Source organism: Centroberyx affinis, unplaced genomic scaffold (genome assembly GCF_046629955.1).
Source record: "Centroberyx affinis isolate AG114_WGS23_722 - 3 ecotype Tasmania unplaced genomic scaffold, CSIRO-AGI_Caff_v1 ptg003272l_1, whole genome shotgun sequence".
NCBI classification, from domain to species: Eukaryota; Metazoa; Chordata; class Actinopteri; order Beryciformes; family Berycidae; genus Centroberyx; species Centroberyx affinis.
Genome location: NW_027281291.1, coordinates 218017 through 362195, shown reverse-complemented (window position 1 = coordinate 362195; position 144179 = coordinate 218017). Strand labels below are relative to the sequence as shown.

General features: G+C 41.6%; 5 protein-coding genes and 11 non-coding genes across 23 annotated transcripts in view; 6 read left to right on the top strand and 10 right to left on the bottom strand.

The window, feature by feature from the left end:
- Positions 1 to 1960, top strand: part of LOC139660309 (guanine nucleotide-binding protein G(o) subunit alpha-like) — a 26091-nt gene extending 24131 nt beyond the window's left edge. Inside the window, exon 6 of the mRNA XM_071538411.1 lies at positions 1635 to 1960. Coding sequence (XP_071394512.1) covers positions 1635 to 1822 — 188 coding nt within the window. The 3' untranslated portion in view covers positions 1823 to 1960. The remainder of the gene's footprint in view (positions 1 to 1634) is intronic.
- A 31018-nt stretch (positions 1961 to 32978) lies between these two features.
- cbfb (core-binding factor subunit beta) lies at positions 32979 to 66603 on the top strand. 6 transcript variants are annotated; one of them, XM_071538420.1, is made up of 7 exons: positions 32979 to 33524; positions 34327 to 34413; positions 39535 to 39651; positions 55351 to 55467; positions 55680 to 55775; positions 56883 to 56950; positions 62379 to 66603. In XM_071538420.1, the coding sequence occupies exons 1-6, from the start codon at positions 33447 to 33449 to the stop codon at positions 56910 to 56912; spliced, it is 525 nt and encodes a 174-aa protein (XP_071394521.1). In that variant the 5' UTR covers positions 32979 to 33446; the 3' UTR covers positions 56913 to 56950; positions 62379 to 66603. The 6 variants fall into 6 exon arrangements, with proteins under 6 accessions (XP_071394521.1, XP_071394522.1, XP_071394520.1 ...); XM_071538421.1 differs by having other exon boundaries at positions 62384 to 62452; XM_071538419.1 differs by lacking the exon at positions 56883 to 56950 and having other exon boundaries at positions 62384 to 66603.
- A 3390-nt stretch (positions 66604 to 69993) lies between these two features.
- On the top strand, positions 69994 to 89481 carry phaf1 (phagosome assembly factor 1). 3 transcript variants are annotated; one of them, XM_071538413.1, is made up of 16 exons: positions 69994 to 71108; positions 71365 to 71447; positions 72026 to 72109; positions 72628 to 72671; positions 73145 to 73224; positions 73500 to 73594; positions 76207 to 76271; positions 76390 to 76502; positions 77908 to 78041; positions 78421 to 78504; positions 79987 to 80069; positions 80362 to 80405; positions 80555 to 80604; positions 81597 to 81655; positions 82457 to 82529; positions 82628 to 89481. In XM_071538413.1, exons 1-16 carry the CDS (start codon positions 71045 to 71047, stop codon positions 82721 to 82723), a joined length of 1251 nt encoding a protein of 416 aa, XP_071394514.1. In that variant the 5' UTR covers positions 69994 to 71044; the 3' UTR covers positions 82724 to 89481. The 3 variants fall into 3 exon arrangements, with proteins under 3 accessions (XP_071394514.1, XP_071394513.1, XP_071394515.1); XM_071538412.1 differs by having other exon boundaries at positions 76174 to 76271; XM_071538414.1 differs by lacking the exon at positions 72026 to 72109 and having other exon boundaries at positions 76174 to 76271.
- A 3725-nt stretch (positions 89482 to 93206) lies between these two features.
- On the bottom strand, positions 93207 to 95645 carry b3gnt9 (UDP-GlcNAc:betaGal beta-1,3-N-acetylglucosaminyltransferase 9). The gene is made up of 6 exons (XM_071538426.1): positions 95520 to 95645; positions 95306 to 95411; positions 94378 to 94745; positions 94013 to 94254; positions 93661 to 93916; positions 93207 to 93572 (listed from the first exon to the last, which is right to left on the bottom strand). Exons 1-6 carry the CDS (start codon positions 95625 to 95627, stop codon positions 93207 to 93209), a joined length of 1446 nt encoding a protein of 481 aa, XP_071394527.1. The 5' UTR covers positions 95628 to 95645.
- Positions 95646 to 101281: 5636 nt separating this feature from the next.
- On the bottom strand, positions 101282 to 109660 carry bbs2 (Bardet-Biedl syndrome 2). The gene is made up of 17 exons (XM_071538424.1): positions 109544 to 109660; positions 109163 to 109390; positions 108910 to 109035; positions 108103 to 108165; positions 107883 to 107960; positions 107502 to 107606; positions 107088 to 107174; positions 106813 to 106948; positions 106368 to 106507; positions 106105 to 106234; positions 105840 to 106011; positions 105606 to 105735; positions 105243 to 105329; positions 104589 to 104762; positions 103545 to 103657; positions 102761 to 102909; positions 101282 to 102489 (listed from the first exon to the last, which is right to left on the bottom strand). The coding sequence occupies exons 1-17, from the start codon at positions 109658 to 109660 to the stop codon at positions 102383 to 102385; spliced, it is 2142 nt and encodes a 713-aa protein (XP_071394525.1). The 3' UTR covers positions 101282 to 102382.
- Positions 109661 to 111903: 2243 nt separating this feature from the next.
- Positions 111904 to 111985, top strand: trnas-aga (transfer RNA serine (anticodon AGA)). Its single transcript has one exon. It is a non-coding gene; the product is annotated as a tRNA-Ser (tRNA).
- Positions 111986 to 116382: 4397 nt separating this feature from the next.
- trnas-aga (transfer RNA serine (anticodon AGA)) lies at positions 116383 to 116464 on the top strand. Its single transcript has one exon. It is a non-coding gene; the product is annotated as a tRNA-Ser (tRNA).
- Positions 116465 to 117069: 605 nt separating this feature from the next.
- trnas-aga (transfer RNA serine (anticodon AGA)) lies at positions 117070 to 117151 on the bottom strand. Its single transcript has one exon. It is a non-coding gene; the product is annotated as a tRNA-Ser (tRNA).
- A 1245-nt stretch (positions 117152 to 118396) lies between these two features.
- On the bottom strand, positions 118397 to 118478 carry trnas-aga (transfer RNA serine (anticodon AGA)). The gene has a single exon. It is a non-coding gene; the product is annotated as a tRNA-Ser (tRNA).
- Positions 118479 to 123031: 4553 nt separating this feature from the next.
- On the bottom strand, positions 123032 to 123103 carry trnap-agg (transfer RNA proline (anticodon AGG)). The gene has a single exon. It is a non-coding gene; the product is annotated as a tRNA-Pro (tRNA).
- A 464-nt stretch (positions 123104 to 123567) lies between these two features.
- Positions 123568 to 123639, bottom strand: trnap-agg (transfer RNA proline (anticodon AGG)). The gene has a single exon. It is a non-coding gene; the product is annotated as a tRNA-Pro (tRNA).
- A 2283-nt stretch (positions 123640 to 125922) lies between these two features.
- On the bottom strand, positions 125923 to 125994 carry trnap-agg (transfer RNA proline (anticodon AGG)). Its single transcript has one exon. It is a non-coding gene; the product is annotated as a tRNA-Pro (tRNA).
- Positions 125995 to 128865: 2871 nt separating this feature from the next.
- trnap-ugg (transfer RNA proline (anticodon UGG)) lies at positions 128866 to 128937 on the bottom strand. The gene has a single exon. It is a non-coding gene; the product is annotated as a tRNA-Pro (tRNA).
- A 732-nt stretch (positions 128938 to 129669) lies between these two features.
- trnap-agg (transfer RNA proline (anticodon AGG)) lies at positions 129670 to 129741 on the bottom strand. The gene has a single exon. It is a non-coding gene; the product is annotated as a tRNA-Pro (tRNA).
- Positions 129742 to 131035: 1294 nt separating this feature from the next.
- trnap-ugg (transfer RNA proline (anticodon UGG)) lies at positions 131036 to 131107 on the bottom strand. The gene has a single exon. It is a non-coding gene; the product is annotated as a tRNA-Pro (tRNA).
- Positions 131108 to 131556: 449 nt separating this feature from the next.
- Positions 131557 to 131628, top strand: trnap-agg (transfer RNA proline (anticodon AGG)). The gene has a single exon. It is a non-coding gene; the product is annotated as a tRNA-Pro (tRNA).
- Positions 131629 to 144179: the final 12551 nt, after the last annotated feature.

Below are 144179 nucleotides of genomic sequence, written 5' to 3'. Positions count from 1 at the left end.
GTGCAGCAATAACAAGAAAACACAAAATTGATTTCCTGGAGTCCACAAGAAACTGTGAAGTGGTGAAACTGTATCGTCGCACATAGACATTCTCTAGAGGACAAAGTTAAGGAAAAACATGAATAAATACACTCTACCAGTTTTTGCTTATTCATACTTGCCCAAACAATAATAATAATAAACTTTATTTCATAGTACTTCTCTAAAAACGGAGCTCACACAGTGCTTCACATAAAAACAGAAGAAATAGCACAGCATATGGAACAAGAGGCACTTGAGCTGCCTAATGTCCCGCCATAATCACCATGCTATATGAAACATAACCAGTTATGCTAATGAGCTCACCCATTAAGCTAATTCATGCATTCATCAGCAAGTATGTCTATATCAACTTACTTGTCTTCACAGAACACATGGGTGGTATTAATACGAACTCTGTATCTTAAAGGAGTTACAGTAGTTTCAAGAAAAATGTCCTCATTAATATGCAAATCTATGCAGCAAGGTGTTCCGAAATCGAATCAGATCATCTATTCTATACTGGTGTAATGCACATGTACATCATGTAAACAAAATTAAAAAGAAGAAATCAAAAAAGACAAAAGCCTAAAAAAATCTAAAGAATCTTACACAAAATATATAAAATATAACATTTCTATTAAATACAATAATGGATTCATGTAAGATTATTGAAATATAAGTACAAAAAAAAATTCTTAACCTGATCCTCAGAAGTCACATCGCCGTGTAAAAACACCCACAAGTGTTCTGGCCACTGATCCGATGTTGGCAGACATTATAGTTTGTTCTGAATCGCACTTCCAAATTTCAGATTTACTGTCATGGGGTTATAAAAAGCCCTGAGGCATCCGGCACTTTAAATCACAGAGGCAGCTGTTTAGACTGGCGAGGCTGTATGGATCATCGGGTTTCAACGGCAGAGATAGCTGCGCAAAAGAAGGAGGACGGAGAGGGGCTGGGGGAGAAGAAGAGATGCTGATGAACACGGGGAGGAAAGAAAAAGGAGGAGAGGAGAGGGGGAAGCGGCAGAGGTGGCGAAATACAGAAAGGTAGACAGATTTCTATTCTGCGGGGGGTGAGAGGGTCAGGTGTAGAGAGAGAGAGGGAGGAGAGAGAGATGAGAGAAGAGACAGTCACGCTTGGTCAGCCATGAGGAGGGAAGAGAGGAGATGGCAAGTGAGAGCTGTCTCCTGCCTTTTACACACACACACACACACGCACACACACACACACACACTCCTGTGAGCCCGCTATCCCGTTCTGTCTCTCCTGCTTTACTTATTTGCTGCAAAGCGCCTTGATAATCACAGTAATTCCGTCTGACATGTTCTCTCTCTCTTGCTCTCCCTCCTCACTCCCTCTCTTCTCCTCCTTCAAACGGCTTCATTGGCATAAAATCAGGAAAAATAACGACGTTACCAAAAGCATCAAAACAACATCAGTAGTCAACATATCTAAAACCAAACTCATATCTCATGTTTACGATCCGAGGACGACACTCAAGAGGGAATCGAATGCGAAAGCTGTATGTGGGATTCTATCGTTTCTCATTCTCTCTCTCTCTCTCTCTCTCTCTCTCTCTCTCTCTCTCTCCCCCTCTCTCTCTCTCCCAGGCCCGAACACCTACGAGGACGCGGCGGCCTACATCCAAGCACAATTCGAGAGCAAGAACCGCTCTCCAAATAAGGAAATCTACTGTCACATGACCTGCGCCACAGATACAGGAAACATCCAGGTGGTGTTCGACGCCGTCACCGACATCATCATCGCCAACAACCTCCGAGGGTGCGGCTTGTACTGAGCGCGCCCAGAACGCCCTCCTCTCCCCTCTCCCCTCTTCTCTCCTCTCCTCTCTCTCCCCCCCCCCCCCTCTCTCCCGCTCCTTCCTTCCCTCCTTCCTTCCTCCTCGTTCCTTTGACACTGCTCTGGAAATGACGATGACGACGATGATTCTGCTGATTATTAAAAGAAAAAAAAACGAAAGAAAAAAATGCAACTTGGTACATATTAATAATGAGGATAATTTTAAAAAATAGGCATACGTATATATAAATATATATATATAATGTTTTTAGTTTTTGTCTCTTCTCCTCTCTTCTCTTCTCTTCTCTTCTCTTCTCGCTCCTCCTCCTCCTCTTGTTCTTTGGCCAGCCGCCAAGCAGACAGATTTGTTTTAGTAAAAAAAAACAAAAAAAAACAACAACACAAAACCCTGCAGCCTTGAAAACTTCTAGAACAAAGTCGATGAAAACCTCCTTTTATTCCCCCGCTCTCCTCTATTTCTTCTTCTGTATCTTCATTTTCGGCTGTTTCGTTTTGTCTTTTTAACAAAAACAAAACCTCTACTTTTGTTTCGCAGATGTTGTTTTTTTTATCATTATTATTATGAATATGACTCATGTTTTATTTTTGTTGATCATGTGTGTATATTTATTACATGAGCATCAGTCTGTACACTGATTTTTATTCACATTTTGCCTCACCTGACACCTTTATTTGTGTATTATTTTGTTTGTTTTTTGTTGCTATAGCGATGACCGCGTAATAACAATGTTGCCGAGACGTGCGATAACGACGATAGCGCTAATTAACACGAGCCAGGTCGGCCAAAACCCTAAGAAACCCTAAGACCTGCTGGAACTGACACTGATTCTTACCTTAGCATAGTCTTTTGTTTACAATTAGCCGAGGCCATTTAAGATTTTTCGTTTCGTCGATTTTTTTGTTTGCTTATCGTTTTTGCTCCCCGTGTGTGCGATCCACACCCGGTTTTCATCGACGGGAAGTGAGGCTTCCTGTCCCCGAACAGGCCTCGGGCCACCGGCCAATCGCGGCTCGCGGCCCGAGCCCGAGAACCAATAGGAAACGTGCTAAGTGTCATATCGGTGCCGTGTAACAGAGGCGCTGTACTGTAGATAGCTAACGCTTTTAGAAGCAAGTACACGACATTATAACTCTACCTTTCTCACTGTTATAACATCTAGACCTACTAACATGCTCCATGTAAGGAAACTCACTCCTCTTTTGATAATTGTTATGGTTGATTAATTTATTAATTTATTTATTGATTGATCGACTGATCACCTGTCCCACACATCTGTCTTTCTCTCTCTCTCTTTCCACTGACGCACCGCCACCTTGCCTTTAATCCTCGCCATTCCTCTCTTCCTCTACTTCCATCTCTCTCTTTCTTTCTTCCCTCTTTTTGCATGACGCCCTGACTTCCTGGTTTTCGGCGGGGTGTCAGAGGTCGTCATGGGGGGGGGGGGGAGTCGAAGTCCCCCTCTCTCCTTGTCACCCCTTCTCCCCCTCCCTCCGTCCCAAGCCCGACAGATAGCATGAGTTACTCAAGCCTTTGTATAAAGAGACCTGTTAATTCATAAAATAAAAAAAGCCTCACATAGATACTATTCAGAAATAGTAAAAAAAAAAAAACACAAAAATCCTTTGAAGAAAAAATGGCAAAAGATTAATTTAAAAAAATAGGAAAAAAACGTACAAAAAAAAAGGAAAGAGACGAGCAAGGGAGACAGACAGCAGCAGCGATGGAATAGGAGAAGGTGATTGGTTTCCTGACCGGGATGGGGTGGGGTTCGCTTTTTTCGCAGTTTGGTCAAATCATGCGACGTGAACAGGTGAGACTTCACGTAAGAAGTCACAGTGGGAAGGTTTAAAGGTCCTATGGGAGGCTGTTTGTCTGAACAGAAGAAGAAGAACAAGTGTAGATATTTGAGATTCTCGCAGCGACACGTAGAATTCAACCAGTTTAAAAAGACAAAAAAAACAGCTACGCTTATTATTACAACGATAATAACAATGACAACGACTACAATATACAACAACTGCGATTACGATTCTGTAATATTCTCAAAAGGTATATTTCTCGTGCTTTGTAGCGACAGAACCTTTTTTTCTCTATATCTCCCGTTTTTTAAATAAAAAATAAAAAAATGATGTTTTTGCTAAGGGTTCCTGTTTGCGGCCCGGCTCAAGCTGACTTGGAACCGCGATTTCAGACCGAACCCCGTTGTTGTTGTAATGCTCTGAACTGTGCCCCCCCCCCCCCCCCCCCAAACCCCCCAACCTCCTAAGCCCCGCCCCCCTCTACCGTTTTGCCTGTTTCCCTGCATTAGAACCGTGTCTTCACTTTAGCCTGACTCAGAACGATTAAATATTAATATAATAACAATATCTATTTTTTATTATTTCGGAAAAAATAAAACCACCTTTTTCTTTTTCTTTTTTCCGGGGGGGTGGGGGGGGGAGAGCGCGTTTTTTTTTCTCGCCGCGTCCGCTTAGTTCTAAGGACGTTGACACATCGACGCTGTATAAAGTCATGCTCTTTCTTTCTCTCTCTCTCTCTCTCTCTTTCTCTCTCTTTAGTTTCGACACACCACCTTCCAGGTCTACAATGAAAAGCACAGTTCTCACGTGGCACACACTTGCTCGCACTCGCGCACACACACACACAACACGTAGATTTGGAAAGACGTTACCTTACCATCCCTACTCTATGTTACCCCTCATCGATCTATCTATCCATCTATCTATATATCCCCCCCTCTTTCTCGCCTTCTTGATTTCTAGTTTTTAAAAAAAAGAGAAAAAAACTGTGTATAATGACATGATATACCTGTTTTTTGGCATTCTGTTACTGTTACGTTCCTTTTTCTTTCTTCTTTTTTTTTTTTACCTCCCCTCCGTTCTGTTCTTTACCCAGTGAATGCTTTTTTCTGTGCTGCTTTTTTTCTCTCTCTCTCTATCTCTCTCTCTCTCTCTCCCTCTCCTCCTCTTTAGTGAATGGTTGTTCTTTCATGTGGGATGTCCGTGCTGGAAAAACCAATCGAATGTAGTGTTTACATTAAAAAGCCACCGTTTTCATGACTACAAAAACCCGCCTGTTGTCGTGTCTGATTCTTTCGGCGTCACTGTGTGTCTCTGACTTTTCTGGTACTGATCAACAACACTGCTGAACCCCTGCTGATATATTATGTTCAATTTGTACAACCAGCCAGTAAAATATTACTGATCGTTCCTCCATAAAATGTTTCAGTCTTCAACTGTTCAGAATCTCACTTGAGATCGAGGCAGGACTCTAAGACTCTGTAAACTACTGCAACAAACAACTACAATATTGTGACTATAAAACAAATCTATGTATTCATTTATTCCTTCATTTTGACCACTGTGAAGGCTCCCTGCAGAATACACTCACACTGTGTTCAGCCGCTCACTGCTGACCGTCACCAAGTCTTGGTGTCCTGCTTGTGCTTTTGTGCATTGGTAACTCCACTTCCTGGATAAAACCTGATTCTCACACTGCTGAGCAATCTGGGCTTTAGGTCCAGACTAGTCTCTGGCAGACAGGAGTCTGACTGAACATGTAGGAGTGATGGAAACTGATCTTTTTACATCTTTTACATAGTTTGAACTTCCTTTAGGTACCTTTTAACAAAAATATATTTCTTAAGAGTGGATTTACTGTAGTTCAGGTCTTGTAAAACTACAATTTTCATTTGACCACAAGTGAAGTAAATACTGCAATCCAATGACAGGGAGTGCCATATGTTATGTATGTTTGTTGTATGCTCTATAATTCTGGGCACACACAGACACAAACACACAGCCACACACACACACACACACAGTCTTACTTATGTCACTTTTGGGGTATTTACATAGACGTACATTCATTTCCTGGAGACTTACCCTAACCATAACCATAACCACTACTTGCCTAATCCTAACACTAACCCTAACCCTAACCTTAACCTAACCCTAACCTTAACCACTGACCCAAAAATCAGCTTTTTACCAATTGGGGACACAGCTCTTGTCCCCAATTGCACAAGCCGTCCCCAATCAACTGGTCTTAAGTCTGGTGCGTGTCCCTGAAAGTGACTTAAGTCATACCCACACACACACACACACACACACACACTAAAAAACAGTTACACAATTCAATGGATCCAGCCATTAGAGACATAAATGTACAGGGACGATTATATGAAAACCCCATTCATTTTCCCCATAGAGAAATTACTTTAGATATGAAAGGGCAACATGATGACATCACTGAGGACAAGAATCAGTCTGTAGGCCCTTTGAGGATGGAGCTGCTAAGGTTCTATATCTCACTATGAAGTCACAACAACAGACTCCTGGACAAGTGGACACTGAGTTGGAAACGCGTTATTCCACCAACACATGAAGACCAACAGACATGGAAACTTCACGTATGGATGTCGGTACAAACACTGTTGACAACAACACACGGACCACGTGGAATCCACATGGAATCCAGCAGGACTCGGAAGACCGGAGCAGGACAGGTGAGTGAGACTTAACATACACATAGACATGTTCATAAACACACACACACACACACACACCACCGTCTATATATAAATATTCTTACAACTGTTTGATGAAGTACAGAAGTACCAAGACTGTATTTTCTTGTTCAGCTTCCGTTGCCTCTTGTATTATTCTTTGGGAATGCTCCTCATTAAAATGCTCAGAGTATCTTCTGCAGTTGATAGATGTATCTACTTCATATAGTCTCAGACTGATAAGCAAGTATTTAAACTCAAGGCCATAATTAATGGTTTAGTTATGTGTTTGTATGTGTTGTGTTGACTTTATGACTCTGAATGTAACGACTGCTTTTTACAAATATTACCCCCGGGTTCACCAGTTCTCCCACGGGAGACACTCCTGACTCCACCTTCCTCTCTGGTTCCTGGGAACTTCCAGACCCCCCCTCTCCTCCCGGCACCTGAGGAATTACAGGTAGTCCAGGGTGAAGTGCTGTCTAGCACTTCATGTGACTACCTGGTTCAGGTGTTCAGGGGAGAGGGGTGTTTCGGCAAAGTGGCCCAGTGCCTGAAGATGGACACAGCCACAACAGTGGCTGTGAAGGTCCTCAGGAGGGGGGCCGAAGCCCTGCAGGACTTCAACGAAGAGGTAGATCATTTTATTCCTTTTTGATGATAACACTCATGAAAGTTTTGGGTAACATCTTTCAAATTTTGCTTGGTCTATTAAAATGTGTATCATGAAGTGTTTATACCTAGCCAATGAACCGGGCTAACTTCTCATCTTCTCTCCCCAGCGGGCCATGCTGGAAACAATCCGCATCTTGGACGCAGACAAGTGTCACTTGGTGCAGTGGCACGAGTGTTTCCTGCACCGAGGACACCCCTGCCTAGTGTTCGAGATGCTGGACAAGAGCCTCCAGGCCTTCATGGAGGAGAGAAACCAGCCCCTGTCTCTCGTTGAAATCAGACCGGTCCTGAAGCAGCTGGCCCAGGCTTTTTCAGGCTTAAAGTCAATAGGGCTGATCCATGCAGACCTCAAGCCAGACAACATCATGCTGGTGAACTGTGTGGATCAGCCCTTCAGAGTCAAACTCATTGACTTTGGTCTGGCCACTCCTGCCTCCACAGTGAGGCCTGGAGAGATCTTCCAGTCTCTGTGGTACAGGTATGTTCTACTGAGAGTTTCCTAGCACTACTGTAAATGAATAGCTGAGGTTCTGTCATTCCTCTGTAGCTTCTAGGAAAAATGTTGAATTTGACTGTAATTCACAGTTGGTGTCAACGTTTAGTGCTGATATAGTGTGGTCCTGTGTCTGGATTGGTACCACGTCAGATGTTGTATTCTTGGTCTTCAAATCTCAGTAACTTGTCTTCCACCCTCAGGGCTCCAGAGGTCCTCTTGGGCCTGCCAGCCACCGAGGCTATTGACATGTGGGCCCTCGGGTGCATCATGGCCTACATGTTCCTGGGTCATGACCTGTATATGTCTAACAATGAATATGACGCAGTAAGTAATATACCTATATTTGATTTACTCTACAGTTACTCTAAGGTGGTTTCCACCACAGACAAGTCTCCACACCCATGTGGAGATGTGATGTAGAATGTAGGCTAATGTGATGCTGTATTGTCTTTCCAGATCAGATTCATTGTAGAGGCACAGGGACTCCCAGACCAGCACCTGCTGGATGCTGGTCTCTACACCCGCTGGTTCTTCAGACGTGGCCGTGGAGGGGTCTGGAGGCTGAAGGTATTGTAACACCCTCCTGCTTTGGCTCTGTCTGGACAGGGTGTTTGTTTTTTCCAGAAGATCCAACACTCCTTTTAAAATTGTTAAAACATGTGAGAAGAAGTATTTCATATATATTCTGTGTTTCTTTAGACACCAGAGGAGTTCACCTGTGAGATGGGCATTGAGTCCATAGAGAACAGGACTAACATCTTTGATCGGCTGGGTGAATTGCTACACGTAGGTGGTCCCTGTTTTCTTGTATAAAAAAGATTTCCTCCCTTCCTTTCATTTGGCACTTGACAAATCTTGTAACATTTGCTATGATTACCAATTGGATAGATCAATAGATAGATAGATAGATAGCACTAATTAATAGTGTTTATTTGCTCTGTTTCCATGAGCTGTGAATTTGACTGAACTGTCACTGACTTTGTTTCTAAATCCAGCTCTACCCAGACGAGGCAGTTGAGTGTAAGGATGTGTGGGCGTTCGCAGGCCTCATGGAATGGATGATGGAGGTTGATGCTGAGCGGAGAGCCACGCCCGGCGACGCTCTGCAGCATCCCTTCCTCACCATGAGCCACCTGGAGGACTCCTACGCCACCAGCTCTCAGTAAGTGTGTGTGTCTGTGTGTGTGTTAGCAGACAAAGCAAATGATTGGACAGGTGCTTGATTGATGGATAGAGGGAAGGATGATAGGATTGATTGACTGATAGATTGATTGATTGATTGATTGATTGATTGATTGATGGAATAATTGATTGATTGTCATACTTCTTGCAGTGTGAAAGACTCCTTCCTGGCCATGAAGGCTTTCTGTCATGACCGCACATCAGCCACAACTGACTCTGCTAACAGAGCTTCAGTCACTAGTGTCCCGGTTGACAAGGCTTCCATCACCTCTGTCCCGGTTGATGAGACTTCTTCTACCACTGTCCCGGTTGACAAGGTAACTACTACCTCTGTCCCGGTTGACGAGACCTCAACTACCACTGTCCCGGTTGACAAGGCTTCCATCACCTCTGTCCCGGTTGACGAGACTTCTTCTACCACTGTCCCGGTTGACGAGGCTTCCATCACCTCTGTCCCGGTTGACGAGACTTCAACTACGACTGTCCCGGTTGACAAGGCAACTACTACCTCTGTCCCGGTTCACAAGACTACTATGACGACTGCCACTGTCCTGGCCAACGGGGCTTCCACTCCCTCTGCTGTCCCCACTGAGGTCAAGAAAAAAAGTAAGATACAAAGGAAGTCCAAATTTTATCTGTACAGGTGTATTATTTCTGATTCATATTATATTTCCTACTGTTTAGCGAAGGGTGATCATTTTACTAAACTTCAAATTTCGCTTAACTTGCAGAGTTCAGACCTCTTAAAAAGATGCGGCGATTCCTCTCCAGACTGAGGAAGGCCTTCCATCGTTGCTTTCCCCATGCTGAGGAGTAACAGGCTCCACTTGCACTGCTGCTGAAGTTCCAGTTCAGATTTTACCCACCAGACCATCACATCTGAGCAAAAAATCAGAACTCAGCACTAAGACCTGTGAATGTAGCAGCTTCATGAGGGCAAAATAATAACAATAATAATAATTTTTAAAAAAAGTCTTTGCCCCTAACAAATGGTTTAATTGTGCTGTTTTCATTCTTGTATATGTAGATCTTGTATCTTTGCTTCAGATTCACTGCAACAAATACTAACAAGCACACCCACATTTAGGATACATCTATTACAAAATAGAAGTGGTGTTAAAAATATTATTCCTTTGATCAAACAGATCACTTAGGTGACGGTATGACAACATTGGGAAACACTTTAAAGCATAAATTGACCTTTACCTGCATCATTATGAAGTAAATGTTGATTGCACAGTGTAATGGCTATAGAATAATGACACCATCGGCGTTTAGATTGGTTCCCTATAAGCCTCGCTTTCACTATGCAATTCTGTCTGCCACCAGGTACGATCTCCCGGGAGAATGAAGGCTCGATTTACAGCACAAAGGAAGTGTGTCATCCATTGCGCAACCAAAAGAGGAATAGAATAGGTTTTCCCCGGTAGCTACCAAACACACAACCTGCCTACTTATTAATACTACCGGATGTTTTACTCTGCCTATATCATAGCACTGAGATCGGGGTTTCTAGTTCAAATTGGGATTCTTACGGTTGTTTCTTGCTTTGGACAGTAGCCAGGCTGCTGGCAGTAGCGTTAGCCATGTTGCTAATGCTACCGCTAGCAGCCAGAAAATGAACCAGGAGCTACAAGGAAGCCAGGACCAGCCAGAAACAAACTGGAACTTCTTCTGGAATCTTCTGGAACAAAAGATTCAAACATCTAACTATGTTTGTTTCTGGCTGCTAGCGTTAGCAACGTTAGCCATGTTGCTAACGCTAGCAGCCAGAAACAAACAAATGATCTATTGTCTGTTTGATAATCTAAACAAAGAACACGTTTTCTTGCAGTGGCCTTTCTAAAATGAGCAGTGGTGAAAGTTACTATTGTGTTATGATCAAGGAGTTGATAAGCAGACAGATGGTTTGTTCTGTTGCACGGAGTTAGGCTCTAACAGAAAGCGATCCGGTTGTCTTTGCGACGGCGGCGCAAACAACAATAGCACTTGGAAACGCTAAGGGGGGACAACGGGGGGAAAGTTGAAAAGTTGTCTGTATCCACTTTAAATATGTATACTGCAGATAATATGCTTATTTTACTTTTGCTTGTAAAACAGCATGGGACCTCTTGTTTTACTATGTACTATACTGGAAGAAAGGGTTCTACACAATATAAATACTGCAAACACTACGGAAAAGGCTTCAGAGAAATTGACTTTTGCACATTCTACAGTGGATCCATTTTTTTTTGTATAATTACAAGACACACAACAAAATAGTTATGGAAACAAAAATTCCAATATTATAATAGGCATTATACAACAGTTAGTTCGAGTAATTTGATTGGTCAAGAGGCATTCCATCCTTCACAGGTGTTCTAATGTAACCTTGATAAGGCTGCGTTCACACACAGTGTTTTTTTGTGTGGAGAAAGCTCTGCCTGGAGAAATAAAAAGCAGATCATGACAGTGTCATCTGACGTTAGCGGAGTAGCTGCTAGCTAACCAGCTGGTTAGCACTTCTAGCAGACAATACAGTGTTGTGCAACAAACAAATGCTTATGATATATTCCCAGTACATGTCTACACAAAACTCTAACTTCATTTGCACCTAGTAGTGACAGTGCAAATATGGATATATTTGACCTTAATTATGAACAGTCGTCAGAGGAGGAAGACTGGGAAGAAAGAAGCTGAATTGGTCTGTGCTAACCTCAAAGTAGCAGCTAGCCTGCAGTTGGGAAACAGTTTACTGTATCTGTTGCTTGGCAACACTTGGTAGTGGAGTCCAGAGGGAACTGTTTTTGTTGGCAGAGACGAATAAAAGACAAAAATCATCTGTTGTCTCAAATTGCCATTACTTTGTTTATATAACTGTTGTGTAAGCAATATCACATATCTTTCTGCCTCTCTAACCAATGCGGACACACACACTGTCACACACAGAGGGGAGAGAGAGAGATGCTGGTGACCGGCTGGAGTGTTTTCTATCAAATTCCAATTATCGAATTTGTTCCATTATTATTCATAATTGTGTTATTCTCACTTTCATCCCTTAAATAGGGAACTACAGAACAAATCATGATCCATTTTGACGCATTAAGGAACGCAACATCTTGCTCTTCATTAGTGACGATTCCATATTTTTGTCATATCTTTATCTGTCTTTTTGGCTGGACCGCAACAGTGAGGCCAGCCCTATAAACGCGAATGTCTGTCACTCACTGACTGACTGACTGACTGACTGAGTGATGAAGTTACACCATTGGTCGGCCGTGGCACATGGCACACCCATACACGGTCCAGCCATTTACTAGGTTTTGACCTAGTCTTGTTTCTAAACAGGCTAATAATTAAGTGCAAGTATTATGTAGCTTGGGTGTTACTGACTGTTAGTTCAATTAAGCCTGTATTTTTCAGGATATTCTTAAAAAGGGGATTGCTTCATATTTTGTCAAGAAATTAGGCTGAATAGAGTATGTGATTATGAAGTCCAATTAAGTATATGACATCCAGACCGCCCACACTTCATGTGATCAGGCCCCTGCTATGTGCCAGCCCTCCTCCTAACAGTTGACATGGGACATGTGCAAAAGCACAGATTCTTAAAGCTGCACCAGCCAACTTTGCATGGTGGCAGCTCCAAATGGCAGGTAACTGAAATAGTTGAACTTCAATACTCCGAAATCTTATAACGTGACGTCAGTAAACTGTTCACAGCAAGCTCATGTTTACCAGCCAAGCTGGTCTGTGATGCTTTATACCAAATGGACGAGAGCGCTGCTCACTGCTGGTTAGGAGATTGGATTTCACTCTGAAGTTTAGATTTGTCACTTATGGACACAGAGAAGTGTCCATACTGACACCAGAATTTAATTTGGGCAAATAGAGTGAATCTATGAAATCTTAAATGGGGGGATGAGACAATCTTCTGTCTTGCAGCCTCACTTTGTGATTCAGGCTGGTAAGACGGGTGTATTTTTCCATAAAAATCTAGTGCAGCTTTAAGTCTATATGCTTATGATCCAAAGGGAACAGGGTTGTCAAAGATAGTGGAGGAAAGCAAATGGAGGGAATAAAATTACAAGGGCTGTCCAAGAAAGTAAGGTTAGGGAATGACCGGCTTTTCCAAAGCATTAATTGTGGAGGAGAAGAAGCCTTCTGACCTCAAATGGGCCCTGACTGTGTGTTCATGTGCTGTAGGAAGGTCCTGAGGACCAGGATTGAAAAACACTCCTCTAATGTTCCATTAACTTATACAGGGCAGCCGTGCCTTCAGCACATTGAAGTTAATAAGAAAACTACACCATGTGCCAGAGTCTCAGAAACTGGGCTTTGTGGACATAGGCTAATCAATGACAAGAAAAGTTTGTCAGGATTATTTTGTCAGGGATATTTTTGTTCTGGGCACAGGAATCACGTACAGAAAACAGGTACTTTCTAACGTTAAGAGCAATTCAGCTATTTAGAGGAGCACAGCACATGTGACGCTGCCTCTTTTGGTTGTAGTTGTTTCTCTGATCATAATCCACATGTAGAACACCGGCTGTGTTGAGGGGGTTCCTGGCAAGTGTTTGACAGTTGTACTTGTATTGTTCGCTGACAGTGGCAGGTGGCAGCTGCTGCAGCTGATTGTTACAGAAACCAAGTGCACATCACGGGACGCGCTTTTTCAAATCATCAGCATAAAATGTAGTTTAGGCAGCAAAAAGTGGAGTAGGGTGAGCGCTGCCTAACCTCAGTGTTTGTTGTCACCTCAGATTTGTCACTAGGGGTGCTGCTCCTATGAAGATTTTTGTAAGAATTCAACTAAATCCTGTACATGCATTTTTGTATGCACTTAACAACAACTCAACTACAACAGACAATGAATTTAACGGCAGCCTCGACTCCTTCAGGGGGTTCGGAAAGAATTCAAAAAGTTATTTAGCAAAGTGCAACATGGAGACGATTGCTCTCATAAGCCAAAAGACGAAAAGTTTCTCTCACATCGTCCTTGTTAGTGTTGTGGCCAGGTCCCCCCCCCCCCCCCCCCCACAATGACGAGGACAGATACATGTCTCTGGTTGCCAAAAGAGGATTAATGACCTTGATGAACGAGGTCCAAACTTCCCAGAGACTTTAATTAGTAATATTCTTATGATTTCATTAAGGCAATTCAATATTGCCAGTGATAAATGATAAGTAGGTCACACTGACATTGCTGGATTCAGCTGGCCAATAAGCCTCAGAGGAGCCTCGGAGGACTGGCAGGGAGGGCGGCCAGTACGGCAGTGAGCCAAGGAATCAAACTTGGACGGTGATTATCACAAATAATGTTTTTCTGAATTGGTTTGCCTTTGAATTCTTGTTGTAAATAAAAATATACCATAATACTAATTAAACTAGTCAAGAAACGTATTTGCGGGACACATGGATGATTTCGGTGTCTATATTCTCATCACTTAACCAAGTGTTTTCCTTCACCTTGTGTGGCAGGAGTCATCAGTAAACTATTATTTGTCATGTCTTCATTTATGACTGACTGGCTTTGCCCTCCCTCAGCTTAGGTTGGTTCCTGCCAGCTGATTTGCATATTCATGAGATTAAGGTCTACACCCACTGCAACCCACACATGAAGCTGAGCAGATGCTCTTCCCTTCCAAACGGATGTTTATAATTATACTAAATAATTTTTTAAGACCATTCTCACCACAGTAGATGTTTAGCAAGACATCGATGATAAATGAAAACAACATGCATCTTATATCAGTCTTTGCTGTGGCTGAAGTTAAATGTTAATACAATGTGGATTTAACTAGCGGGTGAGGTTACAGGGATCAAATAGCTCTCCCTCACACACAAACATGCACATACACGCACACACACACACACACACACATAGATACACATACATGTTAACACACACATCCAAAACACACACACACACTCGCTTCCGGTCTCCCCCTCAGTTGACCCCCAGAGAAAGGAAGTCATGCAGTGAGCTGACGTATTCCAGAAGGACACACACACACACACACACACGTTGTATCTCTCTCTCTCACACAAACACACACACAATCTATGTCTCACACACTCTCTCTCACATGCTAGAGCTGCCAGCCTCAACACTGAAAAGAGAAAGACAGAGAGAGTAAGTGTTCACCTGTCTGTGTCCCTTATATTAAATTCATTGCTAAGTTTGTTTATCATTTTTCTCCTCATTACACACACACACACACACTGAAAATGACACTCACTCACTCATCCTCTGCTGTATTGATGCATTACAACCATTACTCTCTCAACTTCCAAAAAAACATGCCGAATACACACACACACACACACACACACACACACTCGGCCTCTCTCTCCTCATCTATTTCTATGCTGAGAGAGCTTTGAGTTCATCTGCCTAGATAATACACATAATCTGTCTCTTTCCTGTGCAAACACACACATACACACACACATCATGGAATTCTGCCATAGATAATACAAATAATCCATTTCCATTTGACATACTGTAGTAACACACACACACACACACACACACACACTTGAGGCAGCTGTGTCATGACAGATAGTACAATAATACGAAGCAGAACAAGCAGGAGAGTAATCCCACACACACTGTACACACAGTCCACAAGATGACACACACACTGTCTATTATGAGGGGGGATTACAACTATACACTATATTCCAATATTCCTATTGACATGAAACATCATACACATACATTGACTCACACACACACACACACACACACACACGCAGATCAGAAAGAAGTCCTGTCATAGCAGATAGAATAGTAAATGTGAGGTGGAGTGAAAGCAGGCAGAGGGAGAGAGAAGTTGTGTCAGACAGTATTCACACATACACATGCTGAGAGAGAGGGGGAGAGAGAGAGAGAGAGAGGGAGAGAGAGAGAGAGAGAGAGAGAGTAAAGCAAGACAGAGGGAGAGTTGAGCCTTTCATCCTTACTGATGTACACTGCTCTGGCAGTTGCTGCAAGGAGATGGCTGGTTCACTGGGTTCGAGCATAATAAAGGGAGAGGCAGAGAGAGAGAGAGGAGAGGAGAGGCCGGGCAGATGGAGGGAGCGATCAGGAAGAGTGAGGCGATGAGAAGAAGAGAGGGAGGGTGAGTCACGCAGAGGGAGGTACGCAGGGGGTGGAAGGAGGGAAAACTGCAAGGGAGGGATGGAGAGTGTTGAGTCTTATCTCCTCTGCTCACCCTGTCACCACTCTACTGCACTAATTGCTCTAAAAAAAAATCCATTCAATAACTCTCCTTAGCTCTGGGACTACTTGGACTTTTTGGGAGTTTGGCCCATTGGTCATCTTGCCAGTTTCTGACACATCTCTGTGTCTCTGGTAGTTTAGGCGATTAGACTTATCCACAGTATGAAGATAAACCTTTTAGCAATCCTACATTGGCATTGGTGTAGATTCATAACTTCTGAAAACTACTTTCCGGTAAACAGCCGGAAAGAGAGAGTCTGTTGATGACTCATCCTTCACTCGGGGGCGGATACGAAACTTTATCCAATGAATTTTTGATAACTGTTGGAATTATTCCCCCCTCCCCCTGCTATTTTTTTCTAGCATACGAGCTCAGTACAGCTAGCAACATGGGAGGAAGGAGTGTTTTTGGAGGTGGAGAATATTCCTACACATCCAAGTGTAGACCGCCCACTTCCTTGATATTCAAATAAGCCTGACGCTTCCCGCCCTAACTTGTTTCATTTGGAAATACGTCAATACACAGAAGCAAATCACGCTCTCCATTGCTCTTCATGGAGTCTTTAAAATGCTGTAGCCTATGCGAAAATGTTAGCATGCGCACCAGACAGAGCTAACTACCAGAGACACAGATGATTTTGGTGCCAATCCTCACATATTGGGAGAGGTTCTACTGCTGCACTCATTATAAGTCACTTGGGATTAGATCATTAGTGAAATGCCTAAACGGTAAAAAATGTAAATGTAAAATGAGGGAGTGAAAATGGTAAGAAGAGTGGGGAAGGAGTGAGCAGTGAGAGAAGGAACAGGGGAGGGAAGGAGAGAGAGGAAGGGAAGGGAGAGATGGAGAGGCAGAAGGGGAGAGGGAAAAACAAAGGAGAGGAAGCGATGGAGAGAGAGAGAGGGCTACAGTGGGAGGGATGGAAGAAGAGAGAACAGCAAAAGAGAGAGAAGGAGGGGGGAAAAAAGAGCCAAAAATCGAAAGAAGAGGCAAGCAGATAGTGATTTTTGATTTAGCAGGGTGAGACTGACAGGGGGAAATTGATTGATCAGTAGATTGATTGACAGCTGGATTACGTAGTCAGGCGTTAAGTACCTCAAATCCCGCCCCCAGTGACCTCACCTCACTGCCAACGAGATTTTTTTAAAACCGTGCCTGGGAGAAGCATCATTGATTTACAAAGGAAAATAGATAACAGCAATGACATCAGATTCCTGCTATCTGAAACAGGCACACACATGTTTCTGTTGCTGTTGCTGTTCTAACTTCAGTTTTTTGTATGTTATTGTTATCTTGTGGCATGCCTTCCTCCCCATGTGATGGTGTTTTTGCATAAGCCACAGTAGAACAAGCATGTAATTCATGATAAGCTGTGACAACTTGTGCCCCAGCTTGTTGGTGTTAATTTCTGACAAAATCCCCATTGGCAAATACAAAATAATTTGTTGCACATAACGAATTGAATGAATTTTACCAGAGCAGTCATTTTAATAGGTGAGAACATAAACTATTAGTTACCTGCAATAAAGTTTATTGCAGCAAAATCTTGTAAAAAAAACAAAACTTTATTTCACCTTTAGTAACCTGGAAGCATTTACAATCAATAAAGGAAGATGGATTTTATATGGGAATTGAATCCCTGTCATGTTTAATTCAGTGTAATCTGTAATATAATTTAATATCAAGTCCGCTCTGGAGCTGTCAAGCTTTTCCCACTGAGACATAATGATTTTTAACTTCCCACTGAACACAAAGCACCAGCAAAATCCACCTAATTCTGAATGAAATTTCTAACAAAATATTAATGCATGCAGTAGTCACAAATCAGCCTTTATGTTAACCTGTCATGATTTCACAGACGCCATGTTAAAATATGGTAGCATCTCCTGTGCCAAGTTCAAACTGCAATACATGATGAGCAAGGACAATGTGCATGATCCTCAAGCATGAAGAAAATCACATTATCAGAGAAAAAAGTAAGCTTTGAATAGCTATGGACAAGTGATGGTACACCATTAAGTCCAAATAACAGGCCAGACACAGACTCAGTGCTCTGCTGTTTGTGGTTTATTCCACTCTTCTCTCCGCGCTCAATGGGAATCGCTGAGTTGACAACAGCAACTCAGATTAGTCAGTTCTCTTTTGTTAGAAAACTTGCTCACTAGCTTTGCCTCTCCTATACTTACTTTTTTGCATGCTGGCAAAATGCATTGTTTGAATGTTTCATAGGCGAGTCAGTGTGATTCCCTCATGTGAGGGACAGAGCAGTGTCACACTTCTTCTCAACAACAGGTGTTAGTAGTAGGAAGTGATTATAATTCATGAAAAGGTTAATAGGTGGGAGGTGATTAAGTAGGGATTAACCTTCATTTGAGTCACAGCACATATTATTTGTCATGTCTTGATTCATCGTTGGCTTGTTTTGCCCCTCGACTTTACGCTAGTTCTTGCAAGTTCCAAATTGATTCACATTTTCATGAATATCTCTGCCATATGATATAGTAATCAGCTTTTAAGTAGATCAAACACATTACCATTGGTCTCATTGCGCCACAAAACGCTACACAGCATAAGCAATTCATCACATTACATTTGCTCAGAATCTGACACATTGCTGTGTCATATTTTTGCTTTAAGTTTTAAAGTTCGTTTTTTTCGCTAGCGTGGCTTTTTAGCACGGACAAAGCTGGGTAGGAGAGATTGAAAACGTGAAGAGATTTGGGAGGGAGTAACAGATGCAAGGAGGAAGAGAGGGATGGAGGTGATGGGAGGTGTGGGAGGGAACGGGGTAGAATGATAGAGGAAGAGGGGGGCAGGATGCTGCAGGGAGACAGGGAATAAATATGGGAAGAAGAGAGATCTTTATGAACTTGGCCCGTTACCAACACTAATCCACAGAGGTCAAACAGTCAGAGGTCAAATGTCAGGTCAAAAATTAGGTGTTTCGTTTCTCTAGATCCAGCCTAAAGGTGATGGATGGTACAGATTCAGCCATTGTTGAAGTTTTTCACTCACTCACTGTACTGCTTCTGCTAAAGGGCGCTGACACACAAAATTTTCACACAGCTGATGAGATTCATAAAAGACAGACTTGAGAACATGCCAATTTGCACATACAGTACACAGGCTTATTAGTAGTACATAGGCTTATTAATGAATTTAATTTTAAAAATAATCATGGAAACAATTAAATAGCAACACAGAGTTCAAGGAGGGTGCACAATGCACTCAGATGCTGCTCAAATACATTCAGACTTATCTGCATTATGTTTTCACTGCAGACACAGTCATGCTCTTGTTTAACATCATTCATTAAACGAATCAAACCATAATAATTTATCTGTGTATTTATCAAGTCCTTGATGGCATGGCACGCATATATTTTCCTTACATCAAAGACTACTTGTGTAATCTTAACTCCCTACATTGTGATGTTTGAAGTCTGCTTTTAATTCTAAAAAACAGACATCAGTTGACTGTGTAATTCCAACCCGCACCACAGAAAAGGTTAAACTCAGCTGAATAAAATGTTAAGTTTCTGGCCGACTCAACACATTTGACCATTCTGTTTAATTTTGTTGCATTTGAGAAAGACTGAGCTGCAGTGGCTGCTGTTGTACTAATGCAGGAAGGATGCATGTTAGATAAATAATTCAGATGATGGCTAGGATTGCAGTTTTAATACACAATAGATGCATGATAATTCTACAATGGCTGTATTTAAAACATACAAAGTAAGAGGTAAGGTGAGAAAAGGGAAGGGCAAACCAGCTAAATTGCTGTTTTTGCTTGTATTCTTTTCAGGAAAGAAATGTCTCTGAAACAACACTTAGCTCAAGTGATGCTACAAACCTCCACTGAGATCAGCAGTGGTGAAACTCCTTTAGATGGAGTGACGCCCTGTTGGGGTTGGGGCCCACCCTTTCCTGTTCAAGGGTGGTAGAAACTGTGGCAGACACCAGACAAGGTGGTTGATGATGGCGTTCAAATAATCCCCAATGGGAATTACCAGTGAGAAAGAGCTTGTTGGTGGCTCCAAGAAGTGTTTTTACTATTTGATTTTAACCCATAATAAAAATCATAAAAGCAGCATTCATGTGGCTCCTTGCATTCAACACTGTCAAAATAACGGTAGATGCAGAATATCACTCAATTTCTGAGCCTATAGTGGTAAAAGTCTTTAAAATGTTTGTATCTTATACTTTTATTGTGAAATTTGATCGTCTATGATGCACCTTTATGACATTTGAGCTGTACTGGTGCATTTTGCCACTGAATGTACAAACCGCATGATGAAAGTATGAACCAGCCTTTATGAAACCTTCTCTCCTCACACAGAAGGTATAGTGAGATCGTGATCCTCCTCTCGTCCTCTTACTCTCACTCCCTCCCTCTGATTGATACTTCCTCCATCACGAGCAGGACATGAAAAGGACTGCCCCTGGCATCGAATCAAGCCCACCCTGTTGCTGACAGGACTGCTGTCTGCCTTCTCTCGCTCTCTCTCTCTCTCTCTCTCTCTCTCTCTGCCTCTCTTCCTCGCTCTGTTTTCTCTCTCAGAAATGGAGCAACTCACCCACCTAGTGGTGAGGCAGAGGTACTGCACCACCACGCCTAGTGAGCAGATTGCTGAATACAGGACAAGGAGGCAAAGAAGGCCAGACTGCATGTGTCATATACATAAGGGGGTGATGTGATGACCCCCCCCCCCCCACACACACACACACACACACCTGTAAACACACCTGTCCTAATAATAATGTGATACTGTATTGATCCCTATGGCGAAATTCTCTTCTATAACTTCTATAACACACACACATACACACACACACACACACACACACACACAGACTGTATAGCATCCAGTTATTTTACACATCAACCATCTTATTGCTTTGTGTTTCTTTGCAGTCTAGACACACTCCATCCTTCCTCTCTTCCCTCCCTCCCTCCTTCCATCCTTCTCTCTCCCATCCCCTCTTCCCCCATCTCTCTCCTGTCATTCCTCCTTTCCTCCCTCTCTCATTCTCCCTCCCTCCATTGCTCTCTTCACTGGAGGGATGGAAGCCTGCATTGCTGGTACTGCATCTGCTGCTGCTGTAGATAGATCGATAGATAGATAGATAGATAGATAGATAGTTGGAATGCCTCGAAAAAAATCATCTACTACTCTACTGCCCATGCCAACCAAATGTACACACACATCACACACACACACACACACACACACAGACAGAGCAAAAGGATATTTATAGCGCTCCAGCACCCGTCTGTCTGTTGCTAGGATACCAGCCAGCTCAGAATTCTCAGGCATGTAGTTTCTGCTTCGTTTACAAAGATGAGCGTGTTCGGTATGGTTTGTCTGTCACATACACACACACACACAGACACACACACACCTACTTTACTAAAAGAGGTAGGTACAGAGTGAGTCTGAGTGTGTGTGTGAACCAGAGCGTTTCACGGGAAGCAGGCAAGCCCCAGAGCGACAGGGAAGATGGACTGTTGAAGTGTCCTTGAGCAAGGCACTTAACCCACAACTACTGCACTCCCAGGTGTGAGTGTGTGTGTGAAAAAAGAAGAATGAGTTATGAAGACACGATACAATATGATAGGATAGGATACAGCTGGTTAGTAGGCCTCGTTTATTGGCCAAAGAGAAGTCATTTGCAAGGGAAATATAGTGTAAACTGTACACAATGAGAAACATTCACAGTTTACAACATCTGCAGTTGATGTTTCACTGTTGCTGTTTTGAGAGCATGGTTTTAGAAAGCGATGGTTAACACTGGGGGTGGGAGCTGCCACAGAGCTGCTGATGCAATATTGTCAAGATTTTGATATTTTTCTCCCGCAATGCTATTTGAGGCTCAGGTTTAGTGACGAGATGGTTTGGGAATAGAAAAAAAGAGTGTGCCCCGCTTGACAGGAGGGACATTAACAATGGAAAAAAGATGCATATTGTATGTCCTTCGACAAATTAGCATATTGATTTAGTATATTATTGATGCATTTGTTGCTGTTATTGTCACATTGGCATGTTTGCTGCCTGAATGTGGTTGTAATCTGTTAGATGTTTTTGCTTTGACAATAATAACTTTTGTGTCTCATGCCACTAAAGCAATTGAATTGAATTAAATTGAACTGAACTGAACTGAACTGAACTGAACTGAACTGAACTGAACTGAACTGAATTGAATTGAATTGAATTGAATTGAATTTGATTTGATTTAGTTTAATCAATTCATCATCATTTGTCATGATGATTTCCAGCTTCACCAGAGGAAGTACTAGAAGAGGAATTTTAGAATTCACTGCCACCAGTCATGTTACACAGGTATAAAGCTGTAGTTAGGAATTTGTTTCTTCAAATGAAGCAGTGAAGTTCAAGTAAAGTACTTAAAAGCAAACTGGCCTATCACAAAGCACTTTACAGAAAACACATTAAATAGATAAAACAAAGACAATAAAAAACAAGAGATACATCACAAAAAAGAAATGGGTCCAGAGCTTGTGTGTGTGTGTGTGTGTGTGTGTGTGTGTGTGTGTGTGTGTGTGTGTGTGTGTGTGTGTGTGTGTGTTAGTGTACAAATGTTTTTTTGTCATAGATTCTTTATCACCGGACACAAACCTTGTCTTAGGGTCCTATAAAGATCTGGAGCCAACTCTCCATACTGAGTCACATACAGGATCATGTAGGCTAGAGGTCAGAGAGCTTGCCCAGCTGTAGACTGGGACTTTTTAAAAAGACTTTCTGGTCTGTAAAATGGAGGTGTCTATCTGCCTGTAGACCTGTTTCAAAGACAGAGTAATTGTAATCGTCAAATATAATGGGAGGTTACAAGAGTAAAATCATCCCCAGACTGCAGACCATAAAAGGTTTCTAATTGTCCCAGTTAAAAAAATTAGCTGCAGTTTGACAAGTTCAGACATCCAGTGTGAAACTTCATGGCAGAGCACAGCAAGAAGTTGAAATTGTTTTTTTTGTTTTTTTTTTTTACCACAGCTTCAGTAGTAGATGATTTTACTATCACCTCTCACTGAAATTAATTAATTAATTGATTATCTTTTATTACAGTGCTTCTCAACCTTTTTCATATCAAGGACCCCTAATTTAGTCCACATTAGAGCCACAGACTCCCATTTGTTTAGATTTTTTCTCTTGGACCCAAATCTGAGAATATTTTTATTGTCAGATATGATTTTGTCCAGAATCCCATGACTATCTGTATTGTAGGTAGAGAGATAACAGTGAAACTATGATCAAAATAGTCATTGCTCTACATTCTCGAATTGAGTTAACTTCTTGTAAATGAAATAATGGTGAAGTTTAACAATTCATCAATTTGCTGGGGATCCCCTGGAACCCCCTCAAGGACCCCTGGTGGTCCCCGGACCCCACATTGAGAACCACTGTTTTATTATCGCAATTGTGCTTGCAACCATAGGATTTATCTTTGAACTGAAAAATGTGTAAAAAAAAAATACAATTTCAGTGCAGATTTTCCAGACTGTTTATGCCGCTGTGATCAGGGAGGAACCTCCATCATATCAGCTGTGAAGCACATGACTGATCGATATCTGATATTTAATAAAAGGTCAAGATCAGTTTAACCCTATATTGAACAGTTCAGTCTGACCTGCAGGTTGCGGTATATCGTTGGAGAGGCTCAAAGGGGAATGACCACTGACCCGAGATCAGCAAAACTCATCTAAGCTAAAAGTGCTGCGTTCAGAATTTCCTCAGTAACAAAGCGTTGCGTAATGTGTTGTCATGTTGTCTAACATTAGCAAATAAAATATCACACAGAAATAATTATCTGTTTCCGTTTCTGTTATTTAATTGACAAGTGTATAATTAGAGAAAAGCCCATACATCACAACCATGTCAGACAGTGTGTGTGTGTGTGTGTGTGTGTGTGTGTGCGTTAACATGAGAAAGATATAGTGAGACACATATAAAGAAGAGAGACTAAAAGAGATGCAGAAAAAGGAGGGGAAAAAAATGCTGACAGTATTTATTTCTCGGTCTGACGGTCTCCGGTTGCTACGGCAACTGGCTGGCTTTTCAGCAGCGTCCCCACGGTAACGGAGGAGGGTGGCAGTTGTTGTGGGAAACGAGAGCAACAGTGGGTAATCAAAGCTCCTTATGGAGAGGGGAAGCCGTCGTGTCGCCCTCTAGTGGAGGTGGGTGAGGGATTTGATATAAAGTTATATCACAGAGGATGGTGAATTAAACATGACAGGGACCCTATTTACATAGAAAAACAATGTCCCTCATCAATTGTAATTGTTTGTTAGCTGCTAATGAACCTTATGGTAGGTTAGTTATCTTATATTAATCCAAGATAATCTTATTTAATCTATTCAGAAACAGCTGTTCTGGTAAAGTCCATGCAGTCAGCTGGTCATGAGGAATTGTTTTGTGTTTGTCAATGAGAAATAGCATAAGGAATTTGTCCTGGCAGCATGTTTCAGTGACATGATCACAGCACTGACTGATTCACATGATGCAAAAAGAACCTCACATATAGTGCAAAGGACGGTGTAACTCATATATTTACACAGTATATCCCCAAAAAAATAGTGCAAAGGACGGTGTAACTCATATATTTACACAGTATATCCCCCAAAAAATGCATTTTAATAGAAGCTGGTTGTGAAAAAGCAAATTCCTTACAAAGTTGTGTACAGTGAGCTCTAAAAGTGTTAGGACAACAATTGTCTTTTAATGTCTGTTTTGTTGTTGTTGTTGTTGTTTTGGCACTGTAATTACTTTTGATATAAAATGTGATGTGAATGTCTCTGAGGCAATACAATCTGTCCAATGTAGCTTAGAATACATTCAAATTAAATGTGATAGTCTGCAGTTTAATCTTATTGTTGTGTGATTTGACATCCACAGTAAAATGGTATGGAGGTAAAACATCAAAAAACAAGGTGAAACTCAAGAATGTAAAAAATGGCTGTCAGTATGAAAATCAGTGGGGGGTTTCTCAGCAAAGATTCCTGAGATGCTGACATGTCTGAAGCACAATGAGGTCGATATTAGGCTACAATATCACATTGTAGCCTCCTATCAAAGAATGTATTTGCATAGATATTAATATTCTGAGTTTTTGGGGCACTTGTATATTCTGTGTAATATTCAATTTGCAATAGCCAGGATATGATGACTGGGATATGTTGATATTAGATACTGAGGCATGTAAACACCTTATGTTGGTTCACTGTGTTAGTTCTATTTCTGTGGTAATATTCACATTATAGTGGTTATTCATACAGGGATATATATGATCAGTATCTATAGACACAGCGTATGTACTTAATATCTGGATGTGTGCATGTAAACACACTCAGGATATGAGAAATGGGGAAATGGACAGTGAGATAAAGTTTTTTTTGTTGTTGTTGTTGTTATCATTGTTTTAACATGGAGACCAGAAAAGATCCAGAAGCAAACACCGACAGTCTGTTCTTTAGCCCCATGTTCATCTTTTGTTATTATTTTCATATTACAATGTACATCACTGACCTCCACTCATGTCCCACCTCACAGCTGCTTGCGTATGCATGTTTGTGTGTGTGTGTTTATTTTTTGCTCTCACGAGACAGACAGACAGACAGACAGACAGACAGACAGACAGACTGACTGACTGACTGACACCGTAACCGATATATTAAAATACTTGACCATGCGCCGTTCCAAATTTGTCACTCGGCCACGGGATCCCACCGTCTGACCAGGAATAAACACACATACACATACACACATGTCCAGGCCTCTACCCTCTTCTGTACTGTACTTCCATGTGTGTGTGTGTGTGTGTGTGTGTGTGTGTGTGTGTGTGTGTGAGCCAGGGAAGCCGAGCGTGTTGGGTACCACAGTTAATCAGGGCTGGTGGCGAGATACGGGGGGCTCTGGGTGAGGAAGGAGGCCGATTCTCCGTCGCTGATGTAACCAGACAGGCAGAGTTGGGTCACAATGAGCCCGACCACGTGCAACCACACTTTATACAGCCGCCTGCTAATCCCAGCTGTTGATAATGGTCAGTCCCATAGTCATATTGTCCAGGGGGGGGGCATCACAGACCCTTGCTGCAATCACACAGTGTTGTCGCTGACCGTCCCTAAGCAGCTGCTGCATCATGCGTGACGGGACGTGTCGACTGTGCCGAGCGCTTCGCAGTGTAATAACGTGTCATTCTTATTTTTAGGTGTCCGTGAACGGCCGTTAAGTGGAGTGTCTTGAGCGTTAGCCTTGTCTATGCACACATGGAACAATGCCCCAGACGCCGTTATTGCCTTGGCATCGGTTTCATCTCATCAAACGAGCCGATAAAGCCAAACAAATGGCTCCGCTTCGACGATGTTAGTGAGTCCCGGGTCAGCCGCTGTCTCTGTATTTATGGGATGCTCACGTCGTCGCATTCCGCCTCAACATCTCCTGCTGCGAGTGTATGGGTCCTAAGCGGGCGACAGGGAAAGGAAATATTGGTTAATTTCGCTGTTAGCTGCTTCATCAATAAATCATGTACGCAGGAACTGGAGAGAAAAAAAAAGATTTTGAACCATTTGTTGCATGGATCTGATCTTCCCAGCTGCTTTTAAGTGGGGATAAAAAAAAAATTCCCTGTGAGCAGAAGGAGATGGAAGAGGCAGTGAGAGCGAAACGGAGAATAAGACATAGGAGTTAAGTTGTTGTATTGACACTCTTTTTTGAAATACTCCCTGCTCATGCATGATGTATTTGTTCCCGCTTTAGTTTTGCAACGAGGGCAGAAATGGTTGCAAATCAGACGAGTTCCCGGTCCTCGCCCCTCTCTCAGAGTTACAGACAGCTGAGATCCTTGGAAAGGCCTCATACATCATCATCTCTCCTCTGCAATGGGTCTGAACATTATTTAAAAGGAGGAGATAACACCCAGGTAGCCAGAGAGAGAGGGAGGGAGAGAGAGAGCGAGATGAGACGCTACTTTGTTCAGATTGTTTCTCTTTTTATAGACGACAAAGGGAGAAAAGGAAACGGGACGAGGGTGGCATCTTCAGTTTCTCTCTCTCTCTGTACACACACACACACACACACACACAGATTGTCTGGAGTCAGCTGTGTGTCACCGTAGCATCATTATCTTTTCTGTGTTCCTGCGCTATTGATGCATTTTAAATATTTAATAGGCCACTTCCACAATAGCAGCATCATCTTCTAAACCGGCAAACAAAGCTAAGGTATTTCCGTGCGTGTCCTTGAATAGCAATGAGGAGAAACGGGGACACAGCAGGGACACGGGACAGCGTTTCTCAATCTTTGTTGTCAGGAGCCAGAAAGAGTGTTGTTGTGTTGTTTTGTGCCGAGGACCGGCAGCCAATGGTATCATCACACTCTGGGCCTGCTCACTGTGCATCAAAGGATCCAGAGACAAAAACAGGATTTACATATTCCTGTGGTCTCTGGACACTGTGGACACAAACTCACTGATAAAAAAAAGACGAGTGAGGTTTTCTGATGAACATTCTTCAGCTGCTCCATCGACTGTGACTGGGAAACTGACTTTGTGAACACAGCAGCTAAAATCAAAAGAATATATTTTTTCTGTCATGTGAAAGCATCATAACTCCAATGTTTTTAGTTCAATTGAAATATTACATGGTCTCCTATGGATTGAGAATATTCCTTGCAAAACCCCATTGACTTGGAAATGCATTGGAGTCAAGCTACAAACGTGGCTCCTGAAAACTGAGATTTTAGAGATAGGCTACCAGGTCTTTACCCAACAGAGACCATACGCAAGTTGTTTGACAAAGTGGGTTTTCACTGAAGCTAATGGCGGATGGGACATAAGGGACCAAAACTGGTCCCAAGCCCTCAGTTTGGGAAACATTACTATAGGGCATCTCATGAGCTCGATGCACAGTAATCTCTTATTACTGTCATTTCATTGGACTCCACATTTTCAAATTCATCTCAGAGGCTGCAATATATTTGCTTCATACTGCTGGCTGCTGCAAAACAAATCATTTTAAAATTGCTCTGGGCAGACTATTCAGAATAGGACATCAGACATCAGTTACAAGATACCCAAATTTACAAGGTTAGATCTGAGCCTGTGTGTATTTGTGTTTGAAGAGTTTTGTTTGAACTCCTAAACAGTTTGTGAACCTGGAAGCAACGCTAAGGAAGTTATTTTCAATCTCATCATTAAAATATATTACTTTTATGCTATGAATAAAGGCAAAAAAAACTTTGAAAGAAAAATTGTCAGACAGACTCAAACCCACAAAGTCAGGAGAACACGGCACGTGCCCCGGCACGCTGGGCTATATAATGCTCCAGCCAGGTTATTTGTAGACATGACATCAATAGTTAAGAAGAGAAAGACAGACAGGGCAAATCCATGTTACCGTGAGCTCAGAGTCCAGGAAGTGTTTTTATTAGTGGTTTCAGGCTCTGTAGACATAACTTGTAAGAACCCAGTTAACTTAAAATTAATCAAAAAGGTAAGTAGTAGAAGATTTTATTCTGTCTTTTGACCGTCTTACAAATTGTTTGACATTCTGGGTCTACGGGGAGATTTTTAAACACGTTGAAGATTTGGAGCAAGCCAGGACGAGACTTTATGAAATCCTGAAAAATGAATGGAGCCCCTTGGAGAGCAGGACGGGCATTCCTCCCCTGCAGCTCTCTGTTGGAAGAGCCGCTGAACAATGAATGTAATTTACTGCAGAGCATTCCACCAGGCTGGGTTTGTTTTGAAGTTCTTTGGGAGTGAGAGTGAACTAAATTAAAGATAAAACTAAACAAATACTAAGATATACACTATACTAGACCAGATTAAACTGAATTAGACTAGGCAGGCCAGGATAGACTAGACTAGACTAGACTAGACTAAACTAGACTAAACTAACCTAACCTAACCTAACCTAACCTAAACTAAACTAAACTAAACTAAAGTAATCTAATCTAATCTAATCAAATCAAATCTAATCTAATCTAATCTAATCTAAACTAAACTAAACAAAAATAAACTAAACTAAACTAGACTAAACTAAACTAAACTAAACTAAACTAAACTAAACTAAACTAAATTAGACTAGACTAGACTAGACTAAACTAAACTAAATTAAATTAAACTAAACTAGACTAGACTAGACTAGACTAAACTGAACTAGCTATTAGACTGTCAGAGCAGACTCAACTAAACAAAACTAAACTAAACTAAACTAAACTAAACTAAACTAAACTAAACTAAACTAAACTAGTCTAGACTAGACTAAACTAAACTAAACTAAACTAAACTAAACTAGACTAGACTAGACTAGACTAAACTAAACTAAACTAAACTAGACTAAACTAGACTAGACTAGACTAGACTAAACTAAACTAAACTAAACTAGACTAGACTAGACTAGACTAGACTGAACTAGCTATTAGACTGTCAGAGCAGACTCAACTAAACAAAAATAAACTAAACTAAACTAGACTAGACTAGACTAGAAAAATAAAGTAAACTAAACTAAAATAAACAAAACTAGACTAGACATGTTAGAATAGACTTAAATAAACAAAAATAAAGTAAAATAAAATAAAATAAACAGAAATTAGGCTAAACATGTCAGAATAGACTTAAGTAAACAAAATAAAGTTAACTCAACTAAAATAAACAAAAATAGGCTATACTAGACTGTCAGAATAGACTTAACAATCAAAATAAAGTTAACTAAACTTAAATGAAACCAGGCTAGACTGGACATGTCAGAATAGACTTAAGTAAACAAAATAAACAAAACCAGGCTAGACTGGTCAGAATAGACTTCAGTAAAAAGTCCAGTAAATGCGCAGTGAGCTGTGTGTAGATGGGACCAGACTCCTGTCAGAACTATTTGCCATGGTAACCACAGAATGGATGATTAATTAATGAACCTTTTACTGCGTCACCAGCTACTGTTGTTAATCACTCACGCCCTGTTAGGCCTGCAGCTAACACACACACACACACACACACACACACACACACACACACAAATGGCCAATTTGGCCCGAAGCTGCTCCTTTTAACCGGTCCATTAGTTCCGTATACGATCCTCAGAGTATCCAAAGGCAAGACAGTATGGTAGAAATCAATGACATGGGTATCATAAAAGCAGTATTGCTTTTCATAAAAGGAATTTGAAGTGCTGCGGAGCATCTGCTGTAGCCCAAGGCTTCGTTTCCAGCCCTGGAACCCGTGTTATGATGAAATGTAACTATTAAACATTTAGCCTCTCGCCCTGCAAACTCTAATTATGCACAGACGCACCACAACACATTTCAGCTCCCATACTTCCAAAATAATACGCTCATGGAAGTAATGTTGTGATGATAAAAGCTGGGACATGTTGCAATTCTCAACAATACTCTGTGTGTTATATTGTATTGTACTATTAGGTATTATTTTATCAATAATATAGAAAAACTGTAATCAAACACATTGTTCAAGATCCTTAGTGTGTTTATGTGTTATAAAAGCGCAATTGCATGTATTTCTTTCTCTAGCTTGTCTCCCCTTTTGTCTCAAGGGAATCTTTGGTCTTAAACATATATTTAACTAGTTAGCCTCTCCACACATATGCACACAGACAGCCACACAAACAAAAACAAAAAGAACAAAACATGTCACAACAGAGAAACACTGTATGAAACTGCACACACACACACACATACACACACACAGATTTACAACCTGCAGCTTCTTGTTCACAGTTTAATTATGATCTCTGTGGTTGATTATGAAACTCCCCCGGGTTAATAGTCTTATTTACTCCCTGTGTGTGTGTGTGTGTGTCTGTGTGTGTGTGTGTGTGTGTAGGTGTGCAGACTGGAATGGAGCTGTGCTACATTTCAGGGGCGTGTTTTTATCCGCCTGTTCATTGCATAATCGAACATTCATTCCACATTATGTTGCAAGTGTCAATATATCATGGCTGTAGTTGTATAAATATAAGTGTGTGTGTGTATGTGTGTGTGTGTGTGTGTGTGTGTGTGTTGGAGAGCACACCCCATGTTTTTGATTTGTGTAACAATTACTTTGTGTCTCAGTTCTCTAAAACTTTTAAGGTCTATTAGTCATTTTCTTTGTTCATTACATGTTGTGTTTTGTGTTATTTCTCAGACAATTCTAAAGCTTTAGAGTTACAGCAACTTTCAGAAAAATGCACATCCTGGTCTGTGGTAAACAATTTAAAATTGTCAGTGTGTATGACTGCATTTATTGCATATGAAGACAGTAATGTGAACAGCTTGTGTGTGTGTGTGTGTACGTGTGTTAAACAGTTCTGTTTTGATCATAGTCACAATCTTGAATTTTCCTAAACATTCAATTACATTATTAATTTATTTGAGTTTTATGGGAAACCGCTCTAATATTCCTACAGGGACTTACAGTGTGTCTGTGCTACTCAATAGTGAATATACAGTGACCCTAAAGTACTTTATCGTATTTTTTTAATCTGCTACAATAGCCCTATAGGAAGTTATAGTGGGTCTGTCCTAAGTAACGATATTGATGTATGTATGATGTCACTATAAAAATTCTATAGTGACTTATAGTTTTACCGTGATATTTGTACAAAAATGTATGAAAAAATGTATTTAAAATGTATTAAATATATTAAAGGATTAGTAATATTATAGGATTTATAGGATTATTATAGAATTTATTTCATAAGAGAGGCATGAACACTGTCTGCCCTCTCTCTCTCTCTCTCTCTCTCTCTCTCTCTCTCTCTCTCTCTCTCTCTCTCTCTCTCTCTCAATTCAATTCAATTCAATTCAATTCAATTCAATTCAATTCAAAGGGGCTTTATTGGCATGGGAAACATACGTTTACATTGCCAAAGCAAGTGTGGAATAAAAACAAAAAATGTACATACAATTAAAGATATACTAGAATAAAGAAATGTATATATATATATATATATATATATATATATACAGATAAGTAAAGATAACTTAAAATAAAAATAGAAAAATGTGGATATTGCAATTAAAAAATATAAATACAAATAAGAGAGAACTGTGTAAACACTGCAACAATTTTTTTTTTTTTTTTTACAAATGTATGTATCTCTCTCTCTCTCGCTCTCTCTCTCTCTCTCTCTCTCTCACACACTCACTCTTTCTCTCACTCTCTCTCCCTCTCGATTTATAAGGATCCTGTAAAGTTTCTGCAGTCCAGACGCATGCGCAGTGCCAGTAGCCCGAGTAGCGTGTGTAGTAGTATTATTATTGTGAATGGTGGGGAGGGGGTGGGGGGTATTTTGGGTGTACAGTCACAAGAGCGACTCAACGGAGCCAGGAAGTGTGCTGCCTTCACGTGCTGTCGGAAATTTGGGATTTCGACTTGAGCTGCGCAAGGAAGACAAAAAAAAAAAAATGCTGACATGTGACGTTTAGGGGACACCGAGCATGGAAGTCGTTTCAACAGATGATTGTAAACGATGCATTATATTGTTATACTGTATGTTTTTGACATCCTACGTAAATAATAATCATTTGTTGCATGTTTCTGTTTTCACTCATTGTTAAACTAAGTTGTCACGCATTTTTAAAATTCAATTGTCCTGTTGGTTTTCAAGAGACAACCACTGCATAAAGTATTTAGCCTCGAGTTTATTTTACATTGCTACAAATGATGGAACAATTGTACAACAGCTTTTGGCTGATGAATTAATTAATATATCAATTAGGCTACATGCCTGATGCATATATTCTCCTCTTCATTCTGCCGCCATAGCACAAGGTACCATGGTTTCCAAAATAAAACAAAAGTCACCAAAAAAAAAATAAAAAAATGTTAAAGTCCATTATGGTATTATTTCTGACTAAAAGCACGTGAATGCACAGGCAATCCGCATTTACGAGGAGCACTTGAAGGTAGCAGGTAGTCTAAGTAAGTAGCCTACACGGAGAGAGAGAGAGAGAGAGAGAGAGAGAGAGAGAGAGAGAGAGAGAGAGAGAGAGAGAGAGAGAGAGACACCAACGGAGAGCGCTCGTTTGTGGCCACTTGCTTGAGATCACACGGTTGTCGGGGGAGAGAGGTAGAGAGACACAGAGAGAGAGAGAGCGAGAGAGAGAGAGAGAGAGAGCACTACGGCCAAATTGAGCCTTATCTATCGCAGTGGGTCACTCAATAAGATCCACTTGGAGCTAGAGGAGATCCAGGGAGCGCAGGACCCCCAGTAAAAGACAGATAACAACAACAACAACAACAACAATAACAGCCTATAGAGCCCAACAGCAGAGCACATTGCTCCACACAGGGAAGAAAAAAAAACACACACAGACACGGAAGAGAAGTGAGAGAGAGAGAGAGAGAGAGAAAGAGACTTGAAAGTAGCAGCAGTGGGGACGGACTGTGACTTTCACATTCACGGCACACAAAAAAAAACAACCCGTTTTAACTTTTGCTGTTGAGGAAAAAAAAAATTAACAATATTAATCATAAGAATAAATAGCCCGGGAAAGTGTTTGTGTGAGTCTGAAGCCTCAAGATGCCGCGGGTAGTCCCGGACCAGAGGAGCAAGTTTGAAAATGAGGAGTTTTTCCGCAAGTTGAGCAGGGAGTGTGAGGTGAGTCCGCTTCGCTTTCTGCATTCTGGATCCATTCTGCTACACCGCGGAAATAAAAAGCAGAGAAAGTCGCGTTCAGATAGAAATGCACGCCGGAGGTTTGACCGAGCTGCCTTGTGTAAAATGCCCACGGTCCACAAATGATTAGAAAACACCTTTGTTTGAGTTTTAGCTGTGTGTGTTTTAGGTTTAATATGCTCAATTCAGTTCAGTTGCTTTCACGGCACGAATGATGGAAGAACAGTATCGCCAAAGCATCTAAATACAATTAAATAAAAATTATAAAAAGTAAACGACTTATACATTGCAATAAGCAGATGTTCCACTTTCACTCTCTGGCCTAAAACATCCTTAAAAAATGAGAAATATAGAAAAAAAATATGGATTTTTTTTTTCTTTCTTTCTTTCTTTTTTTAAGAGACAGATCTGTCTGGAATGCAAAGTCTTAATCCTCATCCTTTTTATTGTTGATTTTTGCTTATAGGAATCTATAAAAAAAAAAATCAAATGTTTCCCTGTTTGAATAGATTTTATTTGAGGTTTTGAGTTAGAGCAGAAATGAAGAACTGGTGCCTCTCGCCTCCAAATCAAAATTCCTGTGGCTTTATCATTGAATTGTAGCCCATGTATCTGGCATAAGGCATCCCCATTCACTGTCAAACAGGCCTGTGCTGTATTTTCACCTTCAAATCACACACACACGTAGCCTTATTCTATTCTTTAGGCCAGGCGTTCATTCTCAAACCATACCTTAATGTCTTCATGTGTGTGGTTTCAATGGCTGTGTTTGTGTTTATTGCAGATTAAATACACTGGGTTCAGAGACCGGCCCCATGAGGAGAGACAAGCCCGCTTCCAGAACGCCTGCAGGGACGGACGCTCAGAAGTAGTGAGTAAAACACCCAGTCGCCTCTTCTTCTTCTTCTGCAAAAACTAAAGACAATCATCAGACAATCAATTACTGATTATGGTTTATGAGAGAAAGACGGACAGAGAGAGAGAAAGAGAGGGAGTATGTGTGTGTGAGAATGTTATTTGCTATTGCCATACATCTTCTCTCTTCCCCCATGAATACGCTAGATATGTATTTTTGTTAGATTAACCAAAACAATAGCCTGCAAAATCTTTTGCCTCATGAGAAAAATCCTCAAACCCAATCTCAAGGCTGTCTCCAGTTCAACAGACAACTTAACTTGTATTACTAGAACAGTGCGATCAGTCCCCACTGTACACCAGTACAGTTTAGAGACACATGCATGCCCTGTGTGAGTGTGTGTGTGTGTGTGTGTCTCAATGTTTGTTAGTCTGGCACCACACCAGGAAGTAGACATGTTATCAGACACGCAGGCCCGACTTACAGGCCGATGACTTCTTCCGTCTATATTCTGCATGTTCAGTCATCATTATCTCAGCTATGTTTGGCAAAGCGCGTGAAATCACACAACAACACGTTATCTCACATGTACTTAATGGCCCCAGTGATAATGTAGAGCTATCATTTTGGGCCTAAAATTGCACCTACATATCCTGTCATGTCTGTTTGTGCTGTCACATACACTAAACTGGCAACACTGTGACAATGCAGTTGAGTCTGATTTGGCCAAGACTGAGGCCAGGGAGCATTATCATTATAGAATATATATATAGATATTAGGGATGGGACGATATGCTTATCTCATGATACAATGAAAAAGATGCAATGGGGTTCATGATTCGAAACAACCATGATACGATGTAATAAATAAAAGTTCAATAACAACAAAGTCTGACTGCAGAATTATCTTTATTTCTGAGACACAAATCTTTCTAGCAATGACATTGGTTTGCTAGAATGTAAACAACAATTTAAAAATGTCATTACAAAGTGATACTAATACAATTTGGATGGACAGTTTGTGAAATTGTGATGGGCAAGCGAACTCATTTGTGATTACTACAGCAGAATAAAATGGAGCTAATATCGCGATTCATTTTTCTGCCCCACGATACGTATTGTCACATTTTTGTATTGCGATATATTTAATTTCGATATATCGACCCCACAACCCACAGTGGGACAGCAACTACTCCACAATAAAAGCATGAAATAGACAAGTAAGTCAAACTTGATGCTTGCTCTCCACAGCATTTGTTGTTTCGGTGCAACAGTGTCACAGTGTCAATTATTAGGAAAATCGCACCCAATCATACGTCCCGTTTTGAGATGGGTGCTGCTCAGAGGAGCTGGTAAATGCAGTGGAATGGGGTGATGAGCTGACTAGACGAGGACTATCATTGACTTCTTTTGTCTAATGGAAAGTAGCATTTGGAAAAAAAAAGTGCAATGTAATAGAAAGATAGAAGTTTCCTGCATAAGCACTTTACCTCTGCATCTTTTATCGTCTGCATCTCGGTCTGATTCACACCACAGAAGAAGAACAAAGCAGCGTTCTGCATGCTCGTCCTTTTCCTCCAGAAGTGCAAATTAACCCTCATGGACTTTATTGCTTTGGCTTAGTTTAATTTCTTAAGGGGATGTAGTATTAAGAGTCTTATTTGATGAAGTTCCATGACAGTAAGCCGAAGGTCCTATAGCAGTGTATTCATCATTCAGCAAAGTCACACGCCTGAGTGTCTGTGTGTGTGTGTGTGTGTGTGTGTGTGTGTGTGTGTTGGGTGTACTCCCTCTCCTTTCAAGTGAAGTCTATTTATAACGGCCTAAATTATGTTCTCAATAACAGATCTTTAACAATAGGTGAAGTCAGAGAAAAGGCCTTAAGGCTTTTAACACAACAACACACACACACACACAAACACAACTGCTTCTGCTCTCTTAGTCAGCCTCAAGGTATTTTTCACAAACATGCTGTCATCATCAGGGTGTGTGTGTGTGTGTGTGTGTGTGTTGGGGTGGTGGGGGGTGGCGGGGGGGGGGGGGGGGGTACATCTAGTTTTACCATCTTTTAGTGGGACACGCTGCGTCCGTCTGTCTGTCTGTATCTGCTGTGTATTTATAAGCGTCTTCTGCTGAGAGAATCGACGGCCACGGTTTGAATGGTTTCATGGCAGCCGTGACATCATGCCGCTGATTTATCTATCGGACAGACGGAATTAAAGCGGGACGCCGCCGAGGACTTCGGCTATTTCCATGGCCTTCCACTCTCTCACAGCTATCTCACAGAGATAGAAGCAGGAGAGAGACGCGGGCTCCAGACACCTCGGGTGTTGTTGGCCTCACACGCTTATCAGGCCGGTGAAGGCTCTCATCTAGTGTAACAGAAAACAAATCAATGGTAATTATGATATACTGCGGTCAGTTTGCTGGGTTGATATGGCTTTGATGTCATTTTTTACTTTTTTTTTTATCCGTTTTCTTCTCTGAAACTCTTCCACATGTCTGATTCCTGCAGTATTAGACCGCTTTGTCTGTGTTTTCTTAATAGTGCAACATCTATACCTAAAAGTTCATCTTTTACTCTATTTATTAAATGCAGATTTCATTTTACAGTGTCAGTTGAGAACAATTTTTTTTTACTGTCAAGAGAGCCAAGTAAAATAAAAAAAAAGGCCTCTTCAAGTGAGTGTTGGGAATCAAATGAAAGACAAAACCTTTGGCATAAATATATAATAAACTCTATGCACAGTATGTACAGTAAAGCTTAATGTCTCTCCACTGCCAGTTATTAATGCTAAGTTAGAAATGCTTCCCACGATATCGGCCTGTGTGTGTGTGTGTGGGCATTAACTGTGAGTGTATGTGTTAGGGAAACTACATTTCCTGTGTTTATGGTTTGGTTTTTGCAATTTCATTCTCACTTTGGGGTTGATTTATCAGCCCAAAAATCTCTATATGTTTTTACACACCCTGCATGCTATAATATACATATGATAATCTAAAATATCTAATGTTTAAATAGTGATAATAGCTCATTGGGTAACATATATAGAAAAGCAATGCACCCAAATCTTTACCTTGTATTCAAATGTTGTGCATTATTTTTACATTATAGATAAGGATAGATGTAATTTAAAATGCAATTTGGGTGCTTTGCATTTCTGCGAATTCCATAACATTTCACACACACACACACACACACGCTCGCACACACACACACAGACACACACACACGTCAAGCTCTAGCATGTTCAAGATTGATCTGATAAATGGGACAATAATTCAAACTAAATTATCTTCAGCTCGGCTCATTAGAGATGGGACGCTTTCTAAACTACTATTGATTTTCATGCTGTATTGGTCTCTCTATCTCTCTCTCTCTCTGTCTGTCTTTCTCTCCCTGTTCATCGCCTTTGGTCTGTTCTTTGTTGTTTTTTTTTCCTGTTCAGCGCTTAATTTGTCTCTCTCTTTGTTTTCCTTCGTCTCTCCACCTCACTTCCATTTCCTCTCCCCCCCTCTTCGCCTGACTTTCTTCACATTTATCTCGCTCTCGTCTTTACTTCCATCTTCCTCTTTCCCTCCATCTCCCTCTTTGTCTCCCGTTTTTTTCCTCTGCCAGCATCCCTCGTCCCTTAACCCTCCTCCTTTCCTCTCTGCCTCTCTCTCTCTTTTTCCTCCTCCTCCTTTGTCTCTGTTTCCCTCCATCTCTCTCTCTCCTTCCCTCTCTTTTCTCTCCAGCAGTAGTAGGCAGCAAATTAGTATCAGATGGTTGTAATTCAATACATCAAATACAGCAGAAATGATGACTCGGGTGTTCTTTCAGCCCTCTTTTTCCCTCTGTGTGTGTGTGTGTGTGTGTGTGTGTGTGTGTGTGTGTGTGTGTGTGTGTGTGTTTGAGAGAGAGAGAGCAAGAGAGAGAGAGAGAGAGAGATTGCTTTCTCTCACTCTCTTTCCCTCTTTGTGTGTCCATGTACACTTAGTAGTTTTCAACTCTCTCCTCCCTCCTCTCTCTCTCTCTCTCTCTCTCTCATTCAGTCTTTCCTTTTCTCTCTTTCTCCCTCCTTCTCTCATTCTCTGATGAGAGACAGATTTGACAGGGAACATAATTCATATGCTTCCAGCCCAGTCTCAACCCTAATGCCCTTAGTATTGATCTGTCCCAGCAAAGACTCACACACACACACACACACGCACACACACACACACACACACACACACACACACACACACAAAGACAACAGACACACACAGATACACATAAAAAGCAGAAACTTTCCAATTGGTCATAACTTAATTTTCTGCCTTTCTGTAATTCATTGCTTTCTGGCTGCAACAGAGGAATGCATTCCATTGATTTTAATTTTATGTGTGTGTGTGCATGTGTGTGTGTGCATGTGCGCGTGCGCGTGCGAGAGAGAGAGCCTATCTTGTGAAGCATGCCTCCCATTTGAGCGAGAAGCCATTTTACAGAAATAAAAAAAAATGAAGATATAATGTGATTATATGTTTGTTTGAGGAGAGCAGGGAACTGGTTCAGTTTGTGCTTTTGTCCTGAGAGGAAAGTGGTTAGTCCGCTTTCCTTCAGTGTCTTATTGGTTTTTCATACAGTTGGCAATGGGGAGACAGAAGAAGAAAACACACAGAGAAAGAGAGCGAGAAAGAGAGAGAGAGAGGGAATTGGGTTGAGGAAAGGAGAATTTGTGCAACTTTCTAAAGAATAATGTTTGTAAGTGAGACTGTACATTGTCTTGCTAATTGGAAAATCTGTATGTGGTTTTGTTTTGGTGAGAAATTTTGATTTCAAACTTTTCTACACTAAAGTTTTCTAGATCCAAGTAAACATTTAAACACAATAAAACATTCTGCTATTTCAAGTTATGGAAGGACTCACCAGAAACAGTATATGAAATCACAATAATGGGACTATACTTTCCAAATAGAAGATCTTTGGTAGGAAAGCCCATCTTTCAAAAATATGAGACGTTTTTATTGCCAATAAAGCTATGTGTATAATTGTTCTATGAAGCACGTCCTTTACAACTCACTTTATTTGCTCCTCTCTCTCTCTCTCTCTCTCTCTCTCTCTCTCTCTCTCTCTCTCTCTCTCTCTCTCTCCCTCTCTCTCTCTCTCCGCAGGCCTTCGTAGCTACAGGTACCAACCTCTCTCTCCAGTTCTTCCCAGCCAACCTGCACGGGGATCAGAGGCAGGCGCCTACCAGGGACTACGTCGACTTCGAGAGAGAGACGGGGAAGGTAGGAAAAGTGCCAACACACACACACACACACACACACACACACACACACTTCAGTCTGTTTTCCTATCTTCACCTGTGAGATAAGTGATACGGCCTGGCTTGTTCACCGACGGCAGACAAACTACAAACTGGCAGAGGTGTAAACAGGTTTCCAAGCCTGATTCGCTGACAGGGCCTCTCTTATTTCGACATCGGTCTGATTGGAAGACATTTTTACCGACTAACCCAACATGTGAAATGCTGCAGTCATGTGCTCTCGACGCGTTGATGTAACACACATGACAACCGTCCTCCCGCGTTTGTCTTTTTTGCTTTCTATTCCTCTTTTATTTCACAAAATGAAAATGACAGTCCGGTGCTGCAAACCCACACAAAGAAAGAAGAAAAAAAGTTAATTAAGCGTGTTTTTGTGATGAAAGTCCTTCTGGACTCGGGTGTCAGGATTATGCTTATGATTTGTGCGCCGGAGTGTACACAGCTAGCAGTCCATAAAGACAAATGAAAGGAATACACTGATTTTTAGCCAAATAAATTCTTAATCAGCTCCCTGTTGTGGAAGCCACTTCTCAAGCGTGTATTCAGCATTTAGTGAGATGATGAGCAAACTGTCTCATAACACCCACTAAACATGCAGTCCACAGTGAGCTGCAGCATCACGCGCCCTTAGTGACTCAAATCAATCCTGGCCACTGAGGTGAAATCGCTGCCGATCTTCCCGTCACATGGCGGCGAGTTGATGAAAAACAACGTTTGCCCCGAAAAGTGCTTGTGCTCCTTTAAGACGAGTTGAGCCCAGAAGACGTTCGTTTGCTGCTGTTGTCAAGGTAATGTCCACTGTACAGTACAGTGCTGCTGTTGTTGTCGTCTTTGTGTGTATGTTAATTGTCTCCCTTGGCGCTAAGCCTGGACTCTGTCTGTGTGTGTGTGTGTGTGTGTGTGTGTGTGTCAGAAGGCCTGTCCACGGACACTGGCCAGCTGAAATGAATGCCGGCTGGCGGCTCATTAAAAATGCATTCTGGGGAATCGATGGACCTTCATGCCCCAAGGCTGACGGACTAATCTCGCACTGTTAATTATTTAACACAAATGCTTTGATGGGTGGGAATGGTGTGTGTGTGTGTGTGTGTGTGTGTTTGGGTATGGACGGGGGTGGCTGGGTGGGTGTCAGGCATTTTTGCAGATGAAGAGTTTCTGAGGTGGTATATGTGTGTGTGTGTGTGTGTGTGTGTCGGACAGAGACAGTAAGAGAGAAAGAGAGCGTATATGTGATTGGGGTTTGCGCGTGTATTACTTTGTGAGAGAGTAAGAGAGAGAGTGTGTGTGTGTGTGTAAGAGGATACCTGCTCCTGTCACCTCGATGGTGCTCCCAGATCTATGAAGTTTTAATGAGGCCAGAAGTCGTCAATGTAAAGCAGTTTCACAGCCATGAATCTAGAGCCGGAGCCAAGAGCCGAGGAGCCAGATAAACATGCTGACAGCCTGTTCTTTTCATCCATATTCATCTTTTTGAACTGAAAAACATAAGCCATACCCATATCCTCCCATTTGCATTCAGTATAAGTTCGTGAAATGTTACGTTCAGGCCGCTCCAGCTCCAAAGTGTTAGGTTACCGTCTTTACTTTTATGTAATATTCACTCATATTCCAGAAAGACACACATGCAATTTCACTTCACCGTCCCAATGCGCAGGGCTTTGATTGTGTATTGAATATATATTTTCTGCAGTGTTGATCTAGCAGGATCAGATTTCATTTCCCCACCATCCACCATCCGCCCCCGCCTCGCCCGACCTCCCTGTAGAATAGAAGTGTCAGGCTGTGCCAGAGATCTTGTGTACGTTGCAACTTCTTCTCTTAATTACTGTCACAGCTAACCCCGCACACATACACGCACACACACACACACACACACACACACACACACACACACAGATCTCTGAAGCTTGGTTAGAGCTTTTCATGTGCTTCCAAAATGTTCCGCAGGGCGTGAAAATATTGAACGCACAAAACGAGAAAAAGTTTCGATTTTTCAGTTCATTTCTGGATTTTTTCTTGTTTTCTTGTCTTTCCTCGCATTATTTCCTGTTTGTCTACCTTGTCCTGATGACATCACTGAAAAGTCTGCATGAGTAGAGAAATTAGAAACATATCCCTCGAGACATTTTCTTAACTTCTGGTCATAAGCCTGTTCCTGGTGGCCTCCTATATAACAAGAATACATGTCTGCTTTAATAGGCTCGGGTCCCACTAACTTGATGTGATGTTGAATAAACATGATGTATGAATGAATTTAGGGACTTAACTCTTTACAAGTATTTCACTAGTTCTGTAGGCAAGTCAGAATTATTTATGAAACAAAAGAGATTCATCTGCAGTTGCTTTACAGAGTAAAAATGGGCATAATTTGGAAAAAAGGGGAAACCATCCTTATGAATTGTACTGTCTGAAGTGACAGTGGAAACAGACAGTAGAGAGGGATAGAAGGCACATCATGACCATTTCACCTTTTTTTGGTCTTCTTTATTTTTGTTTCTCTCCCTTGCATATTTTCTTTCCCTCAACCTCCCTTCACTTTTCTCCATTTATTATTCTTATGGCTATTTCTATATGAACATCCATATACTACACCGTCTTTCTCTCCTATTGGCTCCCATCTTCCCACCCTCCTTCCCTCTTTCCATTCCCTATTTTTCGCTCCCATCCTCTTTCCCTCCATCCACCCCCCGCCACTCCTTCCCTCTATCCTACCCTCCTTCACTCTCTCCCATCTTCCCTCCGTCCATTCTCTCCCTCCATTCCTCCCTCTCTCCCGCCTCCATTTCCAAACACACAGTGTGCCAAACCAAAAGGGTAGCACAGCCAGGTTAAACTTGGCGACTGGATATAGGCTAGACGTGTGTGTGTGTGTGTGTGTGTGTGTGTGTGTGTTTGTGTGTGTGTGTGTGTGTGAGAGTGAGAGTGTGTGAGCGCACACACACAGTAGAAAGCTGAAGTACAGGCTCTCAGTGTCGTTGCAGCCTAATGGGAGCCAGCTGTGGACTAGGTTAATTTTAGTGTTAGCGGCTAACTTGCTAGCAAACATTAACCCTATCTTAGACAGTTAATTCTAGCATTAGCGGCTTGCTTGCTAGCGTTAGCCTTAATTTCAGCAGACTACTGTTCTTTCTTTTGTGTTTTAGAAGCTTGCTTTTCAGTCATTTGCGTCATGTTTGTTTTACCTGGGCGTTTCGTTTTTGCAGCTGAATATAAAACTGCCCACCAAATGTTTTAAAAGTCTCTAAACTGCTAGCATGCAGAACCAAGCATTGAGAGGGCAAAGTGAGAGACAAGCACTTATTTTCAGTATTTTCATGATAAATGTATTTTCACATGTTAATTTATGTTTAAGTTGTGTCTGAAAGGTTGGTTTTATCTTTATTGCGTGAGGAAGATATGCTAACAGTATATTAGCATCACATGGTCTTACTTTTGAGAAACACGAAATACTACATGACAGATAATATAACAAACAATTTTACAGGTTAGCAGATATTTGGAGTTTATAGTTTACAATTCAAAGTAGACTATATATGCAGGGTATGCAAAATGTGCATTGTTGGCGCTCCACATTATTAGATTTACACAGCAGATGAGCATGTGGGCATCGCTAGCTGTTCATATTATCAGATGTAGCCTACATACTGAAGAACATGTGTTACGAAATCTGTCTAGGCGTGCAAATGTGCATTGTAAGCTATTTACATGATCAAGTTTTCAGATGGAGGTAAAATGTGCACAGAAATGTGTCCAGAACACGCAAATATACATTGTTAGCTATGCGCCATAGCAAGTTATGGTGCTTTTTAAAGAATAGTAGGCTACAGACTCGATTCTTTATATTGCAGAAATATTGAACGTCTAACTATTTTTTTCCCCTGAATGCATATATAACTTTTTGACACTGACATGATCAGTTGCTCATCAGTTTAATTTCGGCCCTTGAGATTTGCATATAGTGTGCTTTCATGTGAAATTAAATTCTTTCTCTTTAATCCCCACCCAGATTCCTCACCGGTGCTTCCCTCTTGTCAGCAACAGTTTTGGCATTCTTTCATTAACACAATCATCAATCACAGTTTACCTGTCCATCCACACCCATGATTAATGTTTGCATATTGCTCACTGTGCCTCTTCTCCCTTCCTTCTCCCTTTCGTCCATTTCTTGTCATCTACGGTGTTTGATATGGCTTCCTTTGTATTGAGAAACCTCACTGACCTGCTTCTAGTTTCCTTGAGGTAAAACAGATACTGGCCTTTCCTTCCTTCCTGTGCTTCACTCCATTCCTCCATTGCCTGACCACCTCCTCTGTGTATGTACGTATGTGTGTGTGTGTGTGTGTGTGTGTGTGTGTGTGTGTGTGTGTGTGTGCGTGTGTGTGTGTTTCCCTGTCTTTCTGTCTCTTTGTCTCTCACTTATACCAACTCACAGGTATACATGCTCACACATCGACAGACCAACATGCTTTCACTCTTTTATCTGTGTGTGTGTGTGTGTGTGTGTGTGCGTGTGTGTGTGTGGTGTATGTGTGTGTGCGTGCGCACACCCAGATATTACAGTGTATTTGCTCTGAGGATGTGACTCTAGACTGAGGCCGATACCACAGGAATTACACTGCAGTAGTTTCAATGTTGAAGGTTGTTCTTCTGGTCAGTGTGTGTGTGTGTGTGTGTGTGTGTGTGTGTGTGTGTGTGTGTGTGTGTGTGTGCGTGTGTGCAGGGGGGTAAGAGCACCACATGTTGTCGAGCATGGTGGCGCCAGACTGATTGCTCAGACTTACACACAAACATGCACATGTATACACTCAAAAACACACACATAAACACACACATAAACACATATACAGTAAACAAAAACTAAGACAGAGTGAGAGAGTGAAAAGAAGCAGAGAGAGAGAGAGAGAGTAAGATTAGTAGTTGTAGAGGAAGAGTAAATGAGAAGCAGACGAGTGTCAACTAGATGATGGAGGAGGATGGGCTGGTAGGGAAGAGCTCACACACAAAAACACATGCATGCACACACAGTAACGTTTGGCCAGGTCACTCAGTATTTTTTTTGTTAGAGTATTGTAATGGCGTCCTATGGCAGCTGATTTCACTGATCAGCACACCTTCAACCAGAGAGGAGGAACTAATCAGTGCAATCAACTGGTGTGGTGATCGGTTGGAATGAAAACCTGCAGACTTTTAGCCCGGGATGCAGTGGAGGGTAAACCCACCTAACCTTCTTTTGATTTGTGGAACGAGTTCACACACCTTTCTAGGCTGACATCAATCTTTCCATTCATAGTATACATCACAGTACATTGTGTCAAACTAACGTAGGTTATATGACGATAAGAACTTTTAAAGAAAAACTACATAAATTATAATTTTTCTTTCTGTTAGTGGTTGTTTGCCTGATAACGATCAAAGGCCAGAGGTCATTTACCACCTTTTTATTTCCTACTTCTCTGCTCTTGGCCCTCCATGTGACATGATTAGGGGATAAAAATGATGCTAGGTTATTCAGAGTTCACAGAAAATATGGCAAATATGGACACAGCCATTGCTGACGTTTTTTACATACTTTATTGCACTTTGCAGCACTGTTGCTCCACCCTTGAAAGAACTGATTAGAAACTCAAGCAGTACTGTGCAGTACAGATGCAGGGTAGAGGGACTGGTACAATGGCTACCATGTGTACAGTGCTAAACAGAACTGGGTAAAATTGTATTTGCAGTAACCACCTTAGTGTTTGTTATAACCACCGTGGCAGACCAGATGGGTGGGGTTTAAAAGTAGTCAGTGATAGAAAAGTACATTAAAACTGACTTTCAAAAACTGTGATTGTCTAACTCCACCCATCTGGTCCTCTAAGCAAGTTCGAAACCAATACTAAAACTGATTTTCAAATACTATTTGATCCATGTCTGGTAAGTACTGTACATTTAGGGACCCATTCAGATGTGCCTGCAGCTTCAGCTCCTAAGCCAGTCTTTGGAAACCAGTGCTTTAGGTCAGTGGGGTCACAGTGTTTGCAGTTGCTCACAGAACTGAAGGTAAAGGTCGACCTTACAGATGCCAGCTGTTAACATGGCTGCTTAAGTTACTTCCTTTAACTGAATATTGGTAAAATAGTTTCACTACCTGCCAGGAAAATTAACATCATCATCATCATCATCATCATCATCATCATGTTGAGATTTTTTACACTTCATGTATTGGATGCCTATCATGATCCCAAAGAATTGTGGGATAGTAAAGTTGTGACTGGGGTCAAAACATTTGGAATTGTTCACATATCTCAGGATAAAGTTTGACCTTGCAGATGGATGTAATCACACACACACTCACACATACACACACACACACACACACACACACACACACACACACACACACACTTGATGTTGATATGCATGTGATAGAGGAGAGTGTTGGTGGCTTGAAGCTGATGGCTGAATTAGAGGAAAACTTAGGTGTCAGATAATAGATGATTTTTTAGAAGTGTGCGTGTGTGTGTGTGTGTGTGTGTGTGCGTACTGGTGTGGTGTCATGTTTCCCCCTAAACGGAAGCTGCTCCATCGGTGCGTGACTTGTCAGTGACATCATCAAAGCCAGACCACTAATTGGTTCCCTCTGCTACCGCTGCTGCGTACGAGCGAGACAGAGTGTGTGTGGGTGTGTGTTACTGCACATGGGTACGTTCATGCATTTGTGTGCTTGTGTGTGTGCATACGTTTCTACATCTTGTACATCTAAGCATGGTGGCTGCTCAACAGATTTGAATGAAGCTTGGTACTCTTTCATTTGAATCGGCATAAGTCAACTTTTCCTTTGTGTGTCTGCTAGTTACCAGAAGTTAGTGCACCGCAAAGCCTCCTCCCTACACACACACACACACACACACACACACACAACTGTCTCCTCCCACAGGGTTTCATATTTCCTGCTCCGGGCCGTAGATCAATGACCACACCCACTCCCATAATGCACTGCAGCACCCACACAGACAGGGTCCTCTGTTTATGTGCCCTTTGTGTCTGTGTGTGTTTTATGTCAGTATCATGCATCTGTGTGTGTGTGTCGAAGTGTGTTTGGCTCTTTGTGTGTGTACTGGGGAGAGGCAGAGAGAGAGAGAGAGAGAGAGAGAGAGAGAGAGAGAGAGAGAGGACGGTCAGACTGGTGTGAAATCCAGCATGTGTGTGTCACCTCCATTCCTCTATTCTTAGTCCTGTCTTCCAGTAACTGTCTGCTGAACTGGACTGAGCTCACCTGGACTTCTCTGGGTTTTCTTGTGTGTTCAAATGTCCTTATAAGGATAGGAAGATGAGGAAAACCCTCTTAATTGAAGACTTAAGAGACCACTCTTCACTTCTTTAAGGGGCTAGTGTGTGTGTTTGTCAGTACATGCGGGGTCTTTATTTCTAAAGACTAAATCTTAAATCAAAAGGAACAGAAGATATGATTATCAATGCTTGACACAAAGGTCACATAGAGTATCATTGATTTCTGCCTGTTTAGATTTGAAAATATGATCTTTTGTGCGAGCCTGTCTTTTTCTTATTTCTTTTCTTTCAATCACATTTTTCCCTCCATCCTAACTTTCTTTCTTTCATTCTCTCTCTCTCTCTCTCTCTCTCTCTCTCTCTCTCTCTCTCTCTCTCTCTCTCTCTCTCTCTCTCTCTGGTTTTGTAACTCTATCTGCATCCTGTGTGTGGATTTGCATGATATTTCCATGCCCAGGAACAAACAGTGGTCTGGACCTCCGGTGCTCACTGAAAGGACTTTGCATAGCATTGATGCACAATTATGTGACTGCAGGCAGTTAGAGACACAGACAGGGCTGGGGCCAAAGCCCTCCATTCACAGATGACCCATTGACCCATGATCAATGAGTCTGTAATAAGATAAGATAAGAATTTTGAACATAGAACAACTAATTTTTCTGACCTCTCTTCCAGTCTCTCATATCTGGTTTCTATCCAGTAAAGCAGAAATGCCATGAAAGTGTTTTTAAAACAATGTATTTGATTCCAGCCTTGGTGTATGGAGCCATATGTCATGCTGTGTTGGTGTATGTGGTGTCCCATGTTGCAGAGTTATAATTATAGGGTAAGAAAGCAGAAGAAGAGATAGTGGGCACGCATTGGGGAGTACCTTACTATTATAGTTCTGTCCCTTTAGCAGGTGGTGTGTGTGTGTGTGTGTGTGTATACCTTTGTAGTCATTATGTGCAGAGAATTTAGTCTTAACTTTGGATTTATACACAGCAGTTTATGTACTTTCCCAGTCCATGGAAGGTCCTCACAATGTGGCGGTCTGTCTGTCTGTCTGAGTATGTGTACATTTGTTTGTGTGTGTGTGTGTGTGTGTGTGCCAGACAATAGGCCGGTAGACGTTAGGGAGTATTCAGTCTGGGATTAAGAACAGAAGGCCAGTAACGTGCTTTATCTCCACCTGCTTCTGTCACACCTGACACACACACACACACACACACACACACACACACACACACACACTGGGTACACCCTCTCACTCCACTCCCTCTCATTCTCTCTCTCTCTCTCTCTCTCTCTGTTTTTGTCCCTTGCTATTTATCTGTCTACAGTTGACTCTCTCTGCACCACTTTCTCTATTCATCTCTCACTCTGTTTTCCATCTCACTTGTTTTTCTCTCAGCTTATTTCTCTTGCCTATCTCTCTTCCTTTGTGTCTCCCTCACTTGTGGCAAGGAAACACCTACCAACACAACTACCACAAACTACCTTTCTCCCTCAACCAATACACCATCTCTGTCTCTCTCACTGTCAGGCTCTCTCTCGTCCTCTCAATCCACAGATCCTTAGATTCATCCAGTCTTAGATTATTTAAATGTAAGGCCTTACAAAATATGAAAAAATGAAATTATATATTGGTATCGATAGATTTTTCCCATTTCTCGTACCACCCGTTTAGCTCTCTTTATTCTTAAATTCTAAAATTAAAGTCTTAAATTGAATTCCAGGTAGAAAATAAAGTTCTTAAATGTGGTTTGTGTGGGAACCTGCGGATACCCTGATCTCTCTCTCTCTCTCTGTCTCTCTTTCCCCGTTTTCATGATCTCTCTCTCTCTCTCTCTCCGTTTTACCCTCCCTTCATGGTTTGTGTCCTTTTCTGCCAGTAAGATGACAACATGTCATCCATGCTGTTGTCGTGTTCAGTGTTCAAGTCATTATATGTCTGTTGTTGGCTGTGAAAGAGCCACTGTGTGTCAGTCTGTGAGCTCTGGGGGGTGGGGGGTGGGGGGTGGGGGGGGGGCATGAATCAGGAATGATTAATCCGGGAGGCACTTGGGTGCCATATTGTCCTGGAGGCTTTGCTAATGCTGTCTGCTCTCTCTTTTTTCTCCATGCTTTTTGCTTGATTGCTTACTTGAAAGTGCTCCTTTCTGGGATGGAGGACTTGTATTTGATGGTTGGTATTAGATGGTATTAGAATACAAATCCTCCTCTCTGCCATGGTCTGGTCCAGATTACAGGAAGGAAGGAAGGGAAGAAAGAAAGAAAGAAAGAAAGAAAGAAAGGAAGAAAGAAAGAAAGAAAGAAAGAAAGTAGAGCTGCAACGATTAATTTATTAGCTGTCAACTATTAAATTAATCGGCAAAAAACTCTCTGATTCCAGCTTCTTAAATGTGAATATTTTCTGGTTTCTTTACTCCTCTATGACAGTAAACTGAATATCTTTGGGTTGTGGACAAAACAAGACATTTGAGGACGTCATCTTGGGCTTTGGGAAACACTGATTGACATTTTTCACTATTTTCTGACATTTTATAGACCAAACTAATCGATTAATCGAGAAAATAATCGACAGATTAATCGACAATGAAAATAATCGTTAGTTGCAGCCCTAAAAGAAAGAAAGAAAGAAAGAAAGAGGGAAGAAAGCTTGATTAAGCAGAAAGAGACAGTGAGAGAAAACAACAGAGAGCATGAGGTGTCCATGAGTGGCTGCTGACTCACACACACACACACACACACACACACATACACACACACACACATACACACACACATACACACACACTGAGTGATGTTTAGTGTTTGAATATAACGGACACACGCAGCCTCTCAGACGCTCTGACAGTCACTGATGCAACATTCTTCTGGATAATAACATAATTACTGCTGTAAATCAGTTGTTGCCTCCAGCTTAGACACCACACACACACGCGCACACGCACACACACACACACACACACACACACACACACACACACGTAGACTGATACCCACGAGGTGTGTGAACACAATGGGCATCTGTGTTTTCAGCCCTGTGAGTGTGGCTAAGCAGCCTGTCCGCCTCTCCCACACTACGCTTTGGGCACACACACATACGCACACACACACACACACACACACACACACACATTCAAACAAACAAGAAGCACAAAGACCCAAACATGTCTCTTTTTATTCCTCCGTCACCGCCCCTCTTTCTCTCCGTCTTCTTTTTCTCTCTTAAATACACTCTCTTCTTCACTTCTTCCGACCTGTGTGTGTGTTTCAGTGTGTGTGTGTGTGTGTGTGTGTGTGTGTGTGCCAGTGGGCAGTTGTGCTGACTAGATGGTTGGCACCAGGCTGAATGAGAGGCGCTGTGCCAACACATCCTTCTACATCTGCGTCACACACTGTCTGCCAACGCACTCTCTCTTTTTCTCTCTCTCACTCATGCACACACACACACACACACACACGCACACAGTAGGCACAGCTTAGCTTGGAGTGCTTGGACTTTACTACTAGAACTTTAAATCTAGAGAGAGAGAGAGAGAGAAAGAGAGACAGAGAAAGCAAGAGAGAGACAGAAAGAGAGTCCACATGCATCCACACCAGTAAAACAGCTTTGCTATTGTGATTGTTCAGCAATGGTTTCCATGTAGGACTGAAATGTTGGGGGTCAAGGCAAGAATAAGTTCAGCTTTGCACCTCCAAGGACAGCTGTGTCTGTGCAATGAATGCAAGTAAAAAATGATTCACAGTGATTCACAGGACTGAAGCCAGGTTGCATAACATCGCTTTTGGGTGAAAACCTCGTCAGCTTTTCAGGAACTATGAAAAACAGCCTTGTTTTCATGCATTTTTGACTTCATCCAGTGGGGTTTTGTATGGGTTTCATCAGCCCAAGAGTCATAGAAATCTCCTCAAACCACAGAAGACCACGTAATCTTTCAGTTGAAGTTAAAACATTCAAATCAGCAGAATCGGAGTTTACGAGGCTTTCGCGCAACAACGCCGATAACGCCGACACTGTTTCGATACACTCAACTCGTCTGTCTGAAGATGCATGGGGAATTAGCAGGGTTCGGTCAGTCCTGGGTGGTGTGTGTGTGTGTGTGTGTGTGTGTGTGTGTGTGTGACCATGCTTTGGAGTAAGGGGTAGTGGAGTTTGGAGAGCTATTGGTGTGATTGCCATTTTTGCCATGTGGACCGTGCCAATATTTCCAGAAAAACATCATCAAAAGATCTATAGCAGCCAGTTAGAGAATGCATAAGAATGACTGTATTAGTCATAGGTTTCACTCTTACTTCCCCACCTACAGAGTGGGGGCAGTGATACAACTCAATACAACAACACAAATCCTCCCATATGGGACTAAATCAGGCTTATCTGAACTGAACGCCAGGCTTAACTTGCACCCAGTTTTACAGCTAGTCTGAATTTCCACTGCAGTTCACCCTGCTTCCTTTCTTATTCACAGTGTGCTTCTGTGTGAGAGAGTTCTCCTGTGTGTGTGTGTGTGTGTGTGTGTGTGTGTGTGTGTGCATGTGAGGGGAAAATATGGAGAAACGGCCCAACCACAGACTTCCTCTGAGAGAGAGAGCCATGTCAAACCCCCACATCCATTTACTGACACACACACACACACACACGTACACACACATATATTTTCCCTGTCAAGCCCAATGAAGCATTCTTATAAAAGCGCCGTGCAGCCACACAGATGTGGAAGCCATCTCTCTTTCTCTCTCTCTCTCTCTCTCTCTCTCTCACTCACACACACACACACACACACACACACACACACACACACAGAGTCACAAAAACCCACGTTCTCTCGGGGTGCGGTCTCCCCAGCAGCCCCAGTGCAGTGTGGGTAGTTGTGGTAAAAGAGGTCCCTGTGAGAGGCTGTCCAAAAATAGCCTGAGTAAAAATGCAGGAACGTGGAGCTTGTCCTGTATCACACAGAAAAATCTAGTCGTCTGTGTGTGTGTGTGTGAGTGTGTGTGTGTTTGACTTTGTTAATTTATTCCTAAATAGTTGTTTACTCAGATAAAAATACCACGTAAAAACTCCTCCGTGTATGCCCACACTGGGAAAAACACTCTCTCTCTGTCTGTCTCCTCTCTTTCTTTTCTCTGTCTTTCTGCCTCTCTGTTTCTTCCCCATGGTAAACAATGTTGTGGGAAAGTGGAAGACACTGAAAGAGAGAGAGAAAGAAATGAGAAAGTTAGAAGATAGTTCATTCACTCTGCATATATATACCATGTCTTTCATCACGTGTTTGGCTGAATGACAAGTTCAGACAGCTCCGGTTGATGCAACTCATTGTTTAGGGAAGTATGGGAGCATGTGTGTGTGTGTGTGTGTGTGTGTGTGCCATTTAACTGCATGTGTAACTAGATGTCCACATAACCTCCATACTCACTGTCAGTAAGCTAGGATGTGTATTTTCTCAGTCCCAGTATTTCTGTCAAAGTTGGTGGTCCATATTTAGTGGTCCCAATACAGTACAATGTTTTATTCACTCTAGGTCACATTGATTAAAAATACTTTGGCAAAGTAACATAGCCAGTGGTTTTTAGATAAAAGTCTCTCCAGAATAATTGCGTGGGCATCATGAAGGAACGTAATGAAGTTAAAGGAACAGTTCACCCCAAAATGAAAATTCAGTACTACTACAATTCTACTCAGCCACATGTCAGTCAAAACTCCAACTATAAAACTATCTATCAAACACTATAATAGACCTTTTATGCTCCAAAAAAGCAATTTCTAGAAACAAAAAGCATTGTCAGGGAGGAAAATCTAGGAGATAATGAAGTAAATGTTGCACTTTTGGATCGTTTAGCTACAAAACACTTGGATTACGCTGCACAAGCTGTTTGGAGACATTTGATGGACATTTTTAACTTCAGTGGAGTTTCGGCTGACATGTATATAATTGAGTATAATTGTTTTGGGGTGAACTACTCCTTTAACAGCATTTCTTTTCTAGCCAGAAACATCTGAGCTCAGCCACACAGCACAGCAGCGTAATGCCCTACCTGCTGCAGCTGAGAACCACCCAAATACAAACAGAGAGAGAAACCTAAACAGGGAAATGGTTCTGTGTGATCCCGCCTACAGACATACACATTCCCCTGCCTGTCCCTCACATCATGCCAACACACACACACACACACATACACACACTCGCATATTTGGTGGTTACATTGCTGGCTTCTTGGCACTCAGCCATCGCGATATAGCAAACCCAGGAATCCAGAGAGAGACGCGGCCTGACGTTGCTCCGCCTGTCAGTCTGACGCTGTAGACTGGGTTTATTTGTGCTGCTCGCTGTATAGGAGAGGGTGTGTGTGTGTCTGTGTGTGTGTGTGTGTGTTGGGGGGGCAGTCTAAAGGCTATAAACACTTGTAGTCTCCTCATTAACACTCCACTTTCTCCCCCTCTGTTTCTCCCTCTCATCTAAGGACAGACAAAATAAACTCCACACAAGGTCAGAAAGAGACACACATGCTCTCATAATGGAAAAAACAACAGACAGGAATTGTGTAGAAAACTTACTGTTGACTGACGTTACTGAATGTCGTTCAGCTCTAATTTCTGTTTATTATCAGGCTTGATTGAAGATACTTAAGTATTGTCCCGACAAAGGAATGTTTTTCAGGTTTTTTTACTGGCTTGGCACAAAGGTTATGGCCCTCCCATTCCTGATATAGTGTTTGTTTTAGTTTTTAAGTTAGGTTTATTTAAATGTTATACTCAATGAAAATCGCTTTAGATAAGACAATTTTAGCTGCCAGTGTGAATAGGGCCTTTGAACCCACAGGACCTGTGCAGTGGCTGTAAAATGAACACACACACACAGACACACACGCGCGCACACAAAGAAGTAGAGGGAGAAAATGTGTTTAAGCAAATGATTTTTTTTTTTGATCACTTTGGCTCTGCTCAGTCCAATACAAACACTCACTTTTCCGCTAATACCGGCCTGACAGCCAGCAATAACACACACACACACACACACACACACACACACACACACACACACACACACACACACACACAGATCCCTGCACTTACATGCTTGTATGCCATCAAATGCACTCATTCCTCAGAGCCATGCAGAACACACTCAGCCAGACTTAGGAATATGTGTGTATATGTATGTATGTGTGTGTGCGTGTGTGTGTGTGTGTGTGTGTGTGTGTGTGTGTGTGTGATGTACTAGTCTAATGCTCACTTGTACTAGAGAGGGTTTGACGTAGTTAGTGGTTTACTCCTTCACACCAGTTAGACCGGGGGGGGGGTCCATCTACCAAACACAGTGCTTTTCATTATTCTGGAGAACCAGCTGATGGTTTCTGGCTGGGGATTTCTAACTTTATATGAAGCTACAGGCTATATTAAGCTGCCGGAGCTCTTCCCAAGGCCCCGCAATCAAAGATCAGCTGATATTGTTGTTTTCCAGTCTGGGTCGCGACTCAAAGTCATGGGAAACCGAAAAATGGGTTCCCAAATGATTGTGGAGGAACAGCAGATGGTTTTTTTCTGCAAAGCTAACTGTCATGTTGGCTGGACACAGCTTTCACCAACCACTGCAATATAAAAGGTTGAATAAAACACTATGTAAGTGGGTTGGTACCGTACTGCCTACACCAGAGGTTCTTACACCGAGAACCAAGGGGAATAAATGTGTCTGTATATGTATCTGTCATAAATTATCTTCATAGTTATTTGTGCTATGAGGCACCACAGTAGAATAGGGGGGAATAAATCCTGTCATCCTATCAGAATGAAATTTTATATGTTGAATATGTAGACAAATGCAAACACTTTTTGTATTAAGACTTTATTTATTTTGGTTTTATCATATTCAAATTACTAATACTTCATTAAGAAAATTGCAAATTTGCATATTTTTTTTCTCAGTTGATGAAATCAGAGTATATTTCCCTGTTTAGTTCTACTGGATAAGTAAATAGTTGGTAATTTACAGAGGGAAATTCAAAAATATATATATTTTTTATGACTTATTTACAAAAATGTATATGGCAAAAAACGCAGATTTTTTGCAATTGTTTTTTTCCTGTAAAATACCTCAAAAAATAGAAATGAAAAAAAGAAAAGAAAATATATATATATACATATATATATATATGTATATGCTGCTGTGAATTAGCAGCTTTTTGTGCATATAATAATTAATTAATGTTTTTTTTTTGTTTTTCTGTTTATTTTAAAAACAAAAGGTGGCAGTACATCCACTAGTCTGTGTTCAGTGTAGCTGACAACTCCGTCACATCTAGTTAGAAAGACTATGCTTCTTAGTATTTCTGAAATGCACAGCTGACATACCTCCCCCTCTCTCTCTCTCTCTCTCACTCTCTCTGTCCCTCTGCATATCTCCAGGTCCATTTAAAGGCTCCTATGATCCTGAATGGGGTGTGTGTGATCTGGAAAGGCTGGATAGACCTACAGAGGCTGGATGGGATGGGCTTCCTGGAGTATGACGACGAGCGGGCGCAGGTAACACACACCGGGACGGACCCACACGCAACACACACACACGCGTGATAGTGATACCTTTCTCTCATCATCAACAAACTCATCTCTTCAGGTATTTCTTCACCTCCCTATGTTCATCTGTTCATCTTCTCTTCCCTAAATCACATCTCTCTCTCTCTCTCTCTCTCCCTCCCTCCCTCCCTCTCTTTCTCTCTCTCTCTCTCTCTCCGCAGCACGAGGACGCTCTGGCCCAGGCGGCGTTCGAAGAGGCTCGACGCAGAACCAGAGACTTTGAGGACAGAGACCGGTCACACAGAGAGGACCTGGAGGTGAGCGGGCCTGGGACCAGTGTGGGGCTGAAGGTGGCCTTAATGTTAATGGAGGAGTGATGCTAGTCTGCCACCTCAGAGGGGGACAAGGGGATTTATTCTATTAATGGAATAAGTAGAGCTCCAACTGTAACAGTGCTGCATTTAGGGTCTCATGACTACACTTACCCTACTGGAAATTTGCACATCATATTTTTGGATTTGTTTCATTTTTCTATTTCATATACCTTCTCAAAGCATCTTCAAAAACAGCACAAATTGCACTCAGGCAAACTGCAGTTTCACAATAAAATTTTGAATAATGGCAAATTTCTGATGAGCTTTCCACTATTATTAAATTTGTTGTAGATGATAACAGATGGTAATGGAGTTTGTAACACAAGTTTTCAGCAAATATGCCTTGAATTTGATCCACATTTGCCATCAGCTTGTCATATTTGTGAGTTTATATTTAATATGCACCATGTTAGAGAAGAGTATTGAAAAAAAAATACCACGCTAATCAAGCAACAAGTCAAATTTCCAGTAGGATCTTCTATGCTTTAGCGCTTGGGGTGGCTAAGGGTGTGACGTGTGGTTGTGTGTTTCCACATTTTTTTTTCCTCTAAGTATACTAGTTACTGTTTGTACTGTAGGTTTAGTGCATGATCAGTTTGACCATAAATCTAATCAAATAATTGATTTGATTTGATATTACTGAAGTATTGAATGACTGATTCAAGTTTATCAGGTGTCCCAAAAGCCTTAGAAGGGAAAGTAGTTTGTTGTGCCATCGATTATAGAAAAAAATTGAAGATTGTAGAAATTGAAACACACTACATTGCCTTCCGTTCAATGTTTAATAAAATGTAAATCCTCTAGAAATCAATTCTTTAATTGCGTTGTCATTTAATGCAATATCCTCGTTCACAAATATGTGCTTTTTTCAATATCATATATAGACAAAAATTCAGATTCACAAATGTATATGCTAATGCTAATTTATATGCTAATTTTGTAACTGTCCCGGAGACAAACTCACTTTCCCAGCAAGGCTTTGGGGAGATCAGAAGAATCCTTCCTAAGTTGACGCCCTAAGAATGAACCCCAAATTGTTTATTTTTTTAGGACCCTGTGGTTTCTAAAATCTGGGACTGATGACACACACAGACAGACAGCCAGCAGAAAAGAACAGGGTCTGTGTCCTCCACTTCTCACTATCTATCACACTGTCATGCACTAAACCACCCTGCGTGTGTGTGTGCGTGTGTGTGTGTGTGTGTGTGTGCATGTGTGGTGTATGTGCCCACCTGTGTTCATTTACTTGCGTTGCCGCGCGTGTTTGTCTATGATGATATTTCTGTGTGTGTGTGTGTGTGTGTGTGTGTGTGTGTGTTCATGAATGAAAGTTCCCACTAGCATGTGCATGCAGTTTTGATATATTTATTGAATGACCTGTTTCTGTGAGAGAGAGAGAGAGAAAGAGAGAGAGAGAGAGAGAGAGATACATGACCATTTCATAACTATTTCGTCGAATGACATTGTACACACACACACACACACACACACACACACACACACGCACATCAAGACCTACCACAGCTTTGCAGCACATGGTCCTGCAAACGAAGAAAGAGAAAAAGAAAGGGAGTGACCGAGCGAAGGAGGAGGAGGAGGGAGAGAGAGAGAGAAACACAGACTTAAAGAGAAAGAGAGAAAGAGACAGGAAGAAAGAAAGCGAGGCAGTAAATGAAGGTCGTCTTTCATCTCGCTGATCTCATGTTTCTTCCCTGAAGCTCTCAGAGAAAAAGAACCCTGTGTCTCCTGCTGAATCAATATTCTAATAACTACCATCACTTTCCCTTCAAAGTCTTTGATAATATATAAACAAAAGGCATTTGGCGTTAAAAATTGAAACTGTAAAACAATAGGCCAGGAAATACTGCGAATCACTCTCCTATCGCAATGTCCGTATGAATCATATTTTAAGATAAAATGATGAGAGGCAACAATCACAGTAACACCCTGCTGCCTTGCTGTGGATCGTACGATGGGTGTGTTCGACTGGCGCTGCTGAATGGCTGCACAGATTCAGCCTCTGCATTTCTGTGGTCTAAACTTGCGGTCTAAAACTCCACCTCTCTTGCTTTAACTCTCTCTATCTAGTCAGCTTGCTATCTAGTCATCTGTCTATCGCTCTCTGCTGTCTCTCCTCCTCTCTGTCTCTCTCTCTCTAGCTGCGATTCAAAGATAACAGAGGGATCAGACAGACAGACGGATACAGAAAGTCCGTGAATTTCTTTGGAATTAACGGCAGATATGGTGTTTCTTTATAGAGGTAGAAGTTATTCCGCCTTCACAGACGTCATGCATTTGTAAAAGCGTATTTTGCTATTCTTTCTTAAGTTTGTTCTCTAGAAAATGGTCTCATGAAAGCAGGGTTGGGGGAAGGTGTTGCGGGGAGACGGAGGGAGAGACTAGAGAACAAACGCATCAATAATAGAAGACCGGGCCAGGAGACGAAGGGATGCAAAAGGGGGACATTGCACGGCGAACGACAGATGAGAGAGGATAACAGAGAGAGAGAGAACAGGATATGAGAAAGAGGGATATAGTACATTGGGAAGAGGGGGACAACATGCAGATGTATTATAGGCGTGAAATTCTCTTTTTACTGCATGCAATGTGTATGAGCAGAACTTTTCTTTTCCTCTCTTTTCTCTCTTTTGGTGTTATGGGTTTTTTTTAAAGGCCGAAGTCGCCGTAGACTATATGTTGTGCCGATATTCAACATCTTTAAATTCACATTTTCATGCCCCAAAAAAATACATGTATTCAGAATTCAAAACTCCCCCAGAATTGTGTTTTTTTTTTCAGGGTGGAAAAGCCTCTCAAACAGCATTCAGACCATCATGGGACACTAAAACTCACACTGAAACCCAGACTAATGAAATATTTTATGGTTAGCAGCTCTTTAATGCAGGATGACCCACTGCACCTATTCAACGGCAGGGAAACTCTGGGATAGATCACTGCCTCTAAATGAAGAATTAATTTAGAAAAAAAAAATCGTAATTGAAATTGAAGACAGTAAAATTTCATTGCAGGTTTTACAGGTTTTTATGCAGCTGTGGTCACGGAGGAACCTCCATATTTAATAAAAATTTGCCAATACATCAGTTGTAACCCTAGTGGACACTGTAGTATTAATGTGCTAATGACTTCTACCATTATAATACTGTAATATTAAGCAGGAGAGAATGGGAGACTTTTGCAATGGCTGTTAGGCTCCTATACAGAAAATGGAGGGGATCAATATAAATCTTTTCTGTTAGGGGAAAACCATGTCACTACAAATGTATTGGTATTTCCACTTGCTCTCTATGGGTTGACTAGGTAGGTAGGTGTTTTTCCCCCTCCATCTCTGAAACCTTGTCTTTTTAACAGATACAAGGTTTTCATCAAAAAGCACTGATACGCCAGTCATTCAGGGTCAGTAGGTAGCTGTCACAATGACAGATAGAGAGGCAGTGTAGGGAGAATAAATGTTCCTTTTAACTCCACTACACACACACACACACACACACACACACACACACACTCACAAGTGCTCAGCAGAAGGAGATTAGGTGGTGAATGATGAGCCGACACTGAAAGCATTAATATATCATTAGTATTGATCGCCATCAGACCCCCTGCCTTGCCTTAGACACACACACAAACACACACACACACAAACACACACACATATAAACATGCCTGCATTCACACACACACACATATACACAAACACTGTACAGATACAGTTCAGGCACGTATGAACACAAACTCGCAGGCACAGCACATCTGCACTCTGTCACACAACACCCACCCACCCACCCACACACACACACACACACACACACACACACACACATTTCTCCAGTATTGAGTTGTGGTTAAGCAGCCTATAGTGGCCCAGCAGGCTACCATCTGTGTGTGGATCAATAGAGAAAGCTCTCCAGCCCTTATGATTAGCAAAAACCACTCCCTTCCAGCAAGACAAACACTACAGGGATGAAGGCCGCGACACAGCAGAAACACTGATGGGTATTTTGGCCCCAGTTATGAACAGCCTTAGTTTTACATCATATTCTATTAGCTTGAAGCCCTCTGTTTACATTTCACATTTACATATTTCACAGACAGGCTTTTATATCGTTTGTTTTCACGTCATCTTGTATTCATCTCATTGGCATGTATTTATTCATGTGAAGAAATATATCTGTTTAAATGCCAGTAAGATTTCATCATCCACGTTGTCCGTGGCTGAAGGGGTTTAGTCTCTTTCCAACCTCACAATAGCATTCACTCATGGTATCATAGAGAGTTGAATCCATATTTTTTGCAAAAATGAATACGTTTCTCCCAAAGCCAGAAACCGGACAATTCATCCTCTAATCGGTTTTGTCATCAGAAGACACTTTATGGAGCTGCATGTAGGATCATCACATGTTTCTTTGAGCTTTTACATTTAAAGTAATAACCCGCAACATTTTCTTATAGATAAATGTCAGTTTTGCTACTCTCTATCACCGATTGATAACACAATCGGGACTCAACCTATTTCCAGTTCATGAAAGCTTTTCCATTGTCTGTTCTAAACAGCTGGTGTCTGGTAGCTCTTTCCTGGGGAAAAATCCACAAGAAGTGACGCGTTTTACATTTCCAGCAGCAACAACAGATTGTTTGTTTGGGATAAAAATCATGAGCAGCTATAGCCAGCATGACTGAACAGACAAAGAAAAGAGAAACTCAAGCTGCATCAACAGAAAATCCAAGGAGAAAGACGTCATAGTACTGGACACACTGTTTGATTGACAGGTGATCTCTGGGAAGAGCAGTGCAGAAACACCACAGCAAACTATTCGCAAAAATATTGCCAAAATAAAAAGAGAAGAGGATCTCACAGATTAAACAAACATTTCTGAACTATAAAATGTAGCTGCATCCTTGGAAAAAAAACCTAGTACAGTCATAGCTCCAACGAAGTCGGTCTTATATTCATTAACAGCAGCAGCCCCAGAAAGTATCGTTTGATACTTTCACACATTTGCATCTTCTCTGTCTTGTCTGAAGCTTGGGGAAAGATCTGCAACTGGTGGTAATATATTTTAGGAAATCTTTCATTTTCAAAGCAGCCTTTGAATCATGCCGTCTAGATTGAAATCCGCTTTTTAAAGACGGTAGGTAAGATCAAAATAAACTCACAGACAGGGGCAGACAGAGACAGAGACACACACACAAACACAGACAGTTTTGTGTGGGACAATTAGACTGGAGTTGCCCGGGGCAGGTTCATTGTCAGCTCCACTTTGATCTCCAATCAAGTAATTATAATCGAACCACACATGAATATTTGATAATTAAAGTTACAGAAAGCTCTTCAGAGGAGACAGACGGATATTGGAGTCAGTCTGGCTAGGAGGAGTCAAAATGGTAGTATGACATATGTGTGTGTGTGTGTGTGTGTGTGTTACGATGCTATTATGGTGAGTCATTGAGATCACAACTACATGCCACTTGAACTAAGCAACCCCTTTACTATCTTTCTGTCTACATTTCTGTCTGCTCTCTCTCTCTCTCTCTCTCTCTCTCTTTCGCTCAATCCCACAGCTATCTATGTTGGATGAGAGAGAGATTTAAGTGTAGACACATAACCAGATGTATCTTTTACAGCCAGACCAGGTCACGCCGATGGCACGCACAGACACACACACACACACACACACACACTCACACACACACACACGTGACCGAGTCATGAAATATATTTAAAAGTCTTGTCATGTTGACGGCTTCTAATGATGACCTAATGATCCACTAGCTGGCTGGCTGACTGCGTGCATGCGTATGTGTGTGTGTGTGTATATATGTGTACACGTGTGTGTGTTTATTTGTGTGTCAGACAACCTGTATGTCTGCCAGTTTATCTGTCTGTCTGCCTCTCTGCCTGTCTGTCTGCCTGCTCCCCTGACTAAAATATCAACAGAAGTAAACTTTATAAACAGCAGAAGTTGACAGCTGTGTTATTATGAAGCTCTCTGGCTCCCTCTAGTGAAAATACAAGGAACTGCAGTGGTTTGTTGAGGGGCTTTTTCAACCCAGGATCCAAACTGAGAGCATTTATTTTCACCTTTGGACTCTCCTCACAAACAATTTGATAGCAAACCCTTTAGGCAAATTATTAGTTTACTGGGTAATGTTGGAGTAACAGCTCATTCCTGCCAAAGCAAACTATCATTGAACCTCATAACTGGAATTGAGACTGGTATAGATATAGATTCATAACTTTTTGATGTGTTTGAATGCAGTGATAAGGTTACCTTTCAAACATAAAATTACTCTCATGTGAGGATTTTCCTATTAAAAATAGAAAGTTAAATACTGCTGTTCTTTTCATTAATTTATGGTAAATCTTATTGTGCTGCTACTAGTTGAAAATCTGTACTTAATTTCTCTATCTCTCTCTTATCCCTCTCTCTATCCTTGACATTTCCTTCTCCCTGCCTTCTCATCCCTCTGTTCCCCCCTCTCCTCTCCTCTCCTCCCCTCTCTCCTCCTTCCATCCCTCTCTCTCCTCAGTCCAGACGACAGCAGGACCCCAGCCCTGGCTCAAACATGGCCAACGCTGACGTGGAACACAAGATGCGCTGAGGAGGACGAGGAAGAGGAGTGTAGGGGGAGGAGGGAGAGGAGGCCGGGGCTGGAGTCCATTCACTTTCAATGCAATCAACAGCAAAAAATGCAGACCGAAACTGCAATAGTCCAACATTTGTTCACTGCTGTTTCTTAACAGGTTTGATATGACGATCTTCGCATGCCGAACATTTTTTTCAGTGTTTGAATTGAGAAGAAAATCAACTTCCTGAATTGATTGAATTGAAAGTGAACCCAGCCCTAGAGGAGGAGGAGGAGGATTAATGAAACCGCAGGCCTGGGCAAAAAAGTACTTGAATACATTTCAATACTGAGAAAAAAGGCTAGGGAAAATAAAGAACATTAACAGTGCCTGGATAGGTTTCAAGCAGAGAAACGGTTGATTTAGCATTATCGTGCAAGTCACAAATCAAGACAGCAATATGTAATCAGTCTTTCAAATATATAAAGTACAAATCAAGTAGTTCAAATACATCTCTGAATGTTGATTTTTTTTGCCCAGGCCTGAAAGGATTTGATGGATTCAAGAACCAAAAGTGTATTTTCTATTAACACAAGATGTTGAAATTGGGGGGAGGAGGGGAGAAAAGGGGGAACAGGTCATAAATGGGAAGTGGAGGAGGAAAGACAGAAGCTAGACGAGGTAGGAGAGAGAGAGAGAGGAAGGGACAGAGCCACGAGAGAGATTAGATGATAGGGTTGGGGTCAGGGGGTGGGCTTGTTGGTCTGGATTACCAGGGTGCACGCATCTGAAAAGTGAGGTGTTGACAATTTTGGACAAATGATTCTGCATTGTGTAACACTTCACGTTTGTGAACATGCCCCTGTTAACCCCGACTACACATAGCTCTCTTCCTGAAACCTGCTGTTTTCTGAGACCAAAGTTCACTTTGCTGGGAAGGGAGGAAGGGAGGGAGGGATGAGGAGAGAGACAAGGGGAGGGAAAGATGGAGAGGGATAAGAGAAGGAGAAATTGTATCGAGGGAGGGCGTCCATTTTAAAGAGCGGGGGAAAGAGTTTTGCCAGGTTGCATACTATGGTGGCTAATATGTTGTTGCCCTCTCTCTAGAGGTAAGAAGTATTTGCTGTAATATATTTGAATGCCCTCTGAAGCATCACCATGGTGACATGCCCAGCATCCTAAAAGCCAGTTAGCCGTAGAATCACAAGTTACTTAGCAACAACATTGAGGCAGGATGGTGGAGTCAACAGAGACAACTGCAGCGGACGAACTCTGTCTGGAAATTAGGTGGAAAAGATTTTTTTTTTTTTTGTTGTTTTTTTGGGGGGGGGGTGGGGGGATGGGTGTGTGAAAAGGATCGATCCAAATGGCCTTTGTCTTCCGAGGGGTTTTGCACTATGTGATCCAGTCAGTCTTGTTCCCCACATGGCTTTCCCTTGCATGAAACCAAACGCAGGCCTACCTATGTTCCTATGTTCTTTGTTGTTCCCTATGCAGCCTATTTATCGCGCTAGCTCTCTCTTTACAACGCTTTGAAAAGGAAGGAATAACAGGGTGATTCAAGACTATTTCAAGCCATTTTAAAGGCCGAAATTTGGGTATGCTTTTTGGCCTGGGACCCAAATTGAGTAAATTTCTCTTGTTCTGGGACCCAGGCTCATTACAGCATACTAGTATTCCAATGGATACCACACCAGACACAAGCCGCTTTTTAACAAATAGATTTGAAGGCATTTTAATTTGTACCTGACACATATGTCATTTCTGCTTCAGAAAATCTGGATTTCAATTAATTTTGTGATCACTTCAGGTCAAATCTAGTTAGCATCCATCCATCCATCTATCTATCAATCACCCAGATATTCCTCATCATTAAAGCACTGTAAAAGCCTAAATGCAGTCTAAATATTATTCCCTATCCTGTTACAGCACTATTGTAATGAAACGGTATGTTTTGTTATCTTATCATTTTGTTTGTGTGAAAGTCATGATGTTTACTTTTTATATTACTTACCACCTCTATCTATATGTATTCGTTTTTGTTCATCTTTAGGCTTTGTTTTGAGCTAGAAGTAGCAGCAGTAGATTATGTAAAGTTGAGTTAAAAATGACAAAATGTCTCCAGAAATGGGGGATTTTGAGGACTTGCTTTTGTTTTTGTTGTTTTTTGTGTTCTTTTTAATGTTCTTTTAGTTCATTTCATTTCCTGTATTATCTAGTGCAGGAGTTTCATTTTGAAGCTTTTTTTTTTTTGAGAAAATCCACTTTCTGAGTTGAATACATTGAATGTGGATTGACTCAAGCCCTGTTATTACATTAATGTTTTTATATTGTGCAACTAGAAGCTCATTTCATTTTCCAGTGTGTTTTACGCTCAGTGCATTCAACGGTTTTATTATTATTATTATAACCAAGAAAAATCTTTTGTTCAACAGAGGCTTCTTGCTTTTCTTTCTTTAGTCTGAATTGTTTTAAAATGAGGCATCATCTTTTCAAAAATTAAGAAAAACAGATGATTTTATCCCATTGACATCAATGCATTTTACAATGCATCTGTGGTTTGGCTTGGTCCAGAGTCAAGACAGATTGTGTTTGTTTGCTAACAATGTTAGCTGTAAATTACAATAATAAATGAAAATCAATGGACAAGACAAACTTGATGTCGATATGAAATCCAGGCTGATTTTCCAACAATGATGCAATTAGTTCTACAGACAGATCATATAATTTTCCAAGTGCCCTAAACTAAATTACTGTTTGAACTGTTATAGTACCAAAGTTGCTATTCCATAGCCTCATAAATCGAAACTCACACGGTCTCATGTGGCTCACAGTGCTAGCTGTTCCAGCCAAATCATCAAGATCAGGGTATGATTCACTGTGATGTGTGGTGGATTGTTGTTGTCTAGGCTGAGGATGCTATTGTTATGTTGAAAGGTCAAGCAGATGAGACAGAGTAGTGAAGTGGAAGTGCATTAAAGACTTTAAATGAGACAAATGGGTAGAGAGACTGAGGTGTAGAACATTGAGTCATAGTTCTACATCCTGGTTCCTTAAATGATGGGTTGGGATCCAAGATGAGGCTCAGGCTTATTGCTGGGGAGAACTGACAAACATTTGTAGCTGATATGTTCATGTATGTCATGAGGCTGTGACTGACTGACTTATTGACTAGTAATTGTTCATTTGGATCCTGTGTAGAAAAGGTTTCAGGAGTCCAGATGTACAGACCTGGGACTTGGGAATCTATTATTGAAATAGTGTAAACTGTGGTGCAAACTGTTCAATACATCGTCAAATACTGTTACCCAGGTGCTAAGATCGGTGGGGATTGAATGTGAGTGTTGGACCGATAGAGGGGAGGATCAGGTGGACAGTCAGAGGCATTGGGGTTGGGTTGCTTTTGCCTGGGGAGCCAAGGCTTTCTGCGTATTTTTGGAAATCTGCAAGTCAGGGGATTAATAAATGTTTTGGCATATTGAGGTTATGTCTGCACCATGGCTAGAAGATGAAGTGAGTTGCCAGAATGGTTGATCAGCTATAGAGCTGGGTTTCACAAAACAATCTTAGAGCTAACACCACCTGTGGTTCATCCCATGAAATTTTCCAAATCCATAGAAAGCACCACGACTCTTGTTCAATCTTGAAAAATATTTCTTTATTCATTAACATGGTAAAAAGGGTTTAGGGTTAAGAAAAGAAAAATACCTCAAATGCATGAAAATGTTTATCAAATTTCTAGGTTATAGTTCAGAAAAGTGACCACAGTGTGCCACCCTGTGCCCAGTGCACCCACTCAGTATACCATTATGTCATTATTTAGATGGTTCCCTATGTATACACCTTAGTCGACACTCCACCTCTCCATTCTCTTAATGCAGGCATTAAGGCAAGAAATAAATCACAAACTGTCTACAAGTTTCATCACCTTTTCCTTCCTTTTTTTAATAAATTGTTTATTTTCTTATTTGTTTAAGTTATTTATACTTTGGTTTTATTTAGTGACCCAATGAAGAACTCTGTCTGTGATATTTAGTGGCTTGTACACACTCTCAAAGATTCTCTTTCCTGAAGAACGTGTGGTCTTTCTTTCCCTCTGTTTTAGGGTTGCGCTTGTCTTCTTGGAGGGAACTGAAATCTGAAATGTTCAATCTGAAATGTTTGATTTTTTCATAATAAACGTATGAATCCTCATATTTGTTTCTGTTCTTTACACTGAAATAAAGAAGCAAGGCAATTCAGTTTAATTTAATGTAATTTTTCCCTTAATATTAACCTATTTTATTAAACTTACCTACATTCGTTGTCCCAGCAGTTAACTTAATTCAGCTTGAAACAGTAAATTAAATCAAATTTTACATTTTTGAATTTACACATGATCTCGATTTATGATTTGCCCGTTAATTGTCATACATGTTGGAACCATTCTTTCGTTCAGCCATAAGCATTAATTACCCTACTCAGAAGGTGGCACTAATTACACTTAATGCCAATATAATCCCTATGCTGATGTTTGTTTTTTTTATCAAAATGTGACACAGCCAATCTCTGTCCTTCAGATTTTTCTGAACAAGTTTAACCTTATTGTCATGTGTATTAGAAAAAATACAAAAGGAAGTGATGGTTTCCATACCCTCCACTTTCTCCCAGTCCTCACTTCAGTGCCAGCCAGAGAGACTTCAGGGGTCGGGGGACTTAGGGATCCTGGATTCCCTGTAACATAAGTCAGTTTAAGTCACGTTTATTTGTATAGCCTTAATTGCAGTTACAGTCTCAAAGAGCTTCACAACACACACATGATGAAACAATAAATGAAAATGACACCCCCCAATCTTAGACTCTCAGTGAGAACAGGCTCCCTTGATTGAAAGTTTCTCTTGGAACTTCCATAGCTGATTCTGGGTTCTTTATCACGGAAAAACAATGAAAAACTGCAATTGCAAATGCAAAGAAAAAATATATGGAATATGGAAGAAATCTTGGGAAGGGCTACACAGATAGCAATTACCACTAGTCTATACCACTTTTTGTGCATGGTGGGGAGCTTCATCTTCTTCTTCTGCCCATACAAAGTGATCCTGTTCAGGCTTTGTGTCAAGCTCAGCCACCAGCAGAAGTAGTGAATGATCTCCCCCTCAAAGCCCTTGACAAAAGACAGCGGGACTTCATACGGTACAGACCACAGGATCTGTGGGAGGATGACGTGCTGGTAAATCCAGGCCATGAATTTGCCTGGTAGCCCAGATTTATCCACTACCACCAACCATGACTCTAGCTCCTAATTAGTCACCCAGATAGATGCTACATCAGGGTGTAGTCAAATGTCTTGATAGGTTTCACTGAGACCCCTGCTGGGGGCCACAAGGAGAAAAAGGTGTCACCTACCTTTCCCGTGCCCAAGTGATGACCTTCTCAAAGCTCTGGAGGATCCATCTGGCACCTGTCACTAATCTAAACATCACTGTGATATCATTCATGAACACTCTGATGGAAGGCTGTTGGATGCCAGATTTGATCAGAGGGACACTCCACTTCTGCTGACTTGACCAGCATGTTTTACCAGGGACAGGGTGCAGATCCAATGCTGTTTCCATTGTCTTGCGATGTGTGGACCTGTAGGCACTGGTGATATCCAGCAATAGCACAGCCAGGTTTCTTTTGTCTTCCTGTGACTCTGATCAGCTGAGTGATCACTTCTGTGTGCTCAATACACCCTGGCAACTTTGGGATTCCACCGTTCTACACTGAAAAGTCAATGTAAGATTTCTTCAGGAGGTACTGGGTCAAGCATTGGGCAACAAGGTTGAAAAAATATCTTTCCTTTGATGCTGCAGCAAGAGAGCCTGAACTGCTCCATGGGCATTGAGTTATCTACCAGTGGAATCAGACACCCTCCAAACCTCCACTTCCACTGTTGGGTGCCTTCCCCAGGTTACCGTCAGAATTGGAACTGGTGTAGGGTTTGGGCCACCTATTCAGGCGCCTCTTTAGGTGTTATAGGGCATTCTACTTCAAGGAACTTGGTCTTGCAGCCTTGATAACCTCCTGGATCTTCTTCTAGCAGGGTTCCTTGCTGTTGAGCTCAGTGGTTTGGTCCTGATGGGTGTATCATGGAAATGGAGCACCCCAAGATCTGCTCCCCTGTGGCATCAGTGTAGGTGTTATGGAGGTGATGGTTGATCTCTCTTTGGAGCAGGCATGTCACCACTGTGTCTCTGTCCAAGCAGTGATTTCTCTCTCTCTTCCTCACCTCCTAGGTGATGGGCTTGTTCCTCAGAATGCCTGTGTAAACTGAAGATGCCAGGGACTGCAGATGAAAACTAGCCTGTACGGCTAAATCTGGCACTTTTACATGATGTACTTAAGTACTCATGTTAATTAATGTGCATTGTCCCTTCTTAAATAAATAAACAAACAAACAAACAAGATCCATCAGGCCTTGTCTTCTTCCTCAGGATGCCCTTTGCCGGTGCATCCATCTTTTCTTCTTTCATTTCATTGAACTGCCACTCTAAGGACTTGGGCTCCTGCCTTAGTTTTTGCCCCCCTACAGGGGTTCTGGTTGCTTGCTTATCCTCTGCACCAAAGCTTTCTCTGCTTGGTACTGAACTCAGTGATGGGTGAAGCTTCTGGGTACTGTATGACTCCAGGCCTGGCTTGCATCTCAACAAGGATGGTTCCTGTGCCACAGTCACCACATTTCATTCTGGCCTGATGGATCTTCACTTTACATGGGTAGTTTCCTGCAGATCCATCTGACTGGGGTTAGATGCAGGTTGGGTTGATGACCGTTGCTTCCCTGGTTGCCATCTCTCTGCTGAATTTGAGCTGTCAACACTCTAGACACCCTTGCCCCCCATGTGACCCAACTCGATTAGTCTCCTCTCTGCAGTGTCTGTGGTGTTTTTAATGAGTATTTGTTTATATTTATTACAATGCATTCAACCAGAGAATATTGTGTGATGAATTACAAATGCAATAGCAGACTTGCATTAGCCTATTGTATTTTTGCAATCTGGTGGAATCTCACAATAGCCTACTACAAATGGATTTAGATAGTTGTCATGTTGTTCAGGCAATGGGCAGGCATTATGACCATAATGATGCCGTTGCTGACAGGCTAACTTTAACTTAAACTGATTAGGCTAATACTTAAATTTATCACAGGATCCCCAAGAGGGTTAGCTTAATGGTGCAATAATATCGCAGGTCGGTGTGTGACGCCAAAAAACAAACTTAATGTCCTACAAACACATTATTTTAACACAATTAGGATGCAATGACTCTAATTTTCACCCAAAGCATTATGAACACCCAACAGCTTCGGCTTGGTCAACTGTGTCAGCTGACAGAAACGTCATCACGTCAACCCAGAGCATGCGTCGAACACAGGAAGTTGAATTATCAGCTGATACAGCTGGCTGTTGTTGATGCTTGAAGTTGCTGTTTGGACACTGTGTTGCTCTTATCTGCTCTTGACATTGAAGACGCATTAAACCCAAGAAAGGAACTCGATGGGCATTCACTGACGGACGAGGTTATGATTAACAAGCGAAGCGTCACATCGGACATATTTTGAATTTGCGCACTAGCATAAGAGTTAGCTTCCAAGCTTGAATCTTCGGTGGAAGGAAGAAAGAAAAACAGCAAAGACAGCAAACGGCTTGGCGTGCTTTCTTTGTTTATGTCGTGCCAGTCAGAATCGCAATATTATTTGGGGTTTTTTGTCTTGAATCTAGTATTTTTTTCTACACATACGTTATTTATATTTATACTTCAACATCATTACGCGAAGGGTAGCTAGCTCACTAGCTAACGTTAGCCATAGCGTAAAGAAACAGAATCTTGTTGTCAAGCTTTGATGCTTTCGTAACCGCCTGCCAGTGACAGACAACGTTAGCTAACAGTGAAGACAGTGCCGAGTCTTGGGGAATTATTTGTGTGCCTCTGTATGTTTTTTTGTGCTTGTCACTGGATCAGGTGCACTGTTGACCCGTTGGAAGCACAGGACACAGCACTGTAGCGAAACAAGTTGATGTTGAGTCGTTATAATAAGCCTGTAAGAAAGGTCTGCGGCTGTTGAACAAGTTCGATCCATCAGCTAGCTTCTCTTGGATCTTGAATAGGAGATTTAGCTTTTTGTCGTATTGATTTTAAAATTGCACAAACAAGCAATATATTGGCCGACAGCTGGCCTGGTGGGTTTTAAGTTTGCTGGCAAGTTGCGTAACCTGTTTGTGTGCAAGCTGTCAGCCTTGGCTAAGGTAAAGTGTTCCCAAATTGTGATAACAGCTGATGAATCATAGCTAGCCTTAGGGTCTTCAGCCTTGTGCACATTAATTTATCGCTCTGTTTCGGTACCTTTCAATGTCAAGAATACTTGGTGATAAAGTGGCCACTTTTTACTGTGGTCCATAGATTGAGTAGCTATTTTTTACTCACTCTCATGACTTTGGTAGCTTTTTAAGGATTAAATAGATAGCCTTTTAGATTTATGAGTTATGGTAGCTGTCTGAAATTACTGTGAGATAGTGCTGTGATTAGAGAGAGAGACAGTAAGAGCGAAAGGGTCCCTCAGAGGGTCCCATTGTGTCTTGAGGTGAGGTGAGCTGCCCCCTACTACTTGCCAATGCTGGATCTGGAAGTGGTGCCTGAGAGATCACTAGGAAATGAGCAATGGGAATTTGCCTTAGGTGGGTATTACAGCAACTACTGTATGTGGAGATAATCTGAAAATCATAAGCAGATTAGTTGCATGTACTGTATGTAGGAAGGGAATAAGGATATGAGCTATTGATCAGTAGCACCTGTTAGCAGTCAAATTTAAACAGATTTTTACATGCTTAAGTCCGTAATGTTGTTTACTGATGAAGGCTAACAGTTAGTGTTTTCCGCACACTGTATGTGCATGTGCCAGTGTATCCATACGTACTGTGTGTGTGTCCTCAGGGATGCCATTGGCCCAGGCCATCTCTATTCTGCAGAAACACTGCCGCATCATCAAGAATGTCCAGGTGCTATACAGTGAACAGGTGAGATGACCACACATCTTTCTATCTTATACTCTCTCTGTCTCGCACACCCCCACACACACTCACTCATGTGGAAAAATGTTAGTCAGCTACTACAAGAATCCCCTTTTAGGCAGCAATACAGGTTTTTCCAAGAGGCTTTCCTGTCTAGTAGTAATACCTGTGCTTTTACAACCTGCTAATGCATTTATCACTACAAAATGTTTGGTTAAGCTCTCCTCCCAGGGTCAGAAACCATCATCCAAGTCATTCAAGAGATAATTTTTAAATAACATGATGGGTATCAATACTGTTTGTCATGCTGGCACACAAAGGACTCTCAGATTCAAGGCCAATCAAGGGCAACCCTAACTAGAAGCAGTGGTCCCTTTTAGCATGAATGATATCTGGTGCATTTGTTTTTGTATAACTGTAATTAGGTCCTTAGACATTGTAAAAATACCTGTCCATTTGTCCTGCGGTCCTGTTCAAAACTAGTTGATTCTGGTCCTCTGTGTGCTTATCTACATATCTGTATGTGAGGGCACGTCCGCCTGTCTCTCAGTTAATGAATGTGTTTGTTTATCTTCCTCCCCCAGACGCCACTCAGCCATGACCTCATACTGAACTTGACTCAGGATGGAATTAAACTGCTGTTTGACGCCGCAAACCAGAGACTCAAGGTGATGAGAGTTGATTTGACGAGGGTTTTGACTGGTGGGAGGTGTCGAGGAGAGACAGTCTGCCATGGGGAGAAATAGAGCCAGTGGTTTGTGGGGAACTGTTATCAGGATTCAGAGACTTAAGCTGTGAGAAAGAGAGAGATATTCTGTGTGTTTGCTGTGCAATCGCCCCAGAGGAGTTTCTGAGAAGATAGCTTGTTGTTAAAGGGAGGGCTTGGGTATGATCAGTGTTGGTGTTTAACCAGGATGGAATTGAACAACTGTTATTCAGCAGCAGCGAGCCCACCACAGTTGGAAAATTGCCCCCATTTCTAGATAATTGGCAAAGACATTGGAAATTCCTCATCTGGCTGTCTTGTTTAATCACACCATACTAACTAATCTAACTATAGCACAGTTAACTTATTAAACTCCTTTTCTCTGATGCTTCAACACACACCCCTTGGATGGCAGGGTTATATGACAGTATGAAAGTTTTGTGTTGTACCCTAACTCTGTGTGTCTCTGTGTTGTGACAGGTGATTGAAGTGTATGACCTGAGCAAAGTCAAGTTGAAATACTGGTGAGTAGGAATATCCTGTGAAGTTAGACACATGATGAATAAAAATCTCTTTAATAAGACTGAAACCAGCATGAAAAACACTGTTTGGGCATAGATCTGTATAACAGTCATTATTGTCATTTTGTTTTGCATTGGATTCCACTTTCAACTCTAAGCTATAGCTCCTTCTAATGAGCAGATAGACATACAGGGCTGCTGCTAAGTTTATTCTAAACGAAAGACGTCACAGTAATGGAGCCTGCCTGTGTTAATGTGTTTCTCAAACTCTGTGTATGAGTGTCTTTCAGTGGAGTCCATTTCAGCTCTCTGGCCATAGCCCCACAACTAATGCAGTGTAGCCTATATGAATGTTAAAAGATGTAACAGTAACTGTGTGTGTGTGTGTGTGTGTGTGTGTGTGTTTGTGCGTGTGCGTGTGTGTGTGCGTGTGTATGTGTGTGTGCATGTGTGTCTCTGTATGTATTGTATTTCAGTGGAGTCCATTTTAACTCTCAGGCCATTGCCCCTACAATAGAGCAAATAGACCAGTCATTTGGAGCTACGCATCCTGGAGGTACTTTACAACACACGCACAAACACACACACACACACACACACACACACACACACACACACACACACACAATGTGCTCTCTCACAAACATCTCATTTAGACCCTATGAAATAGAAAACAGATCATAGAAACACACACAGACACTTCTACTCCTGATATCAGTAACACAATGTAGAAGAGATATTCAGTGTGTTTGCAGTTTATTTTTGCTCCCATTTTTTCCCCATCTTTACATATATGAACCCTATTTGTCGCCTAACTTGTGTTTTGTGCAGTTTACAATGCTGCAGAGCAGTTGTTCCATCTCAACTTCCGAGGCCTGTCCTTCTCCTTCCAACTGGACTCATGGAACGAAGCTCCCAAATACGAGGTGAGAATGTTGTTGTCTTGCCTGAGGGCTGAGCGGTCGTTTCTTCCTCACAGCCTGGGGGAGTCAGGGTGGCCTAGTGGTTAGAGAGACTGCCTTCAACCAGACAACCCAGGTTCAAGCCCTGTGTTTGGCCTGCTGAAGTGTCCTGGAGCATTTCACTGAATCCCTACCAGATCCAGGGCTGCTGTTCTGCAGCTGACCCTGACCTCTGACCTCACTGCATTATTAAAATGATCTTTTTTTTTTACTAGTAATGTGGGACTGAATACAGTGCCCAATTGCAGTGTGAGAATGTTATCGTCTAGCCTCTTGGTTAATAATGGTCCGAGGCACAGAAAGTTTTTTTTCTTTGATGATGATGGCGAGCTAAAATGATCAGAGATGATTTTTAAGGCTTCTTTGGGCATATAACTTCCATTCTTTTCTAATAGGAGATGACTTTCCTGCTCTTTTCCTGCTTTTTGTGGTCCTCATTACACCCCAGAATGCTTAACTTTTTGTCAGATTTTCTGTAACATTGCAAAGTAATAAGGTGCATTTCAAAATGTGCAGTGCTCAAATTCCAATGCTTTTAAGAAACATTATAGTGTTACATAAGCTGAAAGGGTCTGACTGAAGTGGGGAGGCAGAGTTCAGGGACTTGGGAGTTGGGTTTTGGCAATATTAGCTAATGGCTGTTGAAAGCAATAAGACAATTTGGGAACCCTGCAACCAACCCCAGTCTTTAAAAAAAAAAAAAAGAATATATATATATATATACACACATATGAAATAGTCAAATTTTCCATCCAAACAATCTCCAGCATGTACATTTACACAGATACCGCTCTGAATATGAAAGCAAATTGTTATTCATTCAAAAAAAGTCTTAGATGCTTTCCTTTTTAGGTTTGTTTTTGGTGAGGTTTGTATAATTAGTCCTGTGTGTCAGAATCTCTCGGGGGTGGCAGCAGACACTGCAGTGAATGTGCTGGGTGATGCATGTCACGAACCAGCTGCCCCGCCGTCTGCTTCCTCCTGCAGCCTGCAACTTTGAAAGCACAAATCATGTACTGATGCATTTCTTGCTCCCCCTGCAGACATCTGGTTCACCTCAGTTCACTTCCCACCCTCACTGACAGGTTTTCACAGCTTAGCGGACTGGATAGGTTTAGCCAAGATTCTTCATCTTTTTTGCTTTAGCCGTATGGCTTTGGCTGTGACATGTTCCACTGTGTTTGTGATATGATAGTGATAGTGACTGCATTGTGTATTTCCTAACCTTCCCATCCATCCTGAGCCACATGCTGAAATGGTTGAATGATTATTGTGGTGAAGTCTGTTGGATGGGTTTGAACCTTGTGCTCGCTTATGGTCTGTAGTTGTGTGCAGGTGCATACATTCTAGTTGCTGCTGCTGTTATGAGCTTGAAAATATTTGCATTTCTACTATGTCAAAAAGCTCAACGGAAACTAGTATAGTTAGTCATAGTTTGCTTCCCATTTATCATGTGACTGGCTGCTGATGTAAGCACATGAGATTCCATGTGAGTTGAGTGTTTTCAGATCAAGTAGACATAATGTACATAAAATACACCAAAAACTAAATGGTATAGTATATGTATTACTTTAAATAGCCTAAGTATTGGACAGTAAGCTCAAGTTATTATTATTGTTGTTTTTTTTGCTGTTGCCATTTGTTTTGAGGCCATTATAAACCTTTAATCAAAACTGTCAGAATGTTCTTTGCCAAATCTTTTTATGTTAAATCTGTATGACAGAGTAGATGAGTCAACAGCAATAAAAAATTGAGCTCACCCATCCAATCCTTTTGCTTTAGCTTGATGTCACTTCTCTCTGCAACCATTTTGCGTCTCTCTTGCTTAAGTAGCTGATTTAATGCATTCAGATCATAGGATGCAAAATGGTAATAGTGAATGCTACATGGAAATAAACAAAAAAAAACACACTAAAATAAAGTTACCACTGTTGAGTCACAGTGTGTTTTGATCTGATCTAGGATCGTCCTTCCTGGTTAATGGTTATTACTTGGTAAAGATTGAAGTTGGGTCAGAACACACTGTCGCAAAACAGTGTAAACAGTGTGATGTTTTCCCCGCTGCGCTGTGGGTATCAAGAGGCAAATTCAGGTCAGTCAGTAAGGGATTAAACACTCTGTGCCTTTGCACTATCAAACTTCATCTCAGCTCGCAGCACTTGAGCAAATCACATTCTACAAACCAAATCTGTTCTTTATTGAGCTGTTTTTGCTTAATAAACAGAAGTAAAAGTTCTATTATTATGAAAAGCTAACCTTTACTATGAATCTTCACATCTTAGTTAGGCTAGCTGCAGTTTGAAAGGTGTAGTTTGAAAAAAACATGTATTCACCATTGGACTTTACAGTATCTGTACTTGTTTTTATTCATTTCCATGTAGCTTGTTCCTCTGTTGTGCAGTATTGGATCTACTCCTGAAAACATTTGCAGGCCTGCGTAAAAGCATCCCATTGAATGAATGTGTCACCATGCAAGACACACACAGACACACAGCATACTGTATACCTGTCCTGAATTACTCCCAGTTGTTTTGCCTTGGCAGCCTAACTTTGCCATGGGCTTGGCCTCCCTGCAGATTCCCCACGGGGCCATGGTCAAGAGGATGCACATCTACACTGGCAACAACCTGCAAGATACAAGGTAACACATGCACACACACACATAGAGGCAGGTGTACAAATATTACGGACCAGAAACAAATAGGATGCACACACACACACACAGTCCTACACCTCTCTCTCTCTCTATTTCTCCTCAGAGCTCCAGTGATGCCTTTGGCTTGTTTCCTTGGTAACGTGTATGCAGAGTGTGTGGATGTCCTGAGAGATGGGGCAGGGCCTCTGGGGCTTAAACTCCGTCTTCTCACTGCAGGTAGTGTGTGTGTGTGTGTGTGTGTGTGTGTGTGTGTGTGTGTGTGTGTATATGTGTGTGTATATGTGTGTGTGTGTGTCCTGAGAAATGGGATGGGAGCGCAAGGTCTTTGAACTGGAAAATATTTGAACTAGAAAAGAGGAAATGACAGCGACAATAAATAAAACCAACATGTTTCAGTACATGGCCTTCATCAGGGTTTTTCAACCAGGTCTTTCATTTAGGCAATGACAAAAGATAATGGCAAAGGTTCTTTGCCATTATCTATATTTGGATTGTCAGGCATTTTTTCTCCACTTACAACATTTCCTTGACATCTCTAGCACATGCACTCACCAAGCACTTTATTAGGAACACCTGTACACCTGCTTATTCATGCAATTATCCATTCAGCCAATCATGTGGCAGCAGTGCAATGCGTAAGATCATGCAGATACAGGTCAGCAGCTTCAGTTCATGTTCACATCAAGCATCAGAATGGGGAAAAAATGTGATCTCAGTGACTTTGACCGTGGCATGGCTGTTGGTGCCAGACGGGCTGAGTATTTCTGAAACTGTTGATCTCCTGGGATTTTCACTTACAACAGTCTCTAGAGTTTACACAGAACGGTGTGAAAAACAAATAACATCCAGTGAGCGGCGGTTCTGCGGACGGAAACGCCTTGTTGATGAGAGAGGTCAGAGGAGAATGGCCAGAGTGGTTCTAGCTGACAGAATGGCTTCAGTAACTCAGATAACCTCTTTACAACTATAGAGAGCAGAAAAGCATCTCAGAATGCAACACGTCCAACCTTGAGGCGGATGTCACTTTGGTAGCCGGTTGACATTGAGCTGAAAGCTGATAACTACTGTACCCAGTATTAGTAAGGTTTTCCTAATAGAGTGCTCAGTGAGTGTATTTACAGATGGAGAGGTGGGGATAAGCAGGAACAAACAAAAACAAGAAAAGACATTCTAGCAGACAACACACCCTGCTCATTGCTTCCCATCCAAGCCACATATTTTTAAATTGGCAGCGAACGGAATCTGAACACATGTTGTATTTTTGTGAGTCATGTTGTGTTTTTGTGAGCCTGTCACAATGTTAGCAGTGTCAACTCCACAATATTTGGCTGTCTCCACTGTGAGCAGACTGTAAAATGGTAAGAATGAATAATTTTGTGGTGTATAAACATAACAAGCATAAAGACAGAGTTGGCAGCAGGTACCTGGCTGGACTGTGTGTATGTATAGCTGAAGGCAGGGATAAGCCATAAAAAAGTGGATTTTCAGACCATTTTTTACACGTTCAGTCACTGAGACAATCAGTTTCTACTCTTTGACATCCTATCCCACCGTGTTTTCTTTTCCTTTATCTGGAGGTTGACTGTCTTCCCCATTTTGTTGTATTTATGTGTACATGTAGGCTGCGGTCCTGGGGTGATGGCTGATGCTAAAGTGAGATCCCTAGAGAGGAACATATACTTTGGAGACTCCTGTCAAGACGTACTGGGGGCCCTGGGCTCGCCACACAAAGCCTTCTACAAGTCTGAGGATAAGGTAGACAGATTCTCTTCTATTCTATATCTGATGATGACCCAGTTTCCCCACTGGGATCATTAAAGTTTCATCTAATCTAAACTAATCTAATTCATTCACTACTGACACGCTACATTTAGCTGCTGGGTGTTAACCTCTTTTTTCAGTGAAATATGTTTAGTGGACTCTTCCTGAGGAACTGTTTGGTATTGTTTACATTCTGATTTTCTCACAAACACAAATCCACAAGCCGGATACATTTCTTTCCTCAGACAATCTTTGCAGCACTTTTTTTTTTTTATCGCATTTGCAGGAGCATAATAAACTGCACACTCTGTAGAAGACATGTAGAGTCATTTCATTTATTTGACTAGCCATGATGTGTTCATGTGCATTTCAGATGAAGATCCACTCTCCGTCGCCTCACAAGCAGGTCCCTTCAAAATGTAACGACTACTTCTTCAACTATTTCACCCTCGGAGTGGTACGTAAGCTCAGCCTGGGTGTGTTTGTGTGTGTATGAGTTCGCATACCTTTTGTGTGCATGTGTCTTTATGTGGTTGTGTCTATATGTGTGAGGGAGTGTGCTTATTTCTGTATTTGTTTTAGGAGTTATTATGCACACAGTAGATGATTTGTGCCTGTGACCGGAAAGGTTGCTGTGTTGAATCCCCAAACCAGCTGAGGCATCAATGGCTTCTGTTGTCAATGTGCCCTTGAGCAAGGCACTTAAGACTTGGTCAACATGTGGCCAACAGTCTTAATATTGCATTAATGTATGCATTGGATGTGCTTTAGAGATCGGATACCCAGCGTGCACATTCATGTGCTTTTTGGTCAGAAATCAAAACAAACATGGAGGTAATGAGGCATAATGTGTATTGTTTGGTTTTCCTTTGACCGCTCCAAGCCGGAGATCTGGCTAGCGCAGATGACAGGTACATGCTAGTTATATACATCAAGTTTTGGTAGATGGGTCATATACAGCAAAATGTGAATAGATTTTGAATCCTGATTTTCCCTGACATCAGCGCCCAACTTGGGGAAGTTCAAGTGGTTCCTCCTGGGGGAAGTCATATATCCCATAATCCCCACAGCATGTGAATGCGCAATAACATGTAACACAGCAGGTAGCGTAGCCTAATGCAGTGGTTCCCAAAGTGGGGTCCAGGGACCTCCAGGGGTCCTTAAGAGGTTTCCAGCAAAATCAAGAATATTTCACTATGTCACTCACTAGACCGTAGCACATAAAGAGAATGTGCAGGATGTATAAGGATGACTAAAAGACTGACTAAAGATTTCACTCTCCTCACTGTTACCTCCCCACTTACAGCATAGACAGTTACATAACTCTGTTTTAAGTCGTGCCTAACAAAAACATCTTCTCAGTTGATGTTCCTTTGGAGAAAATCTCATCAAATCAGGGTCTGTAGTGTAGTGTGTGTCTATTGTAGTCCTTGACAAGGTGGGAAATGAACACCTGCCAAATGCTAGTGATTTTGAGCACTTGTTGGTAAATTTGTTCGGTCCACCAGCTGCGGTGGTAATCACCAGTTAGCAGAGCTTTACAAAGCTGCCACAGTGACGCTTATGCACTGCCCTCTGTTAACGTCCGATATGCCCCCATGACCACGTCTGTGAAGTAGTCTGAAAATAAATTGTTTTGATGTAAAATCTCGTTAACCAAGGAAAACATTAGATAGGACTGCCTCACTGCCCACTTCATCAGTTTAGCTATTTCAGTGAGAAGTGGCAGCCCAATAAGCAAGGCAAGATGTGCAACTGGCTGTTTTTTAAACTGTCTAGACAAACCATGTGTCATATTTAGCCTTTGACATAGAGTAAAAATGTGGCTGGTAGAATTTAGGAATCTAGCAGACACAGTGGCTAGTGGATTAAAACCTTAATTTCCCACCCTGCTCCTTGAACCCATCCAATTGATGGTTTGTGTGCTTATTTTTTTCAGGATATCCTGTTTGACTCTACAACTCACCTGGTTAAGAAGTTTGTCCTCCATACCAACTACCCTGGACATTACAATTTCAACATGTAAGGATTTGTCTGTCTGTTTCTTTCTGCCTGTCTGTCCTTCTGTCTTGCTTTCATTTTCTCTCTTACCTCTGTCTTTCTCCATCAGAATGGACATCAACTTCAACAACTTCAACATCATCTCTTTACATCTAATCCTCTAATAACTGGGTTAATACTTTGTTATGAAGTGACATCCTACATGTCTCTTTCAACCTCTTCCCTTGCACTATTTGTCTCACTATTGCCATTTTTGTGTTGATTTTTTCCTCTTTACTTTGAATGCAATGTGAATTTTCTCCTCTCACCACAGATATCATCGATGTGACTTTAAAATTCCACTAGTCATCAAGAAAGGTGAGTGAGACGGTTTTCAATGCATGAATCTATCTTATGGAGAATCAAGTCTCCTGTAAGTCTTCGTGTAAACAGTGTGATATGTGTTTCTGTCTTCCATTCATCTAATGTCTGTCTGTCTCTCTCTCTTTTTTCTCTGTCCACTTTAGAAGGAGCTGATTCTCAGGGCGAGGACTGCATCTTAACCACCTACAGCAAGGTCAGATATTGACAGAAAACTATTCTGTTTGTCTATGCAATCACTGACTTCTGAGTGGCTGATTGGAAATTTCACAGGACTGCGTTAATAAATTCACAAGGTGGCGCTGTGGTAGGTTTGTAATCGTCTGGCAGGGTCTTCATCAGTGAGGTTAGAGCACAGCACTTTCTATCTGCAAGAATCTATCTGCCATCAACTTCAGTGATGGATGCAACCATTCTCCACACATCGTTTTTGAGAAGTTCATGCCTGTAGTCTTTCAAATAAGTTGTAGAGAACTGGGACCCTTTGAATGGCAGTAATCAACTTCTCAACACCTTTGCACTTGCTAGGCAGAGCTATTGTTCATAGAACAAAATCACATTGGTAGTGAAACAAGAAAGCACGCAAATCTGATTGGCTGTTGACAATGTTGCCAATGACCGATTCGGCCACAGCCAGCTTTTCTTGGCCAACAAGCTTGTTGACTGTCCACTTACTGTCTGAGTTTCACTGGTCGCTCAGCTCTATAGGAAATGAACGGACTTCTGGTGGCTTTTTGCTCACAGTGTGAACACGAGGGAAGTGTAGAATGTTCAGAAAACTACAGTTCCAGCCAGTAAATGTCATTTGCGCTAATATTGTTTGGCAAGATTTAGTTACAAGAAGTAATTGTTGGATCTCTGGTGGCTTAAAATAGCCTCAGACTTCTGAATTTGACAACTCTTTCAAATGAGGTTCTGGTACAGTAGGGTGATTTTATCTCCCTATTTCCTGGGCAGAATTATCCTCAGATTGCCCTCGGATGCAATAAATGTTTTGTGACCTAACTTGCACCAACCAAAAATGTCCTTGAATTTACAAAAAAAAATGTGGCCACTTTATTGTAGAGCAGTGCACCGAGTTTTGTGAAGATAGGACACAATAAACTGTGCTCCAGTAATGATTCACTGATGTTTATCTACTGCCATCAGCGTTGTCTCTTGAATTGTCTGTTGACTGTTCTCTGTCAGTGGGATCAGATTCAGGAGCTGCTGGGACATCCCATGGAAAAACCTGTGGTGCTGCACAGGTAAAGAACACAACCACACTCACATACACACACAGATATGGCCTTCATTTATAAAGCCACTGTAGAAATTGTCACACATTCAAGTGATTGTACGAAACGTGTGAGGATAGTTCATGGTTAGGAAAGTTCCTTACCACCTCAATTTGAAAGTAGGATCCAACATGAAAAGTGCACTGAGAGCAACAAAAGAGATGCACAATGCTGTACTGCCTAATGAATATTACACATGTTGGAAAGAGATCTCTGATCATTTAAATGCAGTGACTTGGGCTGATAGATGCTCCATTGTCACTCTGATATATTAGTGCATTAGCCAACATCTCTTTTCACATACTAATGCAACTAGGAGTCTGTTCATCATTCATCAAATTATGGAAAATTATAGCATCATTATTTGTTTGAACGAATCAAACATTAGGCCAGCATGTTTCCCCATTTGACTATAGACTATGATGTGCTTGACTTCATACAAAATGGAAAAAAAATATGTAAAATAGACTTAAGTGGCAGGATTGATGCCCGCTGGTGTAATTATTTGCTGTGTCCATACCATGCAAAGAATGCTTCAAATCAGCCTGTACACATTCAGACCAGATGTGAGAGTGATTTCACCTGAGTTGAAACTGATATATGCTTTGTTATGCAAGGCACACACATTCATTTTAAGATCAGGTCTGAGCATATGCTTCTTTAAAAATGTCAAAACCGGAGCTACCAGGTTTCTATAGGACACTGGCTATTTTCTATATTACCCAAACGAGTGTCCACTCTGACATTATCATGTTGGTGTTTGATTGATAGGTCATCGTCAGCCAATAACACCAACCCCTTCGGCTCCACCTTCTGCTTCGGACTGCAGAGGATGATCTTTGAGGTCAGGAAGCTTTCTCTCTCTTGAAGCATATTCAGATGGGATTAGCTCCGATCTGAGCCCATTCTAACCCTTATTGTCTCTGTGTTTCCCTTCCCTAGGTGATGCAGAATAACCACATAGCATCAGTGACCCTCTATGGTGCTCCGCGGACCACCAGCCAAGCCCGACCCGAGTCTAGTAGTAGTGCCCACTGAACACGTAACCTACCAGAACCACAACTGGCCCGAATCTAGTACTTCTACCGACTGAACTTGTAACCCAGAGCCAGCTCCCGCAGGCCTGGCCAGATTCTTAACCAAGCAGACTTAACCCAGAACCGCAATTTATTCTTGCCCCGGTCTAAGTACTACTTATTGAACATAAAAACAACCAGAACCCAAGATAACCCAGAACCACCCGGAATCCACCAAATCAAGACTGGCATGAATCTAGTACCAACCGGTGAGCGAGTCTCAACTTCTTCTGGTGCGTCATAAGACTTGGCTCTTCCCACCAGATGTAACCGCAAGTACAGCCGCTACACCCCAACCCAAACCGTCCCAGGACTTTCCCCAGGATTTGGTGGCATAGTAGTACTGCTGGAGCATTGATGGAATTACATGAAACTCCTAATGAAATTTTCCGGTGGTTGATTAAGAATATCACATGGCAGTGCTGCAAATTGACAAAGAATCCTGCATCCTAATAGAAGCCAGCCTTTCCCGATCTGGACCCAGCCGGTGACTGGCTCTACCCAGGGCCGCTGGTGTAGAGAGTTTGGCCAGGCTGCAGTTTGGATGCCATCTTTCTGTCAGTAAGATGTATCGGCAGCCGACGATACCCTCCATTACATTGCGATGGTCAGATGCTCAGCATTTTAAATATCAGCAACATCGAATCTCAAAATGTTTAACAACTGCCATAGAGCAGAAATGTGGAGCTAATATGGCTGCCAGTGAAAACTGCAATGGCTTAGCAACTCTTTCAACAAACGCTGGCTTAACCCACTGAATACACAGCAACCAATCACACTGCCAGCTCAACCAGAACCACCTGTCTTCCAACCACAACTTCAGAACCAGACCAGTCCGGCTCAGTCTAAACCCGAACCGATCCAAACTCAGTCCAAGAACCAAACCGGCCCAGTCCAACCAAGAGCCACAAGAGAGCCAAACGCATCGGAACCCAGAGAGGACCCATAACCAAAACATGGGTTGAAATCAGATTTAACCCAGTCCTACAAGAGAAGAGTCAAACACGCCCAGGGCTTGGAAGAAGACGGGGCCCAAAACTTAATCCACCGAAGAGCCAGACCAGCCGAGCCAGATGTGAACCTGAAGCCTCTCAGAGCAGAAGAGTCCAAAACCGAACCATCCCCTCCCTCTCCCAACCTCCTACTCACTCTCCCCTCTGACTTACTTCAGTGGTGCACGCTCACACACACACACACACACACACACACACACACACAAGCACACACACATAACGCAGGTCCTCAGCAGCAGAACACTTGTTAACCCAAAGCTGTTGGTATTTGCAGCTTTGGACGTTTGTGTGTCCGGTTACTGCTCACTATTGCTTTTTACACATATATGTGCACAAACACCAACACACACTCGCTTACATAAATTAGCATCTGCATGCGTAACGCTGCTGTTTTTTTTTTAAATTGACATTTCATAAGACTTAACACTTTAATTCAACCACACAAAAAAAGCATTTCAATCCCTTCGCTGCTTTGTTGTCATGTATTTCTAATACATGAATGCTGGCTCATCTTATATAGCCTATGAGTACAACACACACACACAAACAAGTACACACACACACAGATATGCATGGAAACATGCAGGCATGCACACAGACACAAGGAATTGCATGAACTTGGCAGATGTTTTTAAATGAGAAGACAAACTATTACAAGCACAAAGTGGCCACCTGTTTTGTTTGTTTGAGAGCATCTGTTATTGCATGTTGTGAGGGGCATAAGCTTGGCACACAAACTGTTCTTCTTTATTTCTCCCCCCTCCATTACTCGTTCACACCATGACCATTCACATTTTGTTCTGGGACGAATTTTTCTTTGATTTTTACATTTGCACTAATACACACCTTTTTACTTGATTGGTTGATTGTGCCCTATCCTCAGATGGATCTTGGGCGAAATTTGGAGACATGGATGTGTGCGTGTGTGTGTGTGTTATCCATTAGTTAGGAATGAGGAGAGGTCATCTCATACCATGGTTGCAGTCATGTGCTTCTCTCTTTCACACTCGCTCTCTGCCTCCCTCTTTCCGCTGCGCTTTCTCTGTCTCCTATCTGATTGATTCATCGCAACTCTCCCTTCAGTCATTTCTGCATTTGTTTCTTTGTTTAATTGCCAAATGCTATAGCCAAAGATGTTTCAGGATGATTTCATTTGATCTGCTAGCATTACCACTGTCGTTTCTTATCTAAACCTGTCCTATGGAGAGAATTCTGTGTATTGCCTCTCTCCTTTCTGTTTTATCTTATATTCCAACTCAATTTCAGCTCCCCTTTTCTGAAATTGGATACAGTAATTGGACAGAAACAAAAGATAACACTTAAGGCCCATTCACATCTAGAAGGATAACTATAAAGATGAATACAACTATAAAAACATTTAAATTGTTGTAATAGAATGCCTGTGTTCCCACAAAAGCAATAACTCTAAAAACATCAAAATTTCTAACTAGAACTATATTTTTGGTTCAATCTAAGAAAGAAGGCAGTGGAAGAATTCAGTAGCTCACTGAACTGATGCTTCTTTACCTTGAGCAACAATATATCATTATAGTTTATAGTTATCCTTCTGGATGTAAACGGGGCTTTAGCTCAGTCATTCCCTCATCTTAACGTTCGACTGCAGTCTGCATCTTAATCCCCTAATCTATGATCTTTTAACTACATGCAACTGAATAAATTATTTGTATTAATTGCGATACACATATTCTCTTTTTATTATTTTTCCTTGATACGGATGCCATATGGGTTGTTTAATTTTCTCGCTATAGCTGAATTTATGATTGTTTGTAACAGCATGTGTAAATGCATCAGGGTTCAAGTCAGGGCCCGCATACATGAAGTAAGGTTAAGTAGTAGTGCTGATCGGACACAAATTTGTCTCTTAAAGGAGAACTTAGACTTTGTGAGTTGTGGTATTTTTCTGTTCTGTATTGGCATTTCAATCAACCTGAATAAATGAAGGATTTAAATATCACAATAGGTACCTCCAACTGCAAGCTTGCTAGCTCATTAGCTTGCATCCACCAGTCCTCATTGCTTTCAATCAGGAATGCCAATATGCTCTTTGTAGGGTAGGTTGTTCAATGACAAACGCTGAAACCTATTTTTCCATGATGTGAAAAAAAAAAGACTAAAATTCAGCAATCCAGGTGGCCTAATGTATACCATTGCACTGTGGGAAGAAAATGTGGAATGTTCAAAATGAAAAGCAGAAACGGTTAGCTGCTTGCATATGGTTTGTGAAAATACAGTGTTCAAAAACTTATAGGAACCTTTTCTCTGCAGTGTTCTGTGAGTCTGAATTTTCACGTTAAAGGAAGACCTTGACATTTGGTATTTTATTGTCATTTTTCTTTACCAGGAGCTTGTGCATGTTTCTCAGCTACCCCAAAAATGGCTTGTTACTACTCCACATTGAAACCAGTGGGTATCACTAGCTTGTGACCAGTTGTACCCACAAGGAATACTGACAGTGCTTTTAAAACGTTTATCAGTGAACAGAGGTGACAATACAGAAACATTTTCATCATAATCTCACAAGCCACTGAAGAAAAGTAACAGACTAAGTCAAAATGTCAAGGTTTCCCCTTAACACACTATTTAATTTGCGGTAACTTTTATGCGAAGTAGCCTTAAGTCATCTGTCAGATTCCCAGTAGTTTCTCGCTGCATAGACAGCCATGAGAAGATCAGATTTGCACCACCGAGTGTAAATCTGAATCTCTGTTCTGTGTCAATCTAGCTGTAGTCATGTGACCGATCCCATGATGTCTGATCAGTTTAGCTGTTCTTAGAAGTTTTATGTATGCGGGCCCTGACGCTTATGGAGTTGATGTTGATGTACAAATGTTGTAAATAGTGTGTGCTCTTATTCTGGTGTCTCATTGTTGACAGAAGCTAATGGTAAACTGAGATGTTTGGCTTGGCACAGACACAACTGACTTGGTGTCGGCCGAGTCGCTCAATAACTCCTCCTTGATTCTGATTGGATTAAAAATACAGGAGGCGGCATTGTCATCACAGGACATCTTACAACTCATAAACACTGAATCACTGGAAGAATTTTTTTTTTTTTGTGTCTTTGTTTTAAATTTCAGACCACTCAGTATTGCAGCATTTTTATATGCGAGGCTTTTAGGCTGCAAGTGCGCAGATGTGTTGTGTGTCTATAGCCCCGCTTCAGCTCCGCTTCAACTGCTACAGCAGAAGTCCTGGAGACCAGCTGGGCCGAACGGAGCAGAACTTCCCGAGTGGCTCTGGGTGTCCATGCTAGATCCACAGAAACTCTGCGTAAAATGCAAAGGCGCTATTTACACAAGCGGGATGGGAAAAAAAGTCTTTTCACATTTGGACTGGAAGAGAGCCGTAGCAGAGGAGAGATGTTTTTGTGGAGTAGACAGAATTGGATTCGGAATCTCGCTTTGGCATGCTGCTCGATTTTACTTGTACTTGTTTACACTGGTAAAAAATATCTCTTTGGCTACAGCTCTCTTTTACCCAGACTCTAAAAAGTGACATCTGTCACTTTTGGATATGAGGCCTAGGTTTAGATACACACCTCCTGAGTGACGTGATGTTATTTCTGGAAGCAGTTCTACAGCCCGGTTTCTTAAACTGTTCACTGGGACCCAATGGCAGTCGCAGGTCTGCTTCTTCTGGGCCTCCGTATGCCAGAACAGTGTTTCATCAGCTTGGATCCCAACAAAAGAAACCAAGTTTCTCATTGGATCCCAGGCTTAGAAAGTTTAAGAACAATGGTTGTACAACTTTGTTCCTTTAGTCCTATTCTGGTGTATCCACTTGTTGAATCTGAAAAACAGCTGTATTATAATTGGCGTAAATGTTATATTCAAATATTTTCTTACTACTTGCTTTTGTGCAAGTTGACATAAATGTTAAGAAAATCAAGAAAAAAAAAATCGAAGTCAAAAAAACTGTTGTGCCTCATCTCCCACCGAGCCTGTCTTTGACTTCTGTCTCTATCTCCTCTGTGAAAGGAATCTCTGTACATACATTTTGAGAATGCATTTGAACTGCATCGTTGTACAGTATGTATGTATGTATGTATGTATGTATGCGTGTCGCTAAGCATGGCAACAAGCTAACATGGCATCACAGCCGTCTGAGAGTCGTTTTCATTTCCCCTGACCTGCAGAGAACAGCAGGTGGTCGGGTTTCCCAAAACAAGGATGGCTTTTTCAGGGTTTTATGTTTTTGTTTTTTTTTACAAACTCAGTGTTTTCTACTTTGTTCTGTTTCCCTGCTTTTCTGCCATTTCTGTGTTGTCCAGAACAACACCAAACACCCAGAACAATGTGCAAATGTCCACAACCCTGCAAAAGCCCATCAGAATCATCTTTGAGCCAGTGACTTACAGTGGAGCAGAGACCATTTTAGCACAGAAAACATAACCTGGTTACCCAAAAGCATCCAAGTATCGGGGGTGATGTGAGTGGGGTTGTAATGCATCTTCATTGTGAGGTCATATGTTGACAGTAGATTTTAATTCAGAAGTGAAGAGAAATTATGCTTTGTCTCCTTTCCACCTTCTGTTGAATCTGAATAAATTGGCCATTGCCAAAAAAACATCTTCGAGCTGACTTGAGCTTTGCTCCATTGGAAGCAGATGTGTCGAAGATAATGTGCTAGTGTTAAATGCTATAATGCTTTGGGGGGAACTGGGCTCAGCAGAGTCTAAGCCCAGTTTCATTCTGTGACCCGGGTCTTCACTTTCCAATACAGCTTAAACATGACTAACCCATCACAGGGGTCACAGGGTTAAATCAAAGATTCTGATCCAGTTTAGATCCAGCCCAAGAGAGACAAGCTTTTTCCCCCATTGTAAGTAAATGGGAAGGCATGATGTATGTGCTAAAATACACTTTTGTTAACCCCAGCCCAGTGCCATAGACGGTCAATGCCGTGACAATGCATTGTTACTGAGAGAGAGAGGGAGAGGGAGAGGAGTTAGGATGCTGGGTAGTTTATCTCACCCAAACTCAGGTGGACATATCACATCCTCTTTTCTTTTCTATTTTAAGATAGAAAAACAAGTGAATACTTTTATCCAGAGCTCGATGTGGCTTTGAAATTTCACCTGCTTTTTTTTTTTTTTTTTTTTCATCGGGACGATTGAATGGAGGAATGAATGACTGTCATTATCCGATTGTTGTAATTTATAATGGACGGCTTCAGTTCAGTGTAACGATAATCTCATATTAACGCTGCGTATCGTCTCTTCTTTGTATCATATGTCCCGTTCCTCGTCTCCCTTCGCTCCCCTCGGAATAATTATTTTTTTTGTGGATTCAGTGCATTTTACGCCCATTTCTGGAAATGGGGAAGTTATACTTCATTACAACTTGTGAATCAAATCCATTGGAATGTGGTGTTTTATATTTTGAATACTTTAACCTTGTGTATGAAGTAGATTTATCAAGCATGTCCACTGATAAAGGCAATAACCATACCATCTGGTGCAAAAAGAGGGGTTAGGTCAACTGAAAGCTTTGCTCCAGGAGAATGCTTTTGACAATGCTGTGATGATAGTTGTAGAGACGAGCTGCCGCCACGCCATCTCTAACAACTCAAACGCAACATTTGGAGTTTTATAAAAAATCAAACGCTCAGTCTGAATTCTGTTCATTGACATCAACGTTCATTTACTGTGTGTACAACCAGGATGATATGAAAAATAATAAAAAATATGGATGTGAAAATGAGTTTGGGAGTCTTTATTTCTCGATTTGCACAGCGTGAAACTGTCATATTTATCGCTGCAAATTTATGGGACAAAAATCTGATGTTTTTATTGCTGTCCAAACAGATTGAATCAGTTTCAAGCTCAGGGAGGTAAAGTCTCTGGACTAAAGCGCCTTTTGCGGTCCTCAAGTAATTTTATATTTTTATTTCACACTGCTCTGGTTTTGATTTGGTTTTGTTATCTGAGACAAACTGGAACAAGTAGGAATGACATTGGACTGGGTTTTTCCTGTGCAGCACAAAATGATTTTATTTTGAACAGGGGAGGACTGGTGAAAGTATGACAGTCGACCAGGACAGTGCCCAAAAACCTTAATTTCAGTTAGGGATGTGTCTGATAATTGGAACACAGATGATGTTTCCACTTATGCAGATTGTGTCATTGGTCACATTGTCATTGGTGTCATTGGGTGTGCTGTATTTTTTCAGAATGCCGGTAAACCAAACCTTAACATCTGTTTTCACTTTCAGCCGGTCAGGATGTTAGTCATACTAACTTTTGCATATTTTGCCAGCAACATAAACCAGTATAATGTGTGTGTTGTGTGTTGGATATCCGAATTAATACATCATTAGTAAGCAGGCATGCTGAATATCTACCACTTCAATTTCAGGACCAGTGTCTGATTGGAAAAGAAAACTTTTATTTATGTCAGCTGACATTTGGCTCATTGCAGCATTCACCATTAGGACATGCGATGGTTTAATCCATTTCTCCCAAACCGCAGCATGTTTCTCTGGGTTGCTGGACATCACACATCACAGTTGGCAGATTGTTGCCCGCACAGGTCTTCCATCATATATGTAAATCAGCAATGGGTCATAATCACATAGGCTAACACTGTGTGTCAGGGGACTTCATTTATAATAGAAAAAGTTGTTTTTACAAATGTAGTAGAGATGCATTCAGTATTCCACATGACACACAGTGCATTCAGACCTAAACCTATTTGGATTTCTTCTCTAATCATTCATCTTTCTTTATTTATGGGTATACCTGATTGAAAAGAAATGATTACATCTAATTAAAGTTCCACATGCAACTAATCAAAACCCTCCATACCCACACTCTGCGTCAGTCAGGCTTCACTCACCTACACTGCATTTACAATACACTGACAGACTAGTGCCACTACACTTACTTGCTACGCTTACTCTTAGCATGCAGCATCTCACTTCATGACTTTTGCCACAGTCACTTTGGGATTGAAACAGCCGGCCCAGCAGTTCAGAAACCACATTGTTTCCAGCAAACAATAGACCAGAGCTCTGGATGATGTATGGCTATCCAATTCTGCTACCACGGTTATGGCATCATATGATCAACCCCCTATCTTAGCTATGAACTGGATTTGTACTGTACATTGATCCTTTGTCTTCCTCCAGAGCCGCTGGCTGCTCTTTTTATTTGCGTCAGAATGATGCTTTGTGGCTTGCCTTAAGTCCTGACCATGAACCTCTAACTTCCTGACTAAACTGGTAGTGGATGTGGCTAAAACCCCTGGCAGCCAACGTGCCATGGAACAATGAGCTCTACAATGTTACCAGTGTAACTGCTAATTGAGTTTTGGACCACAATCAGGTCGGGTCCTGGGCTGGTGTTGAATGTTCAGTGTTTGGCAGGGCTGTAAATTAACAAAAAACATTCAGTTCCCTCTACCTGTTTAGGTCTACTAACCTTCTAGAGCTAGAAGCTTTTCCCACCTCAGGTTTAAATAATGAAGTTGATGAGGATCTACTTACATGTCTAGAATCAAATTTGAATCTTGTCTTCGTAAGCTTTTGATCTGTTTCACCTATTTTATACCTGGGAACTGAACTCCACAGTGTGCAAAATCTGAATGAATAAATTAAGCTTAATACATAGATTTTAGCAATTCACACTTACTTTGGCAACCAATTTAAAATGATCTTACTATTGGGTTGAGGAGGAAAGCTGACTAGGCTGTGTTTGTATGAAAGAGGCACCAGCTAACATTCAGAGTGCAGGAGGATTTCAACATGCCTCTGGACCCTATGGTCTGGACACACTAATCTGATCCGTGCCATCTATACAGTGGTGTGTGTGTGTGTAGCCTTGCCAAGCTTTTGGAAATGATCATAAAATTGGATTTCGTCTCTTGGCCCGCAGTGTTGCTGTGTAAATGCAGTGGAATTATTATCATGGTTATCAGCGTGAATCTAGCTTACAGCATTTCGACAACAGATGGAGGTAAAGATTAAAAAGAGGTTTTAAGAAACAGACAGCATTTTTCAATCCAAATGATTAAAGTAATAACGGAAGTGTTCACATGAAAGCATACCACAAAGTAGCCCCACTGACCAAACTGTGGCCTTGACCACAGACGTTCAATGAGTGTGTGAGTGTGAGAGAGAGAGACAGTGAAAGAGAGAGAGAGAGAGAGAACTGTGTAATAGCCTAATTGGCGCTTCCTGTCCAGGGTACAGCTGGTTCCCATCCAGGCTTCACTTCCTCCAGGGAACAGGTAGTGCAGCAGTCCACGTGCACACCTCTCAAGCATAAATCTATAAGTGATCCACAAGTGAGGAGGTCTGAACATGAATAGTCTCCACTGTGTTCCCAGTCACATAATACACACGGCCATTTCCAGTGCTGGCTGTGCACACAGTCAATTAAAAGTCAAGACATTAACATTTTCTGCTCGGCAGATCCATTTACAGTTCTGCCTGCTCACGTATTCGATTGCACGTCATCAACCTCTTCCAGGATCTGTAATGTCCCACATGCCTCAGTGTCAGTCCAATACAATACACAAGGTGCTTTCTTGTATTTTCTGCACTCTGCTTTAGCCAGCAGAGTTTGTTTTGCCTTGAAAAGATCAGCGGAGTTGGCTCACTGTAAACAGGTTAGGGTTAAACCTGCTAAACACACTGTGGCTTGTCTCTTTGTACCTTACTGTCTCTGGGTAAACAAGTAAGACGCAATAAATTTCTAAGATGAAACATTCAAAAGTCTTGACATTCTTTACTCTTTGCTGTTGCTCATCAAACCACTATAATTAAAAACATTCAGTCTTACAATTATGGGAAATGAACCAGCTACTGAGCGTTAGCGAGTTGTGATAACTTATCAAGTAACTTCTTATTGAGAGCAATGGAGAGATGCATTTATCAGGACAAATCACTTCAAATTCACCATGCTCGTGTCAAGACATAACAGACCTGCAATGCAGCCACCGAAGTGATTCTCTCAAAATGTAGGCCAGTGACTCATCTCACTCCTCCACATCTTCAAGACAAACTTCTTTCTTACAGTACACAACCCACCTCCACCTTGCACATCAAAGCCTTGCTTCCTTAAGCCATCAGTGCTTCATAAACTCCTTATTAATCGGATGTCAATATTAGCAAAATGTTGCTAATGAACCAGGCTCCAAAGGTGAAAGACTAAATTTCCCATTTGTTTTCCTTACCGAAAAACATTTGTCCTATGCCAATTCATTTCCTCCAAATCCATTGTGGTTCTTTCAACATCTTGTTCTAACTAAAGATGATTTGCCAGCTGGGGGAAAAGTCTCATATAAACAAACAGTGCCTTTGATCGCATGTCACCAGGCTTTCAAGTTGGCCAAGCATCCTGTGTTATAACCGTTTGGAGCGGGCCAGGACTCTCGAAGGTCCCGCTCGGCCCCTGCAGTTTGGAAGTGACTAATGCGTCACAAACACCCTCTTCTCACCATAGTCTGCCTCCTCCTCTCCTGTGTCTCCCGGCGGCCCCGTCGTCCCTCCCCCCCTCCCTTTCCACTTAAAGGGCCACGGCGTCGGGCTGTTCCTGTTGTGGCAGCTCAGTTTGGGGTCGTGCAAGAGGTTCCACATGAGCCAGATCTGGGGTACGGTGAGGCTGTGGACCACCATGAGTTCCCGGTAGAAACAGGGGTCGAACGTCTGAAGGTGGGGCGCGGCGGACGGCCGCGGGATGCCGAAGGTCCGAAACCCCTCGTGGCGGGACGGTTTGACGCCGATCTGCTGGAGGCACATGCCCAGAAAGACGTCGTCGATGGGGAACAAATCCACCTAGAAGAAAAGAAATCGAGCTAAATCTTCTCATATAGACGTACAAAGACGTATAACTGTATTACAATTCATTCCAACTTTGAAGCACCTGTTGGCAGGCAGAGCTTAGCCTCCGGGCCGTATGTCCTGACATGACAAATCCCCCTCCCCCGGCGTAGGACGGGTACAAGCCCGCCCCATACATGAACTCTGGCACGTAATACTTGGAACTGCGCCGACGAATGGGTTTAGCGTGGAAGATGATATCGCCGACAAACAGATCCTCGCCCGCCTTTTGACCCCGCAGCATCTCCAGTATGTTCTCGATGTTCACGTACACATCGGCGTCGCCCTTGAAGATGAACCTGTAGGAGAAAAGATGAACGCCAGTGCAGTGATGTGTCACAAAGGGCAAAAAAAAATCAGATCTACGACTTGTTTCAGTTCAGTTCAGCCCTAACCTGACATCAGGACAGCTGGTGTTGACCCACTCCAGAAAATGCGTCTCCTTCAGAGTCAGGTTGAAGAAGGTGTCTTCAAAGTCCCAGAGCAGGACGTCCTTAAAGGTGTCGCTCTCGTAGGCCAGGAGCCGGTCCCACAGAGGCAGCGCACTCCGGTTCCTGGGAACCCCCAGGAGGAACACCGTACGAATGGATACACCATTTTGGAAAAGGCCCTCCTTACCCCACGTCCGACGTACCACCTGAGAGATGAAGAGTGGGACAGAAAGAGATAGAGATAGATTGAAACGGATGATTTATTTGTGTGACTGACTGACCTACTCACTGATTTTTCTAGCAAAAGCATAAAATATGGCATATTTTACCTGCCGCTTATCAAAGTCTGCAGCGACAGATTTCACTGCGATGAGCATGTAGGGAGCAGTCGTCTCTCCTTCTTCTCCTCCTTCTATGCTACATTTCTCTGGCTGGTCTATGAGCAGCTGAAACTTTCTGTTGTCTTTCTCTCTCAGGTAGCCCTCGAAGTCAAACGGAGGCAGCGTGGGTAGAGGATTGCTAGCAGGCTTGGTCGGTGCAACATTCTTTCCTGATCCCTTAACTTTCCCCTTCGATTTCCCCTTAGATGTTTGATTAGGTTTGACTTGAGATTTAGATTTAGCTTTAGGAGCTTTAGACTTGGACTTGGGCTTGCAGGCAGGCAGCTGTGGGGCCACAGGGCTGGAGGCGACCTGCCAGTTAGGAGAAATGAGACGAGACAGATGACATTTATTATAACAAATAGACGTAATGACCATATAATACATTTATCCAATAAATCTAATAAATTTATGTGGAAATTTGTCATGCATCTCAGTACTCCATAGGGATAAATAAAAATAAGAAAGCAGAAATGACATTGACAAATGGCATCGTAAATTCTATTTGTAATGCTTCATGTTTTCACTTGCTGATGTGGTTTATAAAACATGTTGTGTGCCTGTGTGAAATTGCTGCAGACAGACACACACACAGACAAACAGACAAACAGACGCATACATACATATACATACATACATACATTCATACAGTACATACATGGGCTCATATCCTGTTTGTGGATTTCAGCTCAGCATTCAAACACAATCATCACACAGTTGCTGCAAGGAAAGTATGGCTAGCTGAAAATAAGCTGAAATAAAGCGACTTTCAATTCTGATACATGAATACACACATACAAACACACACGCTCAAACGCAAAACTGGAATCAGAGGGTCCTACCGCCTGGGCCTCCTGGCCTGCTCTGGCCCCGGTGGGTGTCCCGGTCTTCCCGTCGGCTCCCAGCAGGGTCCGGCTGGAGCTGGTCGAGCCCTGGATCTCCAGCCTCAACGTGGTCCTGTCCCACCCTGAGGAGAGCAGCACCTGGCGGGATAGGGTGGGAGGCGGAAGGGGGTGAGAGGTTTAGGTCAGGGGGGAGAGCGGAAGAGAAATTAAGCACTTTCTCACGACTCGATTCGAATGCGTCCGTACCTGCTGGGCGTAGAGCAGGACACAGAGGAGCACCAGCAGCAGCACGGTGCACATCACATCTCCCTTCACGTGGAGCATCCTCCTCATCATCGCCACCTTCCTCAGCATCTTCCCGAGACGCTGGCCTCAGTCAAGGATTGAATGGGACTGTGTTTGAAATGGTCTGCTGCTGTTCATGTTGCCTCTCAGACGGCTGTGGTAACCGATGCAGCTCTGATATTCCTTTCCCCTCTCTGCCGCATATCTACATATCAGCTTGTCTTTGGCTGCCCGTCTGTAACGATACATCCCCTCCCTCCTTTTCTAGTTTTCAGGACTGTACATTTGTCCTTTCACTTCTTCACTACGAGGCAACAAGGTGAGGTTATGATGACATTTCATACTGTTGCATTTATTCCTGCATACCACTCCGCTAGATGTCCGTCCATCATCGTTATGTGTTAGGAGTCCCGTCGTCTCTCTGTCTCCCTCCTCCCAGTCTCCTCAGACAGCAGTGGGGGAGGAAGGGGGGGGGATCCTGGAAAACAACAACAACAACACCACCCTTCAGGGATATGATTAGGACAACACAAAAAGCAGGAAATAGTGGTGATGAAATGAGATGAAAATGAATGGGAATAGAGAAAAGAAGAACAGCCTTCCGGATTTCTTCCAGATTTTCCGATCCAGTGGCACAACATAAAATGCAGTGTAGAGGCTGGTAGAGGCTGCCAGTCTCCTCAGTGATGGTGCTGTCTGGTTACGGTAATTATTATACTAATGTCTCAAAATTAATGTGGTAATGATTTATTGATGTTAAAATCCTACATATAGCACCTTTAACTGATCATAATAACTCAGAATACATATGTTTTATCAAGTGTTTTCGAACAATTTAAACACAAGCAAAACTTTTACAACATCATTAACTGAACTGAACTGAAAAGTTTTTGTTTTTCTGTTTCTGGTCCATACTAGTAGTTTAGCCTTTTTTTACAAAGCGTGACTTTTTACAAAAAACATATACTGATTACTACCTGTTAAAAACTCAAAATGACCCATTAGAATACTCAGTAATCCAGTAATTTTACTACTACTTTTACTTTTGGCTCATTTTCCAACTACATACATTTTCCATCTGACAGGCTGTATCTGAAGTGGTGCATCATGATAGCTGGTTCCAGTCATTATTAACCATTTCATGACGGCTGCATCCTTCATCTCAAACCTAATGCCCTTTCCCATTCAAACATGTCAGTAGCCTATTGGATAATCCAGCGAGACCTTTCTCCAGAAGTATCTGTCATTTCGTGTTTTCCAGAACTGTAATAGTTTACATTTAATCATGCTACCATTTTAGATAAATTAGGCTATTATTACCCCGTTACATGTGCAGTGATCCGTTATTTAAGTCATTTCTGATGCACAAAACTCCCATTCTCGAAACACTTACCTTGAGGGGGGAAGCGGATGTTTTTTTTTTTAACAATGTTGTAAATAAAATCATCCGTTGTTTGACAATAAAGTCACAAACAACAACCCGCGACAGTCTTTGCAGTAGATCCCCATCGTAAGTTTCCAATAGATTCACAACTTGGGTCCGTTCAGGAGGGGGGAGTGTCTGTTCTTATGTAAGTGGCGGGTTACCAACCGTATTAGAGAACACTGTGTCCCAACATAATGCCAAAATGCAGACCTGCTGTCTATTTAATTGACTTATTCAGACTGAACAAGGCATGGCCGGTGGTGAGGTAAAACATCTAGCTGCTGAATTTCCCAAAATGAGGGGGATTCATTTCAGCGTTTAAGAACTCCATTAGGCATCCTCTTTCACAACGCCTCAAATTACAACCAAGGTGGGTAAACTGTGAGGCTTGTATATTTTCCCCAAAGACCGTACTTAACTTTTGTACCATGACATTTTTGTCAGAAAGATTTATGCCAGCCTAGCAAGGCGGGTAAACTCCTTTCTGCAAATAAAAAGATGGATATACAGAGTTTAGGTGGGCTTACCCTCCACTAAATGTCTGCTGACAATAATGACATTCCAGCAGGCTGTTGTAAAGTATGTGACTAGCCTACTTACACAGCAATTCGTCCCTATGAAAAGCACTAAGCTCAGCAGTGCCCACGCTGCACAAAGTTTAAACCTTTGTGCGCAATTCGTGCGTAAAAGTCAATCTTTTGCCAAACATAGGCTATCCCGCATGTTTTACACTATCGGTAACAAGCTGTCCTGGTCTGTGGATCCAGATGTGTAGGCTAAACAATGTACTCCAATTGCTGCAAGTCATTCAAACTTACCAGAAGAGCGAGAGAGAGAGAGGGAGAAACTGCGCTGCGCCACAGCCAAACTCAAAACATCTGTTCTGTGGATCTCTGAAACTGCAGGGCACCAACACACACCAACAGCGTAAAGTAAACTAGTTCCCAAAGTTTCCAGGGAAAAGGATCCGGTGAGAGAGAGAGAGAGAGAGAGAGAGAGAGAGAGAGAGAGAGAGAGAGAGAGAGAGAGAGAGAGAGAGAGAGAGAGAGAGAGATAGAAAGAGAGAGAGAGAGAGAGAGAGAGAGAGAGCAGCTCAGCGGCTGCGTTAGGGGGTGTAGCTATTCATGAGTGTCTCTATAGTATGATGCGGAAAGTCTGCAGAAGAAGAGAGATTAACTCTTGTCTTGCGGAATTGGCGCTGAGCCTCTTTACGACCTGCCGCTCTCTTGTTGCCTTCAAGTGCATTCGGAAATATCAGAATTCTCAGGTTCACTTCACATGAACGACCCAACAAAGTGATGTTTATACCTGGTTAAATTGGCTTTTCCTATTTTTGCATTCATGTAATATGAGAAAGATGTGGATTAGTGATTGCTTCCTTGAAGATAGCGTTCACCTCAGCTTTCATGTGGAACCCAGCTGATGGAAACTGATTTCTCTGAATTCTTGAATTCTGATGCTATCGTTAAGGAAAGTGTAGGGAATGATTTATTCATTTCAAATAACAAAATCAATGACTTTCATCACATGAGGCATTTAGGACACAACTACTTGATGTATTTTTAATTTGTGGTTGACATTCTAATGTTTGATTTGCTGTAAACATAAACTCAAATGTATCACTCACACTCACTCGCATGTCTGTTGAGAATGATAAAAAAATTTAAAAAAAAGAATTACAGAATTGCAGGATTGATTTTGTAATTGCTTCCAACCAAAAGTACTTAAATGTGTAACAAGTTGTAGTTAAGACCTCAGCACTCGGAAGAAGGAGCTTACGAGGAGCACCTGAAGGCAGCATCTCTATCCCCGGGCCTGTCCATGTGACAGGCCCGGGGAGAGCAGCAACCTCAAGCCAGATGCCAACACTGCAACAGAGGATGGGAGACAAGAGGAAGGGGGGGACAAGGAGAGGAGTACGGGAAAAGGGGAAGAGAGTGTGGGGAATAATAATAACAATAATAGTCAGTCAGCTACAGAAGAGCACCTCTGGAGCTGGTAGGGATTCTGGGCAGGACTGGAGGGGCTTGAACCTGTGTCATCAGGTTTAAGGACAGTGTTGTTATCCTTGCCACCTCAGGAAGAGAGAGAAACTGTAGGAACCAGGGAGAGAGTGATGGGAGGAGGTGGAGATGCTGGAGGAGCAGAGAAGAGGGAAGAGATCGGAGAGGGAAAGCACAGACAGAAGGAAGTGAAAGAAGGCGACAGAAGGAGAGAACAAGGGGAAACAAGAGGCTGAGGAGGCAAAGTCAGGAGGAAGCTGGGGCAAATGATGACCAAACTCAAGAGAGAGGGATAAGAGAGGAGAGAGATGTGGTGAGACATACAGAGGGAAGAGGAGGGCCAAACTGACCTTATCATACTTGGGGATTTTCCATCTACAGTTCAAACTGGAAGGAATGTGTATTTAAATATGGTCAAATACACAACCTTACTAACCGGAGCCACACATCCACACTGGAGAACACAGACACACACACCCAGCATGAGCAGTAGTAACAGTGATTTACGATCCTGGGCTGGATCATTACTGAACCATATGTAGCTGACTGGCCAGACTCCACAGGGCCTACAGAAAGCAGCTGTGTGGACATTTACGTGTTCAGTGGAATATACAGAAAGGAGGAATATAGAGGCGGAAAAAGCAGGAAATAAGGACAGGAATGCAGGAAAATGGAAATCTTTGTTAGAAATGAATGGGACTTTCTTTTAGAATCACACTCTATGGTGTAATGTCTAATTCAGCTAAAATGGCAGAAGAGTCTTGAACTAGATGGCACTCAGTAGAGCTCATACCTCTGCCAACACTATGCAACTGTCAACTGACCATTCAGCACTATTTCTTGTGCAGTTTCCATTAGAGCCGCCCTCCACTGTACCAAGTTATGGAAAAATTAGCAGGGCGGTTATGTCTGAACCGGAAATGAGCTCACCAGTGCCCCCATGTTGTTTGATTGGGCCAATAATGAAGGGTTTGCCTCTAACTTTGTGTGTGCCACAAAGTTATAGCCACAAAGTTTGATGGTGTTGCGTCAGTCTGTTCATATGTTATAGGCTATGCTTTTTTATGAGAAGCCACACCCACTGCCACGCCCCTGTTTGGCCAATCAGTGTGAAAGGTTAATTAGTTCTTCTTTGGAACCTTTCCACAAAGTTTCCTGCAAATCCATTCATAACCTTTTGAGATATCCTGCTAACAGACAAACAGACAAACAGACAGAAAGGGACGAAAACATAACTCTGTTCAACTCTGTTGGTGGAGGTAAAAAAAAAAGATGTAGGAGCTGCATGACCAAACACTGTAAATCATATATTAAATTGTATATATTATTTTATCTTTCCACCTCCTTTCCTTTCTAATTTCCATTAGCTCTTAGTTGTTTTGTTTTCTGTTATGATGTATTGTGTGTGGGGTTTTTTTTGTTTTTGTTTTTTTGCTGAACTTCATTAGAAGAGGTCCGGCTCATAAACTATTTAGCTTCTGAAAGAGATGCAATGACTGACTGTGTCCTGCACAGGCCGTGCAGTCATGCATCCAGTGGAAAAAGGTAGCTGGATTCCTTTCAAATATGTAAAGAAGAAAAACAGTGCTTGCTTTGCCTTGCTTTGTGTGATATTTCCAGATATGAAATCATTAAAAAACAGGAAGGTCAGCTCAAGTGTGTTTTAAATCACTGAAATATCCAAACTAGGCAGCCAGCCGGTCTAAAGGATAAAGTGATCTAGTGACTGGAGCTGGAGGGTCGGCAGTTGAAATCTTGGTGGGGTAAGTGAAGCAGAAACACTTGAGGTACCATTGAAGCGCCCTTGGGCAAAGCATTTAACCCCCAATAGCTCCAGTGGACTTAGACAAGTGTGTGTATCCAGCAACAGTAATATATTCAAGGCAAATAAATATGACTTCAAAACCACTTTTAAAAAGCGGTTTCAGAATTTCTACATCCATGTTGGCTTGGGAAAACGTGGCTTAAAGTGGGCTGAAGTAGTGCTTCAAATCTGCTCAGCAGTTTGAAAGAGCCACTCTGGCTATTTGACAGGAGAGAAGATATATGAGCAAATGTTTGGCTGCACTTTTTAGAAGTGAGGGCTGGCCTCTGTGTTCATCCACACCATTTCTGGCTTCCAAAAATCCATTTTCAAGCACAACCTGTGCTCTAAGAAAGAGTTGAGTGAGTGAAACTGTCTGAGAAAGAAGTCAGTCCCTTAATGATGACACCAACCAAACTCGAGTGAATAAACAGTAACACAAACTTTTAAAACATATCATAAGTTAATTTAATAATATTCTCTGCCACACACACACAAATAAAGTGTATAATCTCTATAAAAGGTAAACATGCTCACCACACACGGTTGGTCCTCAGTAACATTCATTAAGTTAAAATAAGAGTTTTCTTTGGCTACACACAGCACACACAGCAGCTGGGAGCAGAGACCTGTATCCGGACGGGTTGACACACCGAGAGGATCTGGACCGACCGGGGCCTCCGGTGAATTCAATGGCACGACTCTCCCAGATGAAGGGCTCTAGCTGAGAGAAAAGATGCTCTATGTCTCGCTCCAGCTGTACTCTCTCTAAACACCGCCGTCTGTCTGCTGACTCACAGTCCGGGTACCCATCCAACAGATTGTGTTTGTGTCGAAGCAGACGGTTTTCACGAGTTTTCCTAAAGTTTCAACATTTAGCAGGCAAACCGGCCACACCCCTAGTGCATCTGTACCTTCGCTGGACATTAGGCTACAACTCTGTCACACCACTGAACTATTGACACTGTCGGAGCAAAGCAATGTGTAATCTAAATAACGGGATTTACTTTTGTTTGACGGGTAATAAAACTTACTCAGCACAGGCAAGACTGTGTCAGCACATCACTGAAATAAAAAAAAAAAGACCAATATTGGGAAATGCCAGATTTTAAGGTGACAGCAGCATTATGTTAAACCATCTTTGTTCCATCTCAAGTTGTTGCTTTGGTCCAGCTGTGCTCTCTAAACATCACTGCCTCTCTTGACTGCTCACTCCTACACTAATCCACACAGCTGCTCTATGCCAAGCTTACTAAAACAGCCACAGTGCTAGGCAGAGACAGATGGAAATGTCACTACACTAAGACTGTGGTTACTGTTTTATTTCTCTATGAGCTAGCGTAAGGTGAAATTGATCAGAGTCTAATGGAAACGATATGGAGAAGGCAGTCAATTGCTATTGCCTATTCAGAAGTCATTGGGCGAGAATTGGATTTAGGCTACAACACGCTTGGGGAACTCGGCCCACTGTACCCATTCCACCGTCTTCCTTTTGTTCCAAGTCCATTCCAAGCTCATTATTCTGGTCAAACATGATGAAATGTCTCCCTCTCTCTTTCACAATCTATTTCTCCCTCCTTCCTCCCCCCCCTCAGGAGGAAGCGGTGCCGGCTCTCATGATCTTGAAGAGCGCGTTGACGTTGTTGCTCTTGATGGCGTCTCGACAGGCAGAGATCACCTGGTTCTTGGGCTTGCCCACTGAAGAGAAGGATGGAGGGGAGAGACGGAGATAGACGGAGACGGAGATGGAAAGAGTGAGACAGATGTGAAAGACGAGACAGAATGTCTGATCAGAGCTCAAATACAACACATACGTTAATCCAGAATGTAAACAGCACACACGCACTTCATCCCAAACGATCACCCACACACATTCTCTCTCTCGTACACAACGGCGTTACTCTGACACACACACACACACACACACACACACACACACACACACACACACACACACACACAGGCCTACCTCGCAGTCTACCAGCCCTCTGTATGGCCTGGTTGACAGACTTGAGGCAGGCCAGGAGAGCGTTGTGGTTGTTGGAGCGGATCTTATACTCGTTGACCAGATCCCGGTTCAGATCGTACAGCTCTCTGTAACGCTTCTTCATCGTCGTCCTACAGAGGGACGGAGGACCGCGGGAGAGAAAGGGATGAGAGAGAACGCATGGGGAAGAGAGGGAGAAAAAGAAAAACAAACAGAGAGAGATTTTTCTTTTAACGTTTAGATTAACGTTTTCCTATTTATATAAACAATATAGAATTATTTATCATTCCATATTTTGTTTTCTGTAATGTACTGTATACGTACTCTGGTATTTCATGCCAATGAAGATATTTTGAATTGAAAAATGTAATTGAATTGAGCGAGAGAGAGCGAGAGAGAGAGCAAGAGAGAGAGAGAGAGAGAGAGAGAGACAGAGAGAGAGAGAGAGAGAGAGAGAAATGATGAAATTGATTTTTGGGTCCCGGAGTCAAACAAATTGCCACTATTACACTATTATCTACATGACAAGTATATTCAGTCTCCCCATTATTTGGTAGTGATACTGCTGTGAATTTAATTGGTGTTTTTTGTTATACTAGATAACAATAAATGTTTTTGCAATACAGTGATGATACACTGATTAAGTTTTACTCCAGGAGAATATTTTTTGTAATGCCCAATATCACACATACAAAACCATGGTGAATCAGGCCAGGTTAGTGAAGTGTGAACAGAATGGTATGTAGAGTATATGGTAGTAACTCACATGTCTCCCATAAGGCGAGCATCCTCGGCCTGCACCAGCATGTTCCTGATGTAGTTGGAGTGGTCGGCCATGGCTGCAGTCAACTTCTGATGGACAGAGTGGAACTCATCCACCTACCACAGAGATCATCCAACATGTGGTTACGATATATTTTAGCTTTGATGCAGGACCAGCATGCTTCTGATGCACTTTGAGTACGAAGGTTCCTAACTTGTCCTTCACATGCAAAGCCAAGTAGATGCACCGCAGTCTCTCTCCTAAACAAATGACCTGATATCGCCTGTGTTCCTCAACTTCTCTACCTTTGTTATGGGATATCTCATATATATTCAATGGGTACATCAGCCTCAACTTTACACACCACAAATTTAACTTGCCTCCTACAACATTTCAGGTTATCATTTAACTTGACAGGCAGCCTTTTACACAGAGTGCTGTTATAGTTATAGTTATCATATCATTCATATAATGTATGCCCTGCAGGTGGGAATAGGACACACAGTGATGGAAGAAAAGTGGTCTCAGCAGCGCTGGACGATAATTCAATATTATTATTTATCGTCTTTCAGTGGGATTATATTGTGATGATATGGTGATTTTGGGATATCGAGACACACAGTTCTGCTGTCTAAACTGATGAGAACAAGCAAATTTTATTTAGAAACTCAGACAAAATGAAGTATGGCAGGAATATTATGTGAAAATTTCAGTTTAGTTTGACATCACACCAAACATTACCATTCGGTTCAATATGATGAACATTAATTTGATTATTTAATGTGATTTCGCTTATGAGAGCCATATCGTCATGTATCGATATCAAAAAAAATCCTTATGATTATCGTGATATTGATTTCAACCATATCGTCCAGCCCTAGGTCTCAGTGGACTAAGGAGCACACTGTATATCTGTGACATCACAAGTCTGAATCTGACCAATAACATCTATCATACGTCTCTTTTATCTTTCCTGTCATCCTCCAACCTAATAAGTAGAAAAGCTCCATAAATATTGAAAAGAAAACGTGGCACAGGAAAGCTGACCTCAGTGAGCGTGTTGCGTAGCTCATCAAAATAGGCAGGGAAGTCTGCCTCTGCTGATAGGTCCTCTATGGCCAGGAAGGAGGCCAGCGATTGGACCAGGTCTCCTGCCAGGTCAATGTCATCAGTGCTCAGAGTGATCTGATTGGACAAAGCAGTAATGGATTCATTAACTGACTGATTTTAGTTCAATTTAGCACTTGAACTGCCACAAGGCTATTACAACTTCGTTCAAATAATCAGCACTGTTTTATTTACCCTTTATAAGGTAAAGTAAAAAACAAAGAAATAAGCACTTATACCTCTGTCAACCAGTCAAATTTCACCAACATTTTTGTCATTTTTCAAAAGAATTATTAACCCTGTAAATGTACTTTTTTTTTTACATAACCAGGAGAAACAAAATGTCTTTTCAAATGTCTATTTGATTATAGGCTTATTGATAACTACTGTCTATGGACCCTTTGAGCCATTAATATTTGGCTATTATGGGCATTATTTTACTGTAGATGACTAATAATCAATAGTAATCAAGTTGGTGCAGTCTCTGTGCTATACATGGTATATTCTGTTTGTGTGTGTGTGTGTGTGTGTATGTGTGTGTGTACCTGTCCATTGCTGGCCATGCTGATGGAGAACAGTCCTCCTCCCCTTAGCGAGTCCTCCCCTTAGCGAGGTAAAGGTGACATCGGGACCATCTATCCCTTCTGGAAGCAGGAAGTTCTGATTCAGCCACATCACCACCTACACACACACACACAGCATATCAACATATAGCTGCTGCTAACATTATTGTATTCTCCATGGAAGAAATGAAGGCAGGTGATCAACTAGGGAGCCAAAGAGCTGAGATCACTGCTAATTAAATAGGTCTATAGGTCAATTAAACTGCTAATTAATTAGGTCTACATGTCATCGCCATGAATGCTCTGTGGGACTGCACACCATCTGGACTTATTCACTCTCGCCATCTTTCCCTGTCTCCTAAAGACACAGAAACACACTCTGCCTCCCGCCTACCCGCTGTGGCCGGTCGTTGATGCTGAAGGAGACCCTCCCGGTGGGCGGGGCAGCTGAGGGGTCAACCGTGATGTCATACATGGAGAAGCGAGGCAGCTGTCGGGTGATTTCAAACACATGGAACTGGGTACTGGAGTGGGGGGAAAAAAAGAGTGAGGTGAGGAGGAGAGGAGGGCGAGAGATGGAGAACGACAGCAAAGACAGCACACACGCACACCCATACACACACCCCACCTGGCTTTCCCTCCGACGAAGGCCTTGATGTGCAGGTCTACTGGGATGTCTTTTGGGGGGACGATGGGGACCCGGACGCAGCCTGACAGGTTCTGGGCACTGGGGTGGACGACGTGGCTCTCGCCCTCGAAGATCCCCTCTGCGAAGATCAGCACCGCCCGGATGATGGTTTCTGGAGAGGACAGAGGAAAACACGCAGGGGTGTTGTTAGTATTTACTCCTTGAAATCCTTCACAATCTCATCTCTGGTGCTGAAGACCCTCACCGTTTGGCGTGGAAATGCTGAGTTCTATGTGAGCCTTCTGGGCCTCCGTAGCGGGTCTGACCGCCAGGGCCGTCTGGAGCTGCGTGTTGGCTGGTATCACACCCATCCCGCTGTCCGTCTCTGACACACCCTGAAACAATGTGACAGTATGTGTGCATGTGTGTGTGTTACTTTGTATGCATGTCTCTCAGAATCCTGTGTCCTTTGAATGAATCTACATTTTATCCATGTATGATATAAATAAATGATTGAAATGTGTGTACCTTGGCGTTCTCTTCATAGTTGCGTAGCTCCAGCAGCAGATTCTGTCTGCGTTGGCTGAGCTCTCTAATGAGGTCCTGCTCTACACTGGAGTCCATGAGATTCCCTTTAAGTTCCTTACTGGCTGGCAGGTAGCCGCGAACTACAGGATGCAGAAAACATACAGATGAGATGAACATGCATGAACACACACACACACACACACACACACACACACACACACACACACACAAATAATACTATACAGGCAGGCAGTTAAGTGTCTTGCTAGAGGACAGTGTGTAAGACACAGAACAATAAAAAAATATGTGTTTTCCATAAAATGATTGAAAGGAAGTTTAAAAAAATGTATTCAGGCACACTTGAGATAAAAGTTGCACCAGCCATGTATGTACACACAGACAGACAGACACATAAAGACACACACACACACACACACACACCTACCTTCTCCCTCTATGGAGGTGCACACAAGTTGTTTCTGTCCATCCAGCCTGTAGTCTCCCTCCACCACTCCGGCCACGGAGGAGGAGAAATTGTCTTTGAAGATGACCTCGCCTGTACGGTCGCTACGAGCGTCAATCTGGAACAAATGGGGGACGTGATCAAAGGATACTGAACTGAGTGAGAGTGGCGTGTCCAAGATCCCCCTGATAACCCCCGCCACCTTCTCTCTTACAGTGGAAAAACAAGATAGCGGGACTGCGAAATTGTGTCCTGACCTTTCCATTGGACCAGCCAGTGATGAGCTCCACCACCCCATCAGCATTCAGGTCAAAGGCATGGATGCTCATTGCATGATTCTTAGACTGGATGGGGAGAGAAAGCATAGATAGTCATAACATAATAAATTAAAGGTGATAGTGAACGTATAGCATTTTACCATCAATAAATCCTTACCACATTAATTTCGAGGCATTATTATAATTACTCTAAACAAATGAGACATTACACTCACTACATCCATCTATTTTTACAGTCTATGGTGCCACCAGGTCAGATTTTGCAGGAAATCCGATGGATTGCTTTACGACACAAAACAAGAAGTAGGTGCTGTTCTTCCAGCACAGACAGAGCTAAAGCTTTCAGAGTTTCTCACAATGGAATACGATGGAAGGAGTGAATGATTGTGGTACCTTGATTCTCCAGTAGCGGGCGGTGCGGTCATACACCCCCACAGTGCCGTTAGCCAGGGCATAGCCAAACCTGCTGCCGTGCATGTGGCACAGAGAGGTGACCGTCTGGACAGAGAGGGACAGAGGGAGCACTTGTCATGTCAAAGAATGTTACTTTGATCACGTGCAGCTCAAGACAGATACAACAATCTACAGTATATCACAATGATCTGTGCAAAAGATGATTTCAAACATTATTGTATGACTATCCTCTCAGTACAAAACATGATATAAAGCATGTCAAAAGCGATGATACCAAAAAATGTGTAATATAATTTTCTCTGGATTACAATCTGACATTTCAACAATCTTTTGATTGTAAAAGAAGTTGCATCCATTTACCTCATTTTCAGCCATCTCAGATACAAGCTCATCCTCTTTGAATACCCTGATGTCAAAGTCCTCAGATCCTACCAGGAGCTGTAAACAACACACAGCAGATGACAACATTACTTATACAATTAATAATGAATACAAAATGCCTGAACCAATGATTGAACATACAAGTATGAGATACTGTATCTTCCATCTAGCTCTTGTCTATAGTTTTGGGTTAACTCACCTCATTTTTCCCATCTCCAGTGAAGTCACAGAGCACTAGAGATCTGACATTATCCCCCGTTACCTAAACAAACAAGACACTTCATGAATACACAGTAGCCTGAGTAAATATTTTATAACTTACACAACAGCAACACAAAAAGAGGATTTAAAACCAGTGAGTAAAATATGTTATCTAGTGCAGTATGTATGAGGATTAATTTGTAGTTGATCTCCAATGCCTGCTACAACCACAGGCATAAATCCACGTGTGCAAGTACATGGAACTACAGACAGACAACAATAGTGACATCAAGTGGTTTAACTGTTAATTTCAACAGGGTAAAAGCTATGCAGTTAGGTTGAATGCAGTTCTCCTATGACAAATCTGGTGGAAAATTATTATTTAATTGTTAGCTAGCAAAAATTGTAGTTTCATTCTGCATCAGTTCAGTGATCTAATTTCATGTTGCGGACATAAACTGTATTATATTTGTTCCTCCAGATACTCCAGCAAGTTTTCCCAACTATCAAAACGATGCACCATGCAAACAGCTATTTTATGGACGACTTTGCCCCAAATAGGGGGTAGGTGTACGTTTTAAGCAGTCACTTATACCTGCATTGAAACTATTTCAGTTGGTGCAACCGTTAAAATTTTAGTCATGTGTAAACTCGGACTGAGAGAGAATTTACGTTCAAACTAGCCTATGTCTGAACTTACTTTTAACTGGTTCAACAGACATCTTAAGTGTAACAATGAGTTGTGTGTGTGTGATATTGTGAAGTGTAATCTGACATTACAGTATTATGTCATGTCAGTTCATACCGTCCAGAACTGGTCGTTGCCCTCATAGTCAAAGCCTTGTAAGGCGCAGTTCCCTCCAATGATGGCAAGAGGAGACTGGATGTCCCCTAGTTTCCCCAGCACGATGGCGTTGGCCCCATCTGTCACCTGCACCCACACACAGCACACACAGAAACAAGCTCCTTTAAAAAGGGACACACACCAACATTTTGGCAGCTAGGCTCCTAGATAAATGTATGTTATACCTACTCCCATTCAGTTCAACTGCACCCACCTCTCTGTAGAATATATCGGCGTTGTCATGGACGTCGTAAGCCAGCAGGTTGGTCTGGGATCCCACCAGCAATGTGTCCCCGGTGCTGTTTGGTCCCAGCGTTCCTGCCGTCAGACAGCTGACTGCCTGGTTGATGTTGAGCAGAGAGATGTCAGAGTCCTGGGTGCTCTGGCTCAGTCGGTGGGCCACAGGTCTCTGGCCACGAGCGTGGGGGTTGTGGATAAACACCTTTTGAGGACAGAAAGTTAAAAGAGTTGAGGGCATGATATAAATAAGGAAGGAGGAGTTAAAACTGTAAGAAGGTAAGAGAGAAGTGTCACTCCACAATGTTCATAACAGAAAAAGTCATTTGCACTGGTTATTGCTGTAAAGATCTCTCACCTTCCCTGCTTGTGTGGCTGCAGTGAGGCAAGGGTGGACTCCATCAAACTTCCCAATGGTCACCATGCGAGGGTTTATCTTATGGTTCAGCTTCAGAGTGAATATGGGGACCAACATGGTGCCTGTATCTCTAATCAGACAACAGACAAGAGATCCGGACAGTAAGAGATGTGGTATGTTGATTCAGATCCTTTCAGGTAAAATAATTTCAACTAAAAAAATCTGCAAATCGAACGTGTGTTTAACCCAGTACATTAGCCATGAGTGATTTTGTCACACTAATGTAATTAGAGGCTTTACTCTAGGCACCCACAAGAGAGTTCCGTTGCCTAGCAACAGAGAGCAGCTAGCCAAAGCTTTTCATCTGGCTAATCTCCCTGTCGTTTGCTCTCCACACGTTATCTTATTCCATTTTTACAAGAATGACAAATATAACTAGCAGGCGACATGTACATGACTTTTCCACACACTGTAATGCTTGTTCACAGTTTTCTGATAAAGTAGATCCACGTATTTTGTCTACAATTATTAGCTAGCCTACTAACGTCACTGCATAAAATGTTCCAATCCATGATTGACTACACAAAAAACAAATGAAACCGCTGCAATTAAGTGAATCACATTGAAGCATGCAAATAATCTCACCGAAACCCCCCTTCTTCTTAGCTGCCTGTGTTTGGTATTTGTAACACCGAGCTAGCTAACTAAGCTAGCTGGTTAGCAGGGTTAGCAGGACAAGGTAAAGCAGCGAGAGAGTGTTCTGTGTTCCGCCAGCGGAAATAAGAATAAGACTTCCGGTCCAATTTTTATTCAGAATAAGAGCACAATTTCTAGAAATCCACAACACTCAAATGTTGAGACTAAAAAAAACGTATTTTTGCACAAATCCCAAATAATTAAGCAACAAAATGCAACTATACAATCTGTACAATGTTTTTCCATGATAAGAATTGTTGTAATTATTTAGTTGAAGGTTCCCCTCTACATTTAAACAGAGATTTGGCATTTTTGGACTACATAGGCTACACAGATTAAACACTGCACAGGTCACCTTTCATTGTAAGTGCGCAAGTTTTAAGCCGAAACACTCCTGCAGACCTGTATTTTCACTACAAACTATCATTTAGGTCCAATCTGTTTAAGAAAAGTCATGACAGGCCCTCAAACTCAGCCATACTATAAAACTGTGACATTTTCTGACTAAGTTGGACACTGTACAGTTTAACTTTCATTGTAATACCACAAGTTCTATGTCAAAACACTCCTGCAGACCTGTTCTTTCACTGCACACCAACATTTAGGCTCAAGCTGTTTAAGAAAAGTCATGGCAGGCCCTCAAAGTCAGCCATACTCTAACAGTGTGACATTTGTAGAATTAATTCATTCATCCTTTATTTAAGATCCTCTGAGAAATCATTGAGGGTGACCCTCATTTACAATGATGCCGAGATGACACCATGGAAAATACAAACATACAAAATCAGTTAAAGGCAGGTTACAGGCAGGAATTGGATGGTTATTAAGTATGTTCCTAAAGTGTCCCTTAAAATGAGGCGGTGCCTACCTGCGACCCCCAGTCACAGGCTACGAGTGATGAATAGTTAATGATTTTCCCTTTCCAGGTTGTTTCATTTGATTAGTTGTCAGAGGAGGCAAGGAGGCTGAAAACTAATCAGTATTTCACAACAAAATTTGTGTCCCCTCGTTGGAGCCGAGGGCATCAGGGGCCAAATTCAGGTCAGGCATCTGTCGCTTCATGAGATGATGTACTTCATCACGTGGCTTCTAGAGGGCATATGACTGCGAGATGCAGTGTTTCCCATACAGAGGCACAAAGTCAAAAGTTGATCAGTGTATAGAAATTGATCTAAATTGATTTCTGATGCACCTGATGTGCACATCATGTCATGTTTGTCATGTGGAGAAGCACAGACAGCAGACCAGCAGCATTGAACTCAATCCAACAGAGTCTCCGGTTTGAAAACAAAAGTGAAACTTACGATTCCAAAATCTGCTCCAGACTCGCCTGGGAGTTGTAGACTGTAACATGTATTCTTCTGCCCTACAAACTTAAATGGTAGGTAACGTTATTATCTTGTGGTATTTAAGTAACGTTAGTGGAATTAGGTAATTTAACCATGCTGCAGTGTTTCAGTTGAACACATGCGCCATGGGCCTGTACAGGATCTGTGCTTGTTAGTCCATCACACTAACCTCTCAAACATCATCTCAACATATTATTGTGCTTTGAGTTTATGAGCATTTTAACTCCTCTACAAACATGAAGGCGTTCAAATATGAGTACGTTTGGGTTGGCAAATGTCTGGTTTCTCTTCTGTGTGTAAATCCTTCTGATGTGAGTTGTTGTGGCCGAGTGGTTAAGGCGATGGACTAGAAATCCATTGGGGTTTCCCCGCGCAGGTTCAAATCCTGCCAACAACGATATACTGTTGTCACTGTGAGGAGAAACAACACTGCTGGCTTGACTGTATTATAGACTGTCCTTTCTGTCTCAAAACACACAAAATGGGTTTTCTAACCTGGATGACTTGAAACAGTCAGCTCAGCAGCCCAGACAAATGTGAAGCTTTGAATTTGATTGGCTGTTGCTGGTCATATACCCAACCATCAACAAGGCAGACTGGAAATAACCAGAATTAAATAGGAATAACAGTAAATGTTAGAGTTCAAAAATTTTATTCCAAGACTAGATATTCAGTTTGCATTACTTAACATTCACAGATACATGTATGAGTTTTTCAGATGGATTTAGGAAGAACACATGTAAATATAAAGCTGCAGAAAGTAGATGGTTTTAAAAACGTGTAAATGAGAGAAAAGATTTATAACACCTCTAATCAGACTGATACAGCTGAATGTCACTGACACCAAAACCAAGAGACAGAAACAAGGTATTTCAATCAGTCTTAGTGCTCTCTCAGTTCTCCCAGTCCGACTGCTGCCTTTCTGTTCTTCACACTGACAGAGAGCTGATGGTTCAGTCTAGACCGGTCTGCACTGGAACATAAAGAAAACACAAGGAGGATGATAGAGGTAGAGGTATCTTTTCAAAACCCATAGTCATGTCCACTAACTAAATAAACACTTCTGAGGACTTTTTTTTTTTTTTTTTAACTATGAAAGAAGAGCTCTCTTGTGTACAATTTGTCCACACAGTCAGTTTGCTTTTTCCAGAGCACAAACTCCTCTAATCTTCTGTAGCTACAGTATTGTAATAAATGTGGGTTTTGTCCGTATTTAGCAGAATACTGCTATTAATGCCAGAGCCTTTGAATAATCACATATGCAAGTGTAGACAGTACAAACAGAGCAATCTTTATTAAATCGTTACAGACAAATATATATAGATATGTATAAGCAACTTCATAAAAGGTGAGGGGGGGCTACAAACAACTAGGGGCAACCAGCCACACCAGGACTGTCCAGGCTTCCACTAAGTTGAAGAACCACTACACACAGGGCTAGACTCTAGCTTAAGGCACACCACTCGAACACGGCACGCTGACACCCTCTCAACAGGAGGCACTGCAAGTTATCAACCAAAGTAATACAGCACAGGCACTGCAATACACCACTACCACCGGCTTAAAGTGAAACCATCTGAATGTCCTGCCTATGGACTTGCCCCTCTCTCATCTGTTCCCCCTCCCCACGCTATTAAAACCACAAATAGGCCGACCTACACACCCACATACAAATATACATACACAATATTTAAAACGCGCAACTTAACTCGCCCACTCGGCGAGACCCTCCCCCGGGGTCTAAGCTTGAGACGTCGTCCCACTCCCCGGGGAAACGGCTTCGCTGGACGGCGTGGACAGGATTCGGTCGGGCCCCAGTGTCACACCAGATGGCAGGAAGTAAGGCAGGGAGCGGTGACAGCTACTGCACTCTTCTACAGTCCCGGCCCTGACTTTCTACAGGAGGCAGCAGACCTCCCCTCCTAACACAGGAACAACTAACCCCCTACTCTGCCTGTCTTCGTCGCCGGCAGTCCTAAATAACTGCGAACGACACCCTCCCTCCCAAAAGAGTGCCGAACTGCAGCAACAAGATGCTCCCTCTGAATGCGACCTCTGCTCAGTCTTTTGTCAGGTTAAGAGTCTCTCCCGCGCTCGCAATCAGTCCCACCTGTATTCAATCAGTTCAGTCAATCGGTGAGTCCATGCTTATTACGTCACCGATCAGAGTCACATGAGCCACAGCTCATTCACATCACAGTATCATATCAGCAGATCTCTAGGCTACATGTCAACATGGTCACTGTAGTAGTTTGGTCTCCTGACTAGCCTTCTTCAACAGAAGTTGAAGAAGGCTACACTTGGTGAATAATGAATGAGGAAACGTTAGTCATACAATCAACAGACTAGGATCACATTCATATAAACTGATAATTGTCCCCCACCAAAGGGGGGGCTATAGATCGGTCTCCGTCCGTTAGTTCGTTCGTTTGTAGGTCACACTGTAACGTTGACTTTGTGCCGCTAGGGGGAGGCTGGACGCAATACACACACATTGAAAAGACATGAGACCCAGAGAATCATGTGGACTCAATCACAAGATCGCAGAGCCAGAAATTTCAGTTTCGTTTCTCCGCCATTTTGTTTCTCCGCTGAGATCGGGAGGTAGCTCGTTTCTCCCACACAGTAAGCAGGCTGACCAATATCATGCATGTGATAAACTGAAGCTTGAAAAGTAAAAGTAAAATCTATACAATTATATCATATCGCCATGTATTTCCATGCATATGCGCGAGCTCTGTCCACCTGACAGCCCTCTGTTCTGTCGGCGAGAGAGAGAGACAGACAAGCATGGAGGTTTCTGCGAGCCGAGGGCTTAAGTTACTGCCGATGCTTCCCAGGAGCACGGTGGCGGCCAGGGCTGATGGCAGGGCGCCGATTTGTTCCCGGTGATCCGTCCGAGATTTCGGCGGGTTTTTCGGCACCGATGGGTACCGGGTCGACCGAGGCTTGGAGGATCAATGCGCCTGTGGGCGCGGAAGAGAGTACAAAACAGCGGCAGAGAGAGGAGACGGGACGCGCTGGAACGGAGATCAGTATACTATGGATGTATTTTGACTGTTATTCTGTATATTAACAGTCTACAGTGGAGTTTTTACCGGCTGGCTTGATGCATTTGGGACAGAGGGGCCGCGGTAAGTCAAAACAAACACACACAATCTATACATTTATTGCCGTTATTGTCCCAGATGTGTAGCCCTATATTTTTCCATTTAATTACATTTTTATTTAGGCTACAAGAGCTTATTAGGCTATAAAAATTAAATGGTCGAGCTCATTCATGTCAGTGCTTCGACACAGCCAGCAGATGGCGACAAAGACCATGAGTTCCCCACATGGGCTTTCTGATGAGAAAAGTATCCCTTTGAACGCCTTTGAGTGCCTTTGAACGCAACTGGCTCTTATATTTACTGAGTCAAGTCTTTGTCAGATTCGAAAGGGGCCAGTGTTACAATTACCTAGGTATCGGGTTAGATGAAAAATGTCTTTTAAAACCCATGTCAGTGAACTGACTAAGAAACTAAAATTTAAACTGGGTTTCTTTTTTAGAAATAAGCAATGCCTCACCATGTAGTAGGATGCAGATTGTACAAGCAACATTTTTATCAGTGCTTGATTAAGGTGCTGCAGGGTGATGTATTGTATAGGGATTGCTCTTGTTTTTCCTAGTAGACTTTCTTAGTTTTTCTGCATGTGGATGGTCTGGAAATAACTTGTCTTGAATTTTGTTTGTTGTTTTGTTTTCTTGTTGTGTACACAGGTCTCTCTTGAAAACGAGATCTCGATCTCAATGGGACTTACCTGTTTAAATAAAGGAAATATTAAAAAAATATTTTAGGACATTATTATTAAAACTCTTTGTGATCAGATATAGTTTGGACAAAATACAATTGGTTTACGGATTTACGGAGCAAAATGCTAACAATTGCAACGCTGCAACGCTTAGCAAATCTAGTGAACACCAAGTCTAAGGGCAGGGACATGGGCAGGGGCAAGCACACTTAAATTTTCTTTAGAAAATATAGCCTTTTCTAGCTGCGTATTGTAGTTCTTATATTTTGTACTGTATTGAGTAAAAACAGGACAATTACAGTTACTACATTTCAAGATATAACTTGTAAGTCTAATTCTGAGGAGAGTAGGCAACAGAAATACATGGTCAATCTGTCCTTTCATTGTCCCATACGAAAATGCTCGTATTTCACTCATATTTCAAGTACACTCAGCAATCACTGACTGACCCAAGGGTGGAACTACATCACTGGTGGGGGACAACATGTTTACTATTTGCTTGTTAAGTCTAAGTCTATATGTCACTGCCATGAAGACACTGTAGGACTGTACACAGTCTATACATGCCATACATACCTCACAAATCACTTGTTCATAGAACATAAACTCTCTGTAAGAGTTTGTGAGGGTTTTACTCTGTATTCTTGGTGTTTTATGGTCTCAGTGGAGGCCTGTCATGGAGGAGTTAAAGAGCGGCTACCAGCTGTTACACAGGACATCCAACCATGTAGGAGGAGTGACAAAAAAGGGAAGATTGTAATGTAAAGAGCTGTTCCTCCCTGAATGTTTTCAACCTTTTACAAAATCCCAGTGTTGCAGGATCTAAACCTACGAGGGACACAATATATTTTTAGTCGCACTAACTTCTCAATCATCAACTCAACATACTATTGTGCTTTGAGTTTATCAGCATTTTAACTCCTCTACAAACATCAAAGTGCTCAAATTTGATGAAGAATTGCAAATATATCATTTCTCTTCAATATGTTCGTTATTATAAGAGTTGTCGTGGCCGAGTGGTTAAGGCGATGGACTAGAAATCCATTGGGGTTTCCCCGCGCAGGTTCGAATCCTGCCGACAACGATATACTGTTTTCACTGCATCGTAAAACAGCTGACTCTACTGTCTTGACTGCACTGATCCAACAAAATTTCACCTCATATACTTACAAATGATGTCAGCAGGATCAAACCAACACAAGTAAATGCTCATGGATTTCTAGTTAATCTCTTGAGGTAAAATATCAAATCATGAACTCATGAGAACAACAGATCAATACAGTCTCCATCAAGTGTTTTGTGACTAAGAAGTATAATCATTTGAAAACCAAATCAGAAAGAAAACCCAAATAGATTTCTAATCCATGGCCTTAACCACTCAGCCACAACATCTCTGTGTAGAACAATAAAGTTAATTGCATGAGGGTTATTCAAATGCCCTAGCCTGGTGTCCAGCCACTATGAATAGCAGTCTTCCGCACTCTTCGAATTGGCATTTGCAAATCATGAACTAATGAATCCCCATGCGATTCATAGGGGCTGGACACCAGGCTACAAATGCCCAGCAACAGACAATCAACCACAAAGGTCCTCATTCATCTGAGCTGACTGAGCAACCAGGTGAGAAAGTCCTTTCACAATGGTATTGTGTGTTTAGGACAGGGGGAACGTCTACAAAGAAGGGTGCATCGTTGTCGGCAGGACTCGAACCTGCGCGGGGAAACCCCAATGGATTTCTAGTCCATCGCCTTAACCACTCGGCCACGACAACTCTCTGTCCAAGCTTACACATGCAGCATCTATCTGCAGTCAGTATCCACCATGGGAAACAGACTGGAATTATCCTCTATGTGTTACACATAGCAATAATCCTATAAAGAAGATAAAAGGTTTCAATTCAGTTTTGTTGTCTGTGGCATGGCATGTTATTCTGACCGCACAGTTTTTGTGGCACAGAATCTAATAATGATTTATTCTGCTTGTTGATTCTTTCCTTGGCATTCTCTTTCCCAGAAGCTGGAAAATGAATTTTCTCAATGGAAGAAAAACTTAATTTCATGTTTGACCTTCCATGAACCTTACAGGTCCTTCATAGCAACCCTTCTGCATGTTGTCTCATACAGCTGCTATTTCTGTTTCAAAGTTACAACTGTTAAACATGAAAAAACTGTAAACTGAATTCCTGACAGAAACTGCTGACTGTGCAGCAGGAGTGCTGTTTCTCCTCAGCGATGGTGGTATAGTGGTGAGCATAGCTGGCTTCCAAGCAGTTGACCGGGGATAGGTTCCCAGCCATCGCAGAACTTTCTTTTCCTAGGTAGTACTTACTTATGAACTGAGATTAAAATACCTTGTCAGAGATATTTGGCTGTATCAGTCTGGTTAGAAGTATCGTAGAAATGGTTCATTAGCTCATTCTCTCATTTCCATACCATCTTCTTTCTGCAGGTTTACATTTGTTCTTCCTAAATCCACCTAAGAACCTCATACAAGTATTTGTGAATGTTAAGTAATGCAAACTGAATTTCTAGTCTTGGAATAACATTTTTGAATTCTAAAATTCTGTGTTATTCCTATTTAAAGGATAATTCCGGTTATTTTCAACCTGGACCTTATTTTCCTAATGTTTGAATCCAAAGAGTGATTAATACAAGTAATTTCAACACAATAACACTCACACTGCAGTGGGACCTTCCTACATTCAGGGCAGAAACAGACGCTTAAATGCTGAGGGAGCTAATAAAACTCGATGAAACAGTAAGAATTAAAAGTAGGTTATTCACATGGAACAAGACTAAGGCCTGGTTTCTTGGACAGGGATTAAGCCTAGTCCTAGACTAAAGACAAAATTAAATGGAGATATTCATTGAAAAAGTCCTTAGCCTAGACTAAGGACTGTCTGCAAAACCAGCCCTCCATATTCAATCCCTTAGACTTGTATTAGATATTAGTGTGTGGATGTCTATAGAGCTCTCTGTTGGTCCAATAGTGCACAATCAGCTAGGACACAGTGAGGCGTTGTCGGCAGGATTTGAACCTCCGCGGGGAAAACCCAATGGATTTCTAATCCATCGCCTTAACCACTCAGCCACGACACCTCACATGATGGAACTCACTGAGAACACCTTGACTATATTTGTAGAGGAGTTATACTACTAATAAGCTCAAAGTACAAAAATGTAACATCAATTTATACATAAATTCTCTGTAAGTAAGGACGGTGTTACTCTCTATTGTTGGTGTTTAATGTTCTCAATAGAGGCCTGTCATGGAAGGGTTAAGAGTGGTTACCAGGACATCCAGCCATGTTGGAGGAGTGACAGAAAAGTGAAGATTGTAATGTAAAGAGCGGTTCCTCCCTCAATGTTTTCAGCCTTACAGTATAATTTAAGAAACATTTAAGTGCAGAGAATTTGAACATGTTCTTGTCCTGTCTAGGGGCAAACAAAGACGACAGAATCTGCTTTTGTTGTCACTCCACCAACATAGAAGCATTTCCTACAGTTAGCACTGGTTACTCTCCAGACATTCCATTATTGGATCAGACCAACGGTGTCATCAGGGGCAGTGAAACCCCAATGGATTTCTAGCAGTGCTAAAGGTATATCAGTTGAGGATGTACTATGAGTGTAAGTAGTTTATAGTTAAAGGCTGAAGTGAGATATGGTAATTCAAATTGTATGTGTACATGAGGGGAGGTGTCATCTCTACTCCAACACTTGAGTGCTATACTACGGGTACACCTATAAAAATGTTATTTTTTAAAAACTATTTTATATAGTTTACACCACTTGTCTAACCTATATCTAATTTGTTGAGACACCCATGGCATTGACTCTCCCTGTAACATGATATTTGTTATGTCACAAACTTCAACACTCTCAAGATCCACTTCCTGGTCTGTTGTTTTCAAAATACAGCACTCTGGTTAATATTCTATACAAGATAAGAAAATAAAAGACCTGTTGTGTTTCAAGTCCTGTGAACTTTCAAAGCAATCAGCACCCATCATTTGCTGACTGTTGTAGTTCCCAGTAATTTGGGAGTTTCAGCAAGTGCATAATGTTGGTTCAAGAAATCCTACAATAACTGCTTTTCTGCAAAAAAAAAAAAAAAAAAGTTCAAGTCTATGGTATGTGTCTCTCTCTGCTGGTCAAATAGGGAAAATGTACATGTCCCTTACAAAGATACACAATGTAACAAATTCAGAGTAAAACCACTTAAAACAAATCAAAATAGAATGTCCTTAGGAGAATAGACTTGATCGTTGAAGTGTCATGAACAGTGGTAGTAGCAGTAATAATAAGAATAATAATAGTAATCATGAATAATAATGATTTTTGATGAAAAAAAAAAGGGCTAACCTTACCTGGCTTTTGTGGCTTTTCTTTCCCAAACTAACTTTAATGAGGAGACATACTCCTCATTAAAGTTAGTTTGGGAAAGTGATATGAACCTTATACTATCTAGTAGCCTATATAGGGTGATATTATACACTCACTAAGTGCTCATTTGAATTTACAGGATTATTTCACTGTAAAATATGTTTTTTTGATAGCTAGGATAGGATCAAATGTGTCATAACGAAATAAATAAAGTCTTAATTAACACTTAAATGTACAAATGAACATGGAAATACTTAATATACATACTTAATAATATACATTTATTTTGTTTATAAATAATTACAAATAGGGCCTTTTTCATAACATCCTTTTGCAAATGACCACAGAGGGAGCAGGCCACATGGTGCTCCTAAAGCAGGCAGTGGCTGTCTGTAAGCTAGTCACAGATTTGGAGCAACTAAGACTGGACAACGGAATGGCTTGACTTGGTTTTGCAGCATTTGCTAATATTGTTTCTTATTTTGCCTCTTACATCTACGTACAGGCTAATGACTATTGTGAGAAAAATACATAGAAAGTCATTGGCCATAAATAACCTTCTTGAACATTTAAAGTTGTCCAACTGAAGCTGAAAGAGATTCATAATTTCTAGAGGTGAGTTTCCCACGTGTGCTGTGTTACGGTGAGCAGAAAAACATGTTTGTCCGTCAAATTTGTCATGTTAGAGAAGGTAGTTAGTTTGATTAGCAAACACTGAAACGTTCAGGTTGGTCAGAGGTATCAGTAGCTAACCCAGCCAACCTAGCTAACCACTCCGCCCATTTCCAACAGATAAACAGTTAGCTAATGTAGATTTGCTAAACATCAGTCAGCAGTTGCACTTTTAGACACAAAATTTATAGTGGAAATTCAACTGAGTGAGTGGGTTATGTTCAGTCACGATATTTTGTGTGCTCGAATGAAATAAATGAATAAAGGGGATGTGAAATTTCAGCAAAATCCAACTAGTCTAAACATTTGGGTTAACATTAGCAGACGACCCTCCTCTGTCTTCTCAAATGCCAGTGTATTGAAGTGCATTTAAGAGTGTAGCTCTCAAATGTAAATGCTAGGACCACGTTGTACGGCTCAAATGATAGGTTACAGACTCCTGACCTGACAGCCTGCACAGGTCTCCCACTGGGTGAGGATTTACAGTGTCATCATGAAATTTAGGAAGGTCACAGTGTAACATTTTTTCTTGATTGAGTTGATTGAAAGGGTGATGTTTCCCTCTGAGTGTAAGACTATAGACTCTAAGTGATGTATCTGTTCAGTGAACTGTCTAATGTTCTTGCTTCAGAAATAATGTTTTAAGTTGCATTTCCAAACCACTATTAATTACCAATGGCTTAATTGTTGGTCTTGATCAGCTGAGAATAACAATTTCTAACAGATCTCTAAATTATAAGATTTTTCACATATTATTAACCCAAATCTGGGGCTTTGGGTAGTTCATATGCTGATATATGTGGTCATCTTCCAGGTTTTAGTGTATTTTTTACTCTTTCCTTGCAGAAATCTAAGATGAAACTACACTTAAGAAACTTCAGCCATGCTCACCAGTTGTCCAGACAGTATCACCTGCATAGCATCCAGTGATGAAGACAAGATGGAAGAGGTTCATCTGCGTATCTCACAGCTCAGAAGGTACCGTGCAAGTGTGTGCACGTTTTTTGTGCATGTGAGATCGCTTCACTGCCACCATTCCTAGTGGCATGCAATTCAGTCCGCTGAGCCTAGCCTAACTAAAGTTACTGCCTATCTAATGTTACGGTCATATATGTAAGTTAAAGTCATATGTGTAACCAGGTTATATGGACAAAATAGCATATTGTAATTATTAAAATAGCATATTGTAATTTTTATGACAGATACTTGCAGTAGATAGATTGCAGTTGCCTGTAACTTCTCATAATCACTTCTGCACCTGTTGCCTTTGGTGGCTTGTTCCCACTCGTACAAATCAATTATACGCCAGCATTCTGTATACAAATATCACCTTAACGAAGCACATTAACCTTCTCCACCATTACTGCTGACTAGAGCATAGCTGAAATAACACAAGAAAATTACTAAGTTAAATATCAGAAAAAAAAACTGTGAAATATGTTTACCTTTATTTGCAATAGACCTTTATCTTTCTGGGATTTCTTTTGTGAAAGGGCAAAGGTTGCGATGAGTTCAGTGATCCATCATTGACGTCCACCACAGTCAGCTTTCATCCTGTGGGGCGGCCCTTTGTTTTATTCATGCTTGTAGGACATGTAACAACATAATCATTAGTTGCAGCCCAGGAGTGGGTGGGAGTAGGTTTTGCGTCAGAGGATGATTGTCATATGAATGGTACATCTGCTATATGATTCCTTCCGGTAAAATGTGGCATGGAAAATGTCAAGTAAAAGAAAACGTAGTAGTAAAAGTTGAGCCACAGGTTGAGTGTCAACCAACCATACCATTTAAATGATGTATCTGAAATTGTGAAAGCTGTGTACCTGCTTATCAGTAGACTGTTACACTACGCTGATTTCAACAGTTTACTGGAATTGCAGAATATTTATTTTTTTAATTCCAGTGTCCAAAACAGTGACAGCCACATAGTTTAAAAAACAAAACATGTAACCACAAATGCAGGTACACAGATGAAAAACATAAAAAGAATATAAAGGCTAAATGCAAATGTGCCTTGGGCAAGTTTTTATAGAAAATACACCAATGAAAGGTGTAGTGTTTGGATTTAGCCAAAGTGCATCCATTCAGGCATCATACCTTCATATTATCGGCCAGCCAAATATAAATGAAAAAATATGCGAAAGTAATTAAATCGGTATTTCAAAACATTTAATTACAATATTGCCTATCACTGACTAGACCTTAGGTATAAGTTGTACTGTATGACAGTAGACTAAACATAAACATGCTAGAAATGCATTCCTAAATGTAATTCAAGTGAAATCTAATCTGGTCGTTTGTGCTACAGAGTTGAAAATCTTAGTTTTTGTCCCTGTTTAGATCCAGCCAAAATTTAAATAGTTATAATCAATATATGATTAGTATATCAAAGAAAGTTATAATGAATATAGCAAATATTTGCCTGAGCAGGTTGAAGGAACATAGGGCAGTCTGGAGTCTTATTTCAGCAGGCTGTTGCTATGTGTAGCTTTGCCTGTATTTTCCTCATGGTGCGTCACAGATGAAAGAGTCTCTGCGTTTGAGGTTCCACAATTTGCCCTCTGTGACCTCCTGACCCCCAATGGTTAAAATCAGGGCTCGTCCGGGATTTGAACCCGGGACCTCTCGCACCCTAAGCGAGAATCATACCCCTAGACCAACGAGCCTGCCTGTTTAAAAAGAACTGAGGGTTTAAATCTCCTCTCTCTCATCCAGACCTGCAATTAAACTGCTTGAGCTGGTGATGTGGCAGCTTGGAGGAAAAGCGCTCAATCATGTGCAACAAGTGCCATCATCTGAACTCTTCCCCCATAGAGCTGTGCTTCAAAATGACCCTGCACACTACTCTTGCAATACAGCACTATATACATTTATTCTCTTACATTTGGCCCAGTCGGACTTTAATCAGAGTGTCAAAAATTCATAAACAGGAACATACGTATGTGTATATAGTTTAAGCAGCACGCCACACAGCGTGCTCAGCTGTATGCACTGCTTTCACTTCAGATTTCAGACAGGTTTGCCTGTCTTTTTGTCATCGTGTCACAGATGAAAGAGTCTCTCTGACCTGCATTTGTATTGACCCATATTTTGGTTTCTGTGACCCCCTGACCTCCAGAAGTTAAAAGTAGGGCTCGTCCGGGATTTGAACCCGGGACCTCTCGCACCCTAAGCGAGAATCATACCCCTAGACCAACGAGCCTGCCTTGGTAGAGAGAATTGAGGGTTTAAATCCCCTCTGTTTCATCCAGACCTGCAATTAAACTGTCTCAGCTGGTGATGTGGCAGCTTGGATCCTCAAAACTCATCTAGTCAAGCAGCACCCTCTGCTGGTCACCACAACATGTTAAAGGCATACTGAGCAGGATTTTCCCCCTTGAAATAGCATAAACTCATGCAAAAATGATCCTACTCAATCATTACTTATGGCCCATTGGTAGTGTGACAGTGTGTGTGTCTGCAGAGAGCCTGCCTTCTGCCTGGATTTTCTTATTTCTGAATGTTCGGGATGTTTCTGGGCGTCAACCTTTTGGCAGCAGTGTGTCTGCCTGCAACCAAAACCACTGCTGTATCCTTTTATATCTAAAAGCCACGCTGCCTACGGTAGCGGTCCGAACTCTAATACAGAGTAACTGGAGTTCTGGTCAGAGCTAGTGTGTATCGTGAACTCACAGGTAGCTACCGTTGTTAACGGTTGTTACCGTTGAAAACCTGATAGCTAAGCTAACCGGCACCTACCTGTCCAACAGAAAACAGGCCGACTCCACTTCGCTCTTCATCCCCATCCACTCGCCAACAGGTGAAAGCCAACTCCAGATTCACTATCGTTTTGGAGCGTACATTGTTTACTTGGCATTTTGCCTCGCTGTACTTTTTTAGTTTTTTACTGTTCTGGACAGGGTTTCCGTTTTGGTGCCGGTCCACGTGTCCTGGAAGATTTCAGTGTCAAATGGGAGAAATTCCGGTCAAATATTATCTGTGTTTATTGAGCTTAAAGGCAGGCTATATAAAGAATGACATCATCAAGGCATGTAGATTTATAATATTTTTAATTAAAAAGTAGGCTACTTTTGCTTATACATTATATTCCAAATAAAATAAGTCCCATCAATAGACTCACGTGCATAACGCTATCTCTCTCAAACACACACACAACATTACCATGCAAAATAGAAAAATAGGATCATCTATGAAAATTTGCACTTTACTTCGTTCCTGACATGTATTTTGTTGCCAAATAGCCATATGCTTTCACTATTACGCAATGCCAAATGCCAAAAACTACGTGTGAAAAGCACTGCCCAACAAAAAGTCATGAAAATAAACTGCAAAGGCATCTTACCTTCACCCGACGCACAACATAGGCCTACCCAACACACACACACATCGCCCTTGATTGGTTAATACATTACGCTACATTCAAAACAATTTAGTAAATCCTCCCCAGTTGTGTCTCATGTCACTTGAATCAACTCACGTAGTGCAATATTTATTATTACTTTACTGAAAGAGACTCAAAGCTACTCATCAGGAGCAGGTCAGGAGATAGACTGGAAGTAGAACTCAACCTGTTGCTGTAACGCAGTTACAAAACAAGGAGCACAATGTTCCAATAATTTTCACTGGACATTATGACCGGAGAGATTTACATATGTCGGACTTCAACAGATTGTACCGGTAAAAAAACGGTAATTACCGGATAACGGAAACCCTGGTTCTGGCAACCACAGGGAGGAGGGGCCAACTTTGAAAGTTGTGTTTGCAAGCCACAACCAGCAAAAACCTACTCAGTATACCTTTAATTTTATATCTCTCAAACATGAATCATTAGCAACTGGGGAAGCAATTTTGATAGAATTGCAGTCAACCTGACAAGAAGCAGTAGACTGGGCCAAATATTAGATCTTTGCTACATTTTTTGTGATTCATGTATCTTTAATTCACTAATTGTATTTACACCGCTACACGGCCGTAGTAACAGTGTTAGCCTAGGGTAGCTAGTTGCAGCAGTAGGAGTGCATGAGGAGGAGGAAGGAGGTTTTCTCTGCTGTTCTGACACATCTGTGTGGTCCATTGCACTGGCACTGGTGTGGACAAGGTGTTAAATATGTAAAGCTTAATTAATTAACATACTGGTTTTGATTTTCACCCAGGTTACAGCTGAGGATAACACAGCAGTAATGTGGCGTTGTCAAGCAATTCACAGCTGTGGTAAATTTATGAATTAGGTATCTGTGAAACAAAGCTAAATATGAGTCAAAAGTTAGAGGTCATGTTTTATTCCTGTTTAAATTCAGCAAAAGTTCAAATTGTCTATTTGTGTCACACACTGGGCCAACATTCAGAGCATTACTGTATTTCAGAAAGTTGTTGCTATGTGTAGGCTTGTCTGTCTTTTTGTCACAGATGAAAGAGTCCCTCTGGTCTGCGTTTGTATTGACCCATATGGCTTTTGTGACCCCCTGACCTCCAGAAGTTAAAAGCAGGGCTCGTCCGGGATTTGAACCCGGGACCTCTCGCACCCTAAGCGAGAATCATACCCCTAGACCAACGAGCCTGCCTTCTTAGAGAGAACTGGGGGTTTAAAACTCCTCTGTTTCGTCAAGGCCTGCAGTTGAACTGTTTAAACTGGTGATGTGGCAGTTTGGAGCCTCAAATCTCATCTGGTCCAACAGCACCCTCTGCTGGTCACAACAACATGTTCATTTTCTATCACATGCAGGAAGTGTCTTCTGAACTGCACAGTGTTCCCTCATAGAGCTGTGCTTCATCCTGACTTATATTCTTACTTTAGTTCAGGCTTCATGCTCCATTAAAAGTAGGACGTTTTTTTAGGAAATCAATTTGGATTTTGTCTAGAAATTTAATACGTTTATCATGATGGCCTGGCCAAAGGCCTTTTGGTGGGAAAAGGATAGGAAGAAAAACATGGAAGCTTGTAATGACAAAAATCAAGCAGCAAAGTAAACAAAGGTGCTATATTAAAGCATTCTCAGTATGGGGAGCAGCAGCAAGTCAAAGGAGAGGAGGTGGAGGTGGTAAAATAATAGATGTAGCCAATAACATTTGAGGAGGGATGTGAAACAACAGCATGTGTTTGGGATAATTTCTACTGTAGAATCCTTGAAAGCAGATATTCATATGAAACTGTCCAGCTTTAGAGTCCTTTTCAGCACATCCAAGTTACTTGATGCTATGACCCTGAATGAGAAATGCACCTTGGAGGAATTGTCTTTGGGGGGAAAATGAAAACTAACTAGATTTTAGCTCAAGTTCATCCATTCAGCCATCACACTCACAAATGATCAAATCCGCTGAAAGACAATGCAGGATCATTTGGGTTAGGACTGTCCCACTGCAGCAGTAACAACTTCCTCTCTATGGTATTTATTTAAGGCTAGGATCGCATTTAATACATTGATCATGTTACACAGTGATTGATGAATAATATTGTAATAAAAACAAGTTCGCCGTCCTCTGATTCAGTGTTCTCTTTATTTATACATGCATGGAGAGAAGTACATCATAGCAAAGGGAATGGTGCAGTTCTCTAACAAGGGTCAGACTAACCAGGCTTATATCTCCAATGACAAGGACAGCCACCTGCAAGCCTACCCCCCCTAGACAAAACATTGTCTCATGATCCTAACACTGTCGTATTTGTGCGGATGTTGTGGGTCTAAGGAACAATAGCATCTTATGACAGTCATAAACCCTCACATGATGAAGCACATGATGAACACATGATAATCAATACATTGGAACATACAAAGGACATACACATAAAAAGGACATACTTTCTCTACAGTGATGGAAGTTAATTAATTTCAAATGAGGGAATCTGTTATGGCAACATTATTTCATTGCAGATGCATTACGTAGATTACGTAGATAATAGATGCAGTCTTGTTACAAGGCAGTAAAGGACTGATACACTAGGTGCAGGACAAAACTTTTAGTGTCTTTTGTGTCACAGATGAAAGAGTCCCTCTGACCTGCGTTTGTATTGACCCATATTTTGGCTTCTGTGACCTCCAGAGGTTAAAAGTAGGGCTCTTCCGGGATTTGAACCCGGGACCTCTCGCACCCTAAGCGAGAATCATACCCCTAGACCAACGAGCCTGCCTTTATAGAGAGAACTGAGGGTTTAAACCTCCTCCTCTGTCTCCAGACCTGCAGTTGAACTCCTCAAACTGATGATGTGGCAGATTGGAGCCTCAAAACTCTGGTCAAACAGCACCCTCTGGTGGCGAGCAAATGCATTCATATGCTATTCATAGTGGATGTGGTAATTGTGGTGGCAATACAGCAGCAGGCATTACTATGGTAAATATCAGGGAAGGAAGTGGGGCCACAAAATTGGAGGGCACATATTAATATTTGGCTACATGAGAGGTGCTGGAACACTGCTCCCCTGTGGTGTTTAAATACCTGTTTTACAATAGGTTGTGGCAAGGCTGCTTTAGCCTATTTATAGCTTATTGAGGATTTATAAAACGGAGACCTGTCAGGCCTTCATGTAAAGATGGACATGTTTATGGTTGAAAGAAGTTGTAGAGTGCAGGTTGATAATCTGTATGAATGGGGTCAGTTTAGGGGCTTTATATGAGCAGGTTAGAGGAGTACAAGGCAGAATAGAACAGTATCTTTCAAAGTCTGGGTGGAAGATCTCCGATATGAGTCCCTAGCTACTGTCCCTCCCTCTGAGCTCTCTGGTGAAATGCAGCCTGTGACCGATAATGCCTGTGTGCATGTCTCTGAAGGAAGTGTCAGGTAAAAATATCAGCAAACGTTATACGAATAGATATTGTCTGATGCAACTTTCCCCTTGTGCTTTCTGAGTGTGGAAACGTGAGTCTGAGTGTGGATTTTAGAGGAAAGAGAGCGCATGTCATAGGGGTTTTCAAGTGGGCACCTCCCATCACAGATGATTCGTTGAATTAGGCCCACATTGCCTCCAGACAGCTCAGCAGTGAGTTTTGGCATCCCAGAAGCACCCCCCCACACACACACACACAGTCTAGAGTTCAGCAGTTCAGCAATTTAGAGATTGATTTGTAACAACTGTCATAGGCTTAATGGAAGGTTGACCTGCTTTCTATGGCCCGCCCTGCAGTTGAAGAACAAAAGCACACTGAAAGCTGCTCCCAAGGTGTATGGACACTGCTAGGTATTTGCACTAATGTATGCTGTGTGTTATGCCTGTTTAACTGCAGCCAGAGCTGAAATAGGCTACTTGTGTCAGAGCCTGAAGCTGTCCTGTGAGCATGGGGCAAGCTAGAATCTTACACCAGAAACCTGTTGCCATTTTTGCCTTTGCCGGTCTTTTTCTCATGGTTCATCACAGATGAAAGAGACCTCATGGCCTGTATTACCATTGGTGCAAATTTTGACTTCTGTGACCCCCAACACCTGGAATTAAAAAACAGGGCTCGTCCGGGATTTGAACCCGGGACCTCTCGCACCCAAAGCGAGAATCATACCCCTAGACCAACGAGCCTGCCTCTATGGAAGGAATTGAGAGTTGAAATCCCTCCTCTGTCTCATCCAGGCTAGTTGAACTCATCAAACTGGTGATGTGGCAGGACGGAGGCTGAGAGCTCATCTGGTCAAACAGCGCCCTCTGCTGGTCACAACAACGTACATTTATGTGCAAATGAAATCATGTGCATCAAGTTGGTTTTTTAGCATTCAAAATTCTTTATGATGATCTGACTAAAGGGCTTTTGAGAGGAAGAGGATGGGTAGGGGGTAATTTAAAAAAAGAAGTAAAATAAAAATAAAATAAAACATTTTGTCAGTGAATCAGAGTCGTACCTGCTGCTACTGAGTGCTGTAATTGGTTAATTGGTGTGGACAAATTACAATATGGTGAAACACTACAGGATTACCGGATACACTATGTGCTGGAGAAAATGTAATAGAACCTCATATAGTGCAGAATAGATTACTGTATGACAGTAGACTAAAGAGTAGCATGCTGTAAGTTCACATTTCTTAAACTAATTTACATTAAACCTAAGTTTTGTATTTGTACCACACACACAAAAAATTCTGCTTGTTTGAATCCAGCCAAAGTTCAAATACCTTATTTGTGTCAGAGGCCCACCTATTTCAGAGCCTTGTTGCTATTTATAGCTTTGCTCGTCTTTTTCTCATGGTGGGTCACAGACCAAAGAGTCCTTATGGTGACACAATGTTTGGCTTCTGTGACCTCCAGGGGTTAAAAGCAGGGCTCGTCCGGGATTTGAACCCGGGACCTCTCGCACCCTAAGCGAGAATCATACCCCTAGACCAACGAGCCTGCCTCCACATAGGTAACTGAGCCTTTAAATGCCCTCCTCTGTCCTATCCAGGCGTTCAGTTGAGCTCCTTGAGCTTGACATGTGGCAGCTTGAGTCTATAATGAAAGGTTCTACACTGTGCCTTTTTCCAGAGAGTACCAGTGGTGCCGAGTTAAAAACTGTAGGAGCACAGACTAAAATGTAAAAAGCATTTATTTGCATTTTTCTATTTCAATTTGAATGCAATCGATATTCCACTCATATCAAAGTCATCCTGAAGGCAGTGGTTGTATAAAGGTGGCTCTAATTTCAGCGTTGAATCTCTTTCCCATTTTGTAATTTTGCTTAAACCTCCTTTTTTGTAATAAATGATTTCTATTCTTTTTGCAAACTTGCGGTGGCATTTTTGTATGTTTACAGTCTCTAGCGGACCTATGACAATTGAGTTTAACGAGGCTGTAACAGAACCAGACAACTTTACTTCATGTACCACACACACTGACAACCCACGCATGCCGTAAAACAGCCCACTCATAAAACCAATGTCTGTAAAGCCTGTGTGCATCTATGTGTATGTATGTGTGTGTGCGAGAGTATGTGCATGTGTGTGTTATACATAACACCCTGCTAGTTTTTATGGCCTGCCTATATGGTATATGGGACATTATGTTGTGATGGTGTCTGTCTGTCTGTCTGTGTATTGACACATTCTTGTCTGTGAAATAACTCAAGAACAATACATGTTAGATACTTCATACGAATGACAATAGATAATACACCTAAATGTGACTAATTTGTAGTGATTTCAGAAACCTGTTACCATTTTAAGCTTTGCCTGTCTTTTTCTCAGTTCATCACAGATGGAGTCCTCCTGCATCTCTGTTGGTGCATGTTTTGTTGTCTGTGACCCTCAACCCCAGGGGTTAAAGGTAGGGCTTGTCCAGAATTTGAACCTGGGAACTTATCACACCCAAAGCAAGTATCATACCCCTAGATCAACTAACCTGCTGTGTTGTATGTAATTGAGAGTTGAAATCCCTCCTCTGTTCCGTCCAAGCCTGCAGTGCAGCTTCTCAAACTGGTGATGTGGTGATGTGGTATGTGTGTGTGTGAGTGTGAATAAAAAATTAAGTTAAGAACAGTACATGATGGACACATCATTGATTCTAACACACCTGAGTGTGTTGTCATGTATTTGGTGATTTCAGAAACCTGATGTCATTTCTAGCTTTGTTTGTCTTGCGCTCATAGTTAATCGCAGATGAAAGTGTCCTTATGTATGTCGGTGACCTTCAAATCCAGGAATTAAAGGTAGGGCTTGTCCGGGATTTGAACCCGGGACCTCTCGCACCCAAAGCGAGAATCATACCCCTAGACCAACAAGCCAGTTGTATGTCTGTGTTTGGCTTCTTCTACACGAACTGCAAGAACGTCACTGGCTTCTGGATTTCTGTGACTGCTTGTGTGAAGCTCTCTCAAAGTCCTGTCACTGTTTTGTTTTTGATTGATTTTTTTACCGATTCAAAAGAAACTCAAAACTACCATTGGTTTTGTTAAAACTTTATCCATGCCTACTTTAGTTCAGGCTTCAGCCTGAACTAAAGTAAGAATATAAGTAAGGATGAAGCACAGCTCAATGAGGGAACACTGCAGTTCTGAAGATACTTCTTGCATGTGATAGAAAATGAACATGTTGTTGTGACCAGCAGAGGGTGCTGTTGGACCAGATGAGATTTGAGGCTCCAAGCTGCCACATCACCAGTTTAAACAGTTCTACTGCAGCCTAGACAGGACAGAGGAGGAGGTTTAAACCCTCAGTTCTCTCTGTAGAGGCAGGCTCGTTGGTCTAGGGGTATGATTCTCGCTTAGGGTGCGAGAGGTCCCGGGTTCAAATCCCGGACGAGCCCTGCTTTTAACTTCTGGAGGTCAGGGGGTCACAGAAGTCAAAATATGGGTCAATATAAGGTCAGGCCAGAGGGACTCTTTCATGTATGACACAAGAAAAAAAGGCAAACCTACAAATGGCAAAAGGTTTTTAAAACAACCATAACCCTATGCTTCTCCAGTCTGCTCGTACGTGGGCTCAACACAAATCAACTATTTGAACTTTTGCTGGATTTAAACAGGCACAAAAATATGATTTCTAACTCTGTTTCACAAATATGACACTAAAGAGAACCAAAGTTAAACCCTTTCCTTCATTAGATTTAGTTTGTATATATACATGCAGTGTGTTTATGCTTAGTCTGCTAGTCCTGTATGTCCTGTCTGCACTCTTTGTAAGGCAATTTCTTACAACATATAGCCTAATAATAAAGTCACATTTAAAAAGTATGTTTGCATAAGAGGCACAACACATGGCATATTATAGCACCAATTGCATAATACATAATGTGTAGAGAAATGGACATGTCACTGAAAGCTACCGCTAGCTGCTAACCAACTTACTTATTGTGATATTCTCATCAGTTGATATGATTATCTGGAGGTGTGATGGCTGAATGGATGGACTTTGGCCAAACTCCAGGCAGTTAGGGGTTGCACCTAAACACCTTGCATCGTTATATTTCCTATAAAATCTGGCCAAGGAACTTTTGCTTTTAGACACTGGAAGCATAAAAATATTAACATCTTACATTTTTGGTATACTATCAAAAAACACTGACAGCTGAAACATTGAAAACTTCTGAATACGCTGTTGTTTACCTTTTTTTTAATCTATGTACTGCTGATTGTTATGGAATCTATGGATCCATTTTCACTTTATTTTACTGTCCAAACCAATTGTGCGTAGTCTTTCAGTTGATGTGGTATTTGCAAGTGAGATGGCTGAATGGATGAACTTATCCAACTTATTTTTTATGTTCTCTTTTTTTATGTAGCTCCAGGGGTCCTGCTCATTCAAGTTCATACAGCAGCATGAATGCTGCAAAGGACACAACTGATCAGTTTCATCTAAATATCTGCTTTCAAGGACAATTGAATGCATTTTTTCATTTATTTTACATTGTTTCTCCTGCTGTCCTGTTTGAAGAACCCTGTCTGTATATGTAGTTTTTAACAGTGTTGTGAAACAGCTAGTAAATAGTTTAGAATGCATTGTGTGTGTGATCTTTCAGAAATATTGTTTTCAGCCCCTATGATTTGCAAATTGTTAAATGGTATGAATTTCTGCCTCTTATATCTTTAAAAGACTGCACATTTTAGCCAAGGGGGTTGCAGTTACAGGTGCAGGTTCATGCAGCATCCACACATCCTTCATTGGGCAGCCAAAGTAAGAAGCTCCCTGAATGGCTGGTCAGGACTGTAGCACCACTCACCTGCCTGTAAATCACACAGGCCAGTCATCCCTCTTGGATAGTGATCCCTCTTTTGGATAGTGCACATACAATAGATGAATGGATGCTAAACCCTGCGATGGTGTGCATGATTTATCACTCTAAGTATGGTAATAATTGTGATTTGTCAAATGCTTTGTGTATGCACTTGCCTTGCTGTTGCTGTTCATTAGTAATGAATGACTTTGTGGATTTGGTTGAAGTAGTGTATGTTAATCATTGTAGTTGTTGTTACCTGCAGTTATTGTATCTATCTACTATTTATCAGTGTTCTTGCCATTTGCACTCATTAGGCTACATCTCAAAACCTATGAAGGTTATTTAACTGTTATTGCTGTTAGGTTTATTGTCATCATTGTTAATGCATGTTATGCCACTTCCATTCAATTACATTGCCATAGCAATCACGTTTATTTATAAAACACATTTAATAAAGTCAATAGTGTGGTACAAAAGGTTAAAGCAACCACATCAACAATGCAGACAAGGAACAGAGAAAAAACCCACTTGCACATTGGTCACACACAAGGATCTGGACACTAGGTGGCGTTGTAAAACAAGAATTAATTTTTGGAACGGCCCGAGGATTTATTGCAACGCTGCATCATTTTCAATTTCAATTGTTAATATTTATTTCGTCTTCCTGCTATCACGTGAACAGTATTGTTATCTTACAAGTGTAGAGAGCATATTCACTGAGTGACGGCCTGTTTTATTTCCACAACACTTAATCTAATCAGAGATGGGCTGTAGTTTATGTGATCATTGTGATGGGCTACTCGGCCATGGACGATGCCACAGACAATACAATCTGTGCTAAATCAATATCCAGTTGATTGACAGTTAATTTTGCACCATATATGCTTTATGGTATACATCCTGCTACATAAATATAATTCATTAGTCTTTTAGTGGAACATAGTCTGATTTGACATGAAATAAATCAAATATTAGGCCTGGCCAATTGGTTTGTGCTTAGGCAGCTGTAGGGTTTGACTGTAAATTAGGCTATAATTTAGTATGAAGCTGTCTGTCTATGTTTTTCCCCACAAAGTCAATGTGGGTTCAGAGGAAATGTTTTGGATCCATTATTAGATTCCTTCATTCCAAGTTCTGCTCTCAATGACGCGCTAACAGAACTTGGACTGGAGCGGCTGATTTGCACCCAACGTCCAACACGGACAGGAAACGATCTCCCATGGCCATCAAGGGCCTTTTATAGGTGAGTTTGAAAACTTGATTACAGTAAGCGACTTCAATTTAAAAGCAGTAACTAAAAAGAGTATTTTGTGTCCAGCATCATAAGAATTTTAGGCTATACAACCGTCTTAGGCTACTGAGATGAATTAACCCGATATTCAATTAATCAATCAATTAGCTTACCTACCTAGATTTGACATGGGTCAAGTGCATAACGTTATAGTTCAATCACCTTTCACTCACTGTCTCTCTCTCTGACAGTCATGTTTCGCTGCAGCCCTCGCCTGCAGTCACTCAGCGACTTGTACAATCGTAACCGCATCTCATACAAAGAAACCCCAGTGAAGTGAGTATTTGTGCTACTGTGTGTGTGTGTGTGTGTTGTGATCTTCTGGTGAGTTTTCTATGTCCATGCAGTTTCTTTATTCATACGCAACAAATAGCCTGCCACCAAAACGTCCATTTGCTTCACCTTATATTCACTTAACATCAGCGGCGTTTTGGTAATGTGACCAGGTGATGGTGCAGCGGTGGCGCAGTGTAAACGGGTTTGGATTAGGAGGAATTAATTATCAGTAGGTGTGGTATCTCTTAAGCCGTTTACATGTTTGTATAAACTGACAATTCTCCATAATAATCCCGTTCACATAATGAAGTACTGATTTCGTCTATCCGGTGAGAATTGTGAATTTTTTTTTTTTACAACAATAAGTAACTTGTTTCCTGTCTCGCCACTATCAAATTGTATCAAACCACGGGAGGGAGTTCAGTGAAGTAGAGTGGAGAGAGAACTTTAAAATGGATCTGTGTGATCTATTGTGTCTTCTGTACTCCTGAGGAGTGGAAATGGTATAAACTTGGAAGCTGTGTGTTATAGCTAACCAGTGTGAAGAAGTTTTGAAGGTACCTACATTGGAAGAGGCGTGCGTAATTTCGCGGCGCTCTGAAAATGCGCACCACATCCTCAAATTATTGTCCGCAGATGGAACACACATAACTGTCCTGCTGCCTTTGGATAACTACAGGGATTTAATAAATAAAAAGGCCCTCATACATCCTACAGGCAGTGGTGGATAACAGGCTCAGTGCTCGACCAGTGTCCTCCCCCTGACACAAAACTATATATATAGGCTATATATCACATTTCATGCAATATTCGATGACCATGTAGTGCTCTTGAACACAACCTTTTAGATATAATTAAGTTTAGAACATAATCAGTGGACACGTACTTCTGAATCATGTAATTTTTAAAATAGCCTATATTTGTCATGATTATTATACATTCTATTTTACATTCTCTCTCTCTCTCTCTCTCTCTCTCTCTCTCTCTCTCTCTCTCTCTCTCTCTCTCTATCTCTCTCTCTCACTCAGAATATTCAAGAGAAGGAAAGGGTTAAAGAAAAACTATGAAGCCAGTGACCAAGACTCCTCTCTTACCAGTAGTGATGCCGTCTGCGCTCAGGACTCCACTGGTAAAGACAAACTACTATTGCAAGATATTGTACATGATAGCGATGATATCTAATGAACCCTATAATGACACACACACACTCACACTCACACATGTATATATATCCCACCACCTAGAGCTCCAGTTTGCATAATGTATGTTTACAGTCCGCTGAATGTGTTTGTGTTGTCTTCTGATTCTGGCAGTGTTAGTCACAGTTCCCATGTCGGGTTTCCCTTTTGGTGCAAAGAAGACCCTCCTTCCACTTCTCCTCTTTGGCATCTTACTCTGTGGTGAGTGTTTAACATCAAATGTATTGACCCCTCCCCATCCCAGCACACACACACACACATATACTGACAAATATAATGTGTCAGATGTGTATTTTGACTCCCTCCACCTCCTCTACTCAGGAACCTATTTGGTGTTTCCTGTGCTGACCTCCCTGGTTCAGATCTCTGTCATGACCACCAACGAACCTGCTGACACCCTCAAAGAGAAGGTATGATACACGACTTTTCCTCCCAACATGTGCTGCTTTTTTACATTCAGTAAAAAACAGCAATTTCTTTTACTCAAATAGTGTGTATCTTTATGCCTGTTTTCCTTTTTTCTCCAGGATATTTGGTTTCTTATTCTTCTCATAGAATGGTGTTTGCTGTTCCTCAAAATGTCCATTAACCTACAATGATATATTTTTGTTTTTCTTTAGACTGGATATGTAGACCCATGCTCTACCTTGAAAGACACCGTGAATAACATGCTGGTAAGCAAAAAAAACGACAGTAGAGAAAAGGAAAACAGCCTCGAGATCACACTGCAACTTCAGCGGATTAGTTTTCCTCACCAGGTTTTGTTTATTGCAGGTGGGTGTTGAACACAGGCAGCGGGAAATGGTTTCTGAGGTAGGGGTGTCTCTCACCGCTTCTCTTTCTCTCACTCCGTACGTCTCTGCGTGTCCGTTCCAAACCGTCCAGTCTCTCTAACCCGCTGTCTTGTCATCCAGGTGGAACAGAGACTCATGGATGATTTAAAGGTTATCAACAAGAGAATGGAAAGGTGAGCTTGTCTCATCGGTGGTATTTATGCATGAAAAAGGCCTCCATCCTTGTCACATGAGAGATTCCATTGGAGCTGATGTAGCAAGTGTACAATATTTCCACAGGCTGAATAAGGTAAATATGTTCATTGTAATGTGCTTTGGATATAGTTTGAACATGAAGCATCACTTGCATATGGCCCATGAGCTTGCTGCCCTCAAAGCTGACGTTAGAAGCACAACCAGCTTGTTGGAGAGGAAAGTCAAAGCCCTGGAGGATCACACTGCCAAGGTATTCATCATAAGCCCATGCCACAATTATTGTGTATATAAAACAACTTGTGTAAATGTCTATCCTGGTCTGAATCAAACCCACTTTCTTCTTCTTCTTCTTCTTCTCCTCCCCCTTCTTTCTCTTCTTCTCTCTCGTCTTCTAGATGCAACACGTTCTGGACAGCATTAAGATGACCCCCCCTCCTCTGTATCCATTTGCCCCCGACTCCACTGAGTCTCAGCTGAACCCAGAATTGAAGCGGGCTTTGGATAAACTGTCAACCAACATAATGGCTGAAGTCAATGATCTTTAGTCCTTTTTTATTTATTTACCACTGTACAGTTGGCGATTATTGGATTTAGTCAATGTGGTCTATGCAAGCCGAATTTAACTTGTGTGTGTGTGTGTGTTCAACAGAAAATCAGTGCAACAGGTAAAACAGACTGCAAAACTCCGATGGCAAACATGATGCCTGACTTTGCCTTAAAATCACAAGGTTAGTGCCAACATCCCTTATGTTTCTATACCGTCTAGACATCACTGTTCACAACTGTCTCTGCCATGTTGTGTGTGTTTGTGTTTGTTTTAAGGTGCTTATGTGGTTCGAGCCTCAGAAACCCACCACCACAGATGTCTGTCAGTGTCGGGCATTTGGTTGCTGTGCTCTTCTGTAACACCAGAGAGAGCCATTGAGGTAGTATCTCTCTCACACACACTCACCGCTGTCTCACACACTCAGCAGTCACATCTGCACCCACATACATGACGGCACCATTCCTATGGAGCCCAGTCTAAACCAGATACTTGCTCCCATTATATTGTTTTTCTACACAGAGCAGCCCTCTCTGAGCCAGTTTATTCATGATGTGTTACTTCTTCTCCCTCTCCCTGTCCTCTCTCCTCTCTCAGGGCAACTCTGTGATGATGCCAGGTAAATGCTGGCCCATCAAAGGGGATCGGGGTTCCTTAGTGGTAGCCCTGTCCCACCCTGTCCAGGTCAGCCACGTCACCATCGACCATCTTCCTCATTACAACAACCCTTACAGATACAGTTACTCTGCCCCCCGCGACTTCAAAGTCTATGTGAGTACTGTCTCAGGTCTGAGTCTAATCTATAGCATTATTCACAGGTCCAACAAGGTTTGTCGTATGCGTTTCTGACTTCTATATATTTCTGCTCTCTGTGCCCTCTACATCCGTCCCATGCTGAATATCAGGGCATGTCCACCGCAGATGAAGACGGTACTCTGCTGGGATCCTTCACATTCGAAGCAGAGGGAGAACCTACTCAAACATTTGAGATCTTTGTGAGTCTGTTTTGGAGAAACCTCTCTTTCTTTCATACATCACGCACTGTCCATTTTTTTCCCTTCTCTCATACGCCCCGTTCCTCTTTCAGAATCCCAGCGGTGCGGTCTGTCATTATGTGGAACTGCGCATCTTAAGCAACTGGGGACAACCAGAGTACACATGCTTGTATCGGTTTCGTGTGCACGGACAGATCCCCAGTGTGGGATAGACAGCCTCAACTTTCAATAGCTGTCAGTTATTTTCATCCATAAAACTGTAAAAAAAACAAAAAAAAACACTCTATCTTGCACCTCTTGCGACTGAGATTTTATATAGACTACTGTTAGTGTGGAATACCATGTGTACCATTATAGAAACAAAGGTTTAGGTTACTATGCAAAGCAAAGTACAGAAGAACATCATTGCTGTTTCATAACATTTTTTATTGCCAAATTAACTGCTGCTGAAGAAAAAAGTAGAATTATGAAATTAAGTATGATTTGGTGCTGTACCATTTGGTGTTTCAAAATGATCCATTAACTTTTCAGTATATGTCATTTTATTTGTTCATTTAATTTAACTGTCAATTTTGGCAATTGCAATTTAAGCTATTTGCACTGACATGAAGATGCATTGGCTCCACTGTCTAATAAACTGAAGTTTGACTGCAGTACACCAGGGTCACTGTTGCTCCAATAAGAAAACCAAATTGCTGTCAGATGCAGAAACTACTGTCTCACTGCACACACACACACACACAGGCAGATAAAACCAGAGTCAAAGGCTAAAGAATAGAAATGTGTTTTGAGATGAGTTTTAGATGAGTCAGTGGAGGGGTGGACCTGATATAATAGGGGAGACTGTTCTACAGTCTAGACCAGGGCACATCCAACAGCCACATGGCCCATGACTTGAGGATCCTAGAGGTCAGATGGGGATGTGAAAGATCAGAATATATCATATCTTCAGTTGCATTATTGTAAAATTTTAATATTCACCTCTGTTGACATTTTCTCAGTGTGTTTCTACCTATAGCAGAACCATTTTCCACATTTTGGTGGTCTTGAAGCCTTTATTCAAAACAGATTTTCGAAACAGATCTACACACAATATACAATAATGCCAAAGTGGATTTCTTTTTTAGTTACATTGGACGTAATTTTAAAAAATCATGAAAAACATGAAAAACTGAAATGTTTTGACTCAATACATATTACAGTAAACCCCTTTGCAGTGACAATACAAATTGAGTTAAGTTGCTGCCAAATAGGCAGGAAAACTGGCAGAAACAGTAGTTGGCCAACATCAGTAGAGATAACTTGCAGTGAGCATTTTTGGGAAGAAGACTGCATAACAGGTATTTACTGTTTATGTTGCCCAGCTTGTTTGGTATCATCCCCATATCTCTGTCCTTTGCAGTCAGTATGAGCAGTGGCATGTGATTTTCACAGCACATCATCCAAGTGACAATGATAGAGGCATCAACACAATCCAACAACATTCCAACACTTCTATCACTTCCACCCCACAAGAAGCAGACGACATCTCAGAAACCATCCCTACCGACATTTCCCCCTTCTGACACTAGCTTAGCCATGGGTTCACAGAATGCTGATAATAGCGTCACCATAAATGAACCACCTCAAAAGGCACGTTTACAAGGTCTAGTGGATGAACATACTTATGAGTTAGCCTACCTAATCTGGTTACAGCTGATGTGGTGTTAGCAGAACATCAGTATGTCATCTAAAAAGCAAATAGCCCATAGAAAGGTTCATATAGATCTTTCTATGCTAAAACTAATACTAAATGAAGGGACAAGCTTGGGGTTCAAGGATGTGATGACCCTAAAAGTGATGGCTATGCAGTATTTGTGGATGGTGGTCTTTTTGCAGTCTTAACTCTGGTGATAGCCTTGCAACAAAGGCCCTACTTTTTCTGCAGTCACTGGAAATAGGTTATAGTGATGTATTTTCTGACGTTAACGTGTCTGGAGATATTCCAGCCTAGATAACTACTAATCTGTTTGTTGACAGAAGCAGGCATTCAGGTGCAGGCAGTAGAACATGACGGTTCAGAGACCTGAGTCACGAAGCAGGTTGAACATAGTCACGGTTTCTTCACGGTTAATGGCGTCACAGAACCAAACAGTCACAATCCTGGCTAACTGGTCTCATGGAGGTGGCTATCAACTCGCTCTGTCAACCCGGCAGTTTTCAAGGACGCGACTTGTAACAAATAGCCAGTCACGTGCAATGTGGACATATCCAGAACAGAGTATTTAAGATAAGATGCAACTTTATTAATCCACAATAAACTAGACAAACATATGCTATCGACCATTTTAGTGCGTTAAGTAGACTGTAAACGTGGAAAGTATGGGAAAGAAATGAATAATGAATAAATATGAATGATAAAAAAACATAACAGCGAAAAAAGTAACAGTTGCTGCTGCCAAGACTAGAGGATTGCTGGGGAAGAATTGCAGATAGTGTAAATAGCTTGGCTGGAGTAGCTACTCCAAATTCAAATACATTCATAAAAAGAAAATAGGCCAAATGAAATCAAGTCAAAGTCAAATGAAATCAAAAGAAGCAAAACTCCAATAAAACTTTTCTCTACACTTGTTTTTGTTTATATTCTACTATGTTCTCCGATGCATTTACTGAGTTTACTACATTTTCTGCATTGTGCGGTTGATAACTGCATCTTGACAGCATATTCCAGCTACCGCTTGCACACAGCTGATTCAATTGGCTCGCACCGCAAGCCATTTGCTCCAGTGTTCTTTCTTCTCAAACTTTCACCTATGGGTGGCATCATTATTCATTTGTCTTTGGCAAACCTGAAACAAAACTGGCTCTAATGATGGCTGTGCATTTGATCTGCATGGAAGAATGAAAGAAGAAAATCATAAAATCCAGATGTGCCAAGCTGATGCAGACTACCCAAGTAAATTCAGTCAGGAAGACTGCTTCATTCAAATCTATTCCATCTACTCTGTCATTCACTTCTTCTTGCAGAATCAGTTAAGGCTATGTCTCTTTGATTCTAGCCTACTTCATTCAAATTGCCCTTCTATCCTTTCATTTGCTACTTGTTATCCAGTCAGTTTAAATCGCCCTTCAACTTGCATCATCCAATCAGTTTGACTTTAGCATTTTCTCTCTTGGGACCTTGGAACCTTGGGACCCACTTAAATGTCACAACTCTGATATCATAAAAAATGTATGCCTCACTATTATGACTTATTAGTGACATGATTTATCAGTCATTATCAAAACGCAGTTATGGTGTTTCCAGGATTATGAGGATGCTGCATCACATTCTCAGGATTTGCAGACATGTGGAGCTATAAAGAGCACCAAGCCATCTGTCACAACAAAGAATGTGCCCACATACAATATGCGTCATAGATAACATAGGATGGCAGCATTTTTGTCATGAAGCAAGACATGTTTCTGGTTCTATTGCACCACTTGTCATTCTTTTAACGACACCCATTCCATGGAAACTTTACCCACCCACTCCCACACTGCTGCTCTCTCTGCACAACCTCACTGCCAAATCCATCTGTTCAATTCCTACTCTATAGGTGCATAATAGTAATAAAATTTGCTAAATATCTAAAAGGCATTCTTCACTGTAAGATGCATAGGTAGTTGAAATCTACACAATGATCTGTATTAGAATCTATTATTTTTTATAACAAAATTATGCTATCATCATCATTTTGCAGAAACACTGATTTAGATTTTGGCCCTTAGAGTAATGATTTAATGTTTGAAATATGTAAAAGCATAGATAACTAATAAATCATAAAAATTACAGAACAGCTATAACAAAATCAACATCAGCTTTGCAATCGTTCAAACATCTATTTCTTCAAAACATCTATTGTCTTGAAGCACAATAAATCATTTACATTTAACACAGTATGTATTTCTAAAAAGAAAACATAACATAGGCCAATCAATCTAAGAGTCATCATGAAATATGTCAATGAATCGGACATATACAGTATACTATGTTACCATGTTGATAGCTACATGAAATACATTTTCTTTTTAAAATTTTTGGTGTATGTCAGTGAGTATGAAAAAACACAAAAGCAGTATGTTTTGAGTGATATATATATACATATACATATATATAGTACATATATATGTATATATCTATATATACATATACAAATATAAATAACATGAATATATTTGTCATCCAGCACTCAGTATCGCAGAAGAAGTTATTTAGTGTGTTGAATCTGTTTGGATTATCAGGCTTCAATGGGAAATATACCTTGGTGTCAGTGTAGCAGTGTAGCAGTGAAACAAAACATTTTGCTTACTGATATGTGGCCGAGTGGGAGCATGGACAATGAAAATTGTCTTGGACCCAGAATCGAGCCTTGTGGCACCCCACAAATGAGGAAGATGAGGGGTTGCCTATGGTTACAGAGAATGTTCCATTGGAGAGGCAGAAGATGAACCAGTCTGTAGGCTGATGATACCCACCCAGTGCATGAGGCAGTCAATTAAAATTGGGTGATCTATAGTATTATAAGCCACGCTGAGGTTTAAAAGGGTTAAAACTGAGTCTACTGTTGCGTCTATAGTTTTTGTGGGTTGATGGATCAAGACTGGGTTACTGGATGTTTAAAAGTGAACCATTGGACCATTAGGAAAAGAAGAAGATGAATGAAATGTAAACCATGACAGTTTTCTCTTATGTGTGGCAAAAGCCAGCAGCACCTTATCCCTATCATCACTGCCTTTGATACATCTTAATGACTGTTGCGTATTTTATAAAGCAGCTGATTCCATGTCTGATTACTTTTATTTTCATGACAAACACCTGACTCCTGATTCTTGCTCCACACATTTTCTCAGTACCACCTTAAATTTAATGTAGCTTCCTGGTGGCATGAATATGGAGAGAACAGTCTCACAAGGAGGCAAAAACAAACGTCACATGATGCAGAAATACAGTATATGTCAGATACCACATGTTTTATTTAATATGTCATGTCTGTTACAATCACTACAGTACTCATTATTTCTTTTTGCAATTATTTGTATCTCATTCATCATTACATTCATCACCTACACAATCCTGGTTTATTTAGATTACCTATCATCATTATCATTATACCAACCTTTAGTTTGGCTCATATAACTATTCATCACAACCTACTGTAGGACTGATAATGATATTGTTATAGCATGCATACACACACACACACACACTCACTCACTATCTTCCCTGAGATCTCACATACAAGCACACTCACACTGACACACGATTCCTTCCTTCACACCCCCCCCCCCCCCCCCCCCCCATCTCTTTGTTTGTATTGTTACCTATTTGCACTAAATAAAATAATAATAATAATAATAATATATCATCATTTATTTAGTCTAACATTTTTAGAAATATATTTTCAACATTTGCACACAAATGTGTCATTGGTATTGACATAATTGGCTATCTGCATTGTGTAAATATGTACCATGACCTTAAAAACAACAACAAACTACTGTAAAAAGTAGGATTACAACAGGATAACAACAAAACCTGACACACCAACTGGTTAAAGGATAATGTTAAACTATACAACAGTGCATCACAGTTAATGTATAATAAAGGCTTTTCTGTGTCATTTAGTCTCTTCATCATGATTGTGAGCTTAGTCTGGTATTCCTTCAATAAGGAAATCAACTAGACCAGATAGTTTTTCCCAGTTGATATCATTAACATTTATAAGTGGTGTTTCCCCATCCGCTGCTTTGTCCTCATCCTCAAGTCCATTTTTGGTCTGGGTTGGTGTTGGAGTGAGCGCACCGGTCGTCAGAGAAGCCAGAGAT

What these genes read in the sequence shown, in the direction of transcription:
- cbfb (XM_071538418.1), top strand. Translation starts at nt 33,447, where the DNA reads ATGCCGCGGGTAGTCCCGGACCAGAGGAGCAAGTTTGAAAATGAGGAG. An exon ending in TCGAGAGAGAGACGGGGAAG is followed by an intron (nt 39,652 to 55,350) that starts GTAGGAAAAGTG and finishes GCATATCTCCAG; the next exon opens with GTCCATTTAAAGGCTCCTAT. An exon ending in CACACAGAGAGGACCTGGAG is followed by an intron (nt 55,776 to 62,378) that starts GTGAGCGGGCCT and finishes CTCTCTCCTCAG; the next exon opens with TCCAGACGACAGCAGGACCC.
- phaf1 (XM_071538412.1), top strand. Translation starts at nt 71,045, where the DNA reads ATGCTGGATCTGGAAGTGGTGCCTGAGAGATCACTAGGAAATGAGCAA. An exon ending in TGGAGCTACGCATCCTGGAG is followed by an intron (nt 73,225 to 73,499) that starts GTACTTTACAAC and finishes TGTTTTGTGCAG; the next exon opens with TTTACAATGCTGCAGAGCAG. An exon ending in AAACCTGTGGTGCTGCACAG is followed by an intron (nt 81,656 to 82,456) that starts GTAAAGAACACA and finishes TTTGATTGATAG; the next exon opens with GTCATCGTCAGCCAATAACA.
- b3gnt9 (XM_071538426.1), bottom strand. Translation starts at nt 95,627, where the DNA reads ATGCTGAGGAAGGTGGCGATGATGAGGAGGATGCTCCACGTGAAGGGA. An exon ending in CAGACTTTGATAAGCGGCAG is followed by an intron (nt 94,255 to 94,377) that starts GTAAAATATGCC and finishes TTCATCTCTCAG; the next exon opens with GTGGTACGTCGGACGTGGGG. An exon ending in ACCAGCTGTCCTGATGTCAG is followed by an intron (nt 93,917 to 94,012) that starts GTTAGGGCTGAA and finishes TTTCTCCTACAG; the next exon opens with GTTCATCTTCAAGGGCGACG.
- bbs2 (XM_071538424.1), bottom strand. Translation starts at nt 109,660, where the DNA reads ATGTTGGTCCCCATATTCACTCTGAAGCTGAACCATAAGATAAACCCT. An exon ending in CCCGCTACTGGAGAATCAAG is followed by an intron (nt 107,175 to 107,501) that starts GTACCACAATCA and finishes CTCCCCATCCAG; the next exon opens with TCTAAGAATCATGCAATGAG. An exon ending in GCTCGCCTTATGGGAGACAT is followed by an intron (nt 102,910 to 103,544) that starts GTGAGTTACTAC and finishes GTCCCTCTGTAG; the next exon opens with GACGACGATGAAGAAGCGTT.